This window comes from Myotis yumanensis, unplaced genomic scaffold, assembly GCF_028538775.1.
Source record: "Myotis yumanensis isolate MYYU_CA2020_CCGP unplaced genomic scaffold, mMyoYum1.0.hap1 SCAF_17, whole genome shotgun sequence".
In the NCBI taxonomy this organism is placed as follows: domain Eukaryota; kingdom Metazoa; phylum Chordata; class Mammalia; order Chiroptera; family Vespertilionidae; genus Myotis; species Myotis yumanensis.
This window is the reverse complement of record NW_027223768.1, coordinates 36,699,325-36,805,064: the sequence shown is the minus strand read 5'-3', so window position 1 is coordinate 36,805,064 and position 105,740 is coordinate 36,699,325. Positions and strand designations below refer to the sequence as shown.

Below are 105,740 nucleotides of genomic sequence, written 5' to 3'. Positions count from 1 at the left end.
GGGGAGCCCGTGGCCCAGCCTGACTGGCCCCTCTGCTGCTTATGTAACTTGGAAAACTGGGGGAGGAGAGCAAGCCCCAGGCAGGAGGCTTGTCACACACACTGACAGGCGCAAGTCCTCGGGACAACACAAAGGAGCTTGTAACAGAAAGATGTCGCCTACACAGAGCAACGCACAGACACACACACAGGACACCCACATGCAGCCAGGGAGGGGTGTGTGGTGTAGACTGCAGAGCCCTCCGGGGCCCTCCCGGTCTGGCCCATAAAAAACCCACACAGGCTCACCCAGCATCTTGCTGATGCCTGCGGTGGGGTGAGCGGACAAAAGAGGACGGCAGACTCGCCCTGAGGCTCAGGCCAGCCTGTGTTCCCATGAACATGTGATCATTTCCCCACAAGATGACATATGTAGAGGGCACCCAGGTGGCACTGAAGTGTCCTGAGTATTATTAAAGATAATTAAGACCCATGCCCCGCCCTAGCTGGTTTGGCTCAGTGGATAGGGCGTCGGCCCTCAGACCGAAGGGTCCCAGGTTCGATTCCGGTCAAAGGTATGTACCTTGGTTGCAGGCCCCTGGTCCGGGCGTGTGCGGGAGGCAACCCATCCACGTGTCTCTCTCACATCAATGTTTCTCTCTCCGTGTCTCTCCCAGTCCCTTCCACTCTTTCTAACAATGAATGGAAAAATATCCTTGGGTGAAGATTAACAACAACAACAAAAAATAAATAACATACTTCTTTTAAAAAGACCCACGCCCTGCTCTCAGGGCGTTTATTATCTGGCTGAGATGTCACAACCCAGAGACATGGCTCTCAGAGGCACATTCAAAGACAGGCCCATTAACATACTCTGACCCATGCCAGGCACATAGCATGATCTCATTTAATCCTCACCAGCCCCTGCTGAAGTCCGTGCTATTATTATTCTCGGGAGAAAGCCGAGGAGTGCAGAAGTTCAGGACTGTGTGGACCTGGCATGGTCTGAGTGTGGAGGAGCCTGTGTTCTAGCCCATCTTACACGGCTTCCTAAGGGCTGACATGGGCCCCGCACACACAGGCACACGCTCCGCTGTTGACAGACCGTGCCTTACAGAGTGGCAAGCACATCAAAGAAACAGGCCCCCCCCGACCCCCCCCACACACACACATTAGACAAATAGAAATGCCACGAACACACACATAGCACTCAGCTCTCTTTCTTTTAAACCCCAGCTCGGTGGGAGCTAAGGATCCCACACAAGAATGTCCTATGATTTGTTTCTGTTTAGAAAGCCTTGACGCATACTGCCAGGATGAGCTATATTTTCCCACCCTCCCTCCCAAAAGGAGACATTCTCTCTGCTGACTTGTTGCGAGGCTCAAGCTGAGATAGAGGTAGAACAAAAACCTGCCTTCACCCTGACAACCAACTCACACAGCGATGCACCCAGACAGCTGCACACTTGGGGCCCCAGGTTCACACCAAGGTACATGCAGACATCATTCGCCCAAACACACTCCGAGGACTGCAGAGCCATCTCCCCTCCACACACACACATGCACACTGGACCTAGCCAGGCACCTGTACCCTCATGGTGGACTGTGTGTGTGTGTGTGTGTGTGTGGTGGGTGTGTGGTGTGTGTGTGTGTGTGTGTGTGGTGGGTGTGTGGTGTGTGTGTGTGGCATGTGTGTGTGTGTGGTGTGTTTGTGTGGTGTGTGTGTGGTGTGTGTGTATGTGTGGTGTGTGTGTGTGGGTGTGTGTGTGTGGTGTGTGTGTGTGTGTGTGGTGTGTGTGTGTGTGTGTGTGTGTGGTGTATGTGTGTGGGGGGTGTGGGTGTGGGTGTGGGTGTGGGTGTGGGTGTGTGCTCCCTGAGCCTCCTCTTACCCTGGCTAAGCCCACACTCCTTCCCAAGGTCTCAAACCCCTTGCTCAGGTGTGGCACGTCTATTAAAGAATAGAGGAGCCACCATGCCATTGCTGGCCTTGGCTCAACCTGGTCCTGACTCCCAGGAGGCCCTGCCATTTCTATGCCCAGGATTAGTGGCAGCTGCCGCTCACCCCAGAATGCCGTGGAGGGACCTCTGTGAGCTGGAACCCCTCCACTGACAAGTCCCTTGTTCCTCAATCTCAGGGCTGGGCGTCTGAGCTCCACCCCAACCCTCTCCTCCATCTCCAGCGGCTGATAGGGAGCTGATGGCGCAGAGGTGCTGGGGGGTGGCATGGGCTGAGGCAACTCCCACCGTGTGATATCATGTCTTCCACAACCAGGGAGCCTGGGGTGGGGACAGGGACCCATGGAGGACAGAGACGGCCGTGGTTTGGCTAGACCAGTGGTTCTCAACCTTGGCTGCACATTAGAATCCCCTGGGAATCTTTTTAAAATCCTGATTTCTGGGCCCCATCCTCCGGAAATTCTGTTTCTTTGTTACTAATGTTGTGGCCCCACCCCATAACAAAGAAACAGAATTTCCGGAGGATGAGGCCCAGAAATCAGGATTTTAAAAAGATTCCCAGGGAATTCTAATGTGCAGCCAAGGTTGAGAACCACTGGGCTAGACAGAGGTTTTGGGGCTGGAGGCGGTTAGCACCAGGTGGCTGCCTCCCAGTCAGAGATTGAGCAAGAGACAGGTGTAAAGAACAGGCCATTCACAAGTCTGGCCACACCCAGCTCGGAGCAAGGTGAGGAGAAAGCACCGCACTCACTCTTGCTGAACACCTGCTCTGCTCTGCGGACTCCGAGCACCCACTCAGTCCTCCAACAGCCCCCAGGGCGCTGGGTGGTCACCTGTTTTGCAGTTGGGAGAAGGAGGCCCAGAGAGATGATGTCACTTACCCCAGGTCACCTGACTAGGAGGTGGCAGCTCCCAGATGCAAGTACAAGCTGTTTAACTCCCGAACTTACGCTCCTAACATTCTTCTTCCTCCTGCTTCCCTAACCTGCACACACTCATATATGCAAACATGTGATCTCGATCTCTCACACACACACATAAACACTCACACACACACTCACTCGCACACAAACGCCAGTGCATATGCAACCTCTTGAAAGAACTGTCTTTCCCCACCCGTGTATCTCCAGCTCCTAGCACACAGAGGGAGTCCGATGAAGCTTTGTGGGTGACTGAGTGCAGTGCTGGAGGCCCAGGGAAAGGGGAATCAGTGAGCGCTGTGTCTGGTGCAACAGGGCAGAAAGGGACGAGGCGGGGTTTCACACAAGCTCACTTCCAATGCTGGGGTCCCAGCCTGGCGGAGCACCTGGGTAGGGAAAGAGAAATTGGTTCACGGGGTTTCCTGCGGTGGGAGGGGGTCGTAGCTCTGCTCTCCAATCAGAACAGAGGACAAGGAAACTTGAGGAGAACTCTGGGGAGAGAGTAGAGGAGCACACAGCCCTCTCAGCGGGTGCAGGTCCTGCTGGTCCCCATTCCCGGCCCCGGGTCACACAGTCTCCCCGGGCCTCCCTCCTGACAGCCCGCAGCTCCACACCTGGACGCTCCAGGGTCCGGGCACCCCTTGGCCGTCCTGGCTGCGAGGAGTGGACAATTCCCCTTTTCCCTGGTCCAACCGAAACAAGGGTGGAATTTTTCCAAAGGCTCTCTATTGGGAAAGCAGAGGGGAAAACAACGCCAGAAATAAAGACTACAAAAACAAAGAAGCAGATGGGACGCCGGGGGTGAAGGCACTCGCCGTGGGAGAGAGTGGGCCGAGGCGCTGCAGCTGTGAGCCCCGCGCCCAGCCTCCCGTCCTCAGCCCTTTGATTGTGCTCCCCACCTGCGCTGTCCTCACCCCCGGCCTTGTTCATTACAGCTGCGCCTCCGGCTTGGCTGTGAGCGGCTCAAGGCCACGTTCAGCTCTTTCGGGCTCTGCCCCCACGCCTAGCACAGTGCCTGGCAAAGAGTAGAAGCTCCACAGACACTTGCCAAGTACTTGAGCGGGCGAGCAAGTGAGCAAGAGAGTGAGGGAGGAGGAAAGCTGGGTTCTTTCTTGCACGGCCAGATCACCTCCATGGCGGCCCTGTTTCTCCCTTGGGCGTGTGTCTCGCACTGGTCACTTCCATCCTCGGCTACCAGAGAGCTTCTCCTGTGTCTGAGCTCGCACCTTCCCTCCCTGGGAAACAGGCTGGACCAGGCTTTGGCGGGGTGGGGGGGTGGGCAGGGAGCTGGAGGTCAGAGTCAGCTGAAACAGAGACAGCTGCCCCAAGGCCAGGACACTGAAAACCAAGGGCAGAAAAATAGCTAACGTGCATGGCGTTCTCAAAACAACCCTATGAGCTAGAGCTTTAAGAAAACCAAAGCTCTGTCCCAGCCAGTTTGGCTCAATGGATAGATAGAGCCTTGGCCTTCGGACCAAAGGGTCCCGGGTTCGATTCCTATCAAGGGCACATACCTTGGTTGCAGGCTCCTCCCCAGCCTGGGCCCTGGTATGGGCTTGTGCAGGAGGCAAGCAATCGATGTGTTTCTCTCACATCAATATTTCTCTCTGTCTTTCCCTCTCTCTTCCACTATCTCTAAAAATTAACGGAAAAATATCCTCGGGGGAGGATAAAAAAAAAAAAAGAAAACCAAAGCTTAGAGCAAAACTCTGTCCAGGTAGTGGTAGGCTAGATTTCACATCCAGGCATCCTGACTTCACGGCCACGCTGCCTCTGTGTAGGACCAGCCATCATCCTGAGAGGGACCTGGGCCTGGGGGAGCGACAGGGTGCTGGTCCAGCAGCTGGAAGAAGAGGAATCCAGGTGAGCAGACTGCCTGCTCCAGGTGGGCGCTGAGGCACCGGGCATTAGCACTGCGGAAACCAGCTCCTGAGCTAGGTGTTCCTGGGGAGGAGGAACTGGACAGAACAAACCGAAAACTTAGGGCAGGGGTCCTCAAACTACCGCCCGCGGGCCACATGCAAATACAAATATTGTATTTGTTCCCATTTTGTTTTTTTACTTCAAAATAAGATATGTGCAGTGTGCATAGGAATTTGTTCATAGTTTGTTTTTTTAAACTATAGTCTGGCCCTCCAACGGTCTGAGGGACAGTGAACTGGCCCCCTGTTTAAAAAGTTTGAGGACCCCTGACTTAGGGGATGAGGCAGGTGACCAAGGAGGAGTCCAGGCACATGAAATAAAGCTTCCGTGTTCCCAACCGCATCTAACACTTTGGGGCTCAGATTCCAGGACCAGGCAGCACAGCTTTGCACGGACCTGGGTTACCAGCTGTGTGGCCTGCACCCCCTTCTTGGGGAAGCAGCTTGGGATCTTTGTGTCTCCATTTCCCCATCTATAAGGTAGACCTGTATGAGGCCCAAACTAGGTAACGCCTGGAAAGAGCTAACGTCCTTAGCATGGCGCCCCACCCAGCACCTGGGAGCTCTGAGGGGCTAGAGATCTGTGAGACAATCCACGCAGGGCTCTCAACCTTGTCTCCATGTCCAATCATCAGGGAGCTTTTATTTTTATTTATTTATTTTTATATATTTATTTTATTGATTTCAGAGAGGAAGAGCGAGAGAGAGAGAGAAAGAAACATCAATGATGAGAGAGAATCATTAATCAGCTGCCTCCTGCATACCCTCTACTGGGGATCAAACCCTCAACCAGGCATGTGCCCTGACTGGGAATCAAACCATGACCTCTTGGTTCAAGGGTTGATGCTCAACCACTGAGCCACACCAGCTGGGCTCCAGGGAGCTTTTAAAAGATACTGATGTCTAGATCCCACTGAGACCCATTAAAACATGATCCCTGGGGGGTGACATCACGCATGAGCATTAATATAAAAAGCTGGCGGTGAGAACCCTACCCAGTCCAATTCCTTCGCTTTACTGATGAGAGGTCAGTGACGTATTCAAGCTCACTCAGCTGGCTAATGCTAGAGCAGGTCCTCTATGGCAAGCTCCGCCCTCTCCAGTCCAGCCCACGGCTGTTTCCAGTGCTTCATGGCCCGGCCTTTGCTCCTTCATCTTTCCGGTGGGAGAATGGCCCAATGGAAGGCAGAGCCAGGCCCACCCGACGTCACTCAGCAGGAATGGAAATAGAGAAGTAGGGGGAGCCCTGCCCAGTGTGGCTCCGTTGGTTGGGCATCTTCCTGTGCACCAACAGGTTGCTGGTTTGATTCCTGGTCAAGGGCCTATGCCCAGGTTGCAGGCTGGATCCCAGCCGGGGGCGCGCAGGAGGCAGCCGACTGAGGTTATGCTCTCACATCAATGTTGCTCTTTCTCTCCCTCTCCCCTCCCTTCCTCTCTCTCTAAAAATCAATAAACTATTCTTTTTTAAAACCTACTTTTAAAAAGAAGTAGGGGATGATTGAGGGAAGAGAAAGAGGGCTGGGAGAAGCCGTGGGGAGACCAGGTCAGTTGGGTGGGGTAGGGGATTGGATATCAAACAGCATGAGATTCTGACAAAAGAAACTTGCCTGCCTTGATTGTAAGTCTCCCCAGGACCTCGCACTGGCACACAGTAGGTGCTCAACAAAAGCTGGGAGAAGGTGTGGATGCTGCAGCGGCCTGGGAATGAGCGTGTGCTGCTGACTGAGCCTGCCAGTGCCGGCACATTGCCAAGGGGCAGTGCTGACAGCACCCAAACAGGAGCACGAGAGGGAAGAGATCCTGGACTTGCAGAGAAACCGAGGCACAGAGGAGACCGAGCTCTCTGAAGCCCCAGAGAGAGCTGGTCTGTGGGAGCAAGGCTGCGGCCTGTCCCAGCCGGGCACCTGGAACACCAAAGGGAACAGGCAGACGAGCAGAGCTATGTCCTGGGTCAAGTGGAGGGGCCCTGGTAAGGGAAACAAGGAGTAGGAAGGAGGAGGCAGGGGGCCAAGCCAGGCTGCCTCTTGACAGGGGAGCGGGGAGGCGGGGTGCCCTGGGCCAGTGGCTGGGTCAGATCTCGGGCCAAAGCAAACCTGCCTCAGGAGGCCGCACACTTCCTCCCTGCCCAGATGGAATCAAAGGCACATGGGAGCCCTGGAGGGCCCAGCTACGACCCCTGCCCCCACTCAGCAGGGCCCATGAGCCCAGCCTCCCACCTCCCCTGACATACTTTTCCAGCCCAAAGACTCTCTGGCAACAGACTCCTCTGGTATTTGCTGATCAAATGCAGCCAGAAAACATCAGGTTCCTCAGCCCCGTCGCAGCCCCGTCCTCCATCCCAGGGCATCCGTGAGAAAGCAGGTGGTCTCTGCCCGGACCTGAGCCCCTCCTGGCTTCTGTGCCAAGAGGCAAAGGGGTTGGACTCATCTCTGTGGGTTATACCAATAAATAGGAGTCCCTGCCTGCTCGGGTCTCCTCTGAACCCAGGCCTCCAACAGGTGGTTCTGGAATAAATCCGACTGCAGGAAAGCTCCTGTGCCCCTGGCTGAGATGTGTGCGGGGGAGGACGTAGCTGGGGTTTGGGAATCATCGGAGCTACAAAGGGACCTCAGGGAGTTTCTACCTCTGCCCTCATTGCTCATATGGAGACGGAAGGCCAGGGTGAGGGCGCCTCTTGTCCGAAGCCGCAGAGCTGGTTCATGGCCCCACCAGGGCCAACGTACAGGCACGTGCCCTTCACATAGGGCGTGGTGGGGATCGCAGGGAGTGCAGGTGGGAAGGCAGAGGCCCAGAGCAGCCCTGGACCATCACGTCAGGCAGGAGGGTTGGCACGGGCCCCTGAACATCCTTTCCTTCTCCCTTAGACTTCCACCTGCATGTCTAGGTAGGACACGAACATGGAGCTAACCGGCCCAGAGAGCCACAGGAGGACAAGAGAAGTAGGATCGGGCCTGGCCGAGTAGCTCAGTTGGTTGGAGTATCATCCTGATTCACCAAGGTTGTGGGTTCAATCCCCTGTCAGACCACATACAAGAATCAACCAATGAATGATACATAAGTAGAATAATCTCTCTCTCTCTCTCTCTCTCTCTCTCTCTCTTTCAAAATCAATACATAAAAATTAAAAAAGCCCTGATCAGTGTGGCTCAGTTGCTTGGAGCATTGTCCCGTCCCCTACACCAGACGGTGGCTGTTTGATTCCCTGTCTGGCCACAGGTTGCGGGTTTGACCCCTAGTCGGGGCGTGTGCAGGAGGCAACCGCTCTCTCTCACATCAATGTTTCTCTCTCTCTCTCTCTCTCTCTCTCTCTCCCTTCCTCCCTTCATTTCTCTGAGATCAATTAAAAAAATTCACCTTTAAACAATATTTTAAACAAGAAGGATTGTTTGAACAATAATAGATACAGAGGCAGAGCTGCCTCAAACAGATTGTCAAACTGCAGCGGGAAGGCCGGGGAGGGTTGGGGGGCAGGAGGGAGGGGGGTAAGAGATCAACTGAAGGACTTGTATGCATGCATATAAGCATAACGTATGGACATAAGACACTGGGGAGTAGGGGAGGCCAGGGGATTGTCAAGGGCGGGGGGAAAAAAGGACACATATGTAATACCCTTTGTAATACTTTAAGCAATAAAAAAATTTTTAAAAAAATAAAGATTCTCCTTAAAAACAGAAAAAAAAAGAAGTAGGATTGGAGCAGAGGCAGAGAAGCTGAGGGAAATTCTTCTCTTCTCTCTTCTCCATTTTTGTTCCTTTCTAAAGTGGTATGAAAATAGAAAATCATAAGGACAACCTGGGGAAGGAGTAAAGCAGACAGAAGCAAGAAGAGGCAGAGGAGAGGGTTCAGAGTCCATTTTGAGGAGATTGGAAAGGAAGACCAGAAAGAAAGCAGAGGAGCCGAGTCAAGGGGGAGAACCCCTGCCATCCCCGGGGTCCAGTGGGGAAACTGAGGAAGCCACGGGACCTGAACGCCACCCGGCGGCCCTGAGCCCAGCCCTCCCACCACCAGGCCACTGCAATCTTCGGGACATGGGAGGAGAGAGGGCCGGAGAGACCGGGGGTGTCAGAGGCACCTTTGTTGGACACTTGGCATGGCCACCCCAGGCCTGCACAACACCCTTGTCCATCCTATCACCCCAAGGCAGCCTCCCCATGGAAGAAAAAACGTCCCCCACACCCCCAGAAGGCCCCAGGAGCCGGCCACCGCGACAAGACCACAGGCCCTGAAGAAGAAGAGAAAGGAGAGGTGGAGAGATGGGGAGGGAGAGGGGAGAGGAGGGGCTGCCCAGGGAGGGCTGGCCGCAGGGAGGAGGAAGGGAGCGAGCAGGGCTGGGGAGCTTGGTCCAAATCAGGACGGAGGCAAAGAAGTGGGGTGAGGGGCGGGAGGAGGGACAGTGGGGGTGACAGAGGCTCCCAGGCTCCTGCCCTCCCTTTCTCCCTCCCTCTCTCTCTTTTATGATCTTGAAACAACCTTCAAGTCTGGGCTGGAGGCCCCAGGAGGCCAGTCACTTAGGAAACAAGACTGTTTCTTGGAGACCTTGAGAGCCCATCTGCAGCCGAGCCGCGCCCCCTCCCTCGGCTCAGGCGCATTCTCCCATGGACTCTCACGTACACCCACCGTACACCCACCGGGGCTCCATCCTGCCTCCACCAGCCCCTGCCTGGCCACGGGCACGCACCGCTACACACAGAACTGGGGGCCAACAGACGGACACACATCCGAGGACACACATGTGTGGTCTCTCCTGTCCAAGGAGCTGCTCCTCGGGAATTACCATTTTGCTCCCTGGCCGGTGTGGCTCAGTGGATAGAGCATCGGCCTGGGGACCGAAGGGTCCCGGGTTCGATTCCGGGTCAAGGGCATGTACCTCGTTTGCAGGCTCCTCCCTGGCCACACTGGTCTGGGCTCGTGCAGGAGGCAACCAATTGATGTGTTTCTCTCGCATGGATGGTTCTCCCTGTCTTTCCCTCTCTCTTCCACTCTCTCTAAAAAGCAACAGGAAAATATTTTCGGATGAGGATTAAAAAAAAAAGGCTCAATGGAATTACCATTTGGTGCATTCACAGGTCTCTTCCCCACACACATCCCATACAGTGATGCCGCCTCAGTCATTAGCCAAAACACACCTGGGTACACGTACAGACGTGTGCCATATACTATTCTGTCTCTCTCTTACTCTCTCTCTCTCTCTCTCTCTCTCTCACACACACACACACACACACCCCTCCTCCCAGATTTCCCCATGCCAACCACCTATTTGGTTCAGGACCCCATGCCGCCCTTTGTCGATCCCCTCTCTGCCCTGTGCCTTTCAAACCCACTCCCCAGACCAGTCTCCTGCCTCCCCCACCTCCTGCTTCCAAGTCTTTTTTACTCTCCTCGTTCCAGGGGCCTCGATCCAAACTGGCACCACTGACTGTTCAAAGGAAACAGGAGCCCAACCCAGGCTCCCCAGATCAGAGGGCCAGGCATCTGCACCCATTGATGTCCTGGAGTCTGGCCCACGGTCAAGGCCCAGGAGGTCCCCCCAGGGCCCCCACACTTACCTGGGCAGGGAGGGTGCTCAGGGGCACCTGGGGGAGGAATAGGCCCCGTGTCCTGTCATCTGTCATCTAGCCCCAATGTGGGAGCAGCAGTGCCCTTGAGGCTGTGCGCTGGCCCCAGTGCAGAGCAGGCAGGGAGCCTGCCAGGCTGTATGGGCACAGGAAGGGCACAGTCCTTTCCGGTCCTGGGCCTGACCACAGGGCCCAGAGCCAGGGCCTTGGAGGGGCTGGCAGCTCTGGGAGGAACCAGCAGGCTGAGGGAGGGGAAGTAGAAACCAGGAGAGCCCAGTGCTGATTTCTCATCGATCGCACCTGGTGCTTGCAGAGGGCTGGGCAGAAGGCAGCCCAGAACCCCAGCCCAGGACTAAGGAGCAGGCGCTTCCTAACTCCCGAGTCATCCTCTGTTCACCCTGAGCCGGGCCAAGGCTGCCCTTCAGCTGCCCCATGCGGAGTGACCTCCCGCTGCGGCCAGTGACTCCCAGTGACATGGAGGCAGCCTCTCTGATGCATCTTGCTGCACCTTCAGCCACATCCCCTCTCTCCCGCACACAGGGGCCTGAACTGGGCCGGGTTCCTGTTTCCGCCTGTTCCCTACCAGGCCCACATTCAAGGTCAGCGGAGGGGCCCGGAGGGGCCCAGAGAGCCAAGGTGGCTGCCCCCTCCTACCCACCTCCCACTTGTCAGCCAGGAGGTGAATGAAGGAGGTGAAAGCGGGTGTGACCTTCTGACCCTTAGTGGGAGGGGCCCATTATTGGGGGAGTTCAGACTTGAGCCCTGTGCCCTCGGATGGATCTGCAGGAGGACAGGTTGGTAATCCCTCTGCACCGAGCTTCCTCGGGGCCAGGGATGGACTAGCCCAGTCAGTGGCACCTGAGGCCTCCAGACCAAAGGCCCCGTCCCTGCCCTCCTTCCCTCCCAGCCTCCTTTGGGTTCAGGATGCTCAGACTTGCCCCCAGTCCGCTGGCCTTCCTTCACTTCCTCTGTGCGTCCATAGAAATCGGGCCCTCCGGGACAATCCCTCCTTTGACTACTTCCGGAGGAGGCAGGGGTGGGTTCTTCTCTCTCTCTGCCCTTCTGTTCTCCCTTCCTCCCTTTGCCCCTCGTTCTCTGTCTCGTTCATCAAAAGAGCAGCAACAAGACCTTGAGATCAGCTGGTCCCACCCTGGGTCACCTCCTCAAGACACACACACACACACACACACACACACACACACGTGCTCCCTGGCATAAGGTTACAGACACTCCTTCCCACCCCTTCCAGCTGGGGGGTGGGGGGGCGGGGACACCCCTCCCAGCCTTCTCCAGACTCGGGAGATACCAGGAGCCACTTTGGGCTCTCACCGGGTCCTTCTGCTTCGCTGACAAGGGCAGGGCCCAGCTTGGGTTCCCCAACGCTATTTACTTCCTCTGACTGCAGAGTCCCTGGGACTCCACAGTGGAGAACAGCCTGTTTCCCTGGGGGGTTGGAGGGAGGCTCGGGGACCTGGCTTCTGGTTCTGTCCGTTTTCAGTGTTTAATCTCCTTGTGCCTGAGTTTCCTTATCACAAGGAAGGTGCACCCTGTGCCCTCGGGCTTCCTGGGCCGCTGGGAGGACTGCTCCCCTCTGCCAGGCCCCAGGGGCGCATTCCCACTCCCGGCTCCTCGGCACTGCCTCCCGGGGCGACGGGAGGGGCTGAGGGGAGCACGCAGTAGGACCTCCTGACAGCCACTGCCAGTTGCTTTAGGGGCGGGAGGGGAGGAGTCCTCAGGGATCCTGTTTCAACAAGCGTTTCTTTCCAGAGGAGGGGAAGGCGGGAGCGAGGGGGAGAGGGACCTATTTAAAGCTACCCTGTTGCTGGTCATCTGTCTGGCTGCTGGGTCTCTGGCCGTCCCCAGACTGCGGAGTGGCCTGGGAAGTCTCCGGCTAACCTCTCCAGCCTAGACCCCTCAGCCACTCTGCCCAAGATGGGCCGTGGGGTGAGTATTCCCAGAGAGCAGGGTGGCTCCGTGGGAGAGAGAAGGGCTCTCTGGAGGCTGAGAGTAGAGGGGAAGTGTGAGGTGGGTTGGGCTGTGGAGGGAGGGACAGAGAGAAGCTGGCCGGCTGGGTGGCTTGAACTTGGGGCTCACAGCGCCCTGGCTGCAAAGGCACGCACAGACCCACTATTCACACGCACAGACCACTGCTCTCATGCACAGACCCACTGCTCACATGCCCAGGAGCGTGCCCCTTCGGCACCCCACCCGTGACCAGCCCCAGCCCTCCAGCTCTCGCTCCAGCGCGTCCGTCGGCATCGCATCTCTGTCCATTTCTGGCACAGCGCCCCCCCACCCCCACCACCACATCCCCGGGCCTCCCCTCCAAGGGTATCTGGCAACTGTTGGTCCTCCCTCCTCCCCGCTCCTGCTCCTGCAAATCTCCGTTTTCCTGGGAGCCCCAGCCTGAGAGGATGGAGGTCCGATTTGAGGTGGAAGAGGGGCGGGGAGCAACTGCTCCTGAGCCACAGGCAGCTCCGGACACCACTGCAGCGCCCTGAGCTCCAGGACAGCTGGGGAGGGTGTGGGGAGGGGAGCGATGTCCCCAGGCCCCAGGCCAGCACCTCTCCCTGTCTCCTGGCAGCACTGCCTGGGCCATGGGCTTGGTGGACTTTCCCAGAGGCTGGTGAGAGCTGCCTGCCCGTCCCCTGCCCCGTCCACCCTCCATGATACAGTGCAGCCCTGGGCGTGCCAAGGGGAAGGTGAAGAGCCAGGACTGGGGGGTGGGGGGCAGGCACCGGGCCTTGGATACTTGGAAATGAAATCTTTTCGCACGGCACCGGCTTTCCTTTTGTGCAACGCCGGGCACAGAGGGAAAGGGCATGGGGAGCCAAGGGGGTGCAGAGGACAGAGGGGCCTGTGGGACTGTGGGCAGTTTCTGGGCCCTGGAGGGGTCAGGCAAGGACTTGTTATTGCACCGAGTTTAGCAGCTGGAAAAACTCTAAGCTTGGACACCAGGGTTCCTGAGCTGGGGTGGGAACCATAAATAGAACGTGAGTGTGTGTGTGTGTGTGTGTGTGTGTGTGTGCACATGCGCACACGTGCCTGCTCCCCATCGGCTGGAGTTGATACACATTCATGGATGAGCACCTGTGTTTGGGTCTCAGCGGCAGATCTGAGAGCGTGCAGACCTCCAAGCCTGCGTGGGCGTCGGTGCCACTGTGTGTGTGTGTGGGAGGGCGTCGGTGAGGCGCTGTCTCTGCAGTGGGGCTCCATGGAGGACGAGGTGACAACCGTGGGAAGATAGGCTGCCTTGGGATCTTAGCTGCACCTCGGCATCTCCTGGTCCCCTAGGGAAAGGGGGTCCCAGCTGGGGTGCAGGACCTCCAAGGAGAGGCAGGCCACCCCCCACTCCCCACCCAGGCCCTCTCCGTGGCTTCACCTTAAATCAGGGTGGACCCAGCGCAAGAGGTCCTGCTTGCAAAGCCATTTGACCTTGACTTTTTCAGGGACCCTAGCTGCTTGGGGACTGTGCTCCCCCTCAGCATGGATGTCCCCTCCCCTGCCAGCCTGAGTGGCCAGTCAGGGAGCTGATCCAGTTCTGCCTGGACTGAGGATGGGGGAAGTGGGGCGACTTGGGGCTGGAGCTTGGAGTTCAATCGACAGGAGACTCCTGAGGACAAAAGCACCCCCTGCCCACGTCCCCACACTGGGGTCCACTTCGTCTCCATCCCTTTTCGCTGCACCTTCCCTCCAGGGCAAGGCCTCACCCGTCACCCCGTGGCTGTGAAGGGCAATGTGGGAGCTGGAGGAAGGGACAGCGTAGTGGGAGGGAACCCACCACTCCAGCTGCCACGAAAGGCTGGGGTGGGGGGAGCCGTGGCCGACTTCCAGCTTCCCCCTCAGTCCCAGCCTCTGGCTTTCTCAGAAAGAACTCTCTGTTCTCCGCGAGCATTCAAGCCCCAGACTGGGACTTGTGGGTGGGGGAGGGAAGAACAGGCTGGGGAGGGGGGGCGGGGTCCTTGCTTCCTCTCTCTCTTTCTTGCCTAGGCAGCCCGCTGGCCCCAAATCTCCACAGCCTCCTGGCAACAGAGGCTGAGATCCTTGCCAGGGCAGGGGGAGGGGCAAGGGCCGGGTGTCCCAAGCTCTGAGCCAGGAGGACAGGGGGAGCGCTGAGGGAAGGGGTGCTGCGTGGACCGCCCAGCCACCACCCGACGCCCAACGCCTGCCCGTGGGCTGGCAATTATTTAAAAACCCTCCATTTGATCCCAAGCTTCTTGGACTTTATTTTACATCTGAATGTACAGAAACCCTCAGGCTCTGCTCCTCTGCCCCAGGGGCACCCCCCCCCCTCTGTGCTCACCGGCCCCCACTCCTTCCTGCCCCGGGAGCTCCAGGGGCCTCACTAAAGCTCCCAGGCCCACCGGCCATTCCCTTTCATCCACTTCTCAGCCCTTCCCACCAAGGGCAGAGTTTGTGAATCCAAAGCATTTCAGTTCATCCGATGGACTCTCCTAAGTCACTGGGGGAGGGAGGCAGCCCTCCCAGCTGTCCCCCCCACCCCCCCCCACCCAACCCCCCTCTCCCCCTGCCCAGGGCTGCTTCAGTCTCATTGACATTTCGCATGGAAATAATGCAAACTTTTTTTTCCCAGTTTTTTTATTATTTTATTTTATTTTTACATTTTTTCCCTTTATTGATTAAGATATTACAAATGTGTCCTTATCCCCCCAATGTCCCCTCATCCCCCCAATCCTGTCCTCACCCTCACCCCCTGTTGTCCACATCCATCACTTATGCTTATATGCATGCATACAAGTCCTTTGGTTGATCTTTCCCCCTCACCCCCACCCTCCCCTACCTTCCCTCTGAGTTTTGAGCATCTGATCGATGCTTCTCTGTCTCTACATCTGTTTTTGTTCTCAGTTTATGTTGTTCATTATAATCCACAAATGAGTGAGAGCATGTGATATTTATCTTTAGTGTCTATTGGTCGAGGCTGTCCACTCTCGCTGCCCACCTCCTCTCACCCTGATGCCACTGGTCAGACTCCTCCCTCTCCAGGGCCCGGATTCCCAGTCTACGATCAGAGCAACTGCCACATTCCGGGCATAGTCCTGCCTGGTGGGCCACAGGCTTCATCCTGGCCACCAAAGGTCTCTGAGGCAGCGAAAACTACTCCGCGTTGTGCCATGAGGTGGACACACATCACTGCATCTGTCCAGACCATTGGACACTTGTAGGATGTACACACCAGCGAGAGGGAGCCGCTCTGGTGGGGACGTGGGTGGGGGGAGACCATGTTTGTGGGGACAGGGGTACATGGGAAACGCTCTGCACTTTCTGCTCAATTTTGCTGTGAACCTGAAACTTCTCTAGAAGAAAAGGTGACTGTAGGAGTGCATCGTACTTCCCCAAAAGGCAGACACCTCGGCCATGAGTCCCACCCAGGCACCCCTCCCTTACGGAAAAACAAACTACACCACAGCATAGACGAGCTCGAGCTCGTCCTGAACACCTCGCATGGAGGCGGGAGGCACCACAGCGTGTCCCCCCCCCCCCCCCCCCCGCCCAGAGGGGACGTTTCCCACCCTCTCCCCCCGAGGACTCCCCAGGAGATCACGGACGCCCGGTGGCGGCCAGGAGACCTCCGGGGTCGCGGCGGCCTCATGAGGCTCCTGCTAAAACGTTTTTCCAATTTCACAAGAGAACCCAAGAATGCCTGGGCCTGAGAGCCACGTGAAGTTTAGTTTTAGACTTTTCCTCCGAAGTCCAGCTACCAAACAGCTAAGCGTGGGTCCTGAGTCCTGAGCCCCTCAGGTTTCCCTGAAACTCAGACACAGAGCCCCGTGTCTCTGTCAATAGTTTGCCAACGACGGGCCTGGGTTCCCTCCACCCTCACCCCCTTTTCCGCCACTGGAGCATCACTGCTTTGAACCCACTGCCCCCACTGCCCACTGCCCCCACTCCCAAGGCCTGGGCTCCCAGCTGTCAGGTGGGAACAGAGGCTCAGCCTCTGCCCTCCCTGACGCTCGGGGCTCTCCCTTCCTCCTGCAGGCCGGACGCGAGTCCTCGCCTGCCGCCACCACTGCAGAGAATGGAGGCGGCAAGAAGAAGCAGAAAGAGAGGGAGCTGGATGAGCTGAAAAAGGAGGTGGCCATGGTGAGGCCCCCTGCCCCCCACCCCACGCTCCCTCCTCCTGACCCCCACCCCACCCTCCCTCCACCCCACCCCCCACCCCACCCTCGCTCCTCCCCACCCCCACCCCAGCCTCCTTCCTCCCCACCCCCCACCCCACACTCCCTCCTCCCCACCCCCACCCCACCCTCCCTCCTCCCCACCCCCACCCCACACTCCTTGCCTCCCCTCTGGCTTCTCATTGACCTCACATACACTCTAAACACACACACACACACACACACACACACACACACGCACACACACGCAGCCTCCCTCCTCACGGTAATTCCGTCTCCCTTCCCCAGGACGACCACAAGCTGTCCTTGGATGAGCTGGGCCGCAAATACCAAGTGGACCTGTCCAAGGTGAGTGAGGGGCTCGGAGGGCACCAAAGAGGTGAGAGAACCACGCAGCGGCATCAGGAGCAAGGGGCCGCCCACTTGTAATCCAACCCTTTTTACAGATGGGGAAACCGAGGCCCGGTGACTAATGGGTGGTAGAATCAGAACAAGAACCCCGATGCCCTGCTTCCTAGTCTTGAGCCCTTTTCCTGTGTACCCACCCGAGAGCCAGGATCTTGGGGACCCAGGCCCCATGGGCCTCCAGGCAGGGCTCTCTCTCCCTCAAGCAGCCTCAGTGTTGCACCGTCTCATGGTACTGACATACATGAAATCGGGGAGTGACCTATTACTATTCTGACAGTGGCATGTTGGGGCCCCCGCTATGTATGTACGTTTTACATACATTTTTCTAATCCTTGCAACCCTGAGGAATAGGTGCTGGGGACCTCTTTCTCAGAGCGAGGAGACTCAGAGGAGGAGCGTAGCTTCCCAAGGTCACATCCATAGTAAGCAGCACGGTCAGATTGCCAAGCCCATCACTTTGAAAAAGAAAAACATTATTAATAAAAAATATGGTCGTGTGACCTCCTCCTGTAGGCCCTCCGGGATTGCCCTTTTGAAAATTCTGTGCCCCCATTGCTCTAACCTTATTTCCCTGAGTAACACTTCCACTGTCTGGCACTAATATCATTTATTGTGTGTCACCTCCCTAGATCATAAGCTCTGCAAAGCAAGGACTCTGTGGGTCTTGTCCATCTCTGGGCAGAGCTGATAATAGAGCCTAGCATTCAAAACACATTTATTAAATCAATGAGTGGACAGATGGAAAGATAAATAAAAAGTGTCCTCTGCCTTCAAGGATCTCAAAGTCTGGTAGCAAAGAGGAGTGCCTAGGCCTCCAGTGCCATGTGGCGGTGCAGCTCAGAATCGTGTCTAGGATGTAATGGATGCAGAGAGGGGCGCCTGAGGCAGCCTGGGCCCGGGAGCAGGGCCAGGCCAGGCTTTCTGGGGAAAGCGATGGACGATTGCTGAGGCCGAGCGACGTTGATGGTCAATAATGTAGGACTCTTCTTAAATCCTTGGTGCAAGAAACACAAATATTCCTTGGTGATGTGGGGAATGTGAAGGAAGAGAGACAGGGGTGGGGAGGGGAGGAACCAATTGAGATGACTTTCCAGTGAGCCTCAGCCAGGCTGCCTCCAGAGGACATGATTATGGCCCCAAATGTGAATCAATCCAGTGATGACCAGAGAAGGGGCCACATTAAAATCCTCCTCAGCTGTCAAGGCCTCTAACACCCATTGCAAACCCCACCTCCTTCACGTGGCCTCTCCTATGGCCCCTCAGCCCTTCCAACCTGGCGGGACGTGGTGAGGGGCCAGATTGCTCCCGGATGCAAACTCCCACACTCCTCCTTGCCTCCCTCAGGGCCTCACCAACCAGCGGGCCCAGGACATTCTGGCTCGGGACGGGCCCAACGCCCTCACCCCGCCCCCAACAACCCCGGAGTGGGTCAAGTTCTGTCGCCAGCTTTTCGGGGGCTTCTCCATTCTTCTGTGGATCGGGGCCATCCTCTGCTTCCTGGCCTATGGCATCCAGGCTGCCATGGAAGATGAGCCATCCAACGACAATGTGAGCTGGAATGCCTGCCCCCTGGCCTAGCCCATGACTCTGCCCTCCAACCCCGAATCTCCAGTCTAGCTGGGGGGGCAGGGAACAAGACCCTCACGTCACAGGGCCCTTTAGGCTGAAAATGGGTGAGGCTTCTATTCATACCTATACGCACCCCAACACACACAGGCCCACAATCACTCAAGGGTGAGAAAGCCCCTCTCTGTTCCTTTACACTTAAGTGGGCTTGTCTGCCATCCCTCAGTCTTCACACCCTAGCGAAGACCTAGTCCTGGGAACTCCCCAAGACTCTCACCACGCCTTCCAGCCTTAGGAGGTTGGGGACTGGAAGACTGAGGGGGAAATAAGAGAGAAGGACTTTTCTCGACCATTTTCACTTCCAGTCACAGACAAGGGTAGCTTGTCCCACGTGGCAGGTGCCGCTTGAGGGTTGAGAGACGGGCAGGTCTCTCAAACCCTGTCTCCTTGCCAGCTCTATCTGGGCGTGGTGCTGGCAGCTGTGGTCATCGTCACGGGCTGCTTCTCCTACTACCAAGAAGCCAAGAGCTCCAAGATCATGGACTCCTTCAAGAACATGGTTCCGCAGGTAGATGGCCAGGCGGGGCTCTGGGCTGGGGCATACGGTTTCTGGGCGGGTCCAGCTCCTCCCTTCTCAACTTTGCGCTCTGAGATGGAGGCTTGGACAAAAACTCCCTCTAGGTCTCTACACCTGGACCTAGTTTTGTTGCTAAGGGCTTCTCCTCCTCCTCAGTGGGGTTGAAGGGGAGGTGGAAAAGCAGCAGGAGAGAAAAGTAGGGGTAGAGACTTCATGAGATGCCCATGGCCTCCTTACAGCAAGCCCTCGTCGTGCGGGAGGGTGAGAAGATGCAGATCAACGCGGAGGAAGTGGTGGTGGGAGACCTGGTGGAGGTGAAGGGTGGAGACCGCGTGCCCGCTGACCTCCGGATCATCTCTTCTCATGGCTGTAAGGTGAGGAGGCCATGCCAGAGCAACTGGCAGAGTCTAGGAAGAAGGCCGGATAGAGCTGAGAGGGGCCCAGTTAGAGGTTTGAAGACTGGAAGCGCCAGGTCCAAATGCCAACACCTACCCCGTACCCCCGAGCTGCACCTGATAGCGCTGAGGCGCTGTCTCCTTGTATCTGTGTGTGATGACTGCTCTGTGCCCTAGGTGTGTCTTTGAAATCCACTTTACAGCCACCTTGTATGGAGTCCCAGTTATTGTCAGATGTTTTATGTACATTCACAGATGCCATGTAACTCAACTCTGTGAGGACGGTCTAATCATGCAGGGCTGTTGCATGTGGCCACACGAGGCCGTGCCATTTTCATAGACTACAGTGTTGATGGCACCCCCTGGAGTTGTGCAGTGCATAGATTCTGATGACATTCCCCATTTTACAGATGAGTGGAGGGTTAAGTAACTAGCCCAAGGTCACATTAAAATTTTGCAAGAGCTAGGATTCCAAACCAGCGCAGGGACAATAGCCGAGCAATGCTATAAATATGTGATGAGGACAAGTGTAATTTTGTCCCTCGTGTCATGGAGATTGAGCGCAGTTGGAGTTGGAAGACAGCTGTGCGCCTGCCAGGCTGATGACTACACCCTCCCTGCTTCCTCCCCAGGTGGACAACTCATCCCTAACTGGGGAGTCAGAGCCCCAGACCCGCTCCCCTGAGTTTACCCACGAGAACCCCCTGGAGACCCGCAATATCTGTTTCTTCTCTACCAACTGTGTGGAAGGTGAGAGGCCAGCCTGGTGGGGGCCCCTCGTCCCAGCACCCACGGAGGGAGGCGTCTGAATCCTGAACCCCCAGCAGGATTGGGGGCTGTGGCTGTACTTACTCATCAAAAACCCTGCTATAGAGGAGGGAACTGAGGACTTGGGGATGGGGATCCCTGAATATTACAGAAATAATCCCTTCCAGAGAGCAGGTATTGGCTGGGATGGCACAACTCCATGGAAAACTTACCTCCCACAGAAAGATCTCTGTTCTGTCCACCTTAACACTGAATGGATTCCAAAGCCTTTAGGTCTTGGCCAAGTTCCCCCACCCCTACCACACACACTCACATTTACACACTCTGACACTCACACATCGTGCACACATGCACACATATGACACACGTCACCCACTCACCTGCACACCCGTCCCAAGCCAGCCTTGACTCTTGGGTGTCTTTGGCTTGACTGAAGGCTTCTGTTTCTCCTGGGTTTGGGACTTGTTGCCTCCATCTCTGGCCCTTGCTTTGCCCAGAGCCCCGGGCTGGGGGAGGGGCAGGAAAGCTTCCAGGCCCAGTGGATACTCGGGCCCTCCTTCGGGCTGTAGCTAGAACTGTGCTTCGCCAAGAGAAATTGTCATGCTCAGGCTGCCCAGGTTGCCCCATCCCTGTTCTGGGTTCTAGAGATGACCAAAGGCCAGTGACCCGAGTCAGGGCTGACTCAGAGAGGGCGGAGAGGGCAAGAGCTGGTGGGAGCAAGAGGCCCGACTATGCCATGGGCCTCAGAAAGTGAGCCCAAGAAGACCTTCCCCACCCCCACACCTTTCTCTTTATAGCTGACATTTCTCTTCAGTGGATATGTGTTTCTGGGCGTCTCCCCTCTTTCAGCAAGTTGGAATTATAATGAAAATCGCCACACATTAAGTTTCCTAACTTTTTAATGTACTGAGATTCTGAAGTTTGCTCTACATTTTTCACAAATGTTAAATATTCCCATTGCTTACTCTAAAATTGACCTTGAAGAAAGTATAGGAAATGAATGGAACTAACATTTGATGGGTATCTACTATGTGCTAGGCACTGGTCTAGGTATTACAGCACAATCTGATTTAATTGTTAAAATAACCCCTAGGTAGGAACTCGAATAAGGATTCAAGCTCAGGTTTGGCTGACTCCAACATGCATGCTCCTCCTACTGCCCCAGCCCTCCTCTCCTGTAGGCCCCTTTAACATCTACTTGAGGGTCATTCATTGCCTAGCTTCTTTTATGGGATTCATGCCTAATGTTGAGAAAGAAAATCTTAAGACTACATGGAAAACCTATAATAATAAAAGCGTAATATGCTAATTAGACCGGACGTCCTTCCGGACAAAGACAAAGCCTGGGCTGCGAGGGCCAAGCCCCTTGCAAGAATTTCATGCATCAGGCTTCTAGTCCATAATAAGTGCCTGACTTTGTGTTTATAATATGTGAACACATAGTTTGTGGGTAATATGTAGGAGATTGATTTTACTGAAGTACTGCAGGCAATATTTTTGTTTCACTTATTGAATCTCCTCAGTTTGAACTTTGAGTTTATTTGCAAGCTTTTTCCACAGGCCCAAGTGTAAGAGAAAATAACCTGCTGTTGCACTGAGCCGGGGGTTGGCGATGTGGGCAAGAAGAGAGAGCCCCGGGAGGTACAATCTACTGAAACTCCGGGAGCAGGGTCTCTGGTGGATTTCCTTCCTCAGGAAGTGGGACAGGACACAGATCCTGGGACCCAAGGCACCGAGCCTGGAGTCTCTTCCTGTGTTGCAGGCACTGCCAGGGGCATCGTGATCGCCACAGGTGACCGGACGGTGATGGGCCGCATAGCCACTCTGGCCTCAGGCCTGGAGGTGGGGCGGACCCCGATAGCCATGGAGATTGAACACTTCATCCAGCTGATCACAGGGGTGGCTGTGTTTCTGGGCATCTCCTTCTTTGTGCTGTCCCTCATCCTGGGCTACAGCTGGCTGGAGGCAGTCATCTTCCTCATCGGCATCATCGTGGCCAACGTGCCCGAGGGGCTGCTGGCCACCGTCACTGTGAGTGGTCAGGCGGAGGTGCCACAGGGGTGGGTCATGTTACCCTTTCCTCAACAGTGATAGAGGCTCCTTGCTCCTCAGCAATGTTCAAATCACATATCAGATTCTCATTTAATACATGGCTTAGCGTGTGAGTCTGAAAAAGGTCATTTAGTACATGGCTCAGAGGTTGAGTCTGAAAAATCTCCGGTTGGGCTATACTTTGGCAGGCAGTCTCTCTCCCACAGCTTGTCATAGTCGCCTCTTCTCACCACCCATGTGCTATTCATCTACTCCTGTCACACAGAGCTCGTCCTGGCCAACATTCGTCTGCAAATGCTCTTTCAAAGGTCACCAGTGACCACTGAGCGAACCCAGAGACCTTTTCTCGGCTCCTATGCTCAACTCTGCCGCTGAAAGGAACCCTTCTGTCCACCTGCCGGGAACCCTCTCCTTCACCGATGACTGTGACATGTCACTATCCTGGTTCTCCTCTCCTCTGTCCCCAGCAGGGTCCTCTCCTTCTCCCCAAAACTGAGTCTCAGGCCTCAGCTCTCTGCTCTTCTCCTTAACACACTTAAGTGAGCCCAGTTTTCACTGCCCATTCTGTGTGGGCGACTCTCACATCCCTGCGCCCAGCTCTACTCTGGCCCTCTCTGGAGCTCTAGACAAATGTCTTCAACTCCGTACTGGACATTTCACCTAAATATACACCCATGATCTCGGTTCAACTGCTCACACCTAGGTCCCACTCGCGTCTGTGGAGTAGGAGCAAGGGAGGAGGGATAGAGCCCGGGCTCTGGGGGAAGGTCATAGACATCTCCGGCTCAGGCTCGGCCCTTTTGTATCCTCCTCTCTTTCTGCCAGGTGTGTTTGACCCTGACAGCCAAGCGCATGGCGAGGAAGAACTGCCTGGTGAAGAACCTGGAGGCGGTGGAGACCCTGGGCTCCACCTCCACCATCTGCTCTGACAAGACGGGCACCCTCACCCAGAACCGTATGACCGTTGCCCACATGTGGTTTGACAACCAGATCCATGAGGCTGACACCACCGAAGACCAGTCTGGTGATTGGGCAGCCCAGAGGGGTGAAGGGGTCTGGCGGGTGTCCAGGACACTGGGTGGTAGAGTGGGTGGAGAGAGAGAAGAGCTCTAACCAAGCTCCTGGTTCTCCCTCATTTTCTCCCAGGGGCCACATTTGACAAGCGATCTGCGACGTGGACGGCCCTGTCTCGGATTGCTGGCCTCTGCAACCGAGCCGTCTTCAAGGGTGGGCAGGAGAACATCTCTGTGTCTAAGGTAGGGGGTCAGGGCCGTCTCCATGGCCTGTGCCCTTTGCTGATGCCCAGCTTCCCCTCATACCCTGCGGTTTCATGGCCTCTCCTCTGGGTCCTCCATCCTTCTCCGGCCCCACTGTAACACTGAATTCTCCTGGCAGCGCGACACAGCTGGCGACGCCTCTGAGTCAGCTCTGCTCAAGTGCATTGAGCTGTCCTGCGGCTCTGTGAGGAAGATGAGGGACAGGAACCCCAAGGTGGCGGAGATTCCTTTCAACTCCACCAACAAGTACCAGGTCTGGTCAGGGAACTGGGACAGGGGAATGGGAGGGACAGAAATGAGGGGGTGCACAAAGCCAAGGGGGAGTCATCAACATGAGAAGTGGAGGCATCTGGGCATCATGTCCTCTCACCCCTGTCTTATTCCCCAGGGCAACTTGGGTGACTACATGTCTGGTTGCCATTACCCCTTAGCTCCCAACCTTCATTCCTTCATTCCTCCAACCCTCTTGACTCTTCTTCCAAGAGCTCCCCATCCTCTGGCCCCGGTCTCTCAACCCTTTCATCACACTCATTTGAAACATACTTCTGAAATTTCCTTAGCATATCCCTCCACCTGTAAGCATTTGGGAAATGCCAATAACACAGTCTCAGCTACGTCCTGTGTAGGCCATAGAGGTAAAGTCCCACCGAGGCCAGGTTAGTGGTGGGGAATGCTGACAACAAAGCCATCTAGCCCATGCACAAGGCCTGTCTTAACTGATCTGAATAAACATTTGCTGAGTCAATGAATGTCCTAGGAAGGTGACTCTCAGGTTACAGGGTTGGGACTTTTGTTTCAAACATCGCTCCACACACAGAAACTGTCCCTATGCGACAAGGGTTGATGAGTCAGAGGTAATTTTACTAAGGGGGTGTTTCTTACCAGCCTCTGCTCTGTCCCAGGCCCGTGCTGGGCGTTGGGGCTAACAAGACAGTTATGGCCCCCTCTGTCACTGCCCATCCTCTCTCCAGCTGTCCATCCACGAGCGAGAAGACAGCCCCCAGAGCCACGTGCTGGTGATGAAGGGGGCCCCCGAGCGCATCCTGGACCGGTGCTCCTCCATCCTGGTGCAGGGCAAGGAGATCCCGCTGGACAAGGAGATGCAAGATGCCTTTCAGAACGCCTACATGGAGCTGGGAGGACTGGGGGAGCGAGTGCTGGGTGAGGGTCCAGAAGCAGGGAGCAGGGCTGAGCGAGGGATTCCCAAGCCTCGGTGGCTTCCCTAGGATGAAGAGCGATAGGGGTGTTCAGGCAGCCACCTTGCTGCTCTCAATCCTCCCCTCTGCCTCCCCCCTCCTCCTTCAGGGTTCTGTCAACTGAATCTGCCCTCTGGGAAGTTTCCTCGTGGCTTCAAATTCGACACAGAGGAACTGAACTTCCCCACCGAGAAGCTCTGCTTCGTGGGGCTCATGTCCATGATCGACCCGCCTCGGGCGGCTGTGCCTGACGCTGTGGGCAAGTGTCGGAGCGCAGGCATCAAGGTACTGGCCTCACTTCTTCCCCTTCAGCCTCCCCTTCCACCCTCGGAAGGTCAAGAGAATGCAGGGGCTGTTGGCCTGGGGGCACCCAAGCCCCTGGTGATCGTTTTCCTCGCTGACTGGGAGGGGCAGCCGTCATCTGCAAGGAAAGGTCGGCCACTGCCGTGGAGAGCTCACCCTTCTTGTCCCTTGTGCTCAGAGTGCCCAGCCTCCCACATCGAACCTCTCGCTCCCCGGCATGGCTCATCCTGTTCCGATGGCAAGCTGATATGGCACTCCTATCTTGGGAATATGGTGTCCTGCCCCTCCCAACCACTGCCCACTGCCCCTAGCCATTTGGGACGGGGTTAGCAGGCTCCAGTCTGCATCTACTCACTCCCCTCCCACCCACCCGCCACAGAACCCTGCAGACTGGCTCCAGCACTCATTCCCCTTAGCACCCCTCCCCCATGTTTCCTTGTCCAGCTGTCATTGCTTCTCAATGGCCACTCCCTCCTTGGTGCTGCAGTTGTTCTTCATTTAACAAATACAGTGGGGCCTTGACTTATGAGTGTCCCGACTAACGAGTTTTTTGAGATACCAGCTGTCTCTCAGCCCATTTTTTGCATTGAGTTGACAGAGTAATTTGAGTTAACGAGCTCCTTAACGAGTTTGGTCCCGGAACGAATTAAACTCGTAAGTCAAGGCCCCACTGTATTTGTCATTTTCCAACTATGTACCAGGCACTGTTCAAGGTGCGGACGGAGATCAACAAACAAACCAACATAAATCCCTTCCATCTTGGAGCTTACTTTCCTGTTTCAAAGATATATCACTTAAAAAAAAAACACCAAAACACAAAGATACAGCACTTTAGCCCCGGCTGGTGTGTTCAGTGGTTGGAGTGTCGGCCCACGTAAGGAAGGGTCTACAAGTTTGATTCCCGGTCAAGGGCACGTAACTGGCCTGCAGGTTCGCTCCTGCCCCGCCCCCCCCAGTCAGGGCGCATGTGGGAGGCAACCAGTCAATGTGTCTCTCCCATATCAATGTTTCTCTCTCTCTCTCTCTCTCTCTCTCTCTCTCTCTCTCTCTCTCTCCTCTCTGCTTACCTCCCTCCTTCCTTTCTACTCTCTGAAAAGCAAAGGAGAAAATATCCTCTGGTGAGGATTAACAAAAAACAAACAAACAAACAAAAAGATAGATACAGCACTTTAACACCCCCCTTAACCTAGTGACTCACCAGGTAGGGTGCCACTGCTTCCTCCTCTTTTTCTCAGCATCTCACCTAGTACCACGTAAGTTCAACTCTGCCTGTCTTCTGAGGGTCAGGTACTGCACTAGGCACTGGAGACTCAAAGATGAATAAGATATAGCCTGACCGCCAGAGTTCATGGTTTCTCAGGGGAAATGAATGCCTTTACAATCGATTAATCACAGAACAATCATAATAGCTAGGGTAGTTGAGCACTTACTATTGTGGGGCCAGGTACAAGCCTCGGACTAATGAAAGGACAGGGTCCTCTCATTGCCAGGTGCAAGTCCCAGCTGGAGGGCAGGGTCCTCCCAGCACAATCATAGCCAACGGCTATGGTTGTAAGCTTGAACCTATGGTCCAAACATGTAGCCCTACGTGCCTTGTGCTAGAGTTCAGTTGCATGTAGTTGAGTAGAGTTGGGACTCACGAGAATGCTGTAAACAACGTGATCACGCCCCTACTTTGCCTAGTGGCATCTGCTGTAAAATAAAGACACGGCTTGTGGGCGCTGGCGCTGTCTCCTCATCAGGGAGGCAGCGTCCCACCGAGACCCAGCTTTCATTCTCTTATCTGTCTTTCCTTAATCCTTTCACCACCCCCCCCCCCCCCCCCCCAAATCAGTTTACCTTTGGCCGCAACAACTATAGGTCAGATACTCATAACAAAAGCAGCCAATTGTTTTGTAAGACTTTATATGAATCAGGCACTGCTGTTAGCACTAAACCTGTAACATCTCATTTCATCTTCATAACAACCCTGTAAGTCGACACTAATATTTTCCCTTTTTTACACAGAGGGACCAAGGCACAAAGTAGCATGCCCAAGAACACACAGTTCACAAGTGGGAGGGCCGGGATTTGAACCAAGGCAGTCTGCTAGTTCTCAACCATCACACCAGAGGACTTGTCTGTATATATGTGTCTATGTATGATTTCTGAACCCCCTACCACTCTGTCCCTGAGGTAGGCTTCACTATCCCCATTTAAAAATAAAACAAGCTGAGACTTAGAGCGGGTACGTAGCTTTCCCCAAATAAATCTGCTAGGAAGAAGTGGGTTGGCTATATCAGCATGGCCTGCTCCTTAGCCTGCCTCTTGCCTGATCAGAATTATCACAGAGGCCTGGGGAAGGTCCCTCCATGGGAAGCCACAGCAGGGAGCAGTTAATTCTGCCTCAGGGAATTGGACAATGTTTTATAGAGGGCATGATATTTGATCTGGACCTTGAAGGTTGACAAATATTTTGTAAGGCTGCGAGGGAGAGGAAGGCAGGTCAAGAGCAGGGAACAGCGTGTACTCTGTGGTTAGACTGTACCGGGCATCTGCGTGGGTTGCAGGGAGAGGTGGCAGAGGAGCACTGGGAATTGAGACTGAGACGGGCCAGGGCCAGGTGGAAGGACTTTGCTAAAATGCCAGACTTGGGCTTTATCCTGGGGTCCACAGAGAGCCACGGGTGTCACAGGACACATCTAGCTTCTAGATGGAGGAAGGCCTCAATTTGGAGAAGAACTGAAGTCAGGGAGACAGGCAAGAAGTGATTGCAATAGTTCAGGCAAGGGACGGTGACCTGAACAAGGGCAGAGACAAAAGGGAGTCGTTACACTCAAGGAACCTTGTGAGAACTTGGTGACTAAACTGGATATGGGAGGTGAGGAAGATAAAGGGCCTGCATGAAAGGGATAGTTTCTAAGGCAGGGAGGTGAGCAGCAGGCTTGGTGGTGGTGGCAGTAGAGATAATGAGTTCAATTTGACCTTACATTCAAAGAATCTATAAGACACCCAGGGAGAGATGTTCCAGAGAAAGTTGGAATGTGGTTTAGAGCTCAAGAAAGAGGGCCAGGACTAGAGATTTGATCCAGTTAAACTCTGGATAATTACAAATTGTGCCGGGAAAAGAGCATGGGGTCAAGAAAGAGGAGGAGAATGAAGCCCTGGACCACACCAACATTTAGGGGCGCGTGCAGGAATAGAAACCAGTGGCCGAGGGGAGAGGGCGATCAGACACAGCTAACATTTGTTGGGCATCCACCCACGTCACATACTCTTCATGACCTACGTGCAAGGTAGGACTCATCGTCTCCACGTGCTGAGACTCAGTGAGGCACTTGTCTAAGGTCCCTCCCCTGAGGCACTTCCACTCAGGTACCCTTCTGACTCCTAGGCCATTCTACTGTCTTGGCTGCCTCCCTGAGGAGGGAGGGAAAGGAACCAGGAACAAAGGGTCCATGGAGGCCATGGGAGGACATCTTTTTAAGGAGTGTGGTGAGCAGTGCCAAATGCCTGAGAGGAGTCAAGAAGGATGAGGACTTGACCGGAATCAAACCCTGGACCTTTCAGTCCACAGGGCGACACTCTATCCATTGAGCCAAACCAAACTTTTCCTCCAATGTCACGGGCGGGCGTGGAGGAGGGTGAGGCGGCTAGCAGTGGGGTGGGAGAATCATTGATCGGCTGCCATCTGCACACCCCTACTGGGGATCAAGCCTGCAACCTGAGCATGTGCCCTTGACTGGAATTGGACCTAGAACCCTTCAGTCTGCAGGCTGATGCTCTATCCACTGAGTCAAACCAGCTAGGGCTTTCTTCCTTTTCTTTTAATTTAAATTCTTTATTGTTGAAAGTACTGCATGTCTCCTTTTCCCCCCATTGACCTCTCCCCAGCCACTCCCGCTGCCCAGCGCAAGCCCTTGCCCCGCTACTGTCTGTGTCCATTGGTCATGCTTACATACATGCACACAAGATCTTTGGTTGACTTCTTACCCCCCTCCCTCCCACCCTCCCCGTCCTTCCCTCTGAGGTTTGATGGCCTGCTATTGGTTTTCAACTGGGAGGCACATGTAGCCTTGGGGGGGCAGTTTCAGTGGGGTGTTAGGGATGGAAGAGAAGGCAGTGGGGCCTGGAGAGGCCTCCTTCTTAGTATCTATGTGATTTGCCCCATAAACCCACACATGCAAATGCTATATCCTAGTCCAGCTCTGATTACCTTATGCTTAGAATAGCCTCCTAGCCAGCCTCTCAGATGCCGCCCCTCCCCACCCAGCTCCATCCATTCTGAAACACAATGAACACCAGGGGGAGTGGGGAGGGAGGGCTCTCTCCCTGTCATCCTTACTCCGATCTGACCAGTTAGATGCCCTGCAGCAATCATATTGGATCCTAAGAAAGCCAGTCCTAGTTCTGGCTTCCTGTGCCCTGGAGCAAATCCTGGCTCTTTCTCAGCCTTGGCTGCCTCATAGGTAACAGGAGGGAGCTGTGAAGGGTCCTGCTAGGGCTGACAGTTTCAGAGCCCGTGAACTCCAAACTCCCGAACAACCTTGGAGGTTTCCCTTCCAAGGGACCCTCATTAGCATGTCATTCTGTCATGGCAGCTTTCCTCCGTTTAAGCAAACGAGCTCTGATCCCCAGAACACAACTTGTCATTGTCTCTCCCCCGACCTACCATCTGAACACACACACACACACACACACACACACACACACTCACACACTCACACACTCACACACTCACACACATGTGCACTCCCATTGTTTTAGCTGGGATCTGTGAGCCCACCATCTGCCTTTTCCTGACTTTGGGAAAGGAATAGGCTGGCAAGGTGGGGGGCCCAGGCTTAATGCTGCTGTCCCGATCTTCGTTCTCTTTCCTTCTTTCTCCTCCCCGCCAGGTGATCATGGTGACCGGGGACCACCCAATCACAGCCAAGGCCATTGCCAAAGGCGTGGGCATTATATCAGAGGGCAATGAAACTGTGGAGGACATCGCAGCCCGGCTCAACATCCCCGTCAGTCAAGTCAACCCCAGGTGAGGCCTTTGCAGGACGCCCTGCCCCCAGTCAACCCATTCTCTCCCACAGGGCGCCCGAGTCAGACTAGGGAATCGGGATAGCACCTCTGGGACCTGTACTGGCCTTTCCTCTCGTTCCTCAGTCCTGAGTGTGTCTGAGCTGTGTCACTGTTTATCTGTGTGACCTTGGACATGTCCCCTTACCTTCCGGAGCCTCCATTTTCTCGACTACAAAATTAAGATGCTGTCTACACTGCAGAGGGCTATAGCAATGACATATGTATGAGGGAATGAGTGCAAGCCCAGGAAATTGGACTATGATTACACGCATGGCATTCTAGCATCACTTCCTCCGAGAGAGAGAGAGAGAGAGAGAGAGAGAGAGGAAAACAGCTCCCTGGGCAGGGCGGGGAGGGGGGGCGGGGGGAGTGGGTCAGGCAGTTGGGAGAGGCTGGATGAGGCGGGGACAGCACCTGTGTCCTGCCCTCCAGAGAGGCCAAGGCGTGTGTGGTGCACGGCTCTGACCTGAAGGACATGACGTCGGAGCAGCTGGACGAGATCCTCCGGAACCACACGGAGATCGTCTTTGCGCGGACGTCTCCGCAGCAGAAGCTCATCATCGTGGAGGGCTGCCAGCGGCAGGTGAGCGGGGCGGCCCACGGCAGGGCGCGGCCGGCGCGGGACCCGCACCCTGCAGCGTGGCTGTCCCTTCTCCCAGGGCGCCATCGTGGCGGTGACGGGCGACGGGGTGAACGACTCCCCGGCGCTGAAGAAGGCGGACATCGGCATCGCCATGGGCATCTCGGGCTCCGACGTCTCTAAGCAGGCAGCCGACATGATCCTGCTGGACGACAACTTCGCCTCCATCGTCACGGGCGTGGAGGAGGGTGAGGACCAGGGGCGCCTGCACACCTACTCCCATGCCTTTTACCCAACCACAGAGCCAGCTCAGGCTCCCAGGCGTCTGCCGCGCTGTTAGCTTCCCTCACACACAGTCCTCCTCTCCTAGAAAGTCAGGCAGCCACACCCCAGGGCGAGGGGTGGGGAGGGTCCCTCCGAGCTCCCTGGAGCTCCCGGAATCTCCCCAGGCCGCCTGATCTTTGACAACCTGAAGAAATCCATCGCGTACACCCTGACCAGCAACATCCCTGAGATCACGCCCTTCCTGTTCTTCATCATCGTCAACATCCCCCTGCCGCTGGGCACCGTCACCATCCTCTGCATCGACCTGGGCACTGACATGGTGAGGCCCAGGGCTGGAGGGGGGACAGGCCAGGCAACCACGTGGGCACAGTGGGCACAGTGGGCAGCAGGTGGAAAGAGACAAGGACCAAGGGCAGCTGACCAGGCCGTGCTGGCTGAAGAGAAGGCGAGCCCCAGGCCCCCTCCGACGCCCTCTGTCCCCCACTCTCCACCCCACACAGGTCCCCGCCATCTCCTTGGCCTACGAGGCCGCTGAGAGTGACATCATGAAGCGGCAGCCGCGGAACCCGCAGACGGACAAGCTGGTGAACGAGAGGCTCATCAGCATGGCCTACGGGCAGATCGGTGCGGCGGGGCCCTGGGCTCAGAGGGAACCCAAGGGAACTCTTGCCCCGGCTTTGGGAGTCCAGGACGGGGCCCGCTGGCCTGTCGGTGCTGGCCCCCTCTGGCTTCCTGCTCTGACCCTGGCCCTGCGTTTTGCCCACGCCCCACAGGGATGATCCAGGCACTGGGCGGCTTCTTCACCTACTTCGTGATCCTGGCTGAGAACGGTTTCCTGCCCACACGGCTGCTGGGGATCCGCCTCGACTGGGATGACCGGTCCACCAACGACCTGGAGGACAGCTATGGGCAGGAGTGGGTGAGCGGGGCTGTGTGCGTGCGGACACGTGTGTATGAGAGGAGGGGCTAAGCGCCTGGCAGTGTGGCCACCTGGGGCGGGGGGCTCAGAGGGGACTGGGTGCCCAGGGTCTGACAGTGGCCCCGAACGGCGCTGCACGCCGGTCCTGCTGGTTCTTCTCACGCTGCTGCCTCTCTGCCCGCCCCTCTGCAGACCTATGAGCAGCGGAAGGTGGTGGAGTTCACCTGCCACACGGCCTTCTTCGCCAGCATCGTGGTCGTGCAGTGGGCCGACCTCATCATCTGCAAGACCCGCCGCAACTCGGTCTTCCAGCAGGGCATGAAGTGAGCGCCGCCCCAGCACCCCGCCAGGGGGCGCTCACGTCCCCGTCCCCGTCCCGTCCCCCCCCCCCCCCCCCCCCCCCCCCCCGCCCCGCTCCCCTCCCCGCCCATGCAGATGACCTCCATGATACCCCTCTCAGCTTGGGGACAAAGGCTTTAGTCACCCAGCTGCATATCCACAGTCATGTTTTAAGCAGAGGAGACGAGAAGGAGTGATATGACTATTTCTGAGGAGTTTTATTTTGTTCCTAAAATGGACTTTGCTAAGGGCTCCTTCCACCTTTTATTTTTTCATCTTTTCTCATCTTTCCTTTCTCCCTTGCTACCATCTTTCCTTCCTTCCTTCTTTCCTTCCTTCTTTTTCTTTCTTTCCTTCCTTCCTTCCTCCATCCTGTACTCTAGTGACACCCACAGCATCCTTTGCCCAGCTTTAAATACAGGGTCTCCGTGCCCCCCTACACTCACGGTAGCTCTAGTTCATAGCACTTGTCCTGTGGTTTGTGGGGTTTACGAGCTGCTCGGGGTCAGGTTCGATGTCTTCTGACAGTGTGAGTTCCCACGTGCCAGTCACTGAGGTAAGTGGTTCAAAGACATGATTTCACCTCACAATGGTTCTCTGAGGGAGGTGTTATTTTCAATTTCGGATGAGACGCCCGAAATGCAAATGACGTGCCCGAGGCCACCCCGCTGGTGAGGGCTAATGCAGGTCAGCTTTAACGGCAGGCTCTGGGCCGCTAGCTACTCTGGGCGGCTCACCTACCCCAGCCTGGCTCCCGTGAGGAACCAGTCACGACTCGGATTGAAGCACGGAGGGTGGTGAGTGCTGAAGGCATCGCTCCTGTTCTCTCTATTTGCTTCGCCTGGAAATGAGCGCAGTTCCCCAAATGAGCTTTGTCACGACTTCTCAGTAAGAGGGAAATAATGACACCAAAGCCCTGGCGAAGCTGAGAGCATTGCAGATCCTGGGGAGAGAAACGTGAGACGTCTGTGCGATGAATACAGGTGAAGGGAGGCGATCCCAGGGCCCCGCAACACGAATGGGGAACGTGCAGCGGGAAGAGGACAAGGAGCAGGGAGCCCACGAACCTGCAGCTCTGGGCTGGGACTCACGGGCAGTGAGTGCACGGGGGACGCGGGAAGGTGAAGGCCACTGGCTACCCCAGCCCAACCGAGGGGCAGGTGGGCAGATGGAAATGAAACAGAAGCCAGGCTGGGCGCAGGGGAGTGCTAATACCCACAGGCCCCCTGGCCACGGGCAGCCTCCGCCCTCGGGCCCCTGGGCCCTCAGAGGTCCGATTTCCACTGTTCCAAAGCTCCGTGGAAGTCCAGCCCTTCCCTGTGAGAAGGCCGCTGCTTGGGCAGAGGCCTAGGTATGACTATAGTGGCCGCATTAGCGTGGTTCTGTTTGGAAGCTGGGATGTCTAATGAGTTTTAAATGGGAAAATATAATCACTAATTATTAACAAATGCAGCTTGCGAGACAAAAATCAATTTTAAAAATGTGGCCTTTCTAGAAGAAAAATAAAGGGTCCATAGTGAGGGACCCACTGGCTTAAGCGGTAAAGAGATGATGTGCACACGATGAGGGGAGGCGGGGTAATAATAGGACTGAGCACCTTCCATGTTCCAGAGCTTTCTATGACTTTCCCAGCAGCCCTGTGATAAAAGGCAGCACAAGGCTCAGAGGAGTCAAGAAGCTTCGCTTACCACCAAGAGCCAGTGAGCGGCGGCTCGGGACTGGCTCCCATCTGACTGGCTCCAGAAACTGCCCTCAGAGCCTCTAACCACCGAATGTAGTAAACCTACCTGACACACCTTCTCCAACGAGCCTCCCCTCTGAGAATGTCCCCTTCTTTGTTGAATATCTACAACCCCAGCTCCCAGGGGCTGCAGGAGACCCGGAGGGGGCAGAAGACATGGGGGGCCCTGAACGGAAGCAGCCTGCCTGGCATCTTGCAGGGGAGGGGGCACTTTCACAGACCGCTCTCCTGGGGCGAGAACAAGATTGTAAGCTGCCTGGGGGCAGGTCCCATGTCTCCAGGAGGGAAGCTCATGTTGCACACGGCGTCTCCAGGACATCACCCAACACAGAAAAGTGATTTATCTAATGAACGAATATATGTGCTCTAGACAGCAACAAGGGGTAACGTCACTAAGCATGACAATGAGAGAAACTCCTTCTCGGCTTACACACAGCATGAGGTGCCCGCAGAGAGCACGGGAAGATGCAATGATGACCTTTCCCCCACATTTCCTCTTGCCTCTCTCCCCTCCACCACCAGGGGTCCCTGGGTCTCTCCCTCCTGCCCTCCCTTCAGATGCCACTTAACTTTCCTTTCCTTGTTTTTCCAGGAACAAGATTTTGATTTTTGGGCTCCTGGAAGAGACAGCGCTGGCTGCCTTCCTATCCTACTGCCCAGGCATGGGTGTGGCCCTCCGCATGTACCCGCTCAAGTGAGTATTTCTTTAAAAAGGCAGCTTCTATCCTGGCTGGGTGCTCAGCTGGCCCTATACGCCAAGGTTGCAGGTTCGATCCCAGGTCAGGACACATACAAGAGTCAACCAATGAATGCATAAAATAAGTGGAACAACAAGTCTCTCTCTCTCTCCCTCTCCCCCTTCCTCTCTCACAAACAAACAAGTAAAAATTAAAAGGGCACCTTCTAGGATCCAAGTTCTGGTCCATTGCAGTCCTCCTTGCTGGAACCAGCCTCTGATGTTCCTAACACTCTCCTCTGCTGCTTGCAGGGTCACCTGGTGGTTCTGCGCCGTCCCCTACAGCCTCCTCATCTTCATCTACGATGAGGTCCGGAAGCTCATCCTGAGGCGATACCCCGGAGGTAAGCACCTACGCACCTCACCCAACCCCCAGAAGATGCAACCCCCACTGACCCCTCCAGGCACCCCCACCCAAACTCCGTTCCAACTACAGGGCCCCGTCCTTTCCTCAGAGCCCGCAGATGCTGGGGCCCCAGGTCCCGGAGCCCTGACTGTTGAGTCTGTTCTCCGCGCCACATTTTACAGAGACAGAGAGACGGATTATTTGTTCAGGGTCATACAGCACAACTGACACTACAGCCAAGGCCTCCTGACTCCCAGGCCTCAGCCACGTGTGTTTTTCCCCAACAAGCATTTTGATCGCTTCCTGGAGGGTGAGAAGGATGGCCTATAAGTCAAGTACAGTGCATGGATAATGTTTGGTCTGGCCTGCCCTCTCTCAAGCAAGTGTGTGCTTTTTTTTTTTTTTTTTTTTTAATATATTTTATTGATTTTTTACAGAGAGGAAGGGAGAGAGATAGAGAGTTAGAAACATCGATGAGAGAGAAACATCGATCAGCTGTCTCCTGCACATCTTCTACTGGGGATGTGCCCGAAACCCAGGTACATGCCCTTGACCAGAATCGAACCTGGGACCCTTCAGTCTGCAGGCTGAAGCTCTATCCACTGAGCCAAACCGGTTTCGGCAGGTGTGTGCTTTTTTAATTGCCCAATATTTAAAACTTGGGCACTCTCACAGAAAATCAACATTTCTGGCTTCTCCTGAAAAAATTACAAGAGCTGCCCAACCTCTGCCCACACCTCTCCTCAGCAGCACTAGGCGGTGGCCCCTCTAGAAACTCATTTGTTACCTGAAGAGCCACTGCAGTCATTTGCATTTTGACCTCCAGCCACTCTATGCCCTCCCTCCACTGGGCGAAAGTACAAGCATCTATGGCCCCAGCTCACTGGGTTTTCTCCCCTCCCTTTTCACCTGTCCACAGTCACTTACCTCAGCCCCTGCCCCAGGCTCCCAGCCACCTGGCCTCCACCACCCCAGCCCCTGCCCTCTTTTTATGCTCACCTGGCAACCCCCACCCCCAAATCTCTCCAACAGGCTGGGTGGAAAAGGAGACGTACTACTGAGCACCCTGGAAAGAAGAACCAGGACGGGAAAGACGGGGTGCCCTGGAGGAGTTGCAGGGATGGTGATGGGGAGAGGTGGTTTCAGGGGAAGATTTGGGGAGAAAGAATGAGGCCATTTAATAGGCTAAATGGGGGGTGGGGTGGGCAAATAAGCTTGGGGTGATTGCCCCAGAGACCTAACTCTGAACGGTCAGATTAGACACGCTCCCCTGGTCCTGGTCCCTCCCAATCCACCATGTTGTCTATTTAGGAGGAACTGAAGGTTACTCCAGCCGCCCCATTCCTATCCCTCTGCCCCCACCCCTCACTAGAACAGACCAACTTCCAAAGGCAGGAACACGTCTAACCAGGAGGAAGGAAACGGTCTCAGGTCCCCAGCCGCACCCCACGTCCCACCTTCACCCCTCTTCCTCTTCTTCTTCCTGCCCAACTCTGCCCCCTGCTTCCCCGTCTGACCCAGAAATCACAAATGGTTTCTCCTGTCGAGGCCAGAAAGGGAAGCTGGTTGGGAAGACGGCCTGTCTCCCAGTCCCAGCTAGTTAGGAGCCTCTGGAGGAGACTGGGCAGATGCAGGCAGTGAGAGGTCAGGGTATGGGGGCGGTGGCAACCAGCAGGGGGAGAGGCAGGGAAAGGAAAGAGATCAGTGCACTGGACATCTGGAACCTCCAGGTAGACGCCTAGGCTCCAGCTCTGTGTCCCAGTCTTTTAGATTGCCCTGCCAGCAGACCAAGGTCAGTGTCACCATCTCTGAGATCCCACACCCAGAGTTCCCACTGACCTTGCTTGGTGGTCTGTCTGGTCCGTGAGGCCCAGACGTCACATCACCGATGCCCCAGCTCTCTCGATCACATGCACTTGGTGACACCTGCCCTTTGGAATGCTAGGAACTCGGAAGTTCCACGATGTTCTGAGAGGGCTGGCTGCCCATCCATTCCCTGCCCGTCCCCCCCCCCCCCCCCCTTCACGCCCATGCTGATGAACCTGCTTTATTCCTAGGCACCGCCAAGCCAGGAGCTCCCTGGCCAACAGCTGGAATTGGGGTGCAGGGGTTCCCAGAGCTTCCTGTCTTCAAGGGGCATGCAGAATCAGCTTAGGTCATGAACACGGTCAGACCAGAGGGAAAGCACTAGGGACCTGCCTTTGGCCTCGCAGTCAGCAGGGCTGTTCCTCCCAGACAAATGCCGTTCATCCGATGTTCATTGTGCCACTTTCTCATGGTGCCCGCAGTTGGATTCCCGTTCCTTCGGGAGATACTGTTCCTTCCCTTTCCCCCTCTCGCCCTAGCGTTTCTGCTCTGCAGGCAGCTCTGCCCATTCTTTAAGGCTGGCTTAGAAGGCACTGGGCGTGTCCTGCAGAGAGACCTAGATGAACAAAGCAAGTGAGAGACACGAAGGAAAATGGAAGGCCTAAGGCAGAAAGGAAGGAAGCAGAAAAAGCAAACTCTAGGCCAAGCCCATAAGCCACCTCCCAACGTCTGTTACTTCATTACAGTGGATTTCTCCAATGAGCTCCCCTCTGAGAATGTCCCCTTCTTTGTTGAATATCTACAACCCCAGCTCCCAGGGGCTGCAGGAGACCCTGGGAAGTGCCTTGAAGTAAGTGTCATTGCCTTGGGCTTGGAAAACTAAGTGGGAAACCACACAAGTTAGAACCTGGTTAATTTGAGATTTATTGACTGTGGACAAAAGTTTATCTTTGTTCAATCAATACAAAAGGCAATTGCTTAGTAAATTAAGAGCACAAACAATATTGCTAAGGGTGGCATATTTAGACTCCCTAAAACAATCCTTTTCAAGCACTTTAGGAATCGCCATTTAGAAGTTATGAGTGTATGGGCTAATTATCATTAATTCTTATGTATTTGTTAAAGAAACATCTGCAAGACCTTTACTTGGTGACCTTTTATAAGACATTAGTTTGAGGCACTACATATGTACTTGAAAATAATAAAGATGCATTTCTTTATGAAAAAAGAAATCCCTTTGATAATTCTATACTTAATATTTCCTCTCTCCCAAATTGTGGTATTGAAAAGTGTGTTGAAGCAAGACTTGGCTTATAGAGAAAGAAATAGAAGGGGCAGGAGACACGGATTGGAGGGAAATAAACTGGGAGCAGACATCAGTGGAGAAAGCTAGAGGGGAAGAAGTTATGCTGTAAAATGATATAGAAGAAAATATAGTAGGGCCTCCTTCCTCATTGCTGAACCCACCCCAAGAATCACAAAGAGTTGTTGTCCAGAACAGGAAAGGGCCTAGGAGTCTATTGGGGCCCACATACTTGGAGGCACTCTGCTTTTTGTTTCAGATCAAAATCAGGCTGCTCTCAATCTGAGGAGGTGGGGGAAGGAGATGGTGGGCTGAGGAGCCCTGAGTGTCAGCACTATAGCAGTGGTTCTCAACCTGTGGGTCTCGACCCCTTTGGCGGTCGAACGACCCTTTCACAGGGGTCACCTAAGACCATCCTGCATATCAGATATTTACATTATGATTCATAACAGTAGCAACATTACAGTTATGAAGTAGCAACGAAAATAATTTTATGGTTGGGTCAGAACATGAGGAACTGTATTTAAAGGGCCAGAAGGTTGAGAATCACTGGTCTATAGTATAGACTATACTGTGTGCAGAGCCCTGTTTTGGGTTCTGACTTTGGGGGATGGAGGGGAAAGTGGGTGCAATCCTTGAGGCTCACCATGCAGCAGACTTCAGAAACCTTCATGGCCCTGGCCAGTGTGGCTCAGTTGGTTGAGTGTCATCCCAGGCACCAAGAGGTCACTGGTTCTATTCTGGATCAGGGCACAAGCCCGGGTTGCGGCCTGATCCCCCAGTGGGGGGCATGCAGGAGCCAGCTGATCCCATGGATGTTTCTCTCTTTGAAATCAATAAGAACTTTTTTTTTTCTGCAAAAAGCTTTATTGTTTCATTTGGTGGGCTTTTGGGTGGTTAAAAGCATGGCTAGTAGTTTCGGGGAAACCTCAGGTAAAAGCCAGACACCAGGGGATGCAGAGGGGCCCCTCAAAGGCCTCTGGGCTCCACAGGCTCCAGTCGTGATTGAGGCTGAGCCTTTTGAAGAGACACTCGCCCAGCCCAGCCTGGGGGCAGCAGCCTGCGGAGGGGAGCCAGGTGTGGTCCATCTTCTTGATGAGCTTCACCTCCTCACCCGGAAGTGGTTCTGCAGGAAGTCAGAGCTGAGGGTCTGCGCAAGCAGAACCCGGGCACGCAGGTCCACAGGGTCTGGGTCAGGTTCCTCCCCAAGGCCAGGGCGGCTTCCCTGGCACCCTGAGTTCTGCCCACTCATCTTGGGGGGCTCCTGCATGTTCTGGAAGAGGATGCGCCCGCCCGGCTGGGTTTGCAACTTTAAGAGACGCTCAGCGCCCTCGAGCTTCTTCTCCGCCAACTCATGGAAGGAAGAAACGACCCCCACCCCGCAGAGCCACAGCATCCAGGTGGAATTAGAAGCCAGAGAGAGGTAGGTGTGGGGGGCTCGCAGAAGCAGGGGGGCCAGGCGGTTGACGGTTGATGGCAGCCTCCACCCTGATGGAATAATGCTGATGAATTTGGGAGCTCGTGGTTGTTTGGCAGTAAGGATTAAGGTAGAAAAAACATATCAAAAAACAAAAAAAAAAAACGGTGTGTTGGCCGGTCCCGGAGGTGGTTCTGAAGGTGGTGACTGGATATGACGCTGGAGAGTGGCCGGAGGCTGGCAGAAGGGGAGTCAGGGTCTATTCCATCCAAACACTGTTGAAGCAAGAGGCAGATCCGGGCCCGCGAGGGCACTGCCAAGAACTTTTTTTTTTTTTTTAAAGAAACCTTCATGGATAGGGTGTGATGGGCAGGAGGGAGATACTTGTGTGCGGAGAAGGAGGGGTGGGTGGGTGGTGTGCATTCCTCTGGGGTCCCACAGGGATGGGAGAGAGGAAGGCACCCACACGTACAGCCCTATGCCAGGATCTTGGGATAGCAGTCAGAAGTCAGTTCTTGGTCCTTCTTTATTGCAACAGCTGTAGTGATGGTTATTGTAGCAATAGTTGTGGTAGCAGTAATGGCAGCTCACTTTGTGACATAACTATACCAAACCTTTATTTATATATCTCATTTAATCCCAGCTCAGGGTCTTCTCTCTCTCTTTTTTTTTTAATATGTCTTTAGTGATGAGAGAGAGAGAGAGAGAGAGAGAGAGAGAAACATTGATGTGAGAGAAATCTTTCAGCTGCCTCCTGCACACCCCCCACTGGGAATCAAGCCCACAACCTAGGCATGTACCCTGACCAGGAATCAAACCAGGGACCCTTCAGTGCATGGGATGATGCTCAAACAATTGAGCCACACCAGCCAGGGCTCAGGGCCTTCTATCTTGATGGTCCCTCTGCCAGGAACATGTTTCCCTCCTTATTCACGGGCCTGCCTTCCTCACTTCATGTGGGCTGCTCCTTAGACATGCCTCTTCAGAAAGGCCCTCACAGACCACCCCAAATAAAATAACACTCTGGCATTTCCTTCCCCATTCTCTTTATTTTTATTCACAAATACTTATTACCTCAAATTGGTAGATATACAGATAGAGGAACGAACCAAGATGGTGGTGTAGGTAAATGCCTGTACTCACCGTCTCCCACAACCACATCAAAATTACAACTAAAATACCGAGCAACCATCATTCAGAACTGCCTGAAAGCTGGCTGAATGAATTCCTATAACTAGAGAAGTAAAGAAGAAAACACATCGAGACTGGTAGGAGGGGCGGAGGCACAGAATGGGCTGGTCTGATACCCATGTGAGCCGTTTTTTTAATCAAGAGGGGGATCATCTCTGTAGAGGCCATCCGTGAGGAGCAAGGGGTCCCAGCCCCACAACAAACCCCCAGACCAGGGTTCCAGACCTGGTAAGAGATGTCCCTGAAGCTATGGGCTGTAAAAACCAGCGGGGATTGTGGCTGAGTGATGAGGAGGTTGCTGGAGACCCAAGTGTTCCATTTAAAGGGCCAGCACATGAACTTACTCAGACTCCCAGCACTGGGTGGCTTTGTGGGACCCAGACACATACAGGGAGGAACTGGATTGTCTGGCATCTGGGCAGGAACTTGGGGATGGCTTCCTCCTAGTGAGGGTACTCGCAGGGTTTATTGTTCCTGTGCTGGGTCCTCCCCTGTCATAGGAGAGACTGGCAGCCATATCTGAGTCTCCATCAGCCTGGATCACACTGTTTCCTCCACCCTGGGGATTCCATGAGACCCTGCCCCATCCAATTTGCAGCCCTACCCAAGCTGTTCACAGCAGCTTTTCCATATGAATGGCCTGTACTGGCTCAGGCTTCAGACTTTGCTAAAATCTCTTAAACAAGCTGCAGCTGGGGACAGATTGCCCCAAACCTACCAATAAAAGGCCAAGACCCAGCACTAGCACCAGCCTGCCTTGCTTCCAAGCTGGGCCTCACCTGGGCACCACCAAGCCCAATACAAATAATAAATAGTAAATAGTAAATAGCAGCCACATGCATATCTCTCTGTAGCTCCTGCTGGGTGGCCCCAGGCAGTTGTTGACTTTGCACCTCCCTGGAGGCCCTAGAGCCAGTGCACCCAGTGGAATTTCAGACCATAGCAGATTACAATTCTACACATCCATAAGCAACACACTCAAGGGCAGACTCAGTGAGCACCAAAGCCTCACTGAAGCAAGTCCTGCTCCATATGGGTGTTTCCTGCACAGCAGCTCTCCCATTGTAGTCACAGCTGGTCCTCGTAGCTAATTGGCCTAGAGGTCAACTCCTCCCAGTGATGCCAACAGCAATCAAATCTCAACTACAAGACTGTGTACACAGCCCACACAGGGGTACACCTAGAGTGCCCAGCTCAGGTGACTGGGAGGCTGAGCCACTGGACCCTACAGGACACCTACTACACAAGGCCACTCTACCAATTCCAGGAGACATAGCAGCTCTACCTAATACACAGAAACAAATACAAGGAAGCAGCCAAAATGTGGAGACAAAGAAACATGTTACAAATGAAAGAAATGGAAGCAAGCAAACTACTGGATACAGAATTCAAAACCATGGTTAAAAGGTTAATCAAGGATCTGCATGAGACTTTCAAGGATCTTAGTGAGAATGTCAAAGACATAAAAAAAGACCAATCAGAAATTAAGCATACACTAACTGAAATAAAGAATAACTTATAGTGATTCAATAATGAAGTAGAGGATTCAGAGAATCAAATCAATGTTTTGGAATATGAGGAAGCAAAAAATACACAATTAGAAGAGCAAAGAGAAAAAAGAATAAAAAGATATGAAGATAGTGTAGGGAGCCTCTGGGACAACTTAAAGCACACCAACATTCACACTGGGGGTGCCAGAAGGAGAAGAGAGAGAGCAAGATATTGAAAATCTATTTGAAGAAACAATGACAGAAAACTTCCCTAACCTGGTGAAAGAAATAAACATACAAATCCAGGAAGCACAGAGTCCCGAACAAGAGGAACCCAAAGAGGCCCACACCAAGATACATTACAATTAAAATGCTAAGGGTTAAAGACAAAGAGAGAATCTTAAAAGCAGAAAAGAAAAGCAGTTAGTTACCTACAAGGGAGTGCCCATACCACTGTCAGCTTATTTCTCAACAGAAACTTTGCAGGCCAGAAGGGAGTGATGAATAGCAATGACCTACAACCAAGATTACTCTACCCAGCAAAGTTTTCATTTAGAATTGAAGGTCAGATAAAGAGCTTCACGAACACAGACAATAGGGTGGTGAAGGCCTGGGTGGTGTGAGAACTGGGTGGAGGGTAATAATGGGGGGCGGCATCTGTAATGCTCTCAACAATCAAGATTTTAAGTAAATAAAAAGCTTCTGCAGAGCAAAAGAAACAATTCTCAAAATGCAAAGGGAACCCACTGCATGGGAAACATATTTGCCAATAATACATCTGATAAGGGGTTAATTTCCAAAATATATAAAGTACTCATACAACTTAACAAAAGGAAGACAAACAATCCAATTAAAAAATGGGCAGAGAGATGAATGGATAAAAAAAAAACTGTTACATGTACACAATGGAGTACTGTGCAGCTGTAAAAAAAAAAGAAGGATCTCTTACCCTTTGAGGCAACATGGAAGAACCTAGAGAATATTAGGCTAAGCAAAATAAGCCAGTCAGAGAAAGGCAAGTATCACATGATCTCACTCATATGTGGGATCTAATGAGCAAAATAAACTGATGAACAAAAGAGATCCAGAGACATTGCAGCATGCAACAGACTGATGTATTTTAGAGAGAAGAGATTAACCAAAGAACTTACATGCATATATGCATAGCTCATGGACAACAATAGTGTGGGGTACATCTGGGGAGGGGGTGGGAGCGGGGAGGAGAGGGTCAATGGGGAGGAGGGGGATATCTGTAATACTTTCAACAATAAAGATAAATTTTAATAAATAAGTAAGTAAATCTACACTAATAAAAGAGAAACATGGTAATTAGCATACGACCGCTACCCTTTTCATTGGCTAATCAGTGAATATATGCAAATTAACTGTCAGCCAAGATGGCGGCAGGCAGCCAGGCAGCTGAGAACAGGATGCTTGGTTGCCCCAGCGATAGAGGAAACCAAGGTTCCTGCCTGCAGCTGCGGGACTCTGAGCTCCTGAAGCAACAGCTCCAAAAGATACAATGTTTCAATTATAGAAGCTAAAAGATGGCGGTTAATCTGCATACTCAGGCTCCAAGCGGTAGAGCGAAGCCAAACAGCCCTGAAGCCGCAGAGCAGAGAGGCCTCCCCGCCCCGGGATCAGAGGAGCCGAGAGGCCTCCCGGCCCCGGGATCAGCGGAGCCGAGAGGCCTCCTGGCCTGGGATCAGCGGAGCCTGATGGAAGCCCTGTGTGTTTTTGCACCCTGGGGGTTCAGAGGTCCTGTCCTAGGCAGAGGCCTATGGCGAAATTTTCGACTCTGAGAAGCAGCCTACGGGCTGGAAGGCGGCTCCTCTGACCTCAGTGCTGGAGAAGACCATTAAGCAGAAAACTAAAGAAACCGATTTTACATCATTTCCCAGGTGTAGAGCAGTTGGCATGTAAGCCCCTGACCAGTGCCCAGCCTCTCCTCTGTCAGTCTATCTCACTCTTAGGTACCATGTTCTTTGTTCTCTCTTAACTGCAACTCATTTTTAAACTAGATTGCTTTTAAAAGAAGACTAAATAAAGTTTCCCTTAAGTTATTTAGGTGGTGCTGGGGCTGCTGGGGCTGCTGGGGCCTGATAGAAGACACAAATATGCAATGGGGGGCGTGTACCCAGCAGCCCCAAGGCCCGCCACCTTGGTGCTGGGGCTGCTGGGGGTATCAGAGACACAAACCCGCAGGCCCGGCACCCAGCAGACCCGAGGCCTTTGTGGCAGCACTAAGGAGCAGCAAGCCAAGCGGTAGGAAGCAGCAAGCAGGTGGGCAGTAATAAGGGAGGGGTCCCGGACTGCAAGAGGGCACATGCTGGACTAAGAGACCCCCCACCCATCCCCAGTGCACGAATTTCGTGCACCGGGCCTCTAGTAAATAAATAATAAAATATGTATAACTTTACCCCCACTAGATAGTGGAATGCAAGAATAGTGCATTATACAGAAAACTGACAACTAACCTTCACTAGAAAAATGATTAAACAATTATTTCAAAAAATGATGAAGAGGTTATCAGTAAAATTCAACATCTATTCCTCATTTAAATGTTAGAGGAAGGAGCATGTAGGAAAATGGAATCCTGTTCAGAGAAGAGAGGAAGGGATGTGCTAAGGCTAGAAAACAAATAACAGTAGCAGGTACTATTATGGGACAGGAGACCTGGCCCTCAGCAGGTCTGCCCCCGGCCAGCCGGCAGTGTGTGGGTTCTTGACTTCGTGCAGGAAACACTTCACAGCACGAGTCCAGGTGACTGCGGGGGTGCATTTATTAAAGCTAGGGGCAGTGACAAACGGCACGGCTCAGGGAAGAGGAAGCAACAGCAGGAAGTCACAGAAAACAGGCCCTGGAGACAGGTTCATGGGGTTTGCCTGGGATTTGTGGCTGCTGCCCATTGCTGCCTGGTTGCAAGGCTCCTGGGATCCCTTAGAGTTTAGGAGTTGCAGTGCCTATGGGGGGAGAAGAGGGGGAAGAAAAAGGGGATGTCCAGGGTGTGCTCCCCAGAGGGAAACCGCAAGGTAGGGCCTTTGTCTTGAGGTTTTCTCTCTCTCTGGCAGGCAGGAATGTTAGGGGAGGTCTCAGCAGAGTATTCATCAGCTTTTCCAGCTGTGCTCTTTCAGGTCCCGGTCTCCACTGATTGGTCGGCATCAGGGCAGGAGGTCCTTAGTCATTGCAGCTGGTCCTGACATCACCCACCTAGTTTTGCTGCTTTTCTGGGGCTGGAGCTGAAACACAACTGAGGTCTTAATGTTCCCTCTGGGGAGGTGACCTTCTGCATCTGCTGTAAATTGCTCTGTTGGTTTGTTCAGCAACCTGCCTCAGTTTCCCTATTCCACTTGTCCTCGCTTACTGACCTGTTCCAGCACAACAAAAGCATACCAACCACATTTGAAATCCTGGATAAGGACTTTATATTTAAACTAGAGGCTTGGTGCACAAAATTCGTATGGGGTGGCGGGGGGGGGCGGGGGGGGGCGGGGGGGGACCTCTCAGCCCAGCCTGCACACTATCCAATCCAAGACCCCTCAGGGGATGTCCAACTGCCAGTTTAGGCCCGATCCCAGTCAGACATCCCTCTCACAATCCTGGGCCGCTGGCTCCTAATCGCTCACCTGCCTGGTCACCCCTAACTGCCCCCCCCCCCCCCCCGCTGGCCTGATCACCCCTAACTGCCCCCCTTGCCGGCCTGGTTGCCCCTAACTGCTCCCCGCTGTCAGCCACGTTGCCCCTAACTGCCCCCTCCCTGCTGGCCTGGTTGCTCCTAACTGCCCCCCCACACCGGCCTAGTCACCTCTTACTGTGCCCCCTGCCGGCCTGATCACCCCTCACTGCCTCTGTGTGCTGGCCTGGTTGCCCCTAACTGCTCCCCGCTGCCAGCCAGGTTGCCCCCAGCTGCCCCCTCCCTGCCAGCCTGGTCACACCTCACTGCCCCTCCTGCCAGCCTAATCGCCCCCAACTGCCCCCAAGCTGGCCTGGTCACCCCCAACTCCCCCCCTGCCAGCCTGGTCACCCCTCACAGCACCTCCCCCCCACCACCGGCCTGGTTGCCCTAAGCAGCCTGCTTGTTCAGTCATTTGGTCGTCCCTCACTAACCCCTCCTGCTGGCCTGGTCATAGGCAGCCATCTTGTGAGGATGTGGTGGTCAATTTGCATATTACCTCTTTATTACATAGGATAGTCTAAATAAAGAAATAAACTAGGAAAAGTAAAAACATATATTGGAGGGTAAGCAACATGATTAAATACATAAAAGATCCAAGGAAGTCAATCAAAGCAAAGCAATAGTGACAACAACAAAAAATCCTAGAAGCAAAGAGTTCAAAGTTACAGGATACACGGTATCAATTTTAAAAAAATCAAATGTATCCCTAACTATGAGTGAGATGGAAAATACAGTGCAAAGAGCTTCTATTTACAGCAGTACCAAGGCAAACCACATTCCAGGTTTAGCATGTGTGACACATTGTATTTATTCAAGAAAACAAAAATTTTAAATATAATTTTATTGATTTTAGAGATGGGAAGGGAGAGGAATAGAGAGATAGAAATATCAATGAGAGTGAGACATCAATCAGCTGCCTCCTGCCTGTCCCCCTCCCCCCGACTGGGGATCAAGCCTGCAACCCAGGCATGTGCCCTGACCAGGAATCAAACCGTGACCTCCTGGTTCATAGGTCGATGCTCAACCACTGAGCCATGCCAGCCAGGCAATTAAAGAAAATTTAAAAGCGCAAACAAAGAGGAGGAGGATGGCAGCGCCCGCAGCTGCAGCTGAGCGCCAGGCTTCCCGGGCTCTGTTGGTGTTGGGAACGGTGGGATCTTTGTCCAGAGGCTCACAGGACACCGGCGTAGCCGAGGCTCTCCAGCTGGACCCTGCTGTGCATGAAGTTCCCTTTCCTGCCAATATTGATATCGGTGGCACTGTGAAGTCTAAAGAAGTCATGAAGCAATATGGACTCGGGCCCAAAAGTGGCACAGTGAGCTCACCCAATCTCTTTGCAACCAGATTTGATCAGGTGATGAATTTGAGAAGGCCCAGACCAAATGCCTTAATGGACACACCTGGGCAGATTGAAGCATTCACCTGGTCAGCCTCTGGGACAGTCATCGCTGAGGCCCTGACATCCTCATTCCCAACGAGTGCCATGGATGTGATGGACACATCAAGAAGCACCAACCCCGTGACCTTCATGTCCAGTACGCTCTGCGCCTGCAGCATCTTGTACAAAACCACGCTTCCTTCCATGGTGATCGTGAATAACACTGACATCATCGGTCACAGCTTGGCAGTGGGATGGATGCAAGATTTTGAAGCTTTCTGAGATGCTGCATATGTCAGTAACCTGATTCATTCAATGAGCTTGGTGTTCGATGAGTCGTACAGCTCACTCAGGATGGTGGGTGTGCCTGCTGTTCCTGGGTCAGGCTTAGGGGAACTCTCTGACAGTCACCAGTGCGGCAGAGGAAGAGGAAAGGGAGAATCACCCTGAATCTGAGCGTCTGAGGAAATCGCTGGCCAGTGCACAGAGCCAGCAGCAGGAAGGACAGCAGGACCACCCACAGAAAGACGTGGGCTCTGTGGCCTTGGACACAGGAGCTGCTCCAGACCGCTTTTCTCCTGTGCGGGACCCTCTGACTCGATCCTGACTAGAGAACCTCCAATGAAGAGGATGAGGAAGCAGACAGGGACACTGATGGTATGGACCACAGAGTTGCAGAGGAAAGCTGTGAAGAGCCAGCATCGCAGAGTTTTATGCAAGAATCAATGGCACAGTCTGGAAGAGGAACAATAAACCGTCTCCAGAAACCCAAACAGTTGGAACTATCCTTCCCTCTGACTGGGTCGACTATAAAGAACAATTTCTTTTTCCAGAATAACAGAGTTTCTCTTATTAGGGAAATCTAACTCTAGTGAAGCCAGGGATAGATGCCAATTCCCCTGGGGTTTTTGCAAGGAAGGATATCCCGACTGTTTTGAAGCAGTATTCCTTCATGTGTAAAACTTCACGTTTTATCATTTGAACTCAAGTACTTTTCCTGCTGAGAGATGGAATGAGAGGGAACATATTGTTCCCTTCAGCTCTCTATTATTAGGCTGAATCTATAGCCTCTAGTTCCCTAACATCTTGCCCTTGACCCCGGAGTTACCCTCTTTTTAGCAGAAAGGAAGAGGGGAAACATGAGCTTATACAGGGTGGCCGTGGAGTCTCCTTGGCAACCAGTCAAAGTTGGTAAGAAAGGAGCCTCATTATAGGACACCAGGTTTCTTGAAGAAAGTGGGCAAGACATATAATTATATATAATAAAAGCGTAGTATGCCATGAATATATGGGGAGAAACTGAATTGTGGCTTCAGAGTAAAGGGTGCAGGACCGCTTCTACTATCCAGGACTAAAGTGCCAGCAGGCACTGTTGTTGCTTTGGTTGTTGCTTTGTTGAGCCCTCCCCCTTGCAGGCACAGGTGAGTGTCAAATCTGAGTTTCCACTAACACGGCTAACTCAGCTAGCCCTCAGGCCCTGCCCCACCCAGTTCAGGCTCAGGCCCCAGCCTCTTTCAGAGGCTAATCCGCTCAAGCTGCCAGCCTGGACCCCTGCTGCAGACTTTCCTATAATCTCTAAAAGGTCCACAAACCCAAACAAACAGGGCTGGCTCAGCGTGCCCTGTTCCTCTCGCTAAGTTGCTAAGTCATGGAAAGCCAGGCTCCAGAGGCAGCCGGCCTAGTTCACAGCAAAACCACTTGCAGGTGGAAGAGGAGCATATAGGAGTCTCTCTCTCTCTCTCTCTCTCTCTCTTTCCTCCTCCCTCCCTCTCTAAAAAATTAATAAATACCACAAAGAAAAAAATACTCACTGACAAAGGAAAACACATCATAAAGCAGTGGACCAACCACCACTAAAGCTAGTACAAAATTTAAAAGGCAAAAGTAGAAAGATTATGTTTAATTGCAACAGTAAATTCAGGGATACATACAAACACACACAAAAAGTAAAAAATTAGTGGCAAAAGCATCAATGTGGACAGAGCGGTAAAAATGGTAGTGATTTTAGAATGTGTTCGAACTTAAGCAACCATCAACTTAAAATAGACTGCTAAAAAAATTTAAAAAAATAAAATAGACTGCTATAAACATACTTGGCCTAGATGAAGCACCAGGTAACCACAAACCAAAAACCTACAAGCGATATACAAAAAGTCCAGGGAAAGGAATCCAAACATCACACTACAGAAAGTCACCACACACAAGAGAGCAGGGAATAAAATAACTGCATACCTATTAATAATTAATGTAAATGTAAATTGATTAAATGTTCCAGTCAAAAGACAAACGGATAAAGAAGAGGTGGTATGTATACACAATGGGACATTGTAGTCTCAACCATAAAACAGAGTAAAATCTTACTATTTGCGAAAACACACCAGTAGATGGACCTGGAGGGTATTATGGTAGGTGAAATAAATCAAACAGAAAAAGACAAATGCCGGATGATTTCACTTATATGTGGAATCTAAAAACAAAATAAATGAACAAACAAAACAGAAACAAACTCATAGATCGATACAGAGAACAAACTGATGGCTGCCAGAAGGGAGTGGGGGTGGGGAGCTGGATGAAAGGTGAAGGGATTAAGAAGGACAAATTGGCAGTTACACAATAGTCACTGGATGGAAAGTGCAGTTTAGGAATATAGTCAATAATCCATATATATATATATATAAACAGGGAATATGCTAATTAGCCAAGCATCAGACGGCTCAGGAGGAGGCTATATCACCACCTCTCAGGAGGAGCTGCCCACGCGGATGGGCAGGAGGGGCCTGCCTGCGGCCCCCACCCCAGCAGCCCGAGGGGAGGCTGGAGCTTGGGGCGGCCGGAGTGGAGACACAACGCACAGGAACGCCTGCCCCCGCCCCAGCGAACACAAGGCAGTGGGTCAGGTGCGGGTCCCGGCCCCCCACCACCACCACCGCGGGGTGCCTCCTCACACAATTTCAATCATGCTGGGCCTCTAGTATTGTAATAACTGTGTATGGTGTCAGGTGGGTGTAAGACTTACAAGGGGGTCACTTTGTAAATTATATAAATATCTAACCACTGTGCTGTACACCTGAAACTAATATAATATTGAATGTCAACTAATTGAAAAAATTTAAAAATTTTTTAAGAGTCGATATCAAAAGTCAAAATTCTCACTGTATTTTTATAAAACATGACATGTTGGTTGTGACATTCAGCTTCAAGAATGATTGGGCAAAAATATCAGAGTTTTTAAAAGTAATTATGAAGCATAACAGTGATGCTAGCATATTTACCCTAATAGATCTTAAAACATAGCAGACCCAAATGATGATTTTCAAAGCCACACAATCGGTAAGCAGACGAGCCAGGATTCAGGCTCAGAAGTGATTCAAAAGCCCAAGCAAGTCCCTAGCCATTTTGGTTCAGTGGATAGAGCATTGGCCCATGGACTGAAAGGTCCTGGGTTCGATTCCGGTCAAGGGCACATACTTCAGTTGCAGGCTCCATCCCCGGCCCCTGGTCGGGCACGTGTGGGAGGCAACCAAGCAATGTGTCTCTCTCACATTGTTGTTTCTCTCTCGCTCTGTCTCTCCCCCTCCCACTGTCTCTAAAAATCAATGGAAAAATATCCTTGGGTGAAAATTAACAACAACAACAAAAGCCCAAGCAAAATCTGACCTATTCTGCTATCTGAGCTCTTAGAATTGAGATAATGCCGCTGGAGACGGTGCCTCAGTATTGGTGTGATCACACGCAGAGACTGAGACTTAACTTACGGTTCTCGGTTAGAACTTTCATGAAGCCTTTGTGATGGCAAACCTGGGCTGTTGCCACGGCAACCACAGGGCCTGGACTAGGGGCTCCCAGCATGCCCTGAAGCCCAGCTGGCCCCTCACTCCCACTGCATTGCCCACCTGCTCAGGTCCCTGTGGCATCTTCCTCACTTAGGCACTAGCTACCATCCACCTACTCTTCTCCCAGGCCCTTACCTTCATTTCCTCAGCTCCATCTCCTCACCCTTTTGCCTCTAGGTAACTCTCCTGGGCCCCAGGCTCTTCTCACCCCTCCCTCCCTATTCCTACACTTCCTCCTCCCATCTCTGCCTGCTTCACCCTCCGCTCCCCTCACCCTCTTTCTCTAGTCTCCCCCCTCTGGCCTTGGCCCTCCTCTCTTAGTCTCCTTAGTCCTCTCTTCCTCACGCCCCTTTCCCTTCACAACTTCACTGCCCGCCTTCTCCATTCCGCTTTCTCTTTGCTCCCTCCTTTTCTCCCCACCAGTTTGTTCTTCTCAATGCTCTGCCTCCTCCCTTCCCCAGCCCCTCACACCATCATTCCTGTCGCTCTCGCCCCTCACCCCCTCCTCCCTCTCTGCCCCCCTACTCCCTGGCTCTGCTTCCTTCCCACCAGGTAACTGGGTCAGCTGTGTCCAGGGACCACTATGGCACTTGAGGAGGAAAATGGACCAGTGGCTCCTCATGAGCAGAATCCCAGCCCAACACCTAAAGTGGAGCCAAATAAGGGTGAAAAAAAGATATCGAAGAAGAAGCAAAAGAAGATAGATCTAGAGGAACTGAAGAAGGAGTTGGTCATGGTGAGAAAACCCAGAATGGATGCTGACCCAAAGGCTTCTGAAAATGTTCTCAACCCTCCGCCCTTTAACATCTTACCCACAGGCCCCAGCCATCCCCCTTCCCCCAGGTGTTTCCCCCCCTCCCCTGGAAAGGCCAAGGGTCACCACCTCTCCCTCAATAACTCTGCTGTCTTCTCAGAACGACCACAAATTAACCTTGGAACAGCTGAGCACCAAGTATTCCGTGGACCTGACAAAGGTGGGTGAAGGCACTCCCCCGGGAGGCGACCAGGACAAAACCCATCACCAATGTTCTTACCCTTAACCTCCACACAGACAAGTTTCACAGGCCACACACTTGGCAAAGATGATAATGGTGACATCCCCCAAAGAGCTCAGCAGCAGATAGGAGGATGAAAGCATGGTGGAGAGCAGCACATCTCACACCTTTGTCCCGGGACCCTTTCACACTCAGTTATCAAAGAACCCAAGAGCTTTGCTTCTGCGGGTCACATCATCTATAACTAGCATATTAGAAATTCAAGTGGGGAAATGTAAAACTATTTTCTAATTCATTTTTAAACGAGAGTAGGCCCATCATATGTGTATTAGAATAAATAACAATTTTATGACAAGTAACTGTTTTTCAAAATAAAAGATGTAGTGGCATTTTACATTTTTGCAAGCCCCTTTCATGTCTAGCTTTTTTAATAGAAGACAGCTAGGTTCTCCTATATTTCCAGTCTTCAATCTGTTGCAATATCATATCGCCTTTGGGAAACTCCACTGTACACTCGAGAGAATGAGACTGAAAAAGACAACCAACAATTTGGGATGATTATGAAAATTGTATGTATGTGTGGACCTCCCTGAAAGAGTCCTGGCACCCCGTGGCTCCCCAGACCACACTGAGAACCACTGGTTTGACAGTAAAATCATATATTACTACTGTTACTATTGCTACCACTGCTGCTCCAGTCGCCATGGTTTCTACCATGACCACAGGTAGAAACCTTGAAGACAAGTTCTCACAGTGTAGGCTCCTCTGAGGTCTAGAATTTCTTCAGGGAGAGGCTTCATCTGGGAACCAAGGAGGAGCATAGGCGGCTTGTCTTGTATATTTGTCTTGAAAATTGTATAGTTTTCAGTGGGAGGTTGGGGAGCAGATGGGGATGAGAGTTTGTTTTACAGTCCTCTAGTAGGCTCTGCTATTTTCTTCCTGAGGAAACAGTATGCAAGCTTACACAAGGCTAACGTGAGAATCTATGCATTCAAGTATGTCACTGTTTTATTTTTTCCTATTTCTTAGCTAGAGAGGCAAAGTGGGAACAGTCCATATGTCATTGACATTCATATTGTGTCCCATTATTACATGAGCCTTGTGCATTATTACTCTATTATAAAGTATCCCCGCTACAGTTAGAGCTCCATATGCATAGGGACCATTTGTACTCACATTGGTAACTTACCAGAGTACTAGGCCCACGATGGGTATTCAAAAAGTTTGTGATTCACTTAGACAACTTAACAAAAGGAAGATAAACAGCCCAATCAAAAAATGGGCAACGGACCTAAATAGATACTTTTCAAAAGAGGACATAAGGAAGGCCAAGAGACATATGAAAACATGCTCAAAGTCACTAATCATCTGAGAGATGCAAATCAAAACGACAAAGAGGTACCATCTCACACCTGTCAGAATGGCTATCATCAACCAATGACAAGTGCTGGCGAGGATGCAGAGAAAAAGGAACCTCGTGCACTGCGGGTGGGAATGCAGACTGGTGCAGCCACTGTGAGAACAGTATGGAGTCTCCTCAAAAAACTAAAAATGGAACTCCCATTTGACCCAGTGATCCCACTTCTAGGAATATATCCCAAGAAACTAGAAACACCAATCAGAAAGGATATATGCACCCCTGTGTTCATAGCAGCACAATTTACAATAGCTAAGATTTGGAAACAGCCTAGTAAGTGCCCATCAGCAGGTGAGTGCATTAAAAAACTATGGTACGTCTACACAATGGAATACTATGCTGCTGTAAAAAAAAGAAGGAATTCTTAACATTTGCAACAGCATGGATGAAACTAGAGAGCATTATGCTAAGCAAAATAAGCCAGTCAGAGAAAGATAAATGTCACAGGATCTCACTCATTTGTGCAATATAATGAACAACATAAACTGATGAACAAAAACAGATCCAGAGACAGAGAAGCATCCATCAGATCGTCAAACCTCAGAGGGAAGGTAGAGGAGGGTGGGGGTAAAGGGGAGAGATCAACCAAAGGACTTGTATGCATGCATATAAGCATAACCAATGGACACAGACACCAGGGGGGTGAGGGCATGAGTGTGGGAGGGGTGGTAGTGGGGGGGATAAGGACACATATGTAATACCTTAATCAATAAAGAAAAAAAAAGTTTGTGAATCATTCCATATTCCTCCTATAGCATAAGTTTTAAAATCCTACTTATCTAGGAAGAACTTATAGTCTGACCTTCAGAGAAGCTTATTGGCCTCTGGACCCATCCTGGGGCTAAAATGGCAGATCGGAGTTATAAAGCCAGACTCCCCTTTGCTATAGCTGTTTTTCTTTTCTTTTAAATATTTTTTTTTTATTTATTGTATAGCTGTTTTTCTTTTCTTTTTTTCATGATTTTCTTCTTCACATAGGGCCTTAGCTCCGAAGAGGCACAGAAAATCCTGGCTCGAAATGGACCCAATACACTTACCCCACCCCCCACCACTCCAGAATGGGTCAAATTCTGTAAACAAATGTTTGGTGGCTTCTCCATCCTCCTGTGGATTGGTGCCATTCTCTGCTTCCTGGCCTACGGCATCCAGTTATATTTTCATGAGCAAGCTACCAGAGATAATGTGAGTCTGTTCAGCTACTACTGCCCGGCCCCATCCCTGCTTATCCCTGACACACTACTGCTCAGCAGCCCAGCAGTCCTGAAGCCAAAATCTCTGGTACTCCCAGGACTTCCTAAAGGAGCCCTCAGTGCCTCCTGGCTTCCCTGGTCTTTTCTCTGGAAAGCTACTGCTTCAGCTCACTGAGCTGCATGGACCCCTCTAGAAACTTGCTCTCTTTTGATTATCTTCCCAACTGATCATCATAGCCCTTTGCAGTCCCTCTCTCTTTCCCAGAACGTCAATCTCTTCATCTCTTTCCTCCCCATCTCCTTCACTCTCTGCCCCACACCCCATAAATAGCCTTGTTTTTTAAAAATATATATATTTTATTGATTTTTTTTACAGAGAGGAAGGGAGAGGGATAGAGAGTTAGAAACATCAATGAGAGAGAAACATTGATCAGCTGCCTCCTGCACACCCCCTACTGGGGATGTGACCGCAACCAAGGTACATGCCCTTGACTGGAATCGAACCTGGAACCCTTGAGTCCGCAGGCTGATGCTCTATCCACTGAGCCAAACCAGTTAGGGCATAAATAGCCTTGTTTGAGAGGAGAAGGTAGGCCTTCATGGACCTGGGATTTTGCTGGCCCCTTACCAGGGTTCCTTCACCAGGAAGCCAAGGAAGCCAGCCCTGTCTCGGACTCTTCTCAGCCCCTGTACTCTCCAACTGAGTCCTAAGGGTTCTTCCACTTGGAGAAATGACTCTTCTCCTTGCAGTTTCCTGAGGGTGAAGGGGAAGAAAAGGATCTACTAACAAGCCCTTTCCTTCCCCACCCCCAGCTGTACCTGGGCTTTGTGTTAGCTGTTGTGGTCGTCATCACTGGCTGCTTCTCCTACTACCAGGAGGCCAAGAGTTCCAGGATCATGGAGTCTTTTAAGAACTTGGTGCCTCAGGTAGGACTGCTGAGAGGATCGAGTGACAGGAGGTATAGGACGTGGCCAAATGCATTATTATTAAGTCCTGGGGAGGATTATGTCCCACAATGAGTGAGGCTAGTGATGAGAGTGACGCTTACTTCAATTTTCCTCTATCTGGCCTTCAAAGTACCCCGAGGAAGGCACAGCATCACCTGTGAAGTGGTCTGCTCTAGATGCATAATTTGACTCTAATGAGCATAATATGAAGCCCCAAATGAGAACATTCTATTTAAAAAAAAAAAAAAAGGGCAAAGGAAGTTGAGGAGGCTAGATTCTTCAAATGTCAACGACCTTAAAGACAAAGTACAACTGTGGAAATGTTCCAGGTTAAAGGAGGGTAAAGAGACATGATAACTAAATGGAATGCCTGGCCCTAGGCTGACCCCTGTGCTGGAGGAGAAAGGATGCTGTACAAGATAAATTGGGTCCATTGACAAAACTGGAATGCAAACAGATTAAAATATTGTGCCAGTGTGAAACCACTGAAATTGATAACTGTATTGTGGTTATTTGATATCCTAATACTTAGGAAATGAACACAACAATGTCGAATAAAAGATCATGATGTGTGTAACTTACCCTCACATGGTTCAGGGAGAAAAGGATTCACATACACCCATATGTAGAACAAAAAACAAACGACAAAGCAAATGGAATAAGATGTTAATAGGTGAATCTGGGTAGAGGTTATACTGGCATCTTTGGTATAATTTTTATTCTGGCAACTTTTCTAAATTTTCAGATAAAACGTATGTTTTTTAAGTACCTGGAAATAATATGACAGTAGAAAGAGGTTCCCAGGCACAGGACTGGAAAGTTGGAAAGGAACAGGCTCCCAAATTTCCAACAGCAGGCTAGTGTTCTAGCACTGTAGCCCAGGGTCATTATCTCTCTTTGGTGTGAGCATAACATAAGTCCTTCCTTCGGTAAGAATTCTGGGGACATGTTTCAGTAGAATGAGCTAGGAGTTGGGAAACTACCAGTTAGCTTTTGCCACCTAACAAACCACTCCAAGACTCAGTGGCTCAAAACAACAAACATATTATTTCTCACAGTTCTATGGCTTGGCTGTTCTGATCTGAGTTGAATGTAGCTGATACTGGATGGTATAAGATGACAAATTTGCTTATTCACAAATTTGAGCTCTCAACTGAGATTACTGGGGCCAGTTAGGGCCGTTTTCCTTATGATGTCTCTTCCTCCAGGAGTCTAGCTTGGGCTTGCTCAGGATGGCGGCAAAGGGATTCCCAGTGACAGCAGGGCAAGCCCCAGTGTACAAGCACTTGTAAGCCTACCCTTGCATTGCAATTGCCAATGTCCAATGGGACAAAGCAAACTATAGCCAAGCCCAAGTGTAGGTTTGTAGAGATAGACCCCATCTCTTAGTGGGAGAAGCATCAAAGTCACATTGCAAGGAGCCCTGCAAAGAGCAATGGTACAAATTTGCAATCTACCAAGAGCCCTTCAGGAATTATAATCCTGTACACCTGAAAATTATGTAATACTATTGACCAATGTTACCCCAATACAGTTATTTTTTCTTTTTAACAATTTTTTTTATTGATAATTTGAGAAAAAGACAGAAAGAGAGAGAAGAGACAGACATGGATTTGTTACTCCACTTGTTTATTTGTTCATTGATTGGTTCTTGTATGGGCCACAACCCTGGCACATTGGGACAACACTCTAACCAACTGAGCAACCTGGTCAGGGTCCAATGTTACACCAATACATTTAGTAATAAAAATGTAAAGATGATGTGGTGAGTGACAGTATGAGAAAGGGGAGCCAGAAGGAAGGAGACCGGGAACAGAAGGTTGGAGGCCAAGAGCAGGATTAGGGGAGCAGAAAGCTTTCCGACCCTGTACTATCTTCCCACAGCAAGCTCTAGTAATTCGAGATGGAGAGAAGATGCAGATTAATGTAGAAAATGTGGTGGTGGGAGACCTGGTAGAAGTGAAGGGTGGAGACCGAATCCCCGCTGACATCCGGCTCATCTCTGCACAGGGATGTAAGGTGAGGCGATGTGGGAAGCTAGGGGAGGGAGAGCCAAGCATGGCCTTGAGGCACTGCGGTGACCTGGGCTCAGTGAAAGAAAGTACAATCTTATTATTCAGAACCTTGAGAAGTTACAAAGTGCAGATTTGAGGTTAGAGACAAGAAGGTGCTGATGTGTAAATTTGTGTTTCTCTCTGCACATCAATAATGATGAGTTGGTGGCAGATATAGCTGTGTCATCTTTATAAATAAATCTTTTTTCCTCGTGCTCACCTTATGACTCCTTCCCATCTCAGGTGGACAACTCATCCTTGACGGGAGAGTCAAATCCCCAAACCCGCTCCCCTGATTTCACCCATGAGAACCCTCTGGAGACCAGAAACATGTGCTTCTTCTCCACCAACTGTGTGGAAGGTGAATATTGCATTATAAGTATCCTCGATTCAAAAGCAGAGATTGAAAGAATTCAGGAAGTCTCTATCTTCTAAAGGTAGTAGGGTAGGTAACAGATGGCAAGTAGTCTAGGCTCTCCATTATTCATGAGCTGTGTGACCTTGGTAAAAGGTCAAAGCCATCACCTTCACATTTGTACAATGATGATGCTAAAAGTCGCTACCCTGTAGATTTTTATGTGGATTAAAGGAATAATACATAAAATGCTTCACACAAGACCTAACACATTGTAAGCGGCCTATGATTATTCTAGGTGGTGAATAGACTATGTTCTGTGAACTGGAAATAGCACAGAAAGGAGGAAAATAATTCACCCGTCCTAGGTAATTCTTCTCCTGAGGTAAGCCCTATCTTCTTACTATTCAGAAAGAGGATATGGGCATTGGAAATTTGAGTTCCCAGAGGTTCCATTCACACTTCAGCTTTGCTCCTAGTATCTCTGGCCAAAGTGGTAACAATGGACTCAATACTATGATGTCAACTTCACCTTTTCCCCTTAAGGAGGTCTGCATGACTCAATGGACACACTTTAAAGTCATTATTCATACTGAAGAATCAATGCTTGGGTATCTAAGAAATAGCTATTTTTATCAATGGAATGCTTAGTATGTGTCAAGTGCTACAGATAACTCTGATTCTCAGAATACTATAGAATAGACATTATCCCTATTTTACACATGAAAGACTAAGGTTTAAAGAAAGTAAATGCAGTACCCAACAGCGCAACTCAACAGAAAAGAGAGGGTCAAGGATTCTAAAGCAAGTTCCAGACCCTCCTTGGGAATAAAGCTTGCTAATGACCTATCTGGTAATAAAGTTAGTTTATTTGGAATTAACTTATAAGATAAAGTAACCTTAAGGCAAAAAAAATTCAACTGGAAAGTAAAAAAATAGATCAAAATGAATTTTTAAAAAATTTGATTGAACACAGAGATGCAAGTTAGCATTCCCCACAAATTTTAGGAAGAAATTTCGTCAAATTTCTCCTTCCAAAGTAAATTTTTCATCAGCAAAGTATATGCATCAGATAAGAGGGGAAGTGGGTGGTGGCATTCCTCCTGAGAAACGAGCATCTGGCTAGAATAGAGGAGCTCTAGGAGGAGACCAGAGGGATCCAAGATGTGGCCAAGAGGCTGGAGCTCGGTTGAAGGAGCTCTTGACTGTTCAGTTGAGGGGTTTCTGTGCAATCTGCACACTAGTAGCATAGCTTTAACCTTGACCCCGGACCTTTGCCCCTCTGCTTTCATCTCTGTGGACTCTGACAGGGCTGCTTGTACAGAGATCGCTCTTTGGGTTCTCATGCATCTGCATGGAGGCCCAAGCTGTAGCTCTGGCATTATATAGAAGGCTACAATGGGATATAGAAGGCTTGACCTTGTTACCCTTCCCTACGGTTGCCATCAACCCACCCTGTCTCTAGACACAGTGAGATTAGTTATTAAACCCGTTCTCTCCAAGCATGGGGGAACAAACCATAGCACAAGGAATGAAAATGAAGAACTAGACTAAACTCTGAACTAGCCTATAGATATAGGTGAAAGAGATATAGGTGACACCCTGCTCTATTCCCCCCAAAAATATAAACCCTTTGAGCACCTCTCAATTATTTTAGTATTTTCCTGTCACAAAGCTCAATGAATGCCTCTGGCAACCAGTCTGAAACGCATGTGGAGAGTACCTCTGACTGGGAACTTTCCAGAACCTGCACCTAACACTGACCTGACCTGTCTGCTGTCTGAACAGGACCCTGTTCTGAGACTCATCCAGCTGACGGGACTTTGGAAATATATGACAGATGTCGTGGGAGCGGCCAGATTAGAGCTGCCCCTGCTAATTACACATGTGACTTTATGTCTGCCCTTCTAGAGACCCCGAATTCATCTAAATGAAGAAAGGGATTAAACTAATATTCGAGTGCCTACTATGTACCCAACCCTCTTCTAGGCTCTTTTAGAAACATTTATTCCTCACAGCTTTGTAGGTGCTTCCATCCCATCTTAAAGGCGAGGAAACCTGCATCTCACAGCATCTAAGTAACTTGCCCCAGGGCACACAGCGGGAACATTAGGAAGTTGAAATTTCGTCCCTGAGTCTTTCTGATTCTAAAACAAGTACTATTTCCATAATATGTTGCTTTTCTGGACAGTTCTAGCTGTGACTTTAATGGTAGGAATTTCAGCCATTGTGGTAAAGCAGGAAGAATTGTTTTGAGTTAAGAACCTTGCAGGCCCCTCACTTCAAGCCATGCAGGGGAGTGGTCTGCAGCAGGTGTGTGTAAAGCCAAACATGACGTCCCAGCTCCCCTTCTGATTGGGGCAGTGCTGGCGGAGGGAAGAGCACAGAAGCCTAGCTGCGATGGCCTATCCTACCCAGCAGGGGTCAGGCTGGCTCCAGCCAGCAAAGCAGGGAGGGGGCTCAGGTCAGAGCGGGGGGGGGGGGGGGGGGGGGGGGGCTCCTCACCTCAACACGATTGACGTTTGGGCGGAATAATTCACTGTATGGGGAGAAGAGGCCTGTCCTGGGATAGCAGGATGGTTAGCAGCACCCTTGCCCTCTACCCACGAGATGCCGGTAGCAACGCCCTCCCACTCAGTTGTGACATTGTCTCTAGACATTGTCGAATGTCTTCTGAGGGACAAATGGCCCCCAATTGAGAATCAATGGGTCAGAAGATAAGAAAATACTGGAACAAAGATAGGACTCTAGCAGATGAGTGACCGCTATTTCTGGGGATCTGGAAACTTTCAGTTACTGAGGGCATACTAAGAAACATATAGACAATAGAAGACATTTAAATTAAGTGTAATGTAGACCTTCCTGACAGTGAAGACAATCAGGCAATAAGATTGGGTATCTCTGTGAAATCTCACACCTGCTGCAGACCACTCCCCTGCATGGCTTCAAGTGAGGGGCCTGCAAGGTTCTTAACTCAAAACAATTCTTCCTGCTTTACCACAATGGCTGAAATTCCTATCATTAAAGGAATTAATATATATATATTAGATTAGGAGACCCTTATTTGTAGAAGCTAAATATGAGGAGAATAGAACATGATGACTTCTCAGTGGTTCTGGAGTTTCCACCTTGTGTTTGACCACTGCCAGCTTTTGTATTAACCAAATCTAATATCCTTCCCAACTGAGACTCCCCGCTTCATCCACAGGCACAGCCCGGGGCATCGTGGTTTCCACAGGAGACGCCACAATGATGGGCCGCATTGCCACCCTGGCCTCAAGCCTGAGAGTTGGCAAGACCCCCATTGCTATAGAGATTGAACACTTTATTCAGATGATCACCTCACTGGCCGTCTTCCTTGGTGTCGCTTTCTTCGCGCTCTCCATTTTCTTGGGCTATGGCTGGCTGGAGGCTGTCATTTTCCTTATTGGCATCATTGTGGCCAATGTCCCTGAGGGGCTGCTGGCCACTGTCACTGTGAGTAGCTCGGGTAGAGGGTGGCCTCAGGGCAGACAAACCACTAGTATCTCTTTCATTGTCTAACCTCTCAAGTACAGCGTACCCCTGACGTATATACAGATGTCAAATCATTTAGCTTCCAAATTACTTTTATTTGCCCTCACCATATTTTCTGGTGCATTCTTTTCTTCTCAATGAGAAAGGAAGTGAGTTGCATTGCAGAAAACATTAGATTATACATCTCGTGGAGTGAATTCCAGTCCTGGCTGGGGAACTTGTCCAAATCACTCACTTCCAGGCCTCAATCTATTCCTCAGTTAATAAAGGGAGATTAATTTAGAATCGTGGAATCTTATTGGAGAGGATTCCAAAGCCCATATAAATTCAACTTTCCAGTCAATGCTGACTATCTTGCACAAAGTCCTTGGGAGATGATGGTCATTTCTAGTCATGGGAAGCCCACCCCTTTTTATTCTTTGTTCATTTCATTGTTGGGCTGCTCTACTTTGATTGCATTGTGTTGAACAGAACTGTGTTTGGTCTCAGTTTTCCCAGCTGATGAAATACAAAATAAGTCAATCCTCTCTCTCCTACAAACCACCCTTTAGATTTTTGACAGTAACCATTATGTTCCCTCAAACTCTCCAGGTAGGCGGTGAAATAATAATCCCGTTTCCCTTAGCCATATGACACGGTCTTTGGGACCCTGGTCTTGTTGATCACTTGTTTAGGGTATGCTTTATCTTACTAAAATAAAAATGAGTGTACTACTCAGGGTGTGGTTGGACTAGCACAAAAACATTGGGACTAGGAAGAAACCAAGATGGCAGCATAGGTAAACACCGGAAATTGCTGCCTCGCACAACCACTTCAAAAATACAACTAAAAAACAAAACGGACATCATCTAGAACCACAGGAAGGCTGGCTGAGTGGAAATTCTACAATTAGAAGGAAAGAGAAAAGCACACTGAGACTCAGAGGAGGTGCGGAAGTAAAGTGCAGAGGTATGGAGGCGCACGTGGAAAGGGCTGGCAACTGAGGACACGGTTGTCTTTTTCAATCAGGAGGGAGTCTCAAGCTCCCAACTGCTCTGAACTCCAGTTCCAGGCAAGTCTCTGGGGAACGAGACTCATACGGGGAGAGACTGGACTGTCTGGCATGGGTCGGAACTCGAGGGCGACTTTCTCTCAGAGGTGCTTGCAGCTATTACTGGGACACTGAGATGCAGGGCCTCTTAGGGTAGGACTGAGGATCTGCCATAGCTGTTTGCTCCGCCCTGTTGATTCCCTGAGACCCCGCCCCACCCAAGCTGTGTGCAGAGGCTTTTGCATATGAATGACCTGGCCCTTTGCAACATGAAAATTACCTAACAAACTGCAGCTGGGTCAGAGAGACCCAGAACTTCCAAAAGAAGGCCCAAGGCCCCACAGCAGCTTGCATTGCTTCACAGCTGGGCCTCATCTGGGCACCTCCAAATCCCAAACAAAGAAGAGGAATCTGCAGATCTCTCCATAGCTCCTGCTGGGTAGCCTCAGGCAGAGGCTAAATTAGCACCTCCTGCCGAAACCGGTTTGACTCAGTGGATAGAGCGTCGGCCTGTGGACTGAAAGGTCCCAGGTTTGATTCCGGTCAGGGGCATGTACTTGGGTTGTGGCCAGATCCCCAGGAGGAGATGTGTAGGAGGCAGCTGATCGATGTTTCTCTCTCATCGATGTTTCTAACTCTCTCTCTCCCTTTCTCTCTGTGAAAAATCAATAAAATATTTTTAAAAAATAAATAAATTAGCACCTCCTTAGAGATCCAACAGCCAGTGTACCCAGTGGTCAGAATGGGACCATCCAGATTACAACTCCTCAGATCAATAAGGGACACACTCAGGGGGCAGACTCAGTGAGCACCAAAGCCCCACTGAAACAAGTCTTGCCCCAGAAGGGTGTCTCCAGCACAGAAGTTCTCCCACTGTAGATACAGCTGATTTGCACAGCCAATTGGCCTGGAGGTCAATTCCTCCCAGTGATACCTATAACAATCAAGGCTTAACTACAACAAGACTGTGCACAAAAGCCCACAAATGGGTGCACCAAGAGTGTCCACCTCAGGTAATTGGGGAGGCTGAGTCACTGGGCCCTATAGGACACCTAGCACACAAAGCCACTCTATCAACACAGGGAAGCATAAAAAATGTGGAGACAAAGAAGCAGGTCACAAATGACAGAAATGGAGGAAAGCAAACTACTGGATATAGAGTTGAAAACCACGTTTATAAGGTTATTCAAGAATTCTCTAGAAACCGCTGATAAACTTAGTGAGACCCTCAAGAAATCTAGTAAGACCCTTGAGGATATGAACAAGGACCAACTAGAAATTAAGCATACACTTACTGAAATAAAGAATATTATACAGACTTCCAACAGCAGACTAGAGGATCACAAAAATCAATTCAAAGATTTGAAATATGAAGAAGCAAAAATCACCCAACCAGAAAAACAAAAAGAAAAAAGAATCCAAAAGTATGAAGATAGTGTAAGGAGCCTCTGGGACAACTTCAAGTGTACCCACATCCGAATTATGGGGTGCCAGATGAAGAGAGAGAGCAAGATATTGAAAACCTATTGGAAGAAATAATGGCAGAAAACTTCCCCTACATGGTGAAAGAAATAGACTTACAAGTCCAGGAAGCACAGAGAACCCCAAACAAAAGGAATCCAAAGAGGACCACACCAAGACACATCATAATTAAAATGCCAAGAGCAAAAGACAAAGAGAGAATCTTAAAAGCAGCAAGAGAAAGAAAATCAGTTACCTACAAGGGAGTACCCATACGACTGTCAGCTGATTTCTCAACAGAAACTTTGCAGGCCAGAAGGGAATGGCAAGAAATATTCAAAGTGATGAATACCAAGAACCTATAACCAAGATTACTTTACCCAGCAAAGCTATCATTCAGAATTGAAGGCCAGATAAAGAGCTTCACAGATAAGAAAAAGCTAAAGGAGTTCATCACCACCAAACCAGTATTATATGAAATGCTGAAAGGTATCCTTTAAGAAGAGGAAGAAGAAGAAAAAGGTAAAGATACAAATTATGAACAAATACACATCTATCAACAAGTGAATCTAAAAATCAAGTGAATAATCTAATGAACAGAATAAACTGGTGAATATAATAGAATCAGGGGCATAGAAAGGGAGAGGACTGACTATTCTCGGGGGGTAAAGGGGTGTGGGGGTGCGGGAAGAGACTGGACAAAAATCGTACACCTATGGATGAAGACAGTGGGGGGGGGCGGTAAGGGCAGAGGGTAGGGTGGGAACCTGGTGGAGGGGAGCTCTAAAATTCAATGGAAAAAATATCAGGTGAAGATTAACAAAAAAAAATTCTTTTTAGTGCTGCAATATTTCTCAATTTCATCATTTTCCCATTTTTTTAAAAAAAAATAAATTGGTACACCCATACACACACATTCCATACATAGCATCTTATTCCACAATAAAAGATTAGCTAATGTGGGCCTTGGAAAGAATAAACTTGAAAAAGAGGTGTGGCCTGAACTTGAATGAAAAAGAGGCTGCTGGGTAGAAAGATGAAAGGATCATGGGGGAGTGGGATATATCAGGGAAAATCAGATCATCCTTCTCTAGAATGCCTGGTAAAGGAATACACTCTGGTTTTAAAACTCTGCCTTGAAGCCCAAACCAAAATCACTTTCCTAATTTCCTTTCCTGTAGCCATAGATGGAGGGTTTTTGTTTGTTTGTTTTTTTAACTAGATAGGAAATTAGTACAAAAAATTAAATTAGCGAAAAACAAATCAGATTTCCAAAACATGATGTGGTGTGAGTAGCCAATATCTCCTCTCCACTTGTTCTCTTGACTTTTCATGGCCTTAGGTGTGTCTGACCCTGACAGCCCAGCGCATGGCGAAGAAGAACTGCCTGGTGAAGAACCTGGAGGCGGTGGAGACCCTGGGCTCCACCTCCACCATCTGCTCTGACAAGACGGGCACCCTCACCCAGAACCGTATGACCGTCGCCCACTTGTGGTTCGATAAGACCGTCTATGAGTCCGACACGAGTGAAGAACGGCTTGGTGACTAGTGGCATCGGTGGGCCAAGAGTGAAAGGGTTGGGGGGAATGTGATGAGTGAGCTGAGAGGGAATGGTGAGTTCCGACAAAGAGAAGACAGCTGGAAGGCGAGTGAGAGAAGGAAGGCGCGGATGAAAGATGTCTCTGTGAAGTTGTGGGGTACAGACAGGATGGAAATTTAAACTCCCCTCTCCCTTACTCACGTCTGTTCTTTCTCCCCAGCACATACATTTGACAAGAGCTCTGATACCTGGCCTATCCTGGCCCAAATCGCTGGCCTCTGCAACCGGGCTGACTTTAAGGCTAATCAGGAGGACGTTCCGATAGCTAAGGTGTCAGGCCCCAGCGGGTGGAGGGTACCTTAGTGTCCAGGGTATAACCCACCCTCTCCCCCCAAAAGATCTCTTTCCTGGTCCTCAGTGATTTCCCCAGGCACCCCCTCCCCACCGGCCCCTCTCCTTGTCCCCGGGGCTTATATAGAAACCCCCTTCTGACAGCGGACCACAGCAGGGGACGCTTCTGAGTCGGCCCTCCTCAAGTTCATCGAGCAGTCCTACAGCTCCGTGAAGGAGATGAGAGAGAAAAGCCCCAAGGTGGCAGAGATCCCCTTTAATTCTACCAACAAGTACCAGGTACAGAACCCACGAAAGTAGGAGAATGATTGGCGAGGGGGGCATATTTTGGGGGGAAACGAGTTTTGTCTTCCGCCTCACCTCTGAGCAGTAGGATAGAGAGGGCGGACAGCCAGCATCCCAACTAGGAAGAAGGCTCACCTCAAGGAAAGGTAACAAGCAGGTGAAGGGAGCAGCAGGCGATAAAAGGGAGAGGTGCTGAGCCCTAAGCAGAGTTGGAGACCCCACTCCCTGTGAAAAGAGTGAGTCATCAAAGGCTCTCTTGAGGCTGGAGGCGGGAGGGGGTGGGGGGAGTCACGTGACAGTCCCTGCAGCTGTCAGGAGGCATCTCTCTGACTACTGCTGCCCTGCTGGCCAGCAGAATAGGCTGGGTGTACCAGAAACTCCCCAGAGGCGCCAGATTTCATTAGTCACCTTTTTATTTTTTTCATTCCATGCCCACAGTTCTAGTGGCTGCATCGGGTAAGCGGGTAAGCCATCAGGGGTCTCCAGCGTGTTTGTGAGTTTCATTTCCCAGGAGCAATTTGTCCGCTATCCAGGGAGGAGTGGCAAGGGAGGAGAAGTGCCAAGTGAGGGGCACTGGTGGCATTAACCACACACTCCATGAGAGGACAGGGAAACCCGTATTTCTTCCCCACGTTGGAATCCTGGCACACTTTGAAGTCTGGAAGGTTGGGAGTGGTGGCATTGCCAGGACGGGAACTCTACCAGCTAAGGTTTGAGTTCTGTGGGACAATTGTGATCTGCTCAGGAGAGTGGGGTTCTCTAAGTTCACGCACGACTGTAAAGGTCAGGCATTCGGGTGCGGTAACAGAACAAAAAGGAGACTCCCGAAGCCAGTGCTGTATTTGTGTCTTAAAGTGCACGTAATCGTCAATAGCCAAGATATGAAAGCAACCCAAGTGCCCATTAATGGACGACTGGATAAAAACATTGTGGTTTAAGAAAATGTGGTGGTACATATAGATAATGGAATGTTACCTGGCCCCCCAAAAAGAATGAAGTCTTACCACGTGTGACAGCATGGATGGACCTAGAGCAGTGATGGCGAACCTATGACACACGTGTCAGAGGTGACACACGAACTCATTTTTTTGGTTGATTTTTCTTTGTTAAATGGCATTTAAATATATAAAATAAATATCAAAAATATAAGTCTTTGTTTTACTATGGTTGCAAATATCAAAAAATTTCTATATGTGACACAGCACCAGAGTTAAGTTAGGGTTTTTCAAAATGCTGACATGCCGAGCTCAAAAGGTTTGCCATCACTGACCTAGAGGGTACTATGCTAAGGGAAATAAGTCAGTCAGAGAAAAACAAATACCATATGATTTCACTTATATTTGGAATCTAACGAATAAAATAAACAAAATTGAAACAGACTGATGGTTACCAGAGGAGAGGAGATTTAGAGGGCTGAGTGAAAAAGGTGAAGGATTAAGAAGTACATTGAGAGTTACAAAATACTCAAAGCACAGGGAATATAATCAATAATATTTTAATAACTATGTATGGTGCCAGGTGGGTACTAGACTTATTGGGGAGAACACTGTGTTAAGTATAGGATTGCTCGGCCGGCCTCGCTCAATGGTTGAGCATCAACCTATGAACCAGGCAGTCACGGTTCGATTCCTGGTCGGGGCACATGCCCAGGTTGTGGGCTCGATCCCCAGCGTGTGGTGTGCAGGAGGCAGCCAGTCAGTGATTCTCTCTCATCATTGATGTTTCTTCCTCTCTCTCCCTTTCTCCTCCTCTCTGAAATCAATAAAATATATATATTTTTAAAAGATTATAGGATCGTCTAACCACTCTGCTGTATACTTGAAACTAATACCAAATAATATATTTTTTTTAATATATATTTTATTGATTTTTTACAGAGAGGAAGGGAGAGAGAAATAGAGAGCCAGAAACATCGATGAGAGAGAAACATCGATCAGCTGCCTCCTGCACATCTCCCACTGGGGATGCGCCCGCAACCCAGGTACATGCCCTTGGCCGGAATCGAACCCGGGACCTTTCAGTCCACAGGCCGACGCTCTATCCACTGAGCCAAACCGGTTTCGGCCCAAATAATATTTTTTAAATGATAAAAATAAGAGCAGAAATTCGTGTATAAACATTTTTAAATCATAAGAAAATATTTTTTTTTTTTTTCCCATTCCCTCTGGGCTTTCTTCCTCCCTCTTTGAATGAGGGACTTCCTTCCCTTTATTCTGTAAATGTGTACCTTTTGCCACTCCCAGCTCCCTTGTCTTATGGAAGTGTGACTGCTGCCACTCCCAGCTCCATTATATTATGGAAATATACCCTTTTGTAGCTCTGTAGCCCTGTGCTTCTTCCATGGACCCCTGGATTTTTTAAATTTCTTAAACCTGCCTATTTCACCCCTAAAAACTCCTTTCACTCCTTTTTACATTCTAATGATGACCATAACAATGTGATAAGACTTTTATATACATTATCTCAAGTAACTCTCACAAATCATTATTCATTGGGTATTAATACACCACTGAGAAGGTCGTGGAATAAAGTGTAGAGATCTTTGAAGCCCATAGTAGCAGGATGGGTTTATGTTCTTGGTATGCCAGCATTGCCCTCAAATGTTTTTTCTCTACACTGCTGGAAGTGAGATAGATTAAATGCCCTCTTTACTCTTCACTGTGGCTTCCTGATAATTAACCTTCCTTCTTTAACCTCTCAATCTCTGTCCCTAAAACAACACAAAACAACAAACAATAACAAAGCACATAAAGTGTCTTGAAAGAACATGTCATAGGACTGTACTACAAATTACTCTTTACTTCAGGCATCCTGCATCTTCCAATTTCTTCATTCACTGAAGATTTAAGGACCTGACTATTCTCTCTTCACCTCTACTATTATAGTAAACTAGAGGCCCAGTGCACAAAAATTGTGCACTCGGGGGTACGGGGTCCCTCAGCCCAGCCTGTGCCCTCTTACAGTCTGGGACCCTCAGGGGTGACCACTTGCTGGCTTAGGCCTGCTCCCCGGGGGATTGGGCCTAAGATGGCAATCAGACATCCCTCTGGCAGCCCGGCAGCCCTCGAGGGATGTCCACTTGCCAACAGGGAGCAGACCTAAGCTGCAGTCAGACATCCTTAGTGCTGCTGAGGAGGCAGGAGAGGCTCCCACCACCACTGCTGTACTGGCAGCCATAAGCCTAGCTTGTGGCTGAACAGAGCTCCCCGCTGTGAGAGCGCACTGACCACCAGAGGGCAGCTCCTGCATTGAGCATCTGCCCCCTAGTGGTCAGTGTGTGTCATAGTGACCAGTCATTCCCAGCCTTTCTGCTGTTAGGGTCAGTTTGCATATTACCCTTTTACTATATAGGATAGAGGCCTGGTGCACGGGTGGGAGCCGGCTGGTGCCGGGAGCCGGTCCATCCTTGCTGTTTCAAGGGACCTGGCATATATGGCATACTGTTCTTAATATGTTTGCTCACCTCTCCCAAGAAAATATTTTCTTAAAAAAAAAAAAACACCGCCAAAACTGGTTTGGCTCGGTGGATAGAGCGTCGGCCTGCGGACTGAAAGGTCCCAGGTTCGATTCCAGTCAAGGGCATGTACCTGGGTTGTGGGCACATCCCCAGTAGGAGATGTGCAGGAGGCAACTGATCGATGTTTCTAACTCTCTATCTCTCTTCCTTCCTCTCTGTAAAAAATCAATAAAATATATTTTTTTAAAAATAATAAAATAATAATAATAATAATAATAATAAAACACATGGAATAGTGCTGGCGCCCAGAGAACATATACTAAAATTGGAACAATACAGAGAAGATTATTGTGGTCCCGATAACATGCAGATTAGTTCATCATTCCGTATTTTTATATGTGAAACTTGCTTAAGAGGGTAGTTCTTAAAGGTTTTCATCACAAAGAATATTCATTAAAAAAATTCATAACCGAAAATAATAAAATAACAAAAGCTAGATAGATTCTAAAAGCCCAATTATCAATATTTTCACAATGAACACCGAACAAGTAAGAGTTAAAGAACTAGATCCATCACTTTTTGTCTCAACGGGCTTTTAGTCGGTGTAATCAGATACGTCTTTTAGGCTCAAACTGCAAACTTATTTCCACTTTTGTCTGACATTTAGTGGCCTCACTAACCAGACAGGAATTCTGTGCTAGACAGGCCTGATTAAAGCCTTTGACCAGAAAGAATTGGGTGCCTCTCCCTCTGTATGGTTCAGAATAAAAGCAAAACACAGCCACATTTGTTGGAATGTCCAATGAAATAGCAGCGCTACCCAAAATGACTACGTTAGTGCTTTCTCTGAGCTATTGAATATCAAACAGCAAAACCCTCCCCCGTGATGTGCCCGTGTGCTCAGCCAGCCGCCAGCACACAGCTCTGGCGCGCTTTGCAGGGGCCTGCTTGCCGGAGGTACCAGGAAAGCTCTCTGGCTACGTTCACTCCCTGCAGACAGCTGCCTTCGCTAGCTTGCTCGTGGGGTAGTTGGAGGCCCCAGTGTGCAAGGTATTTCTTAGCCTGCGGTCCCTTTCCCTCCCTGAGATAGAAATGAAAGAAAAAAGGTTCTCTGTTCTCATATTTCCAGATTATTTTTCCCATATTTTCATCTGCAATTTCTATCAAGATGTGATTTTTCTGTGACCAAGTTAACAGCTACCGTAGGCCTTGCTGTCACCCCCACTCATCTCCAATAAATAGCCTGCACAGATGTATTCAGCACTCAGAACGTTAAGCTTTTTAAACGTTTGCAGCTTCTGCTTAAATAAGGCAAGGTGTTTCCTCTCAACTGCTCAAGCGTATTCTCAGTATCACCGAACCGGTTTTTTGAAAGTTCCAATGGACCGACTTTGCCCAGGCTGCACACGCAGGCTTCCCCCTCGCTTACCCTTTGGGCAGTGCAGCCTGGCCTCTCTGCACCAGCTCATGTCCTATCCATGTGCTAATTTTGCTACCCAACAGGCTGTGTAGCAGGAATTTCCTGTGGATCCTAACAGGAACCCCACAGAGAGTTCCTTTGCACAGATCAGAGATCAAGGGAAAATGCAAAACCAAAGTTGACCTGATTTCTCTCTCCTCCTTGTGTGTTGTTCCTCTGGTTTCCTTCATGAATATGCCCTTCTCTCCCCCCACTAGCCATACTGACCCTGACCCTCACCCCCCACGGCCCACCCACACCATCCAGCCCCTCTCAGGGGACTTTCTCATGATTTTAGGAGAGAGTGGAGAGGGGACTAGAATGAGTAACCTATTTTTGAATTGTGTTTCAGAGTTTTTAAAGGTTTTTTTTGCAAATATTAACTATCATACAAACTCAGTGAAGTAGGCACTGCCGATCCTTTTGCATTTTATCAAAAAACACTAAGGTTTTGAGAAGTCAAATGGGTTGACCTGAGGCCATGAGGCATCCAGCCAGCTCAGGACACAAGTCTTTGGGCCCTAAGCTTTCTCTCCTGCCCGCTCTGGCCAGCCCACCACTTCTCTCCAGCCCTCCAGGCAGAGAGGAAGCAGGGAAAGTGAGGCACCAGCTTCTGCCCTAAGCCTCCAGTGGGGCTGAGAAGACAGAGATCCTTGTGCCAACAAAACCTGCTGGAGGTTCCGGGACAGGGGGAGGGGTGGGCTGGCCCTGGGTGGAGGAAGGGCTGCATTCGGAGGATATAAAACTGGTTGCCTGTCTGTTTTGCCCTCAGAAACCTTTCTCTTGCTCTTTTGCCCCCACCCTGCTCTCCTGTCCCACCAGTGCTTCCTCTCCTCTCCTAGATGTCCATCCACCTTCGGGAAGACAGTTCCCAGGCCCACGTGCTGCTGATGAAGGGGGCTCCTGAGAGGATCTTGGAGTTTTGCTCTAGTTACGTTCTGAATGGGCAGGAGTACCCACTGGACAGTGACATGAAAGAAGCCTTCCAAAGTGCCTACATGGAACTGGGAGGTCTGGGGGAACGCGTGCTAGGTGAGGGGGCTGGGGGACAGCACCCTTGCAAGAATGGCATCGAAGTGATTCTGATTCATGGGGTGCAAAATCTAGGATGTTGGGGTGAGCGGGATGGGGACATACATCGCTAGTGACTACTGGTCCCTTGTGTCTCTCTCCAGGGTTCTGCTACTTGAACCTGCCTAACACTTTCTCCAAGGGATTCAAGTTTAACACAGATGAAATCAACTTCCCCATGTCCAACCTTTGCTTCGTGGGGCTGATATCCATGATCGACCCTCCCCGCGCGGCAGTGCCCGATGCACTGAGCAAGTGTCGCAGCGCAGGGATCAAGGTAAAGCTCCAGCGCCCCAGAAGCCACACCTGTCCCCGATCGGGACAGCAGTAGAAGGCCTTGCACAGAGTTGGTTCTTAATAATACCGCTCTCATGGGTTTCTGTTTCCTTCAGCCTAGAATGTTTTCTCCTTAAGAGACTAAATGTCCTCTATGGTTAGACTCCTGTCTTTCATGGAACATTAGAATCCTCAAGAGAACTTTAAAGATCTGATGCCCAGGCCACATCCCCGACCCATGACATTAGACACTCTCAGGGTGAGACCCAGGCATCTGCATTTTTAAAAAACTTGCCCAGAGAGTCCAGTGTGCCGAGAGGTTTGAGAACCAGTGTCCTAGGACGGTGCTCCTACCTGATATGCTGGATCCCAGACTTGGAAGAGGGCAGGTTGCAGTGGGGGGCAGGGGGCACATTGAAGGTGTTTAAGGAGAGCTAGCTGCTATCTGTTAGAGCTGGCTTTACCTTAGACCCTTGACTGTTGGCAGTTGGTTTGGAGGCAGCCTGGGCCAAGCTAAGTTCAAGGATTGGCCATAGAGGAGTGAGAGCCAAGGAATGGGTGTAGAAAATTATGTTGAGTGAATCCCCTAATTACTAAAAGATGTCTGGGGGTGATCGAGTTCTTTGTAGAGACAGCATTATTATAACCCATCTACATAGGCCAACCGGGTCATCCTGATATTCCCCAATGGTTCTATGCGCTGCCATAGCATATTGTGGGAGCCACGTGGAGAGGGGCTTCGTTTGCATTTCCGAGCTGTGAAGTGGGCTGCTAGAGTGAGGAATAACGCGGTGGATGTGCCTACAATTCATCTCATCTGGGAGTTCGTGGATCTCTGCAGCAAGAAGTAACAATTGTGCCCACGGGTGGGGAGGCCCGAACTGGAGACAAAGGCCCGAGGCAGAATGAGGCTGGCCTAGAGCGGGCAGGGGCCTCTGCTTTCTGGGCCACGGCTCGCTCTGCACACGGGCTCACAGGTCTTGTAATTTCTTGCTCCTTCTGGACCCTACGCCGACAGGAACTTGGCAGTCTTGGTGGGGAGTTTGAATCCTCCCTTGCCTTACAGGGAAGGGAAAGGCTTGCCATGACCACACGTAGTGGACACATGGGGGGTTGTCCCACAGGGAAGAGCCTTTCAGGGTCCACTCTGTCACGGGGTCAATGAGGAACTGATGGACAGCACTCGGCTGCTGGAAGAGGGCGGGTGACATCGGCAGGGCAGCAGCGTTTTACAAGAAGTGACTGTGGAACTGGTATTTCCCAGGTAGAGCCATGAGCTCGGGTCTTTGAAATAACCGATTTATAAAAAAAAAAAAAAAAACCACGAAAATAAAAATATCTATTTGCCACTACCTGAGGCTCTCGGGAGCGTGGAGCGACTCTGCCCACGCGCTGAGCCTGGCCTCCTCTACAGACTGCAGCAGAGCGGTGAGGCCGGCAGCAGCGCTGCCAACCCTGGAGCGCGCCTCTCAGATGCATGCGAGCCGGGGGAAGCGGGTACAAGAGGGCAGCTTGCAGGACTGCGTGGGGACATCAGAGGCCCAGTCAGTAGGAAGAAGTTAGCAATGAAATTCTTTTCATACTTGACAAATTCCAGAGACTGCCAGATGCCCTTTACCTTGAAGGGAGCCATTCTCTGCAGAACTGCGCTTCTATTGTCTGCGCGCATCTCCACTCGCTGTGAAACTGCGTCCTGGGAACTGGCTCTCGGGGTGCCTGGCATGGAGGTGGTACTGCCAGGAGCTGCTACAGAACCGTCCATTTGAATGTCAGTCTGGGCTAGGGACCAGGGATGTACCTGGACGATACCACACCTGGCCTATAGGTCTCAGGTCACTATTGATGAGCCACTGGGAAGCTCAGGGCACTGTAAGCCCAAAAGGCACCGCTGAGGGCTCAGTCTGAACACGTCTGGAATCTTCTAATCTTCTGTGCAGGTCCTCCCAGACCCTCACCTTATCCCACCCCCACAGGCCGAGCCTGGTGAGGGTCCAGTCCCCACAAGGGAGCCAGGGTGCTTGAAACCAGTGGTGTGGCTAACAGCTCACAGTGTGACCTTCCTCCGGCTCTGGAATCCCAGCTTAGCCACACTCTCTTCTTCCAGCCAGCCCGGGGTGCCGGTATGGAACGATGAGGGCTCCAAGGAAAACTAAAAGGCTTCTCTCCACTTTCTGAACGTAGATAGCCTGGCTTTTCCAGGACCTCTGCTCCGGAAGCAGTTGGATAGTTCAGTCACAGTCAGATAGTGTTCCCTCTTCCTCCCTCGGAGCCTGAAAACCCGGGTTCTAGGGAACTATGGGCACTGGTGCCCAGGAAGCAGCCATTCCTTCATTCCCTTTTTTTAAAATATATATTTTTATTGATTTCAGAGAGGAAGGAAGAGGGAGCGAGAGATAGAAACATCAATGATGAGAATCAATGATTGGCTGTCTCCTGCACGCCCCCACTGGCGATCGAGCCCGCAAACCGGGCATGTGCCGTTGACTGAAATCAAACCCGGGACCCTTCAGTTCGCAGGCCAATGCTCCATCATCCACCAAGCCAAACGGGCTAGGGCAGTGATGGCGAACCTATGACACGTGTGTCAGAGGTGACACCCGAACTCATTTTTTTGGTTGATTTTTCTTTGTTAAATGGCATTTAAATATATAAAATAAATATCAGAAATATAAGTCTTTGTTTTACTATGGTTGCAAATATCAAAAAATTTCTATATGTGACACGGCACCAGAGTTAAGTTAGGGTTTTTCAAAATGCTGACACGCCGAGCTCAAAAGGTTCGCCATCACTGGGCTAGGGCCATTCCTTCATTGCTTGATTTGATCGTTGTTCGTTGCTGGATTACTATGTGTTAGGCAGCGCGCTAAGGCAGGACACTTCACAAGGAGGCAGAGATACGGCCCCACCCTCACAGAGCTCTCAAGCAGCGTGGGGGAGAGACGTGTGAGCAATCGTCCAGGGTAAGCAGAGAATGCTAGGGAAGCACGGAGCACGGACCCCTGACCTTTGGGAAGGAATGGGGCCCGGGTGGTAACAGCTATGCAAGAAGGGCTGAAATTTAGGAGCACGGGGAGGCAGCGGGGAAAAGGGAGGAAGGCGTGAGACTCCGAATGCACCTGGGCCTTGATGGAACTTCGCTCGGCAGGTGGAATATTCCAGATGTTCCTTTATTACCGTTCGTTCTATGTGTAGGGGTTTCTGTCTTTGAGCTTAAAGAAGCAGAATAGCTTCTGAAGCAATTAACTGAAATTCTGAATATAGCAATATGCCTCAGTCTCTGACTTCCTCCTAGAAAGCCTAGTACCCAATTGCCTTACGTTGTATGACCTGATGATCCTGGCCCACCCCCAAGGGTTGACGCGAGCGTTCTTGGGAATGAGCTCCTGAAAGCAGTGATCCGTGAGCTCGCAGAGAGGACGGTGAGGGACCCAGGACCTCCCGGAAGACGGTTCCACTCCTCTGCTCTCCCTTCCCAACACAGGTGATTATGGTGACGGGGGATCATCCCATCACAGCCAAGGCCATTGCCAAGGGTGTGGGCATCATCTCAGAAGGTAATGAGACCGAAGAGGACATTGCTGACCGGCTCAAGATCCCTGTCGACCAGGTCAATAGCAGGTGAGACTCCTGAAGAACTCACATCTGCCACGTCTTCCCCTCTCACCAGCCTGCCCCACCCAGATCCCACTCACTACCGTTCCTGAAGGGCCCAGCAGCAGGTCGGAAGGGCAGGGTCTACATAGTGCAAAGTTAAGTGTAATAGGGAAACGGCCACGTGGGTTTCAGAAGACGTGGAACAAAGACCGAGACAGAGAAAGGGGAGGGGTGGTTGGGAAAGCGGGGAGGGGACGGCACGTGTCCGTCTGGGAACAGTGGATGGCTGGGGGCCACTGAGGAGGCTGGGCTGAAAGGAAAAACAAGGGGGTTATAGTAAAAGTTGGTTAAGGGGCAACTGGTGAATTCTCAGCACTCTGAACTGACCTTTTAAAATTCTTTTTGCACCCTGGCCGGTGTGCCTCGGTTGGTTGGAGCGCCGTCCCAAGCACTGAAAGGTTGTGGGTTCGATTCCCAGTTGGGGGCACGTACGGGAACCGATCCATGTTTCTCTCATACACAGATGTCTCTCTCTCTCTCCCTTCCCCTCTCTTTAAAATCAGTAATAAATAAATAATCACACAAACAAACCCATATCCTCCAGTGAGGATTAAAAGCAAAACATAATTTAAAAATAAAATAAATTCTTTTTTGCTCAGGGATGCCAAAGCCATTGTGGTGCACGGCTCAAAACTAAAGGATCTGAACTCAGAACAGCTTGACCATATCCTCCAAAACCACACGGAGATTGTGTTTGCTCGGACCTCCCCACAGCAGAAGCTCATCATTGTAGAGGGATGTCAGAGGCTGGTAAGGAGACAGAGGAGCGGGGGGATCTGCAGACATAGCGTGGCATGGCCCACGACACCAAGCAGAGCAGTGCCTGCGGGGCCCGCGGACACGCCAGAGTATCCCCTCTTGAACCTCGGAGATGGGCAGCAGTTTGCAGGCTCCCTGCGAGGGTTTTTCCCCCTGAGAGTTTCAATATGTTAGGAGGAACAGGAGAAGGAAGGGCGACGAGGCCTGCCTCAAGCATGATTACATCAAGAAACGGGGGATGATGAAATCAAACTGATTTGGGGAACTGGTCTTGAATCTGACAGTAATTCTTTCGCTCCCTCTGTGCTTCTCCCAGGGCGCCATCGTGGCGGTGACGGGCGACGGGGTGAACGACTCCCCGGCGCTGAAGAAGGCGGACATCGGCATCGCCATGGGCATCGCGGGCTCCGACGTCTCTAAGCAGGCAGCCGACATGATCCTGCTGGACGACAACTTCGCCTCCATCGTCACGGGCGTGGAGGAGGGTGAGGAAGCAGAGTTGGGACTTGACCCTCAGACTCATGTGGGAGTTGGTGTGCGGTGCTCTCATTCCCATCGTCCATCATCCAACTTGGATGATGCTGTAGAGATTGGGGGAAATCTATTATATTTAAAATCATTTTTCTTGAAATATTAATGCTTATTGCATGTCAATGGCTAATTATTTTGTATCTACAATCTGGTAATAGGTTTCATTTGTATATTGTAAAAAAAAAAAGACTGGGGAAAATCACTGTAAGACAAAATTTTGCAAACTAGATTCAGTTGGTACTTATAGACCATTATAATCAGGAGCCCTTTTTAAAAATATATATATTTTAAAATATATATTTTATTGATTTCTTACAGAGAGGAAGGGAGAGGGATAGAGAGTTAGAAACATCGATGAGAGAGAAACATCGATCAGCTGCCTCCTGCACACCTCCTATTGGGGATGTGCCCACAACCAAGGTACATGACCTTGACCGGAATCGAACCTGGGACCTTTCAGTCCACAGGCTGATGCTCTATCCACTGAGCCAAACCGGTTACAGCAGGAGCCCCCCTTTTTTTTTTATTAGATTAGAGGAAAGGCCAGATTATTTAGGAAGATTAGGACTGTACTGTAGTATCTTCTTTCTTTCATATATACATATATATTTCATATATATAATTGATTTCAGAGAGGAAAGGAGAGGGAGAGAGAGAGAGAGAAACATCAATGATGAAAGAGAGAATCATTGATTGGCTTCATCCTGTACACCCTACACTGGGGATCGAGCCCGAAACCCAGGCATGTGCCCTGACAAGGAATTGAACCATGAACTTCTGATTCATAGGTCGACGCTCAACCATTGAGCCATGCCAGCCGGGCTGTAGTATCTTCTTTCTTCTCTCATGGAGATTCAAGCAGGTCCACAATAAATTCCAAGACATAGCCATCTCCCTGGACTACTTCATGCTCCATAATGTCAGGAGGGCCTCATAGGGACCTATTCCATGAATGATTTTGACATATTAAGATCAATTGGAGCCTGATCTATAAATTGATTGCATGAGCCAAACTTATTACCTATTTCCCAGAGAATTCTGAAGACAATACCCACTGGTAAATGAGAATTCCAGAATTCTGATTCCCAGGCTTCCTGCTTTCTGCCTGGAGCTATCTTACTAAAACTAACATAATAGGACAGTCCACATAATAGGAATAGCTATCGTTTTATTGAGACCTCAGGTGATCCAGACATTGTCCAATATTTTATATTCAGTTCAATACATTTTTTTGAGCACCCACCATAGTTGTACCAGGTACTATTCTAGATGCTGGGGACGCAACAGTGAGGAAAGAGAAGACTCACATTCCTGTTCTCGTGTCATTTCATTTCTAGCAGAACAAGACAGACAGTAAATTGTAGAGTAAAGGACGCTAAGTGCAATGAAAACAAGAAAGCAGGAGTCCCGGTAGAGATGACAGTTTTTGAAAGGGTCATCAGGGAAGAAATCAAACCATCTTACAAGGCAGAAGGCGAGGGGCAACCAAAGTCACAAGCCAGTTATGGCAGAAAATGAGATCAGAACCTAAGCCCAGGTTCTTTCAACTTTGGCCTTAATCTTCTCACCACTTTTATATTGGGGTTCACAAGCGCCTCTACGTATTAACCAGGCCCAACCCTGCTTAATAAGCCACGTTGAATCCAAGAACAAAGAGTGCATAGATATGGCGTGTTAAGAAACCCTGGCTATAATTAATAGTCACACAATTTAGAAACAGAGTTCAGACCACCGAGGCCTAGGACCTCCAGACACTTTCATGGGTCGTGACACTGCCTTATAGGTCTCTCTGTCCAGGAGCTGGTCTGTGGGAGGTGTGTCCTCTCTATTCTTCTCACAGAAGGTTGACCATTCTCCCCAGGCCGCCTGATCTTTGACAACCTGAAGAAATCCATCGCATACACCCTGACCAGCAACATCCCTGAGATCACGCCCTTCCTGTTCTTCATCATCCTCAGCATCCCCCTGCCTCTAGGCACCATCACCATCCTCTGCATAGACCTGGGCACTGACATGGTAAGGACCAAACCGGGACCCGGCTGCAGAATTCCTGTGAGACGGACTGAGCAGTAGGAGGACTCTGTGTCCAGGGACAGGGACCAAGCTGGAATGACTTTTGTGTTTCCTTCTGAATTTTGTGTCTCCCTGTTACTCCCACCCTCCATTCTCCAGGTCCCTGCTATCTCTTTGGCTTATGAGACAGCTGAAAGTGACATCATGAAGAGGGTTCCGCGGAATCCAAAGACTGATAAACTGGTGAACGACCGTCTCATCGGCATGGCCTATGGACAAATTGGTGCGGCCGGAGCGCGGGGGAAGGGAGTGGGGAATGTTTGCACCTGTCTGGTCATTGCAGCCATCTCAGTTTGGAAGTCAGTTTGTTCTTAACCACAAACTGTGTTAGGCTCTGGGAATACAAGAGATCATTGATCTATGGTCTGCCCTTGACTTAAAGCCCAGCCAGGAAGGGACAAATATATATAAGATGATAGCATCTTTCCAAGGGCCAAAAAAAATGAGCATAGACAGGAGTACAAAAGCAAGCAGGCTCACCAATCATGAGGATTGTCAGACATTTTATGAAGGAAACAGGACTTAAACTTGATGCTGAAAGATAGGGCTTAGATTAAGTGCAGTTAAGTGGGGCGGGGGGCAGGGAAGAAGAGAGGAGAAATTCACATGGTCTGGTTGTTGAAGGGTAAATAAGCCAGTTTATTCCTGATAAAGGAGTAGTGGAAAATAAGGCTATAGGCAATTGGTCCAGGTTTGAAGTACATTTGAAAACCATTAGATGTCTTTGTTCTTGAGTTGCCAGGTGCAGTAGGGTGTTTCAGGAGTAGAATGAGGGGTGGACAGGGAAGAGATTGAGGACAGGGGAACCTGGCTCAGAGAAAGGCTTCAAAAGGCAGACCTTGGAAGGGGTCCATCCCAACATCTAAAGGAGGAAACACACAGAAAAAGTAGAGCTGTAGGAGCCAGACCTATGTTTGAATCCCCATTTTACCACTTCCTGCATGACCCTGGACAATGACTGAATCATTTTTGTGCTTTTGTTTTCCACTTAAGAGATGTAAATAATAGTTCAGACTTGTGAAGAGCAATGTCCAGGGCATCTGCACAGTGCACAGCTGGTCCAAGCGTGGGGAATTCAGGTTTTGTGTAAGGGAGAGGCAAGGGCCTGATGAGAGAGACAAGACGAGACGAGAGGAGAGGAGAGGAGAGGAGAGGAGAGGAGAGGAGAGGAGGGGAGGGGAGGGGAGGGGAGGGGAGGGGAGGGGAGGGGAGGGAAGGGGAGGGGAGGACTTTGTGAGTGTTCTAATGTCAGAGAAAATGGAGAGGGAGGAGTCCAGCCCTTACTCATTGGGGAGAGGGAAGAAATTTTCTCGAAGGTCCTTTTAGATTTTAAGATTGCATGATTGAAAGATGACTAGGTGAGACCTCAGAAACACACATCGGGCCTTGGAGGCCAGTCCAACAGAAATGATGGGATCAGATCATTGCTGGAAGCATCCTCAGCATTACAGCTCCACACACACCAACCCAGCTAGAAGCAAGTCCCAGCCACCACCCCTTCTAAGGTCTGTCTTTTAAAGTCTTTCTCTGAGCCAGGTTCCCCTGTTCTGTGATTCTACCACTCACAGGGATGATTCAGGCTGTGGCTGGATTCTTTACGTACTTTGTGATTCTGGCTGAAAATGGTTTTAAGCCTATTGATCTGCTGGGCATCCGCATCGACTGGGAAAATCGATACTTCAATGATCTGGAGGACAGCTATGGACAGCAGTGGGTGAGTAAGAGGGGTAGGGTAGTAGTGACTAGGAAGAGTGAAGAAGTGACAGGGGCCCTGGCTGGTGTGGCTCAGTTGGTTGAGCATTCTCCCATCACCAAAAGATTGCCAGTTCAATTCCCAGTCAGGGCACATGCCCATGCAGACAGGAGGCAGCTGATGGAAGTTTTGATGTTCCGCTCTCACATCAATGTCTCTCTCTTTCTCTTTCTCTCTCTCTCTCGCTCTCTCTCTCTCTCTCTCTCTCACTCTCTCTCTCCATCTCCCTTCCTCTCTCTCTAAAAATCGATAAAAACTCTTTTTTAAAAAGAGAAGTGACAGGGAAGACTGGGTTTATCAAATTTTTGAAGAGTGGGAAAATGGAGGAAGTAGATAGAGTTGATGCCTTATCTCTAGTCCTAGATGAGTATTGTAACTTTCAACCTCATTCTCTAATCATGTCAGCAAATATTCTTCTCTTTGTTTACATGACTTCATTTGTGTTCATTCCTACTGTCTGTTGTCTGTCCTTACCTTCCTGTATCTTTTGGCTTTCTGGAAGTCTTCTTTGCTTTGTCAACTTTTGAGGTCTGATTTCTGTTTTTCTATCTTCTAAGCATCATTACCCAGTAATGAGTGCTGGGTCCTTTGTCTCCTGTTACGCTCTCTCTCTCGATGGGAGCTCAAATAATATAATTTCAAATCCTAAAACCCATTTTCTTTGTATATCCCTTCTTTGCCATTCTAAATTTTTTTTAGAGAGAGGAAGGGAAAAAGAGAGAGAGGGAGAGAGAGAGAGAAACATCAATTTGTTGTTCCATTTATTTATGCATTCATTGGTTGATTCTTGCTTGTACCCTGACTGGGAGTCGAACCCGCAACCTTGGCAGATCAGTATGACGCTCTAAGCAACTGAGCTCTCTGGCAGGACTCATTCTAAACTTTTTAAACTTATAGGATTCCTCTCTGTAGTAGTCTTTTCTAACACTCAAGATGAATGAGACCCAAACTGAAGCCCTAAACCAACACTATGTGTTTAAGAATTTTAGTAAGCATGATTTTTTTTTATCTGTGAATACTTCTGTCCCAAGTTCTAAGACAGTGGGAGATGTGACACCAGTTATTGCTAGAACCTTGGTACCATAGAGCACACATAGGCTACTATCATCATACTATAAATGAGGACACTGAGCTGGGAAAGACTTAGTGACTTGCTCAGAGTCCTACTGTGAATCCTAGAAGAATTGGACTAGAATTCTGGATTGATTCCTGCCTGATACTTTCCTACTTCACCATAGTACCTCCAACCAAGTGAATTGCAAGTTTCTCAAAAGTATATTAAAATCTGGGGTGTTGCCCTAGCTGGTTTGGCTCAGTGGCTAGAGTGTCAGCCTGCGAACTGAAAGGTCCCAGGTTCGATTCTGGTCAAGGGCACATGCCCAGGCTGTGGGGTTGATCCCACCATGGGGCATGCAGGAGGCAGCCGATCAATGATTCTCTCTCATCATTGATGTTTCTATCTCCCTCTCCCTCTCCCTTCCTCTCTGAAATCAATAAAAATATATTTTTTTAAAATCTGGGGTGTTGAAAAGATTCCCCTCACACACAGTGAGCCTCATGAGGTCATCAGATACCAGTGTTTCCAGCTGCCAACACTGCTCCAGAGTCAGTGATCCCCTGAGTCCCCATTGTCCATATCACCTCGATCCCCAGCTCAAGCCCTTGTTAGTTTTATGTCTTTTTAAAAATATATTTTTAGCCCTAGCCGGTTTGGCTCGGTGGATAGAGCGCCAGCCTGCGGACTGAAAGGTCCCAGGTTCGATTCTGGTCAAGGGCATGTACCTTGGTTGCGGGCACATCCCCAGTCGGGGGTGTGCAGGAGGCAGCTGATCGATGTTTCTCTCTCATCGATGTTTCTAACTATCTTTCTCCTTTCCTCTCTGTAAAAAATCAATAAAATATATTAAATAAATAAATATATATATATTTTTATTGATTTCAGAGAGAAAAGGAAAGGAAGAGAGAGAGAGAAACATCAATGGTGAGAGAGAATCATTGATCGGCTGCCTCTTGTACACCCCCTACTCGGGATTGAGCCCGCAATCAGAGCATGTGCCCTGACCAGGAATGGAACCGTGACCTTCTGGTTCATAGGTTGATGCTCAACCATTGAGTCACACCGACTGGGCAAGTTTTATATTTTGATACCATCTCCACGCTGCCAAGATGCAGCTTGACATGTATTCATTTATAATAAATTAAAGGTAATTAAAATTATTTTGAAATAACATCAGATCACATCAAAAATATCCTGAGGGAATGCAAAATGGTGTGAGAATAATCATCCTGAGGCATAAGCTCCATAAAGGCAGGGTCTCCGGTATGTCTCTTCCACAGCTGTGACTTTGAGATAATTGAGTACAGAGCTCTGCACCCTGGAAGTCCTCCACAGAGTACTAGAAGCAAGGATAGCTCCTTAGCTTCTAAATACCTCTCACCAATCATTCCATTGACTACCACTCATTCACTCATTTAGCAAATATTTCTTGAGCATCTTCTATATACCAGTTACTGTGTTGGCCCTGGAGATATGGTAGTGAACAAAAATGACCAAGTTATTGGTCTTGTGGAGCATATATTCCAGTTAGGAGCAGAGGAGGAAACAGATAATAAGCAAATACAGGACATATTGGATCAGGTGGGGTTGGAATGAGATATTAGAGTCAGTGAGATGGAAAGGTAAAGATAATGGTCAAAGTGAAAGGATGCTTGGCATTGAAACTACAAAGAGATTGTAGCTACTGAGAGCACCCTGGAGTTTCACCTGGGAAACAAGCCCAGGTGGGGAGTGCTAAAACCTTCACGGGATGACAGAGGGCGCGGTGCTCAGCAGCCGAGTGCAGTGAAGGAGGGCGGTGGTGAGATCTGATGCACACAGGAGCCCATCGATCTTTCCAAGTTCAATACTTGGCTCTAATTTTCAGCCTTTGTTTTCTAATCGCTTAAGGCTCTGTAGCTCCCTCCAAGTACAACTTTGACCACATTCCATGATCTCTAGTATCTCAGTATTGTTCAGTCCTATGTGGCTTCAAATTCTTTATTCCATCTACAAGAATTATAAACACGCTCTTGCCAGTCTCATTCAGGTGCACCTCTTCTGTGTTCCCATAGCCCTGTGTGATGGCTCTCTTACAACTTACCTATTGTACTCACATAACACATCTCTCTTCCCCACTGGACTGTAAGTTCCTTACATGGAAAGTGGGAATGAAGGAATGAAGGAATGGAAGAATGCTGTCTCCCATCTGGTACCACCCTCAGACGTCCTCTCCCGTCTTCAGATTCCCCTCTGGCCCAACCTTCCTTACTGGCCTCTTTTCTCCGACTCGGCTTTTCCCTTGAAGCCCACCTTCTCCTCCTACACCACCCTCCTTACTAACTTAGTCCCGAGCCAAACTATGAGCCAGTCACTGAACTAAGCATGGGAGAGGGACACGAAGATAAATATGACTTAGGACTCTCTCAGGCCAGGAAAACAACGCGTCCCATGGCATGAGAAGTGCTAGGAGAGAGAGGAGCGAAGTGTTGTTGGGAAGCTAAGGACCTGACTCGGCTTTGGGGTCTGGGGAGGCGGCAGAGGGAAGACGCCTTGGAGGTCGTCTGAATCCCTTCTGGCACTGCCCACCTCCCCGCAGACCTATGAGCAGCGGAAGGTGGTGGAGTTCACCTGCCAGACGGCCTTCTTCGTCAGCATCGTCATCGTGCAGTGGGCCGACCTCATCATCTGCAAGACCCGCCGCCTCTCGGTCTTCCAGCAGGGCATGAAGTGAGCGCCTCCGAGGGACCCCGTGCGCCCCCAAACCTGCACACAGTGCCGCACCATTGTCCCCTCCCCTCCCTTCCTCCCTGACTCCAACCTACAATGAAGCATTTTCCCCCCCAGAAACAAGATCCTAATATTTGGCCTCCTGGAGGAGACATTGCTGGCTGCTTTTCTGTCCTATACTCCAGGCATGGACGTGGCCCTGCGGATGTACCCCCTCAAGTGAGTAAGAAAGGGATGCAAGTAGGGGGATCTCGGTGCCCAGGGAATATGTGCCTGAGCAGGGAAGGCCCAGCTGGGGCTGCCTGGGAAATGGGGTACACTCAAAGTTGTAAAAAGAATTGTCTGTGCTCTGACAAATGCTTCTTATTTAGAGAGAGATTGGGGACTGTGACAAGTGATCACAACCCCCTAGACATGCAAATTGGCAGACTTACCACAACCACCGGAGTGGCTTTTTTTTTTTATGATGATATCTGGTTAGTTGTTCAAGGATACCTATGCTCAGGGCTGAAGCAATCATAAAATTACCCAATATGCACGGCTAATTCTGTCGTATGTATGCAAATATGTTTTAACATGCCCCTATGTGAATTGGCACACTGAGTCTTATTTGGTTCCTTGTTTTGTTCATTTCTGTGTTTTTGTTCTTCACATTAGTATATGCTTGTGAAAAAATTCTACTTAAAAACTTTACAGAGAAAAAAGCAAAACTCCCATTCCACTCCACCTCCACTCACCTCCCCCGTTGCATAGAAGCAACTCTGTTAATGATTTGGTGTGTATTCTTCCAACTCATTTTCTCTGCACTTACATACTTTGCTCACCTTTCTGTCCCTTGCAGTGTGTTACACAGTGCTTTGTATACTGTAGGTGCTCAGTTAATGTTTAATAACAGAGATTGTCATGGTTCTTAGATACTGACAATCCCAGGTTTGAATTTCTTTCTTTTTTAAAATTTTATAATTATAGTTGGCATACAATATTATATATTGGTTTCAGGTGTACAACTTCGTGATTCAACATTTATATACCTTACAAAAATAATCATCAGAGTAAGTCTAGTAACCATCTGTCACTGTACCCAGTTACCCAGGTTTGAATTTCAACTCTACAGCATATTATTCTGGTACCTTGGACAACTTCTTAGCCATTGTAAACCCCAGCTTCATCTGCAAAGTCTCACCAGTACAAACCAGGCAGACTGTTGTGAGAATTAAATGCAGAAATGCATATAATGCACCGAGCCCAGGGTTTGGGTCAGAGTTGGTGCTTCATTAAAAGTAACTCTGGCCAAAACTTGTTTGGCTCAGTGGATAGAGCGTCAGCCTGTGGACTGAAAGGTCCCAGGTTCGATTCCGGTCAAGGGCATGTACCTGGGTTTTGGGCACATCCCCAGTAGGAGATGCGCAGGAGGCGGCTGATCGATGTTTCTCTCTCATCGATGTTTCTAATTCTCTATCTGTCTCCCTTCCTCTCTGTAAAAAATCAATAAAATATATTTTTTAAAAAAAGTAACTCTGTTATTGTTGCTATTGATGCCAAAGTATAAGTAACAGTAAGTGCAGCTGGACATTGCCTGTTCTCCCAAACACTCTGCATGTATCTGGACCACAAGACTCATCACCTAATATTGCGATTATTTATTTTGTGTGTTTCTTTATCCTCTTTTCCATGTTTGCCTGAGCTCCTTGAGATCAAAGACCACACGTCATCATTTTTATTTTCCCAGAACCTAATACAAACATAAAGACGACATATGACGATTGTTGTTGAATGAATGGGTGGCAGTATGTCCATCACTGTTTATATATATTTGTGTGTGTGTGTGAGTGTGTGTGTGAGTGTGAATGTGTGTGTGTGTGAGTGTGTGTGTGAGTGTGTGTGTGTGTGAGTGTGTGTGTGTGTGAGTGTGTGTGTGTGTGTGAGTGTGTGTGTGTGTGAATGTGTGTGTGTGTGAGTGTGTGTGTGTGTGTGAGTGTGTGTGTGTGTGTGTGTGAGTAAGTGTAAATAACCTTGGCCTAGGCCTGTGCTGTCTACTATGGTAGTCACCTGAGTGCTTGAAACATGGCTAATGAGATGGAAAAACTGAATTTGTAATTTTATTTAGCTTTAGTAAATTTTTTAAAATATGTTTTTGTTGATTTCAGAGAGAGGAAGAGAGAGATAGAAACATAATTGATGAGAGAGAATCATTGATCAGCTGCCTCCTGCATGCCTCCCACCAGTGATGTAGCCCACAAACCAGGCATGTGCCCTGACCAGGAATTGAACCGTGACCTCTGTGGTTCATGAGTTGATACTCAACCACTGAAACACACTGGCTGGGCTAGTTTCAGTAAATTTAAAGTTAAAAACTGAAGCAGTGCCCTAACCGATTTGGCTCAGTGGATAGAGCGTCGGCCTGCGGACTGAAGGTTCCCAGGTTCGTTTCCCGTCAATGGCATGTACCTTGGTTGTGTGCACATCCCCAGTAGGAGATGTGCAGGAAGCAGCTGATCGATGTTTCTCTCTCATGTTTCTAACTCTATCCCTCTCTCTTCCTCTCTGTAAAAAATCAATAAAATATTTTTTTAAAAAAAGAAATGGGTATGCTTTCCATTAGTGATAGACTGAATCTAATTTGTTTTGTTTTTTTAAAAAAACTAAAGCAGTGTCAAATATTTTTCTATTAAACAAAACTTTACTGCTTGGGGTAGACTACAAACATTTTCATTTAACCACTGAAAATTGAGTGTCTGATTTGCAATGTGCTGTGAGTGTAAACTACTCACTGAATTTCAAAGATGTAGTATTAAAAGAAGACTCATTAATATCAATGATATCAATTACATTTTGAAATGGTAATATGTTGGATATATTGGGTTAAGTAACATATATTATTAAAATTAATTGTTTCTCTTCTTTTAAGGTGGCCACTAGAAAACATTACATTTTACATGTGGCTCTTAACACATTTCATTCCGACGGCACTGGCTAGGCCATCTCTCTGTCTTCCGAGAGAACACGTGTGGTTCTGCTTCAACTCCGCCCAGAGTCCATCTCCCTGGGCTCTAACCACAAGAGAGGTTCAGAAGGAAAAGTTTCCCCATCACTGCAACACAGAGGAGTGTGCATATTCCCGGGAAACATCCCCACAGTCTAGTCTCCGATAGGCCTCTCCTGCCTGGACAAGCTCCCCTTGGTGGGTAGAAGGCCTAGAGGACCCAGAAATTGAAGGGGCCTCCCTCAGCAACTCCCCAAAGTTGGTAAATAATCCCCAGGCACACTGCCTAGACCCATGGTTGGCAAACCGCGGCTTGCGAGCCACATGCGGCTCTTTGGCCCCTTGAGTGTGTCTCTTCCACAAAATACCAACTTCTACGTATGGGCCACGAAGTTTCAATCGCACTGTACGTGCACGCCCGCATGTGGTATTTTGTGGAAGAGCCACACTCAAGGGGCCAAAGAGCCGCGTGTGGCTCGCGAGCCGCGGTTTGCCGAGCCGCAGTTTGCCAACCACTGGCTAGACCCCTGATGTGGCATTTATCTCTCCTCTCTCATCCTCAGACTCTGACCTCCTCAGGTGGGGACCAGCCCTCCACCCAACGCCTGTGCGCTGTTCTCTGCGGCTGCCCTTCTCTGGCCCCTCTGTCTCCAGCCACACTGACCAACTCTTGTCCCTACAGGATACTCTGGTGGCTCTGTGCCACTCCCTACAGCCTTCTGATCTTCGTCTATGACGAAATGAGGAAACTCACCATTCGAAATCATCCTGGAGGTAGGCTCCCTGCACCCCCCTCTGACTGAGTGGTCACCAGCCTCCGAACTAGCTCTCCCATCCCCGCTGGTTCTGTCAGACCCATTGCCCTTCTCCCCTCCTCACTGCCTGGGCTGTGCATGGACCCCGGTCCTTCAGTCCTTGATTCCACCATCCTGCTCCTTCCAACCCTCGGCGCCCTGTGGTCCACCCTCAGGCCTCCCACCTGGTCCTCGCTTACCCTTCTGCTCACCTCGCCTTGCTGCCTCCCATTGCCTTTCCTGGGTCAGTCCGGTCTCTTCTCTCCCGCAGGCTGGGTGGAAAGGGAGACCTACTACTAAACTCAGAAGAGGAAGAACGTCACGTGACATGGGCTGGTGGGGGGTTAGGGAGGATGAGTCCGGCAGGACATCTGAGTTGGGACAGAGAAATGCTGGGATGAATCACAATCCTGGGGCTGGGCTGGTCACACCACTGGGAGGAGAGGGAGTGGGTTTGAGGGTAATGAAGCCCAGTCTGCGTCTGACTGGACCCAGCAGGGAGGGACCTTGTCCTGTTGAATCAGTAGCCAGTCTAGACAGTAAACGTTGACAACATCTCTCACGTGGCTGGTCGTGTCGCATCAGATTTGGGGAGAGTGATGATGACTGCGATGCTCTCATTCGAGGTCTCCATGGCAGCCAGGCAGCCAGGGAAAGTCAGGGACCACCGTGGCTGGGAGGGGATCGGAATCAAGCACCATTGCCCTTGGGGGGCTATCCCAATCTTAAAGTCACTCCCCTACCCGATGGGGAGCGAGGACAGGACAGGCCAGCTGGAATCAGAGAAATGGGAGAGAGGAGAAGAGAGCAGCAGACCACACACGACAGGGGACCCAGCACCACAGCCAGTTCTGTTAGGTGGACTCACCCAGCCCCCACTTTTGGTCCTCGGATCAGCTTGTAGAATCAGAGTTTTCGTGCTAGAAGAGACCTTATTTCATCAGTGGAGAACCTGAGGTCAGAGAGGTTAAATGACTTGGGAAGGGTCGTATGGTGAGTGGTGAACGTGGGGCTGAGGAAGGCATGGGTGATCCCTGCCCTCCACCGCCTGTGCTGGGCAGGTCATATCCGCCCCATCCCTCCCTCAGCCCTTTCTCTCTGCTGTTGCCTTGAAATAGAGGCTGAAACAGCGCTGTCTGTATCCCTGCAGCCTTTACATTACACAAAGCCCCCCCCCCCCCCCCCTCCGCTCGTGCCCCAGACTCCACAAGGGGTGATGGCCGTTCCCCACACCCTGGTCGCCGAGCCTGGGCCCACACACGTCGCTGAGGGTCTGGGGACTGAGGAGTCCGCAGGGAGCCTCTCCCTCCTGCCTGGCTCTTTCTCCCTCTCCACCCATTCAGGGCTTTGCTCTGGGAGGCGGCCTACTCTGCCCTGTGGGCCAGTTCATTTTCAGGCTTCTGTTAGAGGAGAGGACTGGCTGTGCCCCAAGGCATACAGAGCAGGAGAGAAAGGCGAAGGAAAGCTGGGGGGAAATGTGTTTGGTGGCTGCGTGCTATGCCTGCCGTGGGACAAGGGCCTTATGCCGCCCATGAACTCACACAGCGAACATATTCTGACCACCCGCCCCATGTTAGAGATGAGGAAACCAAGGTTGTTCTGATTCCAGAACTCGTACCCTTCTCCACTTTTCAGATTAGTCTTACAACGAGCCAAAAGTATACACAACAGTAAACAAGCGAGAGAATAGGACTGTGATGGGAGGAGGGTCATGGGCAAGGCCGGGTGGGAGGCCAAGGAGAAGGGCCTTGTCAGGTGCAGTCAGCCACTGTCCCCACACCCGCCTCAGACGTCTCCCCACCCATGCCCCCTCCCTCTTCCGATGCAAGGTCTCCTAGGGACACAGCTATGTCAGTCTGGGGTCCTTCCCTCCCCCCTCCCCCACCCGGCTGCTGACACGGCTGAACCAGACCCTGGGAGATGGAGGGGCCAGGGGGTGTGTGAATGAGGTATGGAGGGGCCAGCTCCTCGGGTTTCAGGAGCGAGAGCTTCGGGTGTCTGGTGGGTTAAAAATACAGAGGCCCCAACTCAGGGTCATTTGATACCAGTGGCTGAGCCGGCTGAGCCCAAGGGCCTGAAAGCAGGGGCTCAGAGGGAAGGCGCCGAGCAGAAAGCAGAGAGCCAAGCAGCGGAGCGCAAAGGGTGGGGGAGGGTGCAGCTACTGGAAAGCATGGGGTGGAACTGAGGAGCCAAGAGCAGGAGAGGGAGCAGGATGGGATGAGAAGTCTGGCAGCTGCAGGAGAAGAGAAGGAAACGGAGCGAGCCTGGGCCACCACTGAGTCCCATCTCACGCCCTCGCGGGCACACGGAAGGTCAGGCTCATCGTGGACAAGGCTGATGCCCCAGGGTCTCTGTCCACATGCTCCCCTCCCCCAGCGGGCAGCCGACATGAGAGACGGGGCTGGACGTCATCTAGAATCCACCACCTACTGCTGCCCCGTGGGTCTGCCCAGCCGTCCCACCGGCTGCTCTGGCTGCGGGGCTGTGCGCACTGAGCCACGCTCCCGTGAGCCAGGAGATGGGCTCTGAGGTCTCGGGCTCCAGCGTGCCCCACCCAGGCTGGCTCCGGCCCCTGCTGGGCCAGGGGCAGCTGTGCTCCTGGACTCACTCTGCCACGCGCCCGAGACTTTCTGTGGCCTCCGCCCTGCAAGGCCTGCCCACAGGAGCGTGGGAAAGTTCACTCCTCCTACAGAATTCCACGCCGCCGCCTGGGTGCAAAATGAACACCGTCGCTCCACAATCGGAGCTATCTCGGGTGGGCATGGGGGTTTCTGGCTTTGACCCAGCCCCGCCATGGGGGTGCCTCCATTTACCAGCGAATGGTAAGCGCCCTGGAGAAGGTCCCTCCTCCCCAGGTACCCAGAGCTGAACTCATCCACTTGGCCCTCGCCCCCAAGATGGGCTCCAGAAAGTTAGAGAGAGCCTTTCCCAACTCGGCTTGGCTCTCAGTGCACAGAATTAACCTACATCCTTGGCTCGGGGTTTCCCAGTGCTAATCCCCCCGCCCCCTAGTGTTTATACCTGATCCTCCTTGTGAAAGACATAGGAATGAATGACTGCTATTCGCTGCTCTCCTCGGCACCAGCAGCCGGGGGACCCTCCCTCTCCCCTGTGCGCAGAAAACCGAGGATCAGAGTCCAGAGCAGGAGCAGGGGGCAGCGGCCTGGGGCTTTCTCCATCCCGTGGGGGCAGAGGTGCCCCAGGCCCATCTCGCAGCCCTGCCCCCCCCCCCCGCCCCCCCGCCCGTCCTGCCCCTGCTTTCCAAGTTAGGAGTGCTGAGTGAAGCAGAGGAAACCGGCTGGAACTGAGCCCGGCCTCCAGTCCTGGACGAGGCTCCATCTTTTATTCAGAGAATGACCTCATCCTTGGTCCTGGTTCTTTAAAGGGAAGGGCAGGGGGTCTCACGCCTGCAGCCTGGATCGCATTTGCGCTGCCCTCTTCGCTACAGGATCAAAGAAACAGACTTCACCTGGAAGGGGTTCCAGGTTCTAGGACTTAGAGTTAATACTGCCCGTGTCCCTTCTCTCCTGCTTCTTCGTGGGTTTAACCTCTGATGCAGAATATCTCCCTCTCTACCCCCACTTCCTCCTCCCTGAGTCCCCGGGCCCTCACTTCCCCTACTTACCCCAACTCCGCCTTCACCAGCCCCCGTTTCATTTACCTCTCGGCTCATCTGCTCTTATTTTTAGCTCCAGCCCTTTCCTTTCTTAATATGGTGATGAGCTAGGCTGGTGTGGGGCAGGGGCCGAGGAGCCCTGGACATTGTGGGGAGGGGAGAGGAGGGAGGCTGTGGGAGCCGGGGGAGCGGCGCGGGAGGTGGGAGATACCAGCCTCGTGGAGCTGTCCTGGCCTCAGAAGGTTACCCGTCTCCCCTGCCAATTCTGAAAACATATTTAGAAGGACCAGGTGGGGCTGAGGGTGCCAATCTCAGGGGCAGCTCGGGTTCCCTCCCCGCCCCCTGCTCCCAGTCCTCCTCCTGACCCTTTTTCTCTTGGCTCTGTTGACAGTGTCTCCAGGACCCAGCAGTGTCCTCTGTCCGCTGCCCTAGGCCCTTCCCCACCCCACCCTCACTGTGAGCCCCCAGCTCAGGAGTCAGGACCCAGGGCCCCTCCCTCCCCAGAGAACCTCTTCTGGACCAGCAGAGTCGACCCGAGATCTCACTACCTCCATGCGCGCCGCGGTCAGGATGGGGGCCAGAGCTGTGCCGGGCCTGCGGCTGGCGCTGCTGCTGCTGGTGCTAGGGACACCTGAGTCCGGGGTGCGGGGGCAGGACGGGCTGGACTTCCCCGAGTACGATGGCGTGGACCGTGTGGTCAATGTCAACGCGAAGAACTACAAGAACGTGTTCAAGAAGTACGAGGTGCTCGCACTGCTCTACCACGAGCCCCCGGAGGACGACAAGGCCTCACAGAGGCAATTCGAGATGGAGGAGCTGATCCTGGAGGTGAGTGCCGGGGGCCACTGGCCCAGCCCCTGTGTTCAGGCCCCCCCCACCCCCATCCTACCTCCCCACGCAGGCCTTTGAGGGTGACAATGTGGCAGGTCCCTGTCTTGACCAATAGGACCCAAGGGGCATGTGGCCTCAGCCGAAGGAGAAAGAGACTTGGGGACCCAAAGTACCACTGGAGTCAGACGGTCTGGGGGTGGGGGTGGGGGAGGGGAGGGAGACGCTATAGGAGGCTGGTAGTACCAGGTTTGGCTAGGACGGGGGTGTCCTCAGAAGGGGGGCAAAAAAGGAAAAGGGAGGTTCTCCAGGGGAAGGGGGGACATGCCCCTATGTGTACACTTTAGGAGCAGCACCCCGAAGAGGGCTAAACTGAGTATAAATGTCACTGCTACTAACATCTTGCAAGTCATTTACTTCATGGCTGACGGTGTGCCAGAGCCCAGCAGGCCTCCACGTGCCTCTGTCCCCGCTCTGCCTGCTCTGCCTGCTCTGCCTCTGCTCCCTTGCGCCCCACCTGCCCCCATTGGATCAAGCAGGCTATTCTGGTGGGAAAATTCTTGTGGCTGGAAGAGGCTTCAGAGCACCTTCCCCAGCTTCTCTTTGTGGGAAGACTCTCCTCACCCCCAAGCTGACCGCGGGCTCAGAGGAGAGAGAGGCTCTTCTACAGGAAAAACATCTGCGCCTGGAGCTGACAGGGGGATGCAGTCGCACATCCCTCCTGGTGCCGGCATGTGAGCGCTCCTCGTCCCGGCCTCAGCAGCCCCTTCTCTCTCCTGGCGGGACAGACAAGCCCCCGCTTACCCAGGGCTTGGCGTATTTCAGGGCGAGATACCAGGACCGCAGGCTCTCATGCCTGTGTGCCCCTGCCAGGCTGGAACCTGCCATCTGAGTAATGAGCTGAGTATTTTTATCCTGAGGGCTCAGCATCCGTGGCCGTGCACCTGCCAGCTGCCACCCTTCCTGTCCCCCTGGGACTCCAGGAGGCTGTGTGAGGTGGGGTTGAGCCGAAAGCCACACCCAAGGCAGAGCGCACCAGGCTGAGAGTCTAGCCGGCAGGCCGAGGGGCGGCGACCTGGGGAGAGAGTGAAGGGGAACGTTCACCTGGATGAGGGGCGCCCGGCCGTGTCTCCTCTGGCTCTGGCTCTCTCCCGCTGAGGTGACAAGTGCTGGTCCTAGTGACCTCTACTTTCAGGCGTTCCCCGCTCATCAGCAACGTGACTGGCCCACCCCAGCCCACTACCCTCCTGCTCTCCAAAATCCTCCCCATCGCGGGTCACCTGTGAGAATCCCAGGGATGTGGCCCCCCCCTTGGGCATGGCCTTTGGTGAGGATGGATGTGTGAGCTCAGCCCTGAGCGAGGGAAGGGCCTCCGTCTTTCTAAAGCCAGATTCCTTGGCATTCCTGAGGAAGCAGGCACATCGCGCTTAGCGCTTTGAAGTTCAACGTAATAAGCTCATCCACTGAGCTGGTTTGGCTCAGTGGATACAGCATCAGCCGGTGGACTGAAGGGCCCCAGGTTTGATTCCAGTCAAGGGCACATGCCCAGGTTTGCGGCCTCAATCCTCAATAGGGGACGTGCAAGAGGCAGCCAATCAATGATTGATTCTCATCGTTGATGTTTCTTTCTTTCCCTCTCCCTTCCTCTCTGAAATCAATAAAAATATATTTTTTTAAAAAAATAAGCTCATTGCAAGCGGGCAGTAGGTGTTCAGGCATTTACTGAGCGAAGGAACATAAGGGTGGGGTTGTAGGAAAGGTGGGGGTTTTCTGGATCCTTACACAGGGTCAAGGTCAACTCTTCAACTGCCTGCACCCCATATGGCCCACTCAGAAGCATGCGGTGGGGAATAGGGGTTACTATGAACTCCAGGGGCTGACTCCAACCTCACCCTCCCTGCAGTTAGCAGCCCAAGTCCTAGAAGACAAGGGTGTTGGCTTCGGGATGGTGGACTCTGAGAAGGACACAGCTGTAGCCAAGAAACTAGGTAAGGGCGGGGTGGGAGCGCAAGGAGGGGAAGGTGGCCTGGAGAGTGGACGGGCAGCCCTGGTCCCGGCTAGGAACTCCACCCTGCTATTCTGAATGGAGAAAATACTGACGTTAGAAGGGTTATGGCCAAGGGTCCTGGCCTCTTTTATTCCTTGTAGAGACCCCTGCTCAAGTCCCAGAAAGAGATGGACACGGCCTTCTTCATATGTTTGTCAGAAAACTAAAACACAGGACCAGGTGCTGGGGGAGGGGAGTCAGGGAACTCGGGTGGGGCTGGAGAGGCCTCAGGAAACTCTTCCCACCCCTCCCCGTCCAGAGCCCTGGATAGGTGTTACAACACCGGCCACCAGGGGGCAACACAGGCCTGAGACTGGCCGTCAGACATGGATGGGGGTGGGGTAGTCAGTGATTAAGTCTTCCAGTCAGTAACAGCAGAGGTTAAAGGGCTGAACTGGCAACTGGCCACTGGAGTCCTCAGGGGCGGTCACATGAATATCTCTCTTTAGTATGACAAACAGAGAAAGAGAAATCTTTCTACATCCTCCCCTAACACCCCCACCTGATCTCAGCTCCAAGGAGGGCTCCTTGGAGACAGACGGGAGAGGGCTTCTCCCTGGAGAGCCCCTTGAACCAGGGCATAGACCCCAGGGGTGTAGGGCTAAGGGGCAGAGGAGGTGAGCGAGGCTGGGGAGGTGGTGGGGTCCAGTGGGATTATAGAACAGGCTCTGGCCCTGACTTTGGACTCTGGGGTCTGTGGGAAGGCTGGGGTCACGCTCTTCTCTGGCCCACTCCCTAGGACTAACTGAAGAGGACAGTATCTATGTGTTCAAGGGAGATGAAGTCATTGAATACGACGGCGAACTCTCTGCTGACACCCTGGTGGAGTTTCTGCTTGATGTGAGGATTCATGACCCTGGACCTAATGTCCTTGCTTTAAGACTTTATGCCTATCCTTAACCAAACCCAACCTTATACGTGCAAGCACGCACACACACACACACACATAACACCCCAGTGAGCACCTTCCTCCTGTTCCCAGCCCTCTTCTCCTCATCCTCATTCCTCTCCCACCAGCGAGGACGGAAACTCACTCTCTTCCTTCAATGTCCCTGCTCTTCCAGGTCCTAGAGGACCCTGTGGAATTCATTGAGGGTGAACGAGAGCTGCAGGCATTTGAGAACATCGAGGATGACAACAAACTCATCGGCTACTTCAAGAGCAAGGACTCAGAGCGTGGGTAACCCTCCGACTCCATGGTTCTCCTCCCTGGACTTCCCCCTCCCCCACACTTAACCCACTTCACGGCCCCTCTATCTCCTAACTCCTCGCCACAGTCAGCTCCATCACCTGCCCTGATTTCCGGCACTCTGGTGGTTCCCAGAGGGGTACCTCCAGCCTTCCACCTCCCCCGTCACATGCTTTAGTCTCTCTCAGAGGGTTAGGGGGGGGGGGTCTCAGAACTAGGGGAGACAGACGGGAGAGGGCTCCTTGGCACAGCCTGCTCTCCCAGAGACTGACTGCGTCCCCCTCCAGATTACAAGGCTTTTGAGGACGCCGCAGAGGAGTTCCATCCGTACATCCCCTTCTTCGCCACCTTCGACAGCAAGGTACTCCTCCCCAGAACACATTGGGTCTCCCTCACCCTCCTCAGCAGCCCTCCAATCCCTCTCCCAGAATCTATGGGGGCCTATTCCCTCCCTGCACACCACACTCCCACCTCTACCTCGGGGCTCCCCTACCCCAAAGATTTTAGATGATCTAACCCAGTCCTCTCACGTCCAATCAAAGCCCAGAGAAGTGAAGACGCTTGTCCAACGTCACAATGGCAGTCTGACTCCCTTCCTCTTCCCTGGTCCCCCGTCATACTGCTTCTCACCATAACCCTGCATCCCCTGCTCCGCCCCCACCCCCAAAGGTGGCAAAGAAGCTGACCCTGAAGATGAACGAGGTTGACTTCTATGAAGCCTTCATGGACGAGCCTGTGACAATCCCAGACAAGCCCAACAGCAAAGAGGAGATCGTCAGCTTCGTGGAGGAGCACAAGAGGTAGGGCCGGGGCAGAGCCCTGAGCAGGCGAGAGCACCTGCCTGTGACATGGGCGGGGGGAACTCTGACAACCAGGAGGCTTCTCTCACCTTGCGGTAACCCACTTCTCAATGCCAGTGCTCAGGATACGCTGACTTTTTTCCACAATCTTTTGCACCCTAACCAGCCCTGAGCCCTCACGCGTAGAAGGTTCTCCATAAATGTGTACTGTGGGTTGTGATGAGTGTTGAGTGCCTGGGGTCTGCCAGGAACTGAGAGGTGCTTTCTATCTGTATTCTTCTGTTTAATCCTTTTAACACCCTCAAGTAAAGAGGTTTCACAGGCAACAAGTGTCAGAACTGAATTCCAACCCAGATCTGGCCTGTGCTCCTTCTCATACATTACCCTGTACCAGTCGTACTCAACAGGGTGGAAGGACTGGCGAGGTAGGGGGAGGATTTTGCTCTCCAGGGGAGATTTGGCAGTGTCTGGAGAGAGTGGTTGGTTGGGGGCAATGCTGCTGGTATTTAGTGGGTAGAGGCCAGGGATGTTGCTAACCATCCTGCAGTGCACAGAACAGACCCCACGACAAAGAGTTACCTGGCCCCAGCTGTCCATAGTGAGAAACCCTGCCCTACACTCAGGCATCACTCTGTTCTTTCATAGAACTTCACAGCTGGAAATACCCTTTCATCGGTGTAAACCACACTCACACTCTCCCTCTAGATCAGGGGTCCTCATGCAAATACAAATATTGTATTTGTTCCCGTTTTGTTTTTTTTACTTCAAAATAAGATATGTGCAGTGTGCATAGGAATTTGTTCACAGTTTTTTTTTTAAACTATAGTCCGGCCCTCCAAAGGTCTGAGGGACAGTGAACTGGCCCCCTGTTTAAAAAGTTTGAGGACCCCTGCTCTAGATTATGGTCCCCTTTATCAGGGCAGAAGTGTGTTTGCTTTGTTTAACTCTGTCTACACAGCACCTAGCACAAGGCTCAGAACATCTCAAACACCCAAATTTATTGAATGAATGAGTGAGTGAATGAATGAAAAAAATGAATACTCAGATGCTCAGTTCTTACCTTCCTACCAAAAGGCGCTCTTGCAGTCCCCTTGCCCACCCTCCATCCTCCCACCTGTTTAAACCATGCAATGATCTGAGCCTGGTGCCCAGAGCTTAGACTTTGCCAGGTGTCTTTGTTCTGGGCTACAAGCTGCCCGTGCCCTAGGCAAGGCCCACAGGCAGCCTCTGCTATGGGGACTCTCTGGGGGTGTCCTCTGTCTGTTCTAGATCGACCCTGAGGAAACTGAAGCCTGAGAGCATGTATGAGACCTGGGTGAGTACCCCTAGACAGGGCCAGGCCCTGGGGGAACATAGGTGGGTGCAGAGTCAAGCCCTAGAAACGTCCTCATGCCTCACTTGTAGGAAAGACAATGCGCCAGCAAAGGTTGGGGGTTTTTGTTCTGAAGAACGTGTCACCTGTAAGTTGATGAAGATGACAAGGTACCCTAGCTGGTTTGACTCAGTGGATAGAGCGTTTCAGTCCCGTGTTCAATTCTGGTCAAGGGCACATGCCAAGGATGCGGGCTCGTTCCCCAGTAGGGGATGGGCAGGAGGCAGCCAGTCAATGATTCTCTCTCATCATTGATGTTTCTATCTCTTTCTCCCTTCTCCCTTCCTCTCTGAAATCAATAAAAATATATTAAGAAAAAAAAAGATGACAAGGTAGAGCCACAGTTCTGGGGCTGAAGGGTTTGCCAGAGGAGGTATGCAGCCTAGAGCTGAAGGGAGGTGTCGCTTGGAAAAGGATCACCACCCTAAGAAGTCACCTAATCCAGAAGCTGAGTTTCCGTAAAATTCAGGTTCAGGGAAGAGGTGGGGTCTGTTCGGGGCTCTCTGACTTCGGGGAGTACGGCTAAGGCCGCCCTCCTTCCCCCACCGCAGGAGGATGACATGGATGGAATCCACATTGTGGCCTTTGCGGAGGAAGCTGATCCCGGTGAGGGAGGAAGACTGGATGAACTGGGGGGATTGGTGAAAGGGGGAGACGGGGTGTTTGGGGAGGCATACCTGGGAGAGTGCAGGTGGCCTGGGCTAGACACGTGGAGGTGTGGGAGGTGAGGAGAGATCCGGGTTCTGTCTTCTGCTTGTCCCTTTTCTCTCCACCTACCTCATGCTTCTCGCTTGTGTTCCCTCCAAGACGGCTATGAGTTCTTGGAGACGCTCAAGGCTGTGGCCCAAGACAACACTGAAAACCCTGATCTTAGCATCATCTGGATTGACCCTGATGACTTTCCCCTGGTAAGAGGCACCGCTCAGGCCCGCTGTCCTGTTAGGGCCTGGACTATGGCACGTTCTGAAGGGAGCTTGTTTCTGAGTTCCTATCCCATCTGGCTGGAGGCCCTGGGAGATGATGCCTGCTGCGTGCTCAAGGGCGCCGTGGGCACGGGGAGAGCCTGAGAGGGGAGCGGGATAGGGAGTGAACCACATGGGACATCACCCACATGGCTCCCAGAGCAGAAGCTGGGCAGAGGTTGGCTCGTTCTAGAGAAAAGGAGAATTTGGGGAGCAGATGGACACATGAACCTTGCACGTGGATGTGCACAATCATAGAATCAAAGCAGAGAGGTTCCTGTTTCAGGGACAGCTTTGTTCCCAGCCTGATCCCCAACACCCAGCATTCATTGTTGAAAACTAACTGAATGAACAAACAGAACTGTGAGGAAATGGGCAGTTACCAGGCATGACTGCCTCAGTGTAAGGATGTGGGAACGGAGGGCGGGGAAGCAGTGACTTACCCAGAATCACAGGGTCACCCAGTAGCAGACCCAGGATCAAAACAGGGAGGAGTCCAGATGCCTGGCTGGTCCTCCTGACACTTTTCCTTCTGATTTCTTCCCTTTAACGCAGCGGTTCTCAACCTTCTGGCCCTTTAAATACAGTTCCTGATGTTGTGACCCAACCATAAAATTATTTTCGTTGCTTCTTCATAACTGTAATGTTGCTACTGTTGTGAATCATAATGTAAATATCTGATATGCAGGATGGTCTTAGGCGACCCCTGTGAAAGGGTCATTCGACCACCAAAGGGGTCGCGACCCACAGGTTGAGAACTGCTGCTTTAACTGCTTAGCTCTACCTATGCCCTCAGGCCTGCAGCTGGGCCCCCCCTGCTCTGCCTGGGCTCCTAGTGCTCTTTATCCCTGCGCTGACCCTCACACCCTCCTGGACTCATGTGCCCTCGACCCCATTAAGCTGCCCGTGTCTCTCCACAGCTGGTCCCGTACTGGGAGAAGACGTTTGACATTGACCTGTCAGCCCCACAAATAGGAGTCGTCAACGTTACTGATGTAAGTTTCCGTCACTCACCCCTGGTTGACCCTCAGCTCTGCTTCCCAGAATAGCTGACTCTCTTCTGCTCTGCTGAGGAGGAACCCAGTCTTCCCAGAAGAAGCAGACATGCCCAGCCTCGCCCTAACCCCGAACACGGCCGTCTCCACCTGTTAGAATCGGCTGCTCATCCTTTAAGGCCCAGCTCAAACATCCTCTTCTCCATGAAGTCTTCCCAGATCTCTCACTCAGAATCATTTCTTCCTTAGCGCTCTCAGAGCCCATTGGCACTGAAAACATGACTTTCATGTGACTGTTTATGTACCATACGTGTTCCTTCCAGGAGACTTTGAGCTTTTTGAGGGCGGAAATCTCATCCGCATATGACAGGTGCCTTGATCATGTTTGTTGAGTTGAACTTAATAAGCTAGTCTTTGCTTTCATATAATTCTCAGTCTAACTAGGGAGGCAGGTATTCCATTCACTGCCAGGACAGGTCTGATCAACTCTATAATAAAGATATAAATAAAATGCTAGGAAGGCAAAAAAAACAGTGATTTTTGCTTGAGAAAATCAAAGAAGCGTTTATTTTTTATATTTGTATTAATTTCAGAGAGGGAAGGAGAGGGAAGTAGAAACATTAATGATGAGAGAGAATCATTGATCGGCTGCCTCCTGCACACCCCACAATGGGAACTGAGTCCACAATCAGGGCATGTGCCCTGACCAGGAATTGAACTTGTGACCTTCTGGTTCATAGGTTGATGCTCAACCACTAAGCCCCACTGGCCAGGCAGAGAAGGGTTTAAAAGGAGTGTGGCATGCAAAGTGGAGACTGCACAATGTAGAGGAGTTCTACAAGTGAAAATTATGAGAAATCACTTCCAAATGAATGGAAAAGTTAGCACAAAAGGTCAAAAGTAGGAAAATGAATATTAGGATCAGGAAAAGGCAAGTCATTTTTTGTGGCTTGAGAGTCTAGAGGTCTCTGAGCATGGTGCTGGGAAAGCAGGTTGTAAAAAGCCTTGAATGCTGAAGTTTCTGACTTTACTCTTTAGGCCATGGAGAGCCACCAGCGGTTCTCAACCTTCTGGCCCTTTAAATACAGTTCCTCATGTGGTGACCCAACCATAAAATTATTTTCGTTGCTTCTTCATAACTGTAATGTTGCTACTGTTATGAATCGTAATGTAAATATCTGATATGCAGGATGGTCTTAGGCGACCCCTGCGAAAGGGTCGTTCGACTGCTAAAGGGGTCGTGACCCACAGGTTGAGAACCGCTGCTTTCACTGCTTAGCTCTACCTATGCCCTCAGGCCCTCAGGGAGGCAGGTATTCCATCACTAGCTGGCATGGCACATGCCAAGGGGCACACAGTCTAGTGGGGGCATGTAAGGTCTCCTAAAACATGTAAGGCCTGTTTTAGGAGCTCAGCATGGCAGAAAGACTGCAGGGAGAAAACCATTTGCCCATCCAGCCGTTCTTTCTACTCCTACGGTCACTGTTCTAACCTCGACCTTCTCCCCTGGCCCCTGACATGAAGGGAGGGGACAGAGGACACAGGGAAGGATGTGCTGAGCCCATTGAGTGGGAGGACAGGTCCAGAGCACTAAGTCGGGCTTAGCTCAGTCCTGTCTGCGCTGTGTCCTAGGCGGACAGCATATGGATGGAGATGGACGATGAGGAGGACCTGCCTTCCGCTGAGGAGCTGGAGGACTGGCTAGAGGATGTGCTGGAGGGCGAGATCAACACAGAGGATGATGATGACGACGACGATGACGATGATGATGATGATGATGATGATGACGACGACTAGTTGCTATGGCAACCATCTCCGTGCCCCATCTGCTCTCCTCAGGCTCCCTCCCGCCTTCCCTAAAGTCCTCCAGGGATACTAGGTCATTTTCTGCTATAGGGCCCCTGGGGCCTATATGCTGTGTGCTGAGACCCTGGTCCCCTTCACCTGATGAGGAGAGGAGCTACTTTTCCCTACACAACAGCCCAGCTATCTCATCTGACTTCTGTGTCCTGTCCCACAATGTCCTATATCTATTATGTTCCTTCCATTACTCCCTAAACTCTTCCTTGTGATTTTCCTCTTGTCATATCTCTGGGCCCCCCTCTCTCTTCTGTTTCCCCCACCTGTGCTTCCCCCACTTTCTCAAATCCCATATCCTTGGCCAAGAGGAAGGGAGGGCCCTGTGATTGGGGCTGAATCTTTTGTTAATGTATTTGGGTCAAACAGGAGGCCTCAATAAAGGATCTGGGGCAGCTGAACAAGTGTCTGCCGGTGAGGTCTCACCCCGAAGGCAGGAGGGAGCCAGCCAGACTGGGGCGCGGGATGCGTTAGGTGTGGGTGCCTTTTGAGAGGTGGTGATGCGGAGTGGGGGGGAGGGGCTCCCTTCAGGCAGTTAAATCAGACGAGCGTGGATGTTTATCTGCTGCAAGTCAACAAGCCCTTTCTGAGCACATGGTGTTTGTCCGGCAGCGCTGTGAGGCTCGGGGAGAACAGAGCGTGCTCGCCTGTCCCCGCGCTCGAGCTGATTAACCTCACTGGGAAGGCAGGACAAGCACACGAAAAACAGTTGGAGAAAAACACAAAGCAACCTGCAATTAAGTGATTCTGTTTTGCTCGATAGCACCCTCCCTGCCGCTCTTATTTGAACGCCAAGACTGAGTGTGAATAACCCTTCCCTGGCGAGGCCCTTCCAGAGGCGGCCCTCCCGCAGGTCCCTCCTCCCAGTTCCCTGCACCTTCTCTGCACCTCTATATTGTTCCAGCCTAGCTCTTCATTCACATGTCTGTCTGCCCCTACTAGACTGTGTGCCCCTTGAAGGCAGGAGCCCAGGCCTTTTCTGTGTCCACAGGGCCTGGCACTCAAAAAGTTGTGGTGAGACGGCACAGCCATGGCATACTCAGCCCCAGGGCGCCTTATGTGCCATGCCAGCTCAGCCTGGTTCAGTGACCCTGAGTTGGGGAGGTGAAAGGATTAAGAAAAGACAGATAAGAGAATGAAAGCTGGGTCTCAGTGGGACGCTGCCTCTCTGATGGACAGCGCCCACACCCACCAGCCGTGTCTTTATTTTATAGCAGATGCCACGAGACAAAGTAGGGGCGTGATCAAGATGTTTACAACATTCTCGTGGGTTTCACTCCTACTCAACTACATGCACCTGAACTCAACCAAGCCCACATCACTCAGGCACGTGGGGCCACGTGTTCGAACCATAGGTTCAAGCTCACCGCTATAGCTGTTGGCTATAATTGTGCTGGGAGGGCTCTGCCCTCCAAGCTGGGACTTGCACGTGGCCATGAGAGGACTGTGCCCTCTCCTCAGTCCAAGGCTTGAACCTGTCCAAACACTGTAGCCGCGCCCCACAAAAAGTAGTCCCTAATAAATGTTGGTTGAAAGAAGGAACAAACAAATAGAATGGGCTCAGAAGAGAGAGATCAGAGTGGGCTTCGATGGCTTCATAAAGGAAGGGAATTGTTTTCTGGGCCTTAAATAAAGAGTGGGATTGGATTAGGGGCAAAGGAGTTAGGGAGGGGGCATTTCAGCCAGTGGAAAGGTCAGAAGCACCAGAAGGATGTGTGTGTCCTTTTGAGGAGACAGAGGAGACCAGAAAGATGAAAAGAGAAGCCTAAGTGGTGGCTGCGACCTGGAGTGGGCGTGATGGACCTGGACTGCAGAGGTGTTTGGATTTAATCCTGTGACCTGGGAGGAAGGGGATCAGGGAGAGAGATGAGGGACAGACCAGAGGCTGGGAGCCCAACTCTGAGGGTCAGAGACTGTTATCATAACTGGGTGGCGCTGGGAGAATGCACCCGAGTGGTGGCCATGGGAATGGAGAGGAGACGCTGAGTTTTGTGCACTGAGGACCCCCCAGACCCGGGCTGGCAGGAGTTCCCGGCAGGAAGGAGTCACATTGTCTCCAGCACAGCCCAGGCTGGGGTGCCTGTCTGTAAAGGAGTCAGGGTTGGGGGGGCGGGGGGACCAAGCAACAGAACAAGCCCATAACTAACAGACAGTTCTCATGGATCAGGGATCAGGGTGTTGCTGGGAGACTGACTTTCTGAGTAGGGAAGAATGAGACCTGAGGTTAGAAAAGGTCTCCCCCTCCACAGACCAATCCAGAAAGTGCTCCTGGGGAAGGTGGCAGAAGGAGAGAGTAAAAACCACGCATTCATCCAACTTGTGCCCACTGAATAGCTGTTTAATACATAGTATGTGTTAATATCATGGAGCCCACTGCTTAGCACAGCTCCCATGTTAGGCCCCCATCGGTAACAGTCCCTAGAGAGAGACAATTTCTAAATCACGAGAGCCCTGTGGAGGGGCCCCAGTGTCCCCATCCTGCCAGCAGGGATGCCAGGGAGGCTCAGAGGCATAACCTGCCTGAGGAAGGGGCAGGGGCAGGGGCAGCGTGCAGCCCTGGTCTCTGTACCTGCTTGTGTCTGGAAGACCTGGAACTTCTTCTAATGCAGAGAAACCATTTAGTTTCTTTGAGTCTCAAACCGTTTTGGCCCCACCACACAGAACAAATGAGATACAGACCAAGGCAAATTAAGAGGGTGTTACCATCGAAGGGGCAGCACAGGGCACACTGGGGGTCAGGGCGCAGAGCGAGAGAAGGGCTGGGAAGCCCGACGCGATGCCGCAGGAGCCTGTGCCTCTTCCAGGGGGAGTATGAGCTCCAGAAAGGACGCCCCGTGGCTTCCGGCGGGGTCTCTGCCAGGTGGAAGCTGAGGGGAGGCCAGGGCCCTCCCAGAGGCCGTCCAGACACGAATGGGCCAGACCCCGCCAGAGCTGAGCCCAGTCTTCAGGCTGGAGATGGGGGTGAACACAGATGCTTCCTCACTTCTTCCTTCCTCCTTTCAGTCTGGCTGAGGGTCCGTCCGGGAGGAAAGTCCCTGGGGTGGAAGGGAAGTGAGAGCCGCCTGGGGGCCTGGGCAGAGGGCGGCTAGGAGCTGAGCCGCCTGTGGCTTTGCAAGTTGTCTATATTTGCATGCTGAGCTCAGCGCTGCTTTTTTTCCTTAGAAAATAAAATGACATCATGGTGGGGGAAGGCCGTGGGGTGGCATATTTGGGAAAGGTAAAACAACAAAAACACACCCAAGCGGGCTGGC

The 105,740-nt window shown here is 51.2% G+C and overlaps 3 protein-coding genes and 2 pseudogenes across 3 annotated transcripts; all 5 read left to right on the top strand.

The window, feature by feature from the left end:
• Positions 1-12,111: 12,111 nt before the first annotated feature.
• LOC138996038 (sodium/potassium-transporting ATPase subunit alpha-2) lies at positions 12,112-38,049 on the top strand. Its single transcript, XM_070396938.1, has 23 exons — positions 12,112-12,275; positions 16,329-16,433; positions 16,757-16,816; positions 18,221-18,424; positions 18,897-19,010; positions 19,259-19,393; positions 20,047-20,164; positions 21,945-22,213; positions 23,060-23,258; positions 23,381-23,490; positions 23,630-23,764; positions 24,483-24,672; positions 24,817-24,992; positions 29,888-30,024; positions 30,498-30,648; positions 30,725-30,893; positions 31,095-31,249; positions 31,431-31,554; positions 31,704-31,849; positions 32,042-32,172; positions 34,522-34,623; positions 34,918-35,009; positions 36,044-38,049. The coding sequence occupies exons 1-23, from the start codon at positions 12,264-12,266 to the stop codon at positions 36,070-36,072; spliced, it is 3,063 nt and encodes a 1,020-aa protein (XP_070253039.1). The 5' UTR covers positions 12,112-12,263; the 3' UTR covers positions 36,073-38,049.
• An 8,932-nt stretch (positions 38,050-46,981) lies between these two features.
• On the top strand, positions 46,982-48,110 carry LOC138996183 (GPN-loop GTPase 1 pseudogene; annotated as a pseudogene).
• Positions 48,111-51,688: 3,578 nt separating this feature from the next.
• Positions 51,689-89,162, top strand: ATP1A4 (ATPase Na+/K+ transporting subunit alpha 4). The gene is made up of 22 exons (XM_070397495.1): positions 51,689-51,841; positions 52,020-52,079; positions 54,496-54,699; positions 55,521-55,634; positions 57,540-57,674; positions 57,953-58,070; positions 61,273-61,541; positions 65,414-65,612; positions 65,832-65,941; positions 66,107-66,241; positions 72,006-72,195; positions 72,339-72,511; positions 75,992-76,128; positions 76,764-76,914; positions 77,240-77,408; positions 79,316-79,470; positions 79,627-79,750; positions 81,096-81,241; positions 84,916-85,046; positions 85,164-85,265; positions 88,712-88,803; positions 89,095-89,162. The coding sequence occupies exons 1-22, from the start codon at positions 51,689-51,691 to the stop codon at positions 89,121-89,123; spliced, it is 3,096 nt and encodes a 1,031-aa protein (XP_070253596.1). The 3' UTR covers positions 89,124-89,162.
• On the top strand, positions 70,000-70,098 carry LOC138996561 (U6 spliceosomal RNA; annotated as a pseudogene).
• Positions 89,163-92,641: 3,479 nt separating the features above from the next.
• CASQ1 (calsequestrin 1) lies at positions 92,642-102,880 on the top strand. Its single transcript, XM_070395809.1, has 12 exons — positions 92,642-92,729; positions 92,831-93,267; positions 95,171-95,255; positions 96,054-96,154; positions 96,379-96,490; positions 96,791-96,864; positions 97,173-97,303; positions 98,573-98,618; positions 99,227-99,281; positions 99,483-99,583; positions 100,558-100,632; positions 102,265-102,880. The coding sequence occupies exons 2-12, from the start codon at positions 92,992-92,994 to the stop codon at positions 102,427-102,429; spliced, it is 1,221 nt and encodes a 406-aa protein (XP_070251910.1). The 5' UTR covers positions 92,642-92,729; positions 92,831-92,991; the 3' UTR covers positions 102,430-102,880.
• The last annotated feature ends 2,860 nt before the right edge of the window (positions 102,881-105,740 follow it).

Coding starts and splice junctions, on each gene's coding strand:
- LOC138996038 (XM_070396938.1), top strand. Junction 23,765..24,482: donor ACTCCACCAACAAGTACCAG/GTCTGGTCAGGG, acceptor TCCTCTCTCCAG/CTGTCCATCCACGAGCGAGA. Junction 35,010..36,043: donor CCTGAGGCGATACCCCGGAG/GTAAGCACCTAC, acceptor TCTCTCCAACAG/GCTGGGTGGAAAAGGAGACG.
- ATP1A4 (XM_070397495.1), top strand. CDS start 51,689: ATGGCACTTGAGGAGGAAAATGGACCAGTGGCTCCTCATGAGCAGAAT. Junction 61,542..65,413: donor GGCTGCTGGCCACTGTCACT/GTGAGTAGCTCG, acceptor TCATGGCCTTAG/GTGTGTCTGACCCTGACAGC. Junction 72,512..75,991: donor GTCGCAGCGCAGGGATCAAG/GTAAAGCTCCAG, acceptor TTCCCAACACAG/GTGATTATGGTGACGGGGGA.
- CASQ1 (XM_070395809.1), top strand. CDS start 92,992: ATGCGCGCCGCGGTCAGGATGGGGGCCAGAGCTGTGCCGGGCCTGCGG. Junction 93,268..95,170: donor TGGAGGAGCTGATCCTGGAG/GTGAGTGCCGGG, acceptor CCCTCCCTGCAG/TTAGCAGCCCAAGTCCTAGA. Junction 96,155..96,378: donor TGGTGGAGTTTCTGCTTGAT/GTGAGGATTCAT, acceptor CTGCTCTTCCAG/GTCCTAGAGGACCCTGTGGA.